This window comes from Falco peregrinus, chromosome 5 (genome assembly GCF_023634155.1).
Source record: "Falco peregrinus isolate bFalPer1 chromosome 5, bFalPer1.pri, whole genome shotgun sequence".
In the NCBI taxonomy this organism is placed as follows: Eukaryota; Metazoa; Chordata; class Aves; order Falconiformes; family Falconidae; genus Falco; species Falco peregrinus.
Window position 1 is genome coordinate 19,813,630 of NC_073725.1, and position 130,554 is coordinate 19,944,183.

At 41.8% G+C, this 130,554-nt stretch overlaps 2 protein-coding genes and 1 non-coding gene across 6 annotated transcripts; all 3 read right to left on the reverse strand.

Moving 5' to 3' along the window:
- Positions 1–2,211: 2,211 nt before the first annotated feature.
- DCLK3 (doublecortin like kinase 3) lies at positions 2,212–29,352 on the reverse strand. Of its 2 annotated transcripts, none has more exons than XM_055806297.1 (5): positions 29,114–29,352; positions 14,303–16,191; positions 6,685–6,817; positions 5,603–5,770; positions 2,212–4,724 (listed from the first exon to the last, which is right to left on the reverse strand). In XM_055806297.1, exons 1-5 carry the CDS (start codon positions 29,181–29,183, stop codon positions 4,531–4,533), a joined length of 2,454 nt encoding a protein of 817 aa, XP_055662272.1. In that variant the 5' UTR covers positions 29,184–29,352; the 3' UTR covers positions 2,212–4,530. The 2 variants fall into 2 exon arrangements, with proteins under 2 accessions (XP_055662272.1, XP_055662271.1); XM_055806296.1 differs by having other exon boundaries at positions 2,212–4,727; positions 29,114–29,337.
- A 22,025-nt stretch (positions 29,353–51,377) lies between these two features.
- Positions 51,378–117,223, reverse strand: TRANK1 (tetratricopeptide repeat and ankyrin repeat containing 1). 3 transcript variants are annotated; one of them, XM_055804279.1, is made up of 24 exons: positions 117,135–117,223; positions 98,000–98,134; positions 96,309–96,432; positions 94,764–94,914; positions 92,205–92,323; positions 89,022–89,105; positions 85,465–85,603; positions 84,758–84,889; positions 82,612–82,779; positions 79,731–79,889; positions 79,100–79,351; positions 78,060–78,236; positions 73,634–76,504; positions 72,832–73,031; positions 72,232–72,369; positions 68,774–68,914; positions 67,921–68,077; positions 66,680–66,768; positions 62,527–62,630; positions 60,739–60,871; positions 59,620–59,765; positions 55,098–58,156; positions 53,466–53,564; positions 51,378–52,270 (listed from the first exon to the last, which is right to left on the reverse strand). In XM_055804279.1, exons 2-24 carry the CDS (start codon positions 98,131–98,133, stop codon positions 52,158–52,160), a joined length of 8,889 nt encoding a protein of 2,962 aa, XP_055660254.1. In that variant the 5' UTR covers position 98,134; positions 117,135–117,223; the 3' UTR covers positions 51,378–52,157. The 3 variants fall into 3 exon arrangements, with proteins under 3 accessions (XP_055660254.1, XP_055660253.1, XP_055660255.1); XM_055804278.1 differs by lacking the exon at positions 117,135–117,223 and adding an exon at positions 114,678–114,754; XM_055804280.1 differs by lacking the exons at positions 94,764–94,914; positions 98,000–98,134; positions 117,135–117,223.
- On the reverse strand, positions 100,314–100,424 carry LOC114013532 (U6atac minor spliceosomal RNA). Its single transcript, XR_003556570.1, has one exon. It is a non-coding gene; the product is annotated as a U6atac minor spliceosomal RNA (small nuclear RNA).
- Positions 117,224–130,554: the final 13,331 nt, after the last annotated feature.

The window sequence follows — 130,554 nt, forward strand, 5'->3', positions numbered from 1 at the left end:
AAGTTTCAATGACAGGTCTCTTGGGCGCACTTTTTTAAATATTAGGTGACTACAGATACAAGCAAGGACCAAATTCCCATTGTTCATTTTAAGGCAGTTATGCACTATGCAATATGAAATGCTAATACCTTTTGTACATTTTCAGATGCCTAAATACTTGCAAAAATTTTTGCTCATTTCCTGCACTGCCCCTATTCCTATGTCCTATTTCTAAGGCCAGAATTTCCTGCAGAAAAACATATTAAGAGTTGAAGATTTCACCATCTTTCAGTAATGGGAGTCACCTGAGGGGAGAAGAGAGGCAGAGGACAATAGGCAGATGATACGTGATAGAAAATAGGTGAGGTAGGTCTAGCACCAACAAAATGTAATAGACTAATAGCATACGTGAAAGTGAAGACATTGACCTTGGTGGACAAATAGCAAAGGACATCCAGGGACCACGTTATCTTTAGACAGTGGAAAATGTATCACTGGAGAGTTACAACTTAGTTTGTCAGTCACAAGCAGTCACTAAAAGCCTGGACTTTATGATCAGAAACTCCTAACACAGTCAAGGAAAGTTTATGATGCACAAAGCTAGCAACATTGGCTTTCAAGGATGCTCAAAACACTTTGTAGGACCCTTCAGCTGATGTCTGGAAGTAGCACATCCTTACATAGACCCCAGCTATCCTGCAGTGACCACTTTGGTCACTACTGTAATTGACACTTTTGACTGAGATTTTAAGTGCTGACCCAGTAATGAATAAAAAAAGAAAAAAAAAAAAAAAAAAAAAGAAAAAGCAACTCTGACTGTGAGGTATGTGTGTCACTAGGAAATGAAATATTGATGACCCAGTTCTATATGATTGGGTCTTTGTGCCTCAAAAGTCTGAGAAGTCTTAGAGTCAGGGCATGAAAATAGAAGCGTGTGCTTAAAAACTGCAACCAACTACAGAATAGCCAAGTCTATGCTTAAAGATAACGGAGAGTCGCAGTCTCTGGTTTCTGAAGAGAGAAAAAATTTGTAATAGTCTATACCAGGTAGTAAGGAAAAAACCCTGGGATAACCAGAACTTGGTCAGGATCTCTGGTTGTGAGATAGGAATCAACCAACACCTTTAAAGAGGCACGAAAGGATTCATACAGAGCTGATTCACAAAAGCTTGCAGGAAACAGACAGGTTCTTCCCTTCTGTTGCCTTAGACCTAGCAAATCCTCTCTAAGTGGAACTGTTCTATTGAGGTCTGCAATATGTATTCATACTTTGCACTTAGCTTTCTGGGGGTCTTGTTTGTTTTTCTTGGTGGTATATTCTGACTTTCTTCATTGTTAGTATCTAATGAGCTAGGGACGCAGTAACTTTGTTTTACTTCTAGTGGAATATAAGGCCGTATGAGAGTCTAAATCACAAAGATTTAATGAAGGGCAAGGAGGGATATTTCTTCTTCCTAATGAATCAGCAAAAACTTACTCTCTGTGAGACTTCAATCTTCCCCAGCTTTGAGCTCCCACAGACTTCCTGTAGACAAAGGAACCAAACAAGAAATGCAAGCATAAGGGGAAGATGACTCCAGAGTCCAAGGAGACAGTAATCATAAGAAAAATCTCAGGAAAGGAAGTAAAAACAGCAGAAATCCTCTCCCCAAGAGTGGGAAATTGGCTCATGTATTATAACCTGTCTTAGAGTAAAGATCAGGTCTGTGCTGAAATGTCATACAGTGGGAAGAGAAAAGCTTGAGAAAAGGCAGTAGGAGACACGGGGACACTGGAGATCTTTGAGACCAATAAGGGATTTTCACCTTTTTTGTCTGAGTCCTCTCTAATCTTATTAACTTCCAACGTCAGCAAGCAATGCTTGAGGCTGAGCTCTCCAAAACCCTACAGGTGTTCTCATTGCTTCAAGCCACTTAAACCATGATGACTGGGGACCTGGACTCCTTAAAGCAGCACAGATGCAGAGCCAGAATGCTGGAAACAACGGGAGAAAAAAGGAAAATCTACGTAGGAGAGAGAAAGATAGAGGCAAAAACCCTGAGAAGCAGCACCTGGAAGCTTTTTCAGCCTCCAACCTGAAGAAGGAGGGCTTAATGCCATGTCTACTAGCAACAGCAACAAACCAGTCCCGCAGCACTGCCTGTACTTAAAGATGCAATGCAGTGACAGTACTCAGCACAGCCCGTGTTTAGTCTGCCTGGGACCCAGAGAACTTGAGAGAAAAACAAAATATTTGAAAAAATAATTACTTTTATATTCATTACAAGCAAATTCTCTGTCTTCGGCGCTATGAATAAGGCTGTAGACAAGTTCTTAGAGGTGAAAAAGGCAACTTGTAACACAATCTCCGAACTGTCAGATTCACTACTGATAAAATATTATTTTTGTCACTTCAAACTTTATTCCTAAGTAACTATATTAAAAATATGATAATTACAAAATATAATATTGCAAGTCAGAAGCTATTTTACCACAGTTTCCTATCCAAAATAGACTTAAATTAACAGAGGAGAAGTTATTACTGGTACTCAAAGACCACATAACACTTTTAGAATACTAGGTTACACATAGTCTTAACTCAGGAAAGCACTTAAATCCATTCTTATTTTCAGGAAGAGGGGAAGTCTTCCTGACTTAGGGCCTCTAAATCAAAGGCATGACATACCGCATAGATACTACTTGGGCATACAGTAAAGATTTGACTGGTTCGTTTCACAGATGCTTGAACTCCATAGCAAGTCTTATTCCAATATCTATTAAAAACAAGCCAGTTCAACTGAAAGTGCAATTCTCCTTTAAAAGCCAAGTTGTCCCTAGTTTCATATATCATTCTTGCAGCAAAACAGTTACAAGTTGAAACAGAAACATGATGACAGTACCCCACACTTTTTGGTAATTCAGAAAGTCCACACAAAATATTAGCACTCACCAAAAATAATATTCTGGTTCATATAATTCTGAAAATGTTCTACTGATTCTGAAATGTTTCTGACATTTCTCATTATGAAATACATAGGCAGAGCAGCAGCTCTGCAATTTTAAAATACCCTCACTCATTTCTACAAGCTATGAATTCAATGCTAATACCACTGATATTTTAACGTCAATATTATTTGCTAGCACATGGAACTCATGGATAAAGAATTATAAAACAGAAAACTCAAGTGCTTTTTGGATTTGACTAGTTAACCAAAAATTCTGAGATTTAAAAGCTGTTCTAGGTCACGGCCTTTCTCAGGACTGTATTTCCCTCCCCCAGGATCTCTTTAATTTGCATCCAATCAAATTATAAAAAACACAGGCAATAAAGCATCTGACACTTCCCTTGGGAGACCCTTCCATAGCCAACAAGTTGTTGTTTTTCCCCAAGTTGAATTTTAATGTAATTTCAACCCATTGCCCATTCTCATGGAAGCAATGAGAAAGAGTCCCTAGGGAAGGCAACAGGGCGGGGGGGGCACGGGGAGGATCAAACAATTGCTAAACTACACTGAAAAAGTGTATAGAGGCAGTTCAGCTGTGAAGTGTGTTGATGAAAGGGGAACCATGAAGGCAAGGATAACTTAAGTCACAAAAACAGCTTCCCAGCTATCTCTTCTCCATCAGCATAGAAGAATCACAGATGCACGTGGATGGCCTCTAAGAAAAAAAATCAGCACGAAAAAAAAGCTTATCTTTTCATAAATACACCTTTGGGAAAAGAACCAAAGGTCCCTTAGAACTGCTTAACTTCCTGCTTCCCAGAGTAGGAAGAAAAGCTCTTTGAAAGTTATTGCAGTCTTGAAAAGATATCAGCCATGGTGTCTTCCCAGCTCTTCTCACAAACGAAACTGCCATATTACTTGGCACCACCATCATTTAACAGAAACATTGTACCACCTATTACCAGATGGCCCAGAGAACATCCCAAGAAAGATGTTGCCACATGAGATATCATAAAACAGCTGATTTAGTCTATAAGGATTTTTCTTCTTTCACAATTTAATAAATAGTATCTTGCTGCTTATTTAACGTACCCTACAGCTAAATAATATATTTACTTTTTTTTATTCTTTCACCTTCTCCATTGCTAGCAGGATATGGTGAAAAGACAGTTTAGTGAATTAGTTTAGGATGTGTATGCAGACAGCTATTTTGAAAACATTATAAACACAAAACATTATAAACACAAAACTCCTGGAAGATATCATATAAAAAAAGACAAGAGAAGAGTCCTCACTAGGGCCAGCCATAGAAGCAAACATTTCTCATCTAAAATAGATATACATTTCGTAATGTAACAGCCCAAGTCAATATTTAAAGAAAAATAATAGGGACCCTCCAGGAAATATCTATGCTGTCAACAGAGAGACTCCCAAGTAACATCAGAGGGAGGTGGATGCAAATTTAATCTCTGTCTTTCTTCAGAATCTCAGAACCAAACAACAACAACAAAAAAAGGTATGGCAATAGCCAGTAACAGCTATACACTAAAGGCCCAATTCATTTAGAAAAGAAAACATAAATAATTTGTTAATCAATAGATGATGACAAAATGAGCTTGAAGAGATTTCATGTGTCCTCATCAGCAACTTCCTTTCGGCGCTGGGCCCGGAAATGACGTTCAATATTTATTGTCACTTCCCGCTGTAAATTTCGGCTGTTATTTTTTCCAGCTGTTCTGATCCAAGGGTGCTGAAGTACTTGGCGTGCTGTGTAGCGCTTCTGGGGATCCACTATCAACAGCCTGGTTATGAGGTCTTTTGCTGCTATTGTGAAAGAAAGAAAAGGAGAAGAGGGAAAGGAACAGTGATGTGATGATGCTGACAGTTATACATACACAAAATGTCCTTCTTATTTTTTATTAGTTTTACCCTAGAGACTTTTGTGACTATACCCAGAAGATATTCTAACAACTGGATTTAGAACTAGTGACAAGAGATGTTAAATCTCCAGCATATCTTTTCCTGATATCATTCTCCCCTTCCTAAAGGGAGGAAAAAGTGAAGGGAATTTAATCTTGAAAGCATGCTAAAAGCATAAGGCTAAGTGTTCAGATTCATAGGAAATAGCATTGGCTATCTCACCCTACAAGGAGCATAAAAGTCGTAGATCACTGTTAAGCATGTTCTTTAAAAGAATGTATACGGAGAGAGGGTTTTTAGGGTTTCTGATTTTGAAGAGTTCACAAAAGACACTGTACTAGCCCGTGAGAAGGAAAAAAACCTACCACCCTATTGATCTCAATAGAAAATCCACACTGTGTTCTGCAGAGCAAGGGTTTCATTCTCAGTTTTGGACGTCTGTGTAGCATACTTCTTTACAATCTACCATAACCCTGGAGATTGTTTTGGTACCTTTTTCTACAGGGACAATTCACATAAGCAAGGTGAGGAAAACCCTTGCTCTTGCTTCAGAACGGGAGCAATCCACTAAATCAGTCAGACCCAATATGCTGACTCGCAGCCTTCGATACCACCAGAGGACTAAATTCACATTTAAAGCAAACACAGAATCGCCCAAAAGAGACCTGTGAGACACTCTCAACTTCATTGAGCTCACTGTCCTGAACAAAAGGGAGTTCTTCCCACCCTAAGGAAGAAGTCCGTCACTTCTCAGATCTGCTATATATGCTGAACCTTACCTGCAGAAATATTGTCCCAGTATGGGGAAAGGAACTCGTAGTGACCCAGCTGTATGATCTGAAACAGTTCTTCTTGATCACGGTCCTGACTGCGAAAAGGGGGAAATCCGCAGAGCAGAATGTAAAGGATCACACCAGCTGCCCACATATCTACTTCGAGCCCGTAGCCTAAGGAAGAAAAGACAAACCAAAAGTCCTCTTTCAGAAAGACAACTTACAACTGGTAGGGAGCTGTTTCCTTTTCATTCTGTTTGCCAAGGAACACAGCTCTGCTCAGTTTCTCAGAGAGAAGAGGTCAGCAGAAGAATAAGTGGCTGGTACACCACACTTACAAGCTGAACTGCTCTGCCTGGTAATAACCACAGCTCTCACAAGTGCCTCTCTTCAACATGTTTCACAAACACTGTCTCACAAGGCCAGTGTCAATTGCAGCCTAATCAAGAAAACACAGCGTGTTTTTCTAAAATAGTCCTCCTCAGATTCCCTTCAAAAAAGCACTAAGAAATTGCCAAGTTTCCATTGAAATTGGATATAACTGGAGACGTGCAACCCAGCTCCACAGAACCCAGAAATAGTTATACTTGAGTCATCAACAAAACTGACTCCTTTCCAGGTCTGAATCTTTTTGGCTACGAAATCTCCAAAATTTCTTCTCATGCAAAACACGTTTTGGCCTGTTACTTCAGTTTAACATATATGTTCACAATGTTTCTGCATCATTAGGGGCCTTGGAAAGCCGTTTGGGTTATGGTCATCAAATGGGGCTGACCACCCTCAGGTTGCAACATGAACTCTTGCTCATTTCCCCACACCAGCCATGACTATCTATGATATTTTTGGTATGGCTGCTTGGAAATCATTGTTATATTACCATAGACATTAATAATGCAAACATGACTGATGTCATGCTTCTGTTTGTCAAAAGCTAAAAGGTTTCATTTCCTCTCACAGATTACGCTGCTAGCCAACCTCCTACCCTGCAAAGACGTATCAGGAGGTTGAAATGTTCTGGAATATTTCCATGATCAGAAAGTTCAGAGTAATTGTATGATTCACAACAAATTATGAATATATATGCTCACCTTTCTCAGCAAGTATTTCAGGGGCAACATACGTTGGTGTCCCACACACAGTAAATATGGGTTTCGTAACCTGCTTTGCAAGGCCAAAATCTGCTAGTTTCAGTGTAGTAGATTTATCTGCATTATGCTGAACCTACATGCAATGAAAAATACATATATTTAGTCCAGGTGCATTTTAAGACAGCAAAAGATAAAGGAAGTAGTTAATAATAAACAGTAAGACATTCTAATAATAGCACCTTCAAGTGAAGCAACATCAAATGGAAACAGTATTTTGATAAACAGTATTCAGAAGGTGGTTTTCCCCCCCATATATTAAGAGGGTACATATAATTAAGAGGACAAGCAATAATGGGAAAAGAAACCTTTGCTTTACAAACTCTGGCACACTGTAATTTCCAAGAAATTAAAAGGAGGAAGACAAAAAATAACCAAGAGTCAATTAAATGCTATTATTTCCTCTTGGGAAAGTAAACTTTTCCTTCCCCCTGGGAAAGCAAAGAAGAATGCTGTGGGTATCTGTCCGCTTAAATGCGGTATTCCCAAGCAAGCTACTGACTTTACAGCGTCACTTGAAAAATATCTCCATCGTACTGGTCTAACACACAAAAAAAAAAAAAACCCACAACCCCCCCCCCAACAAACCAAGGCTTTACTTTCTTTGCAAATTGCTCTGTTACTCTATCTGCTGCCACGCAAATAATAAATGAGTCACAGTCATCACACAGTAAGAGTTGGAGAAATGGAACCCTGCAGAACATCCTTCTAAATGGGTCTTTTCAGCAGTTCCCATCTCCTGCATCCACCTGGAAAGTAATCAAAACACTTCTCCCCATTCTAATTTTGTATGCATGAGTCTTTAGCATTAATTTCTAATGCAGTTAATGAAACATTATTTTAAGAAACAAAATATGTCAGTGACATAGTTGGATAGAGTACATCCTCAGCAAGTTTGCAGACAACACCAAGCTGGGGGGTGCAGCTGACATGCCTGAAGGATGAGATGCCATTCAGAGGGACCTGGACAAGCTCGAGAAGCAGGCCTGTGTGAACCTCACGAGGACAAGTGCAAGGTCCTCCACCTGGGTCAGGGCAACCCCCAGCATCAATACAGGTTGGGGGATGAAGGGATTGAGAGCAGCCCTGTGCAGAGGGACTCGGGGATACTGCTGGATGAAACAGTGGACATGACCTGGCAATGTGCACTTGCAGCCCAGAAAGCCAACCCTATCCTGGGCTGCATCAAGGGAGGTGTGGCCAGCAGGTCAGGGGAGGTGATGCTGCCCCTCTGCTCCGCTCTGGTGAGACCCCACCTGCAGCACTGAGTCTGGTGGTGGAGTCCTCAGAACAGGAAAGAGAGACATGGACCTGTTGGAGCGAGTCCAGAGGAGAGCCACAAAGATGATCAGAGGGATGGGACACCTCTCCTATGAGGAAAGGCTGAGAGACTTGGGATCGTTTAGCCTGGAGAAGGCTCCAGGGAAACCATACCATGGCCTTTCAGCACTTGAAGGGGGCTTATAAGAAAGATGGGGACAGCCTTTTAGTAGGGCCTGTTGTGACAGGACAAGATGTAATGGCTTTAAATTAAAGGAGGGTGGATTCAGACTAGATATAAGGCAGAAATTTTTTACGATAACGGTGGTGAAACACCAGAACAGGTTGCCCAGAGATGTGGTAGATCCCCCGTCCTTGGAAACATTCAAGGTCAGGTTGGACAGGGCTCTGAGCAACCTGATCTAGTTGAAGATGCTCACTGCAGGGGGCTTGGACTAGATGACCTTTAAAGGTCTCTTCCAACCCAAACCATTCTATGATTCTGTATTAAAAGGCCAAGTCATGAAGAATGTAGCAATATAATTAAACACATGAGTATTCATAACACTGGTGACTGATATTCAAATATCCTTTAAGAGATAAAAAGTGTTATGAATTTGCTTTAAATGAAAAATGGTCTGTCTCTGGGACTACGAGGAACAGATCAGCAGCTAAAATGTCTACAAGAAAGCCAAGGAAATCTTCACCCTGCTTTTGAATGGACAAAGTGGAGTATAATGCAACAGGTATATGCCGTGCATACTCATACGTTGCTATCCGACAGTGCTTTAGAAAGCCAAAAATTCAAGCTAGTCTCTATTACAAGACAACTAAGGGCACAGATGGGACAAAATTTCCTCCTATATTACAGGTGACTAATCCCTGTTTATCATCTTTCTAGTAACTGTAAGCACTCATGCAGTTTCCATTAAGCAAAAAGTCCGGGGTTTTGTCTCTCTTTTCTTTTTTTTTTTAAGAAAAAAGTATTACTTTATAATACATTACAGCCTGCTAATCCATTTTTATCTTCTTTATAGAAAATATAAGCACTCTTCTAGTTGTGATGAACCAAAACATTTTAGGTCTTTCTCTGGCTTTCTAAGAAAAAAATATTTTTCCTTATGAAACTTAGTTTACTACAATCATGTAGTCAAAACTTCTGCAGGAGAAAGCTAAAATGGCACAGCCATTTTCTCTGTTACACTAGTCAGCTTCATGATGGTGGTTTTTTTTTGCCACAATGCACTGTGGACACAACAAGCTAACAAAAATGAAAAATAAATTACAAAGGTAACAGTTACTTCCTAGAGCAGCATGTATCCACAGGATTTAGAATCTAACAATAGGGGTCAGTGGTAGAAAGCTACAAAGCCTCACACTTGAAATGCTCAATTTTATATGCACTATGAAAATATAAACCTGAATTTATTTTCCTATCGTATAAATAAAACTTTTAAGATGATATAAGAAAATGGAATTTCAACTAATACCCTGCATGCTACTGTATTCAGATAAATAACACTTAAACGTTTATATACATTTTTAGAAACCAGCAGTGGGGGTGGGGAGGGTGGAGAACACACTGCTCTTACTCCCAATCCTAAAATCAGCAGGAAATGTCTTGCTTTGTAAAAACACAGTGTTACACTTTTTCTTTTATCAGGATGCCAGACTCCTTCTCTCTCACCACAGCACAAGGTGGCAACACTGCATCATCTGTTCTTCCAGGACAAACCCACTGAGCTTTCATTTTATTTAACAACTGAACAGGTAGGAACAGCATGCACCGTAGATATATTTTCACAGCTTTGCGACAATCATTTCAAAGACAGCATGTAACCTGTCAGCCCGCCTGAAAACCTCAACCCAGAACTCCTCAGCATCTTCACTAACACTCTGCTCAAAATAACTCAAAGTCAGCTCAGGCAGAGTAAGCATTCCCTTCATCCCCAACTTTGTACTCTCCAGTCTACCTTTCCATCACCTGGCATCACACTGAGCATGCAAATAAGCTTCACAGTAGAAACAAAAGCTTCTCAGGTTGCTTTTATTCCTTCCTGAGGCCACGGCTACTTACTCACAGCAGCATCACAGAAATGAACAACCTGCTCAAGAAAAATCTAGCCTCTGACATCTGCAGTATGCGCTCTGTAAAATGGTGAGAATAAAGCACATACGGTAACATTAAATGAACGTACTAGCCTTACAGTGACGCCTAAAAGACAGCTATTACTCTTTCTGCATTCAACACTACAAAGAATGGTTCCAAAAGTCCATTTAAGAGTGTTGCCTTGTCTTACATGCCTGTAGAGTTAATGAGATAAGAAAGACCTGTATTCAGTACACTTTCTATAGACGGTCAGTTTAGGTCATACAACTGCACTTACGTACTTCAACTGCAAGGGAAGCCAGTATCTGGTACTCTTGGACTAATGCAGACAGAATTGCTCGCTACCCTCTCAAATACAGATGCCAGAGCAGGATATTAGAATACTATCTGAGGATTTCTAGCTATCCCAGCCATACATCCAGAAAATTATAATACACTAATACAAAGCCAAGTTCACCGTCAAAGAAGGGATAAATTGATATTGTCCTTTTTGCCTGTCTGTTGATGACTCCCGCTACTTCATGCACTTGTTTCTTTTCATATCTACCTTGTGAAATCTATCAGGGTGTTTAAGATTATGATTTATAGATTAATATCTCTGTATGCACATATATGTGGTAGCACAGGTTCTTCTTCTAGACATCATGAAAGCAAGCTACCCCATGTCATGTTTTGTATATTTGAAACAGATAGAGCTGAAGAAAAAGCACTGCTTACGTGTTTTAAGTTTCAGACATCCCTGCTAGCTAGAAGATTCTCTATGAAAAACCTTACAGAAAATTCCCTATGTAGGATTATCATACTGAAAGCTCTTGACAGGTAACTGGTTAAACAGGATTTTAATTCAAATACACTCAGAAATCTCAGACAGTGCTTTGTGTACATGTAAATAGTATCACAAAAGCAAAGTTAAAGGACAGAAAGGCACTCAAAGTGCTCATGAAAACTTGACCGAAAGAGAAGAGAAAAAAGGAAAAGAGCTCAAATGAATAAAAAGGTATAACACTTATTTAGGAAGCTGAGTGTTGAACAATAACCACATTAGTATGTTTGGGAAGCATAAAAAAAGATAAGCATACCATCACAAATACAATCCTTCCTCCTAAGGGGGACAAGGAGGTGACCTTGTGTCTTCCACAGCTATAGCCTGGAAGAACACCACATTTTGAAATTAATTTCTCATGCACAGGTCAAGAAAAGCCAGCAACTGCAGAATTAAACAGCCCCTTAGCTAAAGCCCTTGGCCAGAAAATTCTGCTCCTTCAGCATTAAAAAACTGACTAGCTTCCTTTGTAGGACCAAACACACCACATTGCTCATCCTTGGTAGCAAAGGTTTTCTTGCTGAACACCTAGCCCTAAATGAGGTGATTCTGTTAGCAGATGGGAGGGAGTCAGAGCAGCTGTCTTCATACCAGCTGTCAAACAGATTTTGTTTTTGTAGCGCAAGTCACCACCCTTCTGCCTCACAGTTACGCTGCAAAGAGTCTCATCCTTGTGGGCAGACACAGTAGTGAAAGAGAGAGAGGGAAAACCAAAAAACAATGATGGTGGACTGTTACAGAAGTTTATAAGTAGGGAACAGTGCCATAAGAGGAACAGTAGTGCAGTGAACTAATAACTAAATCAAGTTTCCAACTCCCTCCTGTGTCAATAATTTTGCAATTCACTAGACATCAAAGTGTACTTCCACCTTTTCCTCTGTAGGGACAGAAAGGGGTTTCCTTCTTTCTCCAGCTGCTTGTTTTCGTGAAGATTATGGAAATATTTTCTTCCCCGGTTTGCTGCTGCTCTGTCAACTCCAATGAAACTTAGCCAGTATGTTCAGAAGTCATTAGGAACAGGACAAAGCAGGTTTACAGGAGACGAATGCATTTCCTTAGTAAAATAGACCAAAGATCTTTTCCCTTCCATTTCCCATTTGCTCTAAAGGGTTACAGAAAAACTGTTGACAAGAAAAAGGACAAGATCCACCTAACTAAAAGAAGACCCCAAAGTAGGACAAACAAGTCGACAACCTAAAAGCAGATATCTGTTTCTGTCCTCTGTGTACAAAGAAAGTCTAGGGAGAATAATTCAGACTTAAACATCCGTAGTCTAGGAATGTGAAGCGAGAGGTATACCACAATCAAAGACATCCCTGCAGGATCTTGCAGCACTGCGCTTCCTCTACAGAAGGCTGCCTCCAGCCCCTGAGCCACCAACAGCAGGTGAACCCATGAAATTTGATTCAATACCGTTTGTTACTGTTCAGTACTGGCTGACATCAAGACTAGTGGCAGTCTTCTTCGTGCTCTGCTGCTACTGCTCCAGTCCCTGAGGAGTCAGAGGCAGCATGTTAAAAAGTAAGAAAAGCCAGAATCTTGCTCAAATGGCCTGTATTTATAGGGATGCTTATACGATAGTATGTGGGCTATCCAACTACCCAACATGTCAACATATCAAGAGCTTACAAACTCATTTGGCTTGTTGACCAGACTAACTTTTCAAAAGGATGCCTCATGTAAATGATACCTAATATAGGTGTTCACAGCCAAGGAGCAGCAAAGTGAAACTGGAACAGGTACAAGTTTCTTTCCCATAGTGTTTGAGTAACACTTGTTCTTGTATGAGAAAATACCTACAGGCTGGGGGCCAGTCTGTCCCTGAAAAGTATTTTCTGACTGTCAGAATGGGCAATGTGATTATTTCAGTGCTATGTAACTTCGCCACTGCCCAGCAATCTGTTTTGCAGTGCTGTGAGCTAAATGTGAAAACAACCATAACAGACCTGTATCTTGCCTCTCTTGGTTTATCTTCATCACTGTGATGATTACATATTATAGAGGGAAATGGAGCATCTGGTCTCAGGTGTTCCACATGCACTGGTTTGTTTTTAGCAAACAGGAAAGACAGAGCTTGGTTCATAATGGAAAATTAGCTTCTGGGAAAAGCCCTGCAGTTTTAAGTGAAGTTTTTTTCTAATGGCAGAATGAGTCATGAAGGCTGGGCCTACAAGCCTACTTATTCCTGCAAACCAGGCACTTGCACTCGCCATCTTTTATTTACACACAGACCACATACCAAGGATTGTCATCAGACTAAGCAGGATGCATAGCAAGACCTAGTATAGATGATAGTGGTTAGTCAAAAAGTTTGGGAGCAAACCACTCAGGGCCAGCTTTGTTCAACCTCTGCATGTCCTACAGGCTACACTGCTGCTTTTCTCCAGAAATTCACACTGATGTCTTCCCAAAAGTAATTCCCTTAAAGAACTGAATGGCACATAGGACTAAATCATTCATTATATTTTTTTCTGGCTAACTATGATCTTTCACCAGCAGATCAAATCAGATTTCTTAGAGACTGGCAAATATTTGGTTTCTATCTATCAGGAAACTTGGAACACTAGTACAAGAGTGTGATACACGATTAGCAAGGGAGAATTGCCTACTGTTAGTGTTCTACAATGGGTGTCTTGTCAAGTATCAATACTGCAGACGTTTCTATGCATATCACACATGTGAGTAAGTCTATTGACTTCAGCACTGGATGCAAAGAATGTAGCCTCAGAAATGTGATGGAAAAAAGAACCTTCCTCTTTGGCATGAAGTTAGTATTTGAGCTGACTTTAGTGCTGTATTTCACCAAAACACTCAGATTTTACTGTCAGATTATTTCAATCAACTGCATCATACTTCTGCTCCCAAGAAAATAAATTGTCACAAGATAGAAATCGCTACAGTAGAGGACTAGCACAGCATTCTGCAAGATGTGTGACTGCAGTGGACAAAAATTCCACCAAATAAATAAGCTAAATTAGCAATTTTAATAAATTTTGGTCTGCAAGGAAGACGCCTTACGATTCAGTGCATGCCTCATACAAAAAAAAATCATCTTTGCATACCTAAAAGTCAGATATTAAGTAACAGGCCTGATTTTCAAAAAAAATACAAATGTTCACTACCGGTGAAAGCCAGGTCATTTTTATCTGAATTTCTATCTGCAAGCACTGCTATCTGCAATGCACAGCAGTTCTACATGAAGCAAACTGATGGTAATTTCACTTCAAAATTGTATCCATTTTTCCAAGCAGTCCTGCCACAGCACATTATCTCTGCATAGTATTTGCTTAAAAATATTCAAAGATCCATAGCTAAAAGGAAAATAAATTCAGCTCCTGCAAACATGTAATTTGTTTGTCAATACTTACCAAAAGATTCTCTGGTTTGAGGTCCCTGTGGACAATGTTCTTACTGTGAATATAAACCAGTGCTTCACACAGGTCAGTGATCATGACAGCAGCATCATGCTCTGTGAACTTCACACTTTCTATGATTGCATCAAATAAGTCTCCTCCCGGGACATACTCTAGGATTAGGTAGATCTCAGCTTCTGTCTCATACACTTCAATTAAGCTTACTATATTAGGATGAGAGAGACTCCTAATAATCAGAATTTCACTTTCCATCATGTCCTCTTTCCCCTTCAGCTTGGATTTATCAACAATTTTCATGGCATAGATCTGATTGGAGTCACAGTGGCGACATTCTTTCACCACTGCAAAGTTCCCATCCCCAATAGTTCTGCCGATCTCATAGTGTTTTTCCACATCAGTTCTGGTTTTAATGGCATGCCTCCGGCTTGTGTTTTCCAATCCCTGAGCCTTGTTTTCTTCTTTATTCAGTCTGCGGTCCCCTGTTTTTTCTCGCCGTGTCATGTCACTCTCTCTACGTATGATATTTCCCTCTCTTCTGGCACCCTCCTCTTTAGCTCTTTGTCCCTCTCTGCCATCCCTATGTGTTTTAGATGGTTTCTCAGCATCCCTCGGAGTATCTTTCTTTAGCCAACCACTTTGGCTCATTACACAGCTACTTCCATTCTCTTCCTTCACTTCACAAGTTAGCTGCAGCCCTTCTACAGCATTCTTCTTGATTTTTACTACTTCCTTCCCGTGGTTTTCATGTTTCTCCACACCCCTTTCCTTCTCAAGGCTCCTTTTTTGCTTCTCTAGCCCTTCGTTAACATTCCTATGTAGGGGCTTCCATGTCCTCCTACAGCCATTATCTTTCCAAACAACTTCCTCACCTTCCAGACAAGTTTCTGAAGATTTTCGGCAATTCCTGATTTTTGCATTTCTTTCTACGTGGTACCTCTGACATGCACCTGCATTCAGGTCTCTGTTTTCAAATGAGGCCTCAGCCCGCCTTTCCCTTTGTAACCTTTGTCTGGCCTGCCTTTCCTGTTCACACTTCTCACACCTCACCACCTCTTCTGAACTGTCTTCTAATCCCTCCTCAGGGCTCCTCTCGCGGTCAAGGTACCTTTCGCTTTCTCGGGCTTTTCTAGAAGGCTTCACTCCTTGCTCACCACCCCAGCTCTCTCTAGTCCACTTTTTTTTTATTCTCATTTTTTCCTCTTGCTTTGTCTTGGCTTGACTTTTTCCTTCACGCCCAGCTACCAGTTTGGGCGACATAGCATCGCTGCAGTTCTTGGTAATTTCTGTCTCATCAAAGCCACTGTCCACTTTCGAAGCCTTGTCATATAGCCTGCTCTTCAGTTTTTGGGACTGCTCCTCGTTCTGCTGAATGGCAGCACTGGCAGCATAAGGATTTTCAGGATAAAGTTCTTGTAATACTACTTCCAGGTTCTTCAAAGTCAGGGGCTCCCTACCCATAGCTATGAATGCATCACCTTCCCTGAAGAAGTCCGAAACACTTCGGATTTCTCTACCTCTCAAATTGTAAAGCTTTCTCACACGGTCATTCTTCCAGCGTGGAAATCCCAGAGCTTCTGAAATGTCAGCCATCAGCTGTTCAAAGGTCTGGACTGATCTCCTGTTGAGAAGCAAGGTTATTCTTCTCAGTGTGTGTCCACCAGGTTTCACCACCGTAATAATCCTTGGCTTCACGGGACTGTGCTCTGAATGTATCGTGTGAAAACCATTATGGGGATTAAAAAATGGGGACCTATGACTGCTTTCACTCAAACACGGTTTTCCATAGTTTCCATGACCAACAGGAGGGCAAGACCCTTGAAGTTTCCTCTCTTTTACTTTTGAGCTTGCATTGTGGGACGAATGGCCAAAGAAGCCTCGGCGTCCTAAAGCAAATAAAGAGCAGGCATATTATTCAGTTTGCATCATCAGATCTTTCGAGTAATAGTTTTCTACATATCTGTGTTTGTGACCTCAAGAGTAAGAGTAGGAGCACTCAATGCTTATAAAGGACTTTAACTGCCAGTAAGGAGTAACTACATATATGTGCAACTACAAAAGTTTTCAAGTTTGTGAGAAAATGTAAATGCACTCGGTGCTATTAAAAAAACCAGTAATATTGGAAACAAATAGATCCTTCTCCTAAATCCTCCTATGTTCCAGAAATCCTCAAAAAAGCGGGGTTACTTGCACCAGGATTGCATCCAGATTGTTTAGTATTCTCTTATGACTCTGCCTACCATGAACTCACTTGATTCCCTTCTGAACCCAATTACAATTTTGGCCTCTGTAAACCCTGTGGCAACAAGTTCCACAATTACATTGCATGAAGTAAAAGAAACTAATTACTTCTGTCTTAAAATTGCTACCAGACAGCTATGTGTGTGCAACTTTATATTCTTATTAATCTCCTCTTCACTTTCCCTGGACCGTTCATTCTAGATTTCTACAACAAAATAACTAAATGATATTATTCCTAAAAAGCATTACTTCTGCTATAATTTTACCGCAAATTTTAATTACATTTAATAGTAATGTGATTTATTTTTTCCCTCAAAGAAAAGCCATCTTATTTTGTTTGATAATTGGAGTCCTGGTTTTCCAATATTTTGGTTTGACGTTTTTATTCTAAAAACTATGTCAAATCACACTGAGTCCTGACTGTCTTCTAGGGACATTAACAATTTTCCCTCTCATATTTCACCTTCGAACATCAACCAAAAAGAATACCACCATTCTTTACATGTAATTCTGAAAAGGAAGAACTGAAAAGAGAACACATGGCTATGGGCAAACCAAGCGATAATATAATTCACTGTCTATGAACACAACAATAAGCTAAGAATAAAAACACCTCCTTAAACTTCTCTGATTTCTTGTACTTAGTAAGATTAAAACTTCATTACAATGCAATTCTTTTCAGCCCCAAGTAATAAGCTTTCAGAATGAGATCAGATCACAGAGTGCTTCCAACTCCATTTAATAGTCCTGCAGTTCAGCTGAGAACAAACATTAGTATGTATAAACTAACAGGACCAAGCCAAAAGAAAGCACTCAGAATGCTTAGTGAACCATTACAAGGAAATTCCCATACACAAATGACTTATCTTCCAGAGAATCCCACCCATTTTCATACATTACTGTGATTACAGTGTCACAGTGCAGTGGGCAAATCCACAAAAGACAATGTGCGTGCATGAGCGTTCCTCTTGGTGCTAGGGTTATCTACATTTTGGTTTTCAACTGCTGAAAAGGCATTTTCAGTATTTCAAGCTATGTATTTTTATGTGTCCTTTTCATCAAGGCACAACAGAGTGAAGAGGAAATACGCCTCCTCACCTAGAACAACAAACAAAAGAAAAAACTACAAGTGCTGCCGCACTCGCTCTGCCTCAAAACCAGCATCTCTGAAAGGCCAGGGGTTGAGTCAGGAAAGCACATGAGACACTGCTGCTGACCTCCGCTCTGCTGGTGACTTTGATGTACAATGATGGACACTTCTCAGTTGCAATACTTCCACCAGCTAAGCGCTGCGTGCCCCCCAGCACGTCCCTTAACTCTTGGCTCCATTTTCTTCCTCTGCCAAATGAGACACATACTACTTCTCCAAATATATATTACAAAGAAGCGCAGCCGCCCCCCCAGCACATCCCTTAACTCTTGGCTCCATTTTCTTCCTCTGCCAAATGAGACAGATACTTCTTCTCCAAATAAATATTACAAAGAAGCGCAGCCGCCAGCACACTGATTGAAGATGTAAGCATTATATAAGAGCTACGTGTGACTAATGCTTGGTGGTTGTACAAGTTATTTCTGTATTCATTCTGCTTTTTGAGGATGATCTCTTGTTATCAAAAGATGACTACATATGTGTTAGTGATTTTTCAGCAATCAGGTATTTACATTCCACCTAGAACAAAGCCTACTCTGAATGGGGGAGAATAAAAAAAAAATCAAAAAAAATCTGATGTAATAATAATTCTCTGAAATCTAAATCAACTCCAGAACATGTTGGTTACCAGGAACTGCTGAAGCTCTGCATTTAATCAACATTTCCAGATTCTTGCGTACCCACTGTCATCAAAGCATTATCTTGCTTATGGGAACAGTGTGTGACATTGTTACTGCTTATAATCTTGGTACAATATAAAAACAATGTGGCACTAATAACAACTTTTCTCGCAGATTATGTTTCTCTCAGCTATGCTGCCATTATCACACCTTTCTATAAACCATTCATTTTAAGTGCCTTGGCTGCACTGGTGATTGTTTCAATTACCCAAATATCAATTATGTTTCCTTTCTTCACTAAATCGGCTGGCTTTAAACAGAAATAACAAGTTTATTTTTTAATTCTATAACTAACAGAATAAGAGCATTTTATGTAATTGCTAAGAACAACCCAGGAATGGGGTTTTGTGCTTTTTAAACTGGCTGAATCGCTAGCCAAAAACAGTTTGACACAAGCCACATGTAAGAATTTAATACTTTTAGGAACAAGAATAATGCTGCATGATTTTCTAAGATGAAAAAGGAAGTCACATGAATGCTTAAATCAATGCATAAAGGAATTAATTTCCCAATGTTTTCTGAGAAAAGGGAAATTGTCAAATTTTGTCAAAGGGCTGGTCACAATGACTATATATTACATAAAATAAAAAATTAAATTAAATTGGCTGTTACAACTATTTCAGTCATAATTCCTGTTATTTTCCAGTTATGCTATATTTATTTGAACTGATACACATGAAGCTAGTCTCAATCTGTCACGAAAGTGCACACAAAGCAGTAACAAGCATTTCTAGAAAGCCTTCAAAGGTCACACACATATACAAATCCTACAGCTACAATTTATATTGCTTCCAAATCTTGTTTCCATATTTATATACAAGTGGGAGAGGAATGAAGAGGGAGGTGGTATCAGAAACACACTTCAGTGTGTCTGAGCGCTGGCAAATTATACATCAGAGAATAAAATGCATCTTTTTCTTTTACTGTCTTACTGAGAGCTAATCGTTATCAAAAACACATATTTCTTCTAAATGTTAATATGGATGGATGCATGCATCTGTCTATCTATATATGCTCATGTATCACCAAGTATCAATATACAGGATGATGCAAAAGATTAAGGAAGCAGAAAATTGTAGAGGTGGCAGAATTGTACTCCAATCAATCCATCTATATCTTAATCCAATTAATCAATCTATATCTTAAGGAATTGCTTGGCCACACCCCTTACAACGGCAGAGTAACAGGGTTTGCCAGAGGTCAACCTATTCTTGCAATTAAAAATGTGCTGCTGCCATTTGTCCTTCAAAACTTATCCCTTCCTTTAACCAGTCTATAAGGTTTTGTTCATTAATTAAAATATTGCCATTCACCTTGCATCCTCTCTTGGCTCTCCTCCTTGAGCTCAGAGTTTCAGTAATTAACTGAATAGTTTACCCAGCAGCTAATTCTGCTATCAAGTCACAGGTTGCAGTGAAATTAAATTTTTACAAGGAGTATTACAACACAATTTAAAACAGAAGGCAACACTGAAATAGGATCTAGTTATGGCATTTCTTCCTGTGAATAAGATGGTGTTATTTAAGCCCTGCAATTTCTTCAGAGGGCCTTGGATCAATAGGAAAGCCTCCACTTACAAAAGCAACGGTGAAAATTCACTGAAACATTAGCAGCATTCTTCATGCAAGCGAAGTTGCACATGACAGAAACTATGTATCTGGTAGTCTTTTTGATATATTGGTCCCAACACAGGATAAACAAAACACTGTTTCAAATAGGAAGAGAAAGAACTGCACTAAAAATGTCCAGTTTTTCCCTTACGCCCTAGCAATGCCTGCTGAGGGCATGCAAAACAAAGACCATAGGGGAAAAAAATTAAGCTTAATTGGAACCCAAACCATTTAATTCATGTCAAAGTATCAAGTATCTTAAGAGTACTTGAGGGTGAACAATGCCTCTGGCCTCTAACTCGGAGCAGCCAAGCATGTAGTTCACACGGGTTACCGGTGTGCATCAGCAGCTGGCTCGGGGATGGAGCTGAGCCCTCCGGAGGCAGGCCATCTTGATCTCCTCTGCTTGTAAATGATTAAATTTTGCAACTTTCATGGCTAGCGCACACCATTAGTGCCCAAGACTGAGGTAGCTGCACGACAAGTCTCAATGTACTAAATTAGTTACACGGAAACAAAATATGATCACGGGCATCCTTTTACACCAAGTAAATTTTACATGAGCATTATTTACAGCCCTACTGTTGGAAACACTGCTGGTGACTTTTTCTCTCAAGAGCCACAGCTGTAGCACCCTCTCTTTCCTTCCCTCCCGCTCATCCTTGCCTCCTTGCCACGCTTTACAGGATTTCAGTGCAGAGATTTTGAGTCAGGACTGGTGATGATTTCAGCAACAACAAAAAGGTAGTCACACTCTGTCAGTTTTGTCCAGATAAAATCCTCAGTAGAAAAAGAAACTCACATTTCACAAGGAATGGATTGAGACAGTGTCAAACGTGGCAGGACAGTCCCTGCTAGTTCCAGCCTGAGCAAGCTCCAAAGGCTCACACAGCTCAGAGGTGAACCCTGAGGACCCCAGCGTGATTCAAGCCAAGTCTGAAAAATGTTTTTTTCCCCCATAACAGCTATGTTAGAAACTGCTAGAGGAGACTCAAGCACCAGAACTGAGAAGACAGCTTGTCTCTCTGTCCTCTTGGCAATCCCACGGTGCTCCTCTGTGTAGGAGCTGTTTGATTCGGCCAAGAGCAGACAGAGCAGGTCACAAAGGAAAGGAACCTCTGGAAACGGGGCATTCAGAGGTATTGTACAAGCTATTTTGGTGGGAGGTCAGTGTCTGGTTGCTTTCAAAAACCCCATCAGCTATCAGGCCAAGACAGTAATGTTACTATGAAAAGTGGAAGTTGAGCAGTTGAATCAAAAGTTCGGGACTGTAGTAAAGGTGGCTGGGCTTCTCACACGGAGATGGAGAGTCAATAAGGAAAACCCAGAAGACCGGAAATGGCCTGTCAGAAGGGAGACTGGAAGAAAACATGGAGCATGGGGACTTTGGCACCAAAGAAAACTAAGACTATAGACAAACATGTACAGAGACAGACAAACAGGACTAGGGAGAAGGGGTCACTGTCCTCCCATGCGTTCTGGAAGACAACTGGCCCAGAAAAGAGACAGGACTAGACGTTTCTTCTAAAACAGGGTACGGCAAAAGGATTAAAAACAGTAGTTGGTTGGGGAAACGCCAAGGAGACACAATGCAGTATGAGCTGGGAGGGGGAGCTGGAACTTGCAGGGAGAGAAGATGAAGGGTGGGAGTAGGAGAGGGAACTGAAAGGGTCATTGCTTTTCTGGTATCACTGTCCAGAAGCCAGCCAGCATGTAGCAGGGCCAGACACTGAAACTGAAAAAGGAAACCTAGTGAAGAACTGGACTGGAAGGATATGAGAAACGAAGTTATAAAAGGAACTGTGACAGACTGCAGGGAATGGAGCAAATAGGGCCACAGTTAGAGTCAGTTCCTATGAACTCTGATATTGGCTGATAGCAATTTCTATGAACTTTGCTGACACAGTGGAAGCTGACAGAGACTGTAATAAGGAAGCAGTAAAACGTGAAGGTGAGAATAAGTAAGAGTGGGTCAGGAAGTCAGGCTGGATGCTGAACTTCAGCAAAAGGACAGGATTGGGAGCCAACAACAGAACTGTCCTCACATGATCTGCTCCTTTCAGCTCTTCATAAAGAACATCTACCTGCTTTTGTTGTCACTTACCATATTAGTTCACCTTGACTTTTCTTTTTTAAAAACCAGGAAAACCTACATGCACACAAACAGGTGACTACATGAAGAGAGCATTAGCAAGGTCATCATTAAGACAGGACAAAATCAAGACTTCAGTATAACTTGAATTCACTTCCTCCTTGCAAACAAAATAGTTTAGAAGTGCCTCCAGTTTTTCCTATGTCTACTCCAGGGTACAGTGGATCCTTTTTTACAGATAAACTGGAATCAGGACTGTGCCATGTGAATAGTGAAAGAATACAGGAAGAATCGTTTCTCTGCGTAAGGCAGTGAGTGCACAACCCCAAAGAACTGAATTTTCTCTCAGCCAATTCCATAGAGTTTAAAGGCAATCAACTTAATCTAGATTTCTCGGAGGGGATTACGTTCTGGTGGCCAAAACAATATCCTGAGACCTGATCTGCAAACCTGCTCAGTGCTCAAGCTGCAAGAAAATATAGTGGAAAAGGTACTTCAGACACAAGGCAAGATAACACAACACATAGATAACACTAAATTGTCCCAAAATTTAGGACCTGGGCATCTCAAGCTGCATTCTTCCCCAGAGTAAAGTACTTTTGACTGGTTTTTGCACCTTGACTCCCACTGAATGCAGTCCATGCCATCTCTTTACAGGCATCACAGCGATGCTAATCTATGTTTGTTGCTGTAGCAATAACCATGACAGAGAAGCCCACAAGTTAATAAGCCTGTATTAACAGCAGGGTTCAAAAAGCATGCAGTGAAAGGCACAAACAGCCAGGGTAAACAGTAAGTAGATGCTCATTAAGTAAGCTTTGTCCATCATATGGACTGATGGAGCCAGAGACCCTGGGGGGGGGAAGCAGCATCTGATAGTGTAATTAATGTTTATATCTTAATGCACAGGAACATGGGTTGGGGGGATAGCACTGCTAATCAATAGTCATAAAGGCTTGACTTTGTAACCTGAAAAATGTTACATTATAAGTACCTGGCCTTGTAGAAGTTGTGGTTTTTTTAATACATTGAAGAAATCTTACATGTTCAGAATATATTTGATGGTAAGGCAGTTATAAAAGACACTATGCAATAAAATATTACTGTAAATAATAAGGTATTAGAACCACGGTTTACTAAACCAAATAAAATATGCACAATCTAAGTGTTTTTAGAAGACTGAAGTGTACTTTATCCAATTACATAAAAAAAATAACTCATCATGATATTTGCACAAATTCTTATCTTCATTAGCCACTGGTGCATAAGGAAAACAAAACCATGTTCAATATTACAAATAACATTTATTACCTGGAATCTTTCAGGAACAGTTTTTTAAAAAAGGGAATCAGTTTGATTTCTGTGTTATTTCTGCTACCCTAATGGACATCTTCAGTCATACTCATGTCAGGACATCCATGTCTGATTTGCACTAGTGTAATGGAGATCAGTTGCTGACCCAGTCTAACCCAATTCGCAGAAAATTAAAAATCACTCAGCAGCTCAGGCAGCACCCTTAAATTCACCAAAGATAAACTAATTCAGGCTCATTGACAAAAAAAAAAAGAAAAAAACCCCAACAACAGAATAGCATCTGTATCTCATAAATATAAAGTTTTAGCCCTAAAAGATCGTATAAAATTAGTATGTTGGGATTCCAAGTTCATTATCTTTCACAATTTCACATGAAGCACGCTTAAATTCACATGTAATATTATTTTTCCTTTAACTGCCAGCCCTGCAAACTCAGCTATGTGTCAAGTTGGGTTCCTTCTGTTCCACACGTCACTAACAGAACTACAGTTTCTCCTCGCCAGATATGTCTGGTCCCATTAAATGAGTGCCAAAGTGTCAGCTGTGAGGAAAGAAAATGTCCTTAATGGCTCCTCTGAGAGTGCAAGAGTATGGGAGATGCACACCTTTGGACCTACTCCCTGCCCTCATAAGGGCAGGCAAGATGACTTCAAAACTTTGCATCATACACCATATCTTCAACATATCTGCTTTTTCTTTTAAGAATAAAAACTTTTTCTTTTAAGAATAAGCATCCATTATGTCATACAAACTGGAAAGTAGAGATCTCCAAATCTTTCAGTCCCATAAACACCATTCTTACGGAGGAAGGGACTCTACTCCCGTCTCCCTGCCCCTTTCTCTCACTCCCTTTTCACTGCCAGTTTTGGAACATAGACCTCTGAGTTTTTGGGAAATGCTAGACGGTAAAGACTACCAGAGCAGCCAAAAAGCATGAAAATGCTGCAGCAAAGGAGTTCCTAAGATGGGAAGGGCTGTCTGGAGGGACACCCTTGGTGGAAAACCTTGCAGCTGGCTGGACTTCAGCAGGGAGCGGGAGACTGAGCAATGGCAACATTGGATCTCTCACTATGGCTAGACAGGCTCTAGATTTTTCCATTCTGAAAATTGATGGTGCCTCTGTGTCTCCCCCAGCCCCACTGCGCGTGCCACCCCGCAGTGAAATGCATGTAGGAGGCTCAGCATGCAGCAACACGTGACCGTATTTACTGTTTGAGAACCATGAGAGATAGATGACATTTAGCAGCCACCTTTCCTTCTTTCTCCTCAAAGAAGATAAACTCAAGGGGTTCCTTGCCTTATTTGTTTTTTTCTCCTCCTTCCCCTTTCTCCTTTGCTAATGTTGAGCGCTCTTTTGCAGCTTTCCCTGGCCCTTCCCAGCCCAGCTCCCCGCAGGATGGAGCAGCAAGGTCCAGGACAGCCTGGCTTGCTCTCTCAGTGTTACACTCCCTTTCCAACCTGGCAACAGCGGTTGCCCAAAAATTACCTTCCCAGGTGTTCACTTCCTTCTCCTGCAGGCTCACAGTCACCCCACTGTACAGTTTAAGATTTTCTAAATCAAGCCATTTGTAATTAAAAAATAAAATATTTACAGCAAACACAGATGGCTATTGCCATGTGTTAGTGTTAAACTGCACTGAATCACCCCAGAGCAGCAGATGAAAGTAAAAGATTTCATGTAGTCTGTTAATGAGTCACAAGTACCATGATTTTTACTTTTTTTTTTTTTTTTTTTTTAGAGCAGAACCCCACTTTTATTATCTTCTTTCTGACATTTTAAGGGTAGCAAATCAAAAAGCAAGCATAAAGCCCTTTAAAGAAGTATACAGATGCATACTCTGTAAAGACTAAGTGAAACGTAAGACTGCACGTGAAATGAATCAGTGCCTTTGGAGGTGTGAGGATCAGTTTAAGTTGTTATCCTGCATAAAACCAAAAAAAGAATATTATGAAACTACTCATTTACTTCATTTCTTTCAAAGATGACAGGCAGTGTGTTTTACTGGGAACAGCCATGGCTGCTTTCTGCAGTTTGACAGCTTTAGGGTCTGCCCCAGTAACCAAAAGAAGTGAGGTCTGCAGTGCAAGGACCTTCCATCAAGAATGTTTCAGGAGAGGGACAGAACCGACAGAGGGAAACAAAAACATCTTACACAACTGTGATATTTGCCAGGATCCATCTGGCAAAGCCCTTCATGTGTTTCTCAAGGCTCACTGTACAGGGAGTTTCACTTTCATGTTGACGCTTCTGACTCCTGAACTACCATATATTTCAAATTAATTATTCAGTTTCACCACAAAGTAAGCTTTCACTGCTTTTTAATCCTACTAGCCAACGTTGCCTCAGTCAAAGGAGCAGGATTTTGTTTCTTCTTGTGGGAGATTTTATTTGCATAGCTTCCTAAATCTCAGCTTGATGACTAATCAGTTGCAACTGAGCAAACCCAATGAAAATAAAGAGAGTTTGCAGAGGTGTCACTGTGGGTTTGATTAGGCTTCCAGATACTTTATTACCAATAATCTTATTGTATAACTAAAGGAAAGACCCAGCCAGAGCCTGATTCTCTATCTGGTTTGCAAAAGGGTTGATTACCTCAAAGTTTTCTTTGGAACTTAGTATGTTTAAGAGAGGTTAACTTGCATATCAATGTAGAATTTCCAACCCCGTTATCACAGAACCACTTTTCAGCAGAGGCTCATCTATTACAAAGTCATCAATGCAAAATAAAATGGGCTTCTCAGGGAAAACTCTAAGCAAACTAGACCTAAGAGCATGATGACAAGCAGAAAGATCAGGATTTTCACACCACCAGACATTTGTCAGCATTTCCATTAGCTACATTACTTGGGATGACAAGAAAACTAAAAAGTTGGAGTACATACACAGGCTAGCAATACTGATTGAGTGGGAGGTGGTGTTTTCAGAACGATTACTGAGTGCTTCTTCTAAGAATATGACATAAATAATTGTTTTGCATTCCTACAATAATTAGACTGAGTAAACTATACTAGCAACAGAGGGAAGATGGTAGATGTGCCAGACTTTCATTTGCAGTGAAGGCAAACTACTGCTAGGCAAGATGAACAATTTGCAAGCATTACCAAAACTCCAATTTATATTAGAACCTATCGAAGTAGTAGCTCCACCTTCTTTTTTCATTGTTTCCAATATGTGGTGAATATTCCAAAGGGACAGACCCCATACCCTGAAAATGAGAAAAACTTGGAAAATAGTATATGGTTAAGAAGTGTTACATTCACCTCTTTAAACTACTACATTTTCAGCTCTGATCCAAGTTGCACCGAAGCCAATAAAAGATTCACATTATCTTCAGTGAGATCTGGATCAGATCTGAGTCTGCTAAAGTCACCATAATGTTTTGGTGCTAATTATATTTATAAAAAAGTCTATATAATGCTGATTTCAAATGTCATTGAATGTTCAGAAATCACCAGGTCAAAGGAAAAGACAAAAAGCAGTGACAGGAACCAATTCAATTAGCCCTAGAGCTGTTGGAAGAGACAGGAGGACCATCGGCTTCCCCAATTTCTACAAAACTATAGATGTTTCTGCAGAAAACAAACTAAGCTAAGTAATCTTAGAAATGGGGAAATGAATCCCACACAACTTCCCTTAGTCACCACATGCTGAAAGTCCTGCAGATGCCAAAATTGTGAAGCTCCGCAGAACAAGACTAGAAAAAGCAGCAGTGCAGACAGATACAAAGCATATAGTGACACCACCAGATAAAGATACATTCCAAACTCAAGTTACCATGCCCAAGGTAATTAACTTGAGTATTAAAAAAAAACAACAATAAAGACAAGGTAACTAGCACAGCTCAAATTCAGAGGCTTGAACAGCTGCCAATATCTTGAATTAAAACCAAGTTATCTTTGCTGACAGTTTAAGTCCAATTAACTAATTCAGGTTAATGAAGCACAGATGGAGATTTACCAAGAAGCTAGCTCTTAGCTGATGTGTTCCCACAAAAATTTTCATGGAAAGAGTCATGCCATTTCAGGGAGATCCATGCCCATTACACTATAAGAAAGAAACTCTGCAGGATCAGTTTTATCCAGACAGCCACAGGATGGCTTCCTGAAATATAAAATGCAGCCACCTCTTGAGAAAACCACGACAGAGTTGCTGTAATAACAGCACTTCTACTACATAAAGTTGCAGTAATAGGTTTTGTAAGCTTGGTTCACTTGCTGACTGTTTTGGGACTCTGCCGGTTTTCAACATTTCTAAGAGTCACAACTGCCTTCAGACCGTACAAAAAATACAAGAAGCATCAAAAGGAAAAAGGGAGGGGGGGCTAAAGCAAAAGGAGACAAGGGGGTGGGAAGGCAGATTTGCATGCAAACATGCGTATAACATACATTTTCATTTCTACGTAAAGCTAGTAGCAAAACCATGCAGGATGAACAATCAGGTTTGGTGCTGAACTCTTAGATTATCCCCCTCCCTAAACACAGGCTGCAATCTAAACACTCAGAGGAAGAAGCCAGAATATTACTAGGGGTTGGTTGGTTTGTTTGTTTAAAAGGAAACCTATTCAGTGCAGCAAAAGTTTCAGTTTATGAGGTTCTGTCCGAAACGTGAAAATTGTTCCATTAGCTCATATCAGTGTCCCATCCAGTCCTGCTAACATTGTGTACTGAATGTTCCCTGAGGAAGGCAGAAGATAACGCTGCACAGTGAAAAGTGATGGAACAGTTTTCCTATAAATATCTGTTCTGTAATTCAATAGGAGAAAACTTAACCAATATAACTACAGAAGTCAGGGGATACGAGGGCACAACCGGCATTCTTCCCCAGAGGTTTGGCTACCGCATGTCAGAGCATCCCCACCTGACACAAACAGCCCTTGCCACCCTTTGTGCCTGCACCTGTAATCCACTTAGCTCCACCTGCAGGGAAAATTCACCACCCTTAACTACGCTTTAACACACAGCTGTGCAACAGCTTAAAATCTTTCCATGGCCCCCTGAGCAGCCCACGAGCGCTCACTCCACACAAACCGGGCTCACACCGTCTATGGAGAGTGCAAGTTACTTGTAATCTTCAATCTTTTTATTGCAGTATAGCCGACACTGTGCGTGCCTTTCAAAGCAGTAACACAGTGACTTCGCGCTCAGGGCTTCGAGGCTTGCCGCTGTACCTCGGCCGGCTGCTGGGGTGGTCTCCCGGCCTGGGAAGGAAGCACAGACCGCCCGGCCCCCCGGCCCCCTGCGGGAAGCCACAGGGACTGGCTCTCCACCTGGTAGCAGCCTTTCGCTCCGCTACCCAAGGGCTGGGCCACTTCGTTAGTTTCCGCTACGAGGGAAGGGGATGGGGAAGGGGAGCTTCGCTTTAGTCGAAATTACAAGTAACTGAAGGAGCACGGTGGAATGACCACTCCAAATTCACACCTTCGGAGACCTCCTTTTTTTAAAAGCCTTCCCTCCTTCCCAAAGCCCTCGCCTCAACCCCACCGCCGAGCAGGAATCGCCCCTTCCCCCTCGAGCCCCCGCTTCAAGCCCCAACGCCACCGAAAGCTCCCCCAGCTCGCCGCGACCCCACAGGCGCGCAAGGACCCGCGGAGGAAGTTTGGCCGCCGCCTCACGCCCCCCGCAGCCCGCCCCGATCCTCCCAGCGTGACCCGCCGCAAGGCGCGCTGCCGGGCCGGGGGCCGGCGATGTGCCCCGGGAGGGCCGAGGGAAGGGGGCACTCACCCGCGCAGTGGCCGTAGGGGCAGCAGGAGCCCGCCGCGGGCTGGAGCGGGGGCGGCGCGGCGGCCGGCATGGCTCAGCTCGGCAGGGCGGCTCGGCTGGGCCGGAGCTGGGGCCGGAGCTGGGGCCGGGGGCTGCCCGCACCGCACCGTGCCCCGCCGCACGCCGGGTCCCTCCGCGCCGCCTCCCGGCTGCCGGGGCAGTGAGAGGGAGGGGAGCCGGCGGGGAGGCGGCGCCGCGTAACGGTCACACCAGCGGTCACACCTCCGCACCCCTCCCCGGCGCAGGCGGGAGCGGAGCGGGGAGCGGTCCGCCCTCCGGGCACCCCCGCGGGACGGCCCCGAGCCGCCGCCACCCCCTCGGGCGGGCCCGCCCGCTCTCCTCCCGCTCTCCTCCCGCTCTCCTCCCGCTCTCCTCCCGCTCTCCTCCCGCTCTCCTCCCGCTCTCCTCCCGCTTCCCGCCTTTCCCCGGGCCTCCGCGCCGCCAGCTGTCGGCTGAGGCGTCGTGTGCTCGGCCCCTGCCACCCAGACGTCCCCGTGTTCCCCTCAGCCGGACACCCACCCGCCCCGCACGGGGGGCTGCGCCGTGGTGGGGCTCCACGCACCCCCGTGCCATGCCCGGGCTGGTGGGACACGAGGCGCAGCCGTGCGGGCACCCACACTTGTGTCACAGCCCTTGAGTGCCATGTAGGCTGGGCTTGGGTTAAAAAGGCCAAGCGCTAAGGGACCTAAATGGAGCGTATGTTGGATGCGTGGACAACTGGCTGCCCGACGTCTTTACCATAAAGTGTGAGAAGGAGCGAGGAGTTAATTTCATCTGCCCGTGGGGATGCTGGCTACACATCTGGCACACAGGGTCACAGGGGCACGTTCAAAAGATATGCGGGAGTGCAGTGACGAGGCACAAAACTGATACAAGGATTGTATAAAAAGAAGTTGGACCACTTACCGTACTGAGAGGGAGATGCAATTGGTAACAGCACATTCATACCTTTGCAGGGGCAAATACCAGGAATTAAAAGGCCCTTTAATCTTGTAGAGGAAAAGACCAGTCAACACCTGGAAGCTGAAGTCGGACAAGTTCAAATTAGAAATGTTATCAAGGGGAGCGAGTAATCATTGGCACAAGTTACGGAGGGAAGCTGTGGTTTATTCTCTGGAAATCTCCAAATAAAACAAGATGACTGTGTGGAAAACATACTGTATCCAAAGAGAAGCAGTTAGACTTGGCGCAGTTATAACTGTGGTCCAGGGATATCTAGTAGGTCAGGCTAAATGACTTAGTGTTCCATCATTCTGCCCTTAAACGGTATGAACAGGGCAAAGCAGAAGATGCTAAACATATCCCCTATACTCTGATTTCTGTCACGTACTGGAAGTCTTATCCAGCTGCCCTGTTTAACTTGTCCTCCTGATTTTACTTCCAGAGTATTTAATCATTTTTGAGTCAACACAGACTAAACCAAACACTTTGAAAAAGTAGATCTTGATCAATATTTATCCTGAAATGTAACTCACTGTGCTCTTTGAATGTAAAGACATGGATAGAAAGCTCAAATATCTTTGACACAGAGCATTTCTATTTTGCTAGACTATCTGGTGAATGAAACCATCTAAAATAAAAGCATAGACAAAAGCTGTCACGTAAACTAGTCAAACCCCAGGTTGTCAAAACCTGCAACACATTATAATACCAAGTTAGCAAGTTGCTGTCTAAAAATTTAGCATCATTTCACTTTCATTTGAAATCTCCCAGCTTGTTTAAAATCTCAAAAACTCTCCAAGTCTTTTTAAATTTTTTTTTTAATTTTGCCCTTTGTCTAGAGATTGTTAATCCTACAGTCATCATTATTTGTTTGCCACAAGTATCAAGGTTATTTTCAAATAATATGCCTGAAGGAGCATAATTAGAGTGTTGTTTTTCAGTCATTTTTCACACATGCAGCTTGTGTGGTGTAACAGGTTATCTCTTCTACCCCACTCAGTGCCCATGTGAAATCCTGGCTTCACTAGAGTCAATGGGAGGTGTCTTCTGCTATTCCCCATCTTTCACATGGTTCTTTAAACAATACTACAACTAATTTCTGCAGTTCTTGTCATCGCAATGGCTTAAGAATGTCTTAAGAATTCAGGGACTGTATTTGGCTCTGAAACTCCTCTGTCAGGTTTTTCCACATTGCCGTGGATGACCTTTTCTAGCTGTAAAACGGGGATAATGACAGCAGTTGAAGGGATTTGCTGTCTATAGATGCAAAATCCTTAGAAGAGCTAAGTATCAGTCCTAATTATCTGGTATTACTCCCTGCCATTTGTTTCTGAAATAAGAATGTAACATGATATAGAAGTCAACACTAAATTGGTAGTACTCGCATCTCTCATCATAGAATGAAAAACAGATGAAGACTGAATACTGACTTCTGAAGACATGTCGTTCTAACTTGCCTCTGGAAATTTGTCACCCTTCTTCAATAGTCAGTGCAGCTGATTTCCCTTTAATCCATCATTTAACCAGCCGTTGATTTCAATCATCCCATTTCTCTACTAAACCATCTGCAACTTCCTTAGTGTTTATTAGTAAGCACAAACAAGAACCACAAGATTTGCTTCTCAATAACAGCCTTTTAACCTGTAAGGGTGCTTAATTTCACAGACTGAAATTGCAGGCTAATGACTAATTAGCTGGAAGTTGTCAAATATACATCTCTCTGTGTGTTGCACACCCAGGCCATAGATAGTACCTACGTATGCCTATGGCTGACCACAGGCATGTTGGTACACCCTTGGAAATGGATGTTCAGTCTCTTTTAGGAAGAAATCCTGCTTTATTTTGACCTTGTCCTAAACTCAATGATTTCATTCTGCCTTAAAAATCACCTGTTCTTTCTCTCCCTTTTCCCCTCCCTTGAGACCCAGGATTCTGCTGCACCTGTTCTGGTTCAAGGGCTGTACTTAAATTAAAGGGAACCTGTAAAACAGAAGATCTTACCGATTCCCTTGAAGAATTATTTTCTCTAGATGATCATGCTCAGAGATTGCATTTTGCATGTTTCTCACCACATTCCTAAGAAAATACCATTAAAATAAAATCCACACTTTTTCATGGTGGAACTATAAATTTGTACCTCAGATATGATCATCCCTTCCAATATCACAATGTATTGTTTTGAAAATGACAAATCACCTGTACACACTTACCACATCAGGTGAGGAAAAAGCAGCAAGAGCAGAGGAAAACTAAATATATTTCTTTGCCTCTGTTTTACGTAAATTGAAAGACATTAAAATTGCCTGTTGACAAGAAAAAAGCAGCTACTTTAAGCTTAATCAGTTTATTCACCAAGTCTGATGAGAGCTGTCTTCTTGAATGTCTAGAAATCTAATCTAGAATATTGAAGAAATCAACATAAAAGTAGCAGTTTCATGGTGTGGTTTCAACAACAAAAATGTTATCTTGTCATTGGTATCTGAAAGTCATTCATATGCAGTGGTTTTCCATCTTCCTAGTAATCCTTGAGGAGGCAAACTAGGTTTGATGTCTCAAAGCATAGCGCTATAATGTAATCTGTCCTTAGTCTGTAAAGAAAAGTGTGCATATCCTTTTCAGATGAACCTGAATACCCCTCATCGCTGGGATATTCCAAACACCCAGGAGCTGATGGTTGCTTTGGGCATATTAAACTTTGTCACATCATGTGGTGTGGAGTAGCTCTCGCCGACACAGAGCTTGAAATACAGACATGTGTGATAGGCGTCCTGACACTGCTGCTACTGGCAGAACTAACAGGGATGATTTCATATTTTCAAAAATATCTACATTGTAAGTAAGACAGCAGTTAATATGGCTCCCTTTAAAAAAAGAAACCCAATCCATTTAATGTAAAAATAAAGACAAAAAGCCTGACCTTTACAGAGGACTAAAAATAAGACTGAATTCTCTCCGAATCATGTTTCTATCTCATGTTCTATGGCTTGAGTATATGAAATACAAGGGGCAAAAGATGAAGGAATTAATCTGAATAAAGGTGATAGTAGCTAACAGTCAGATGCAGTTAGAAATCCAGAAGCAAAATTTTCAGACCTTCTCAATAAGAAATCAAAAGCCATCAGTAAAATAACAAAAGAGGCAGGCATTATTCAAACTGCAAAAAACAAATGCTGAACTACATGTGAGCAATACAGGTTTTACCCTCCACCTTCAAAAATACGTTAAATAAAAAAATAATCCAAGAAATTACATCCATGCTAGTCATTAAGATGTATGCTAAACGTAATGAAGAAAATGGCTCCCAATAGAAACTAAGTCCTAATATCTGAGTGGAACCTGGACAATGTATTTATCATTTTGCCAGAACAGTGATATTAGAGTCATTTACACAGCAGCACTGAACAAATTCACAAGATCAGGAAAAAAGATTGGGATCCAAAACCTCCTCAGCCTCAGCCAGCAGATCAGCAGGTAGTCAAAGCAAAAACCAGACTTTGGCAACTATTACCAAACCAAGAATAGTGATATAAACATAATTCTGTACTTCTTTCCAGAAGTAACTTTTTGTTTAAAGGGTACATTTAGAAAAAAAGCACTGCAGTTTCACCAAAGTAAGTTGTGTTATCTTCCTGTAACATCCGGCCTTATTTCAGTTTCTAAGTCATGAATATACTTAATCAGTGTCAAATTCAGATAATTAGAAGCTACAATGGAAAAGGGCATTGATAATAGGTGTATTATAAATGGCAATGCTTTGACCGTGTAGGATAATTGTCAATGACTTGCTTTAGAAACTGCTAATGTGTGATTTTAAGAAAGACTCATTGGTATCAAATAAGTAGAAACTGTGACCATCTGACATCCCCTGACACCCGAGATTTGTGCTTTACCCGTATGCTAAAGTAATTCATACAGGATTACGACTCTTGCCTTCTGGGAAGACTCACAGAATGGCATGTTCCTCGTTAACACACTTCTCAAAGGAGACATTTTATATACTGATAATGTCTTTCATTCGAGCATCTCAAAGCTCATCAACATTCAGTGAAATCTCACAAAATGATGTAAGGCACATAAGAACTTCATTAATACGTGACCTGATCAAAACCTAGAGCTGGAGAAAAACAGTTACGGTACATAAACTTTATTGTGTTATCTCAAATGAATATTACAAGTGAGGAGATCGAGGCACAAAGAGATTCAATGAGGGTCACATAACAAGTCACAGAAATAGAACTAGAAACAGAACCCAAACTGCCTGACTTTGCCTCAATATTTACCGTTATTATTACAATAATTGATGCTGGATGCATTTCTTGAAAATACCCTGGGTACTTAGACACCTACATGCACACATAAGCTCCTTGTGGATTTTTAAGAAGCCAAATTCCCTGGTTGACAGCATAGCTTTAAAAATACCCACCATTCTTTGCTTAGAAGTTTTGAACGTTCTCCCTGCTGTGAACACCTCTAGCTGCTATGTATCAGCTTATTTCATGCCTCATGTAAAGTGAACAGGAACTTTAGCTTATGGGAGACACTGATTTTCATTGCTGCTAATTGCTTCAGCAGAGAATTTAGTTGCAAACAGTGTGAGACAGTGTTTGTACAGATACATTTTTAAATTACACGATTCATGTTTGGAAGCAGACAGTTCATTCTTACTAATCATATCTGTAGTCTTACTGTAGAAATGGAATACTACCAGGAAAATAAAAATGGATGAGGAAAACAGATCAGTAAACCAGAAATAACAGTGCCAGTCTGACACAGTCTTTTACCTCAAGGTCATTTAATTTAACACAGGTCAGTACTGATGAACATCTGACTTCTGAGTGCCACCAGAGCAAGGCAGCCGCTACTGACAAGGCAAGAGAGGCATCGCTGATTTTCTGGGTACCTCTTCAGGTAACTTGATGGGCTGTATGTTTCTCTCTCCATGTTCAGCAGCTGGGCTTGATGAGTAAGTGCAATTCCTCACTTCCGTATTGAATGAAAAGGCTGGAACAAGCGAAGTACTTCTGTTTCCAGGAGCGGGTGAACAGGACTCAAATTGCCAGACCTCTGCTGCATCTTTCGAAAATATGGCCACAGCCTGTCACGTACAGACATGCACAAGGGAGGGGGTCACTGAGGTGCCGCAGTCAGTCTTCTGTGTAACACAGCTGTAGATATTTCTTAAATTAATTCTCACTTAAAGTTCATCTTTTGAAATAAGGACTTGTCACACAAACAATGCCTTGGCCTATGGTTGGTGAGAAAAACAATAATTTGAAAACTGCAGATTTGATCTGGGGATCCTCTCAAATAATACAAAATTGGGCTTTAGCATAATCATAAGAAACATCCCAACTTCTGTGCCTTCATTAAGAACACTCAAAAACTGTCTTTTGCTCAAGATCCAGTCTAACTAATAACGTTAATGATTCTTAGGAAAGACGGGTAAGGAATCCCTATTTTTCTTATCACTCTTGAATACACTTCACTGCAGTTAAAATTCGGACGGCAAACGGGGAACTATCACTGTTGCTTCCTGCTTGCTTTCAGTTTCACTTTTCCATTTCTTCCCCAGGACAGAACTTGTTGCTTCCCCATCCTTTTGCAGTGCTGACCACAGCAGAGTTCCTGGTGGCCTTCTCAGCCTTTCCATAAGAACCATGCGTGACATGGGGGGAGTTCAGGCACACAGGGATTCAGCATTGCACCACCTCTCCCCAAGGAGAGCTCATGGGGTAAGCCTGCACAGGTGGTGACCTCATGGACACAGACCTCAGTGGGACTTCTCAGCAATCACATCAGGCAGGTCATGAGAGCTGAAAAGAGTCAAACTTCTTTCTGTACAGAAATGTCAAGCCCCCACAGCAGGAGGTGATCTGTTGCTTTGTACCCAACAGGGAGAATTCAGAGCATGTAACTTACCTTCACTTGTACTACCCTAACCCCCAAAAGATTGCCTTGCAATCCCAGTTATTCAATCCATTATCATCATAGTACAGCAATACTGAGAGGCGATGATGTGAAGTGGCATGTCTTTTTGCACCTGGAATTATATGAATGTGGTGCGACATACAGGTCTAACAGTCTGATGAGCTGGGTCCAAAATTACACTTTAGTTAATTGTGGTTTGCCAGTTATAATAGGAAAAAAGAACAAGGTTAAACCACATAGAATAAGAATGTTTCTAATGGATTACAACCCACACAAGGAGAAGTTAACATTTTTGTTTGTATGACTCATAACCCCTTTCATATCCAGAAGAACTTGCATTTAGCTATTTAGTTCAGAAGAATAGGGAAATAAAGACCATTTGTGATCCAAGACAGTAACAAAGAAAGAAAAGTCCTACAAGAGAGAAAAGTATATTAAAGAAAATAATGTGGTGGGGGGAAAAATTGTATCGCTTTGACAAGGCTGAGAGACAAGACAAGCCTGCACATGGTAAATGCATCGAGTGTTCACGCATTTATGCTAATGTGAACACAAATATACTTAACAGGAATATAATTCTCATGAGAGGTCACAGCAGCATGACGATTCATGAGTGTCTGAAAAGCATGTGATGAAGCAGAATCCTTGAAACCAAATTACTTTTTCCCCCTTTTTTCCCTTTGTCTCAATATTTTCACAACTTTGCATAAAAATGAAGTAATACTGCTCAGCCATATCCCAAGACACAGTGTGTTTCAAGTGTTTTGCGGTTTTCTATATTTATGAAGTATTTGTAATGTTTCCTTAAAACTTTGAGTTTTGTAACACCATATTAAAAATGCAACATTTTATTTGGGATCTTGCAATGCAGCAGGGGTGTCCAGGGAAGAGGTTCCAATGGGAAGGCAGGAGACTGAGCTCTATTCTCAGCACAGACAGCACTGATCTGCTCTGGAGCCACGCACAAGTCTCCTCATTTTGTGGCGCCTCTCTTTCCTGTTCCACTCTTTGCCTAATTAGCTATGATATTTTTGTGGAAAGGGATAGAGGGGAAATGAGGACAGGATTATCTCCTACAGCATGTAGATTAAAAAAAATAGTACCTTCAGGCTCCACTTTCAGCTAGAACTTCTTAGTATTACTGAAGTATAAATAACAATATTGCATTGCAAAGCACCCCTCTAATATTTAGAGGAAGATGGTGTACAAAAACAGTCACCAGCTGTTCCTTTTCTGCATGCTTAGGATGACTGGTGCCACCCTGTAACTTTTGGGAGCCCTGGCTAGAATTAGCTACTTATACTGGACTTTGATGGACAAGACACTGAATAAGCAAGAGAACCAAAACAGGAGAAATTGTTCTGGCAAGTTTTTTAATTTATTTATTTAAATTAATCTCACAATATAACAATGATTTTTTGAAGACTCAGCTAGTTCTATGAGAATTTGTATTACCATAAAGAAATGCTCAGCCTCCTGATTGAGAAAGAGTATCTTAGAAAATAACAACCTTGGAGGCAGAAGAAGGAGCAGACAAATATGCATTAACTGTTTCAAGCCTGAATTCCCAAGGAAGAAAGACTTTTGAGGCTGTGATTTTCTCTCCAGTTTATTTGTCACTTTCCTTGCCCAATGATTTTGAAACCACTGACTAATTTCTACCACAATTGACAAGAGGATAGACATCTGAAATATAACGTACTATATACATTTTGTGAAAACTTAAAAGCTGACTAGCACACAACAATCCAAATTATTTTCCCTCAAAGCAACTAGGATGTAGCTGCTCTTCCCATATGCAGCTGCTGACAACCAACGGGCAGTTGAACAGGGGTAATCATCCATGGGTAGCCCTGGCCATGTTTTTCAGGGCTATTATCGACAGCTGCTGCATCAACAGCACATGGTGTCGAGCTGACACTATTCAAACTGGAGGAAAGCATGAGGGAGATGAAAGACTGGAGGCAAAGGACAATTCACAAGAAACTTGCTCCCAGAACAACTTGCTGAAATCTCACTGATTCTAAGACAGGGTCCACAGCACAGACACTCTGTCAGTTTTAGAAGAACACAGCAGAATGAGCACATAGCATTAATGTTGACCCCTCAGAAAAGCACTTAAAAAGACTTGCCACTTTGTTTGATATCACTTTCCTTTGTTTCTGTGTGAATATGCAGTATTGCATTATTTGCAAGCTTTTGAGCTCTTTATGCATTAGTTTCATTGTTTTCCTGACTTAACCCTGCAAGAGTGCAGGAGATGCACGTAACTGGACAAGGTAAAAAATCATGAGAAAGTGTGTGGTTTTCCACTGGCCCTGATGAACTTTGCTCAACCCCAGAGAACACAGGGGAAGCTGAGATACTGAAAGCGCTTCTATATAGCTGCCAATCTACCCATACCCAAGTAAAGGAGAAAGATGTAAAAGGCAAGAGCAGACAGTTAAGTGCTTTATTAGGATTTTGATGGAGAAGGCGTGTTAGCCCACAGCCACATGGCAGCAAGCCATTTGTTTTCTGGTTTTGCCCTTCTTCTTGTGGTGCAGTGAAATAAAGTGGAGAAGTTGTTGAGAGACCTCCCAAACTATGGCTACTCAGCCAAGAGGACTGCACTTAGTATAGCTTTTTCTCTGCCATGTGTCCTTCAGACACAGTAGTAAGCTCCTTTAGAGGGAAAGGGAAACAGTCTACTTTCCCTGTTTCTACCCATATACGTTGCACATCAAATGGTATGGGCACAATCCTCCATCCCCTGTCCCAGCTCAGTCACATCAGAGCTGCCCCATTTCAGAGACATCTTGTTGGAACAGAACTTGGCATAAAATACTCTGGTTAAGAAGTTTTCTGTCCTTCCTTCCCCAGCACAGGTTTGTGGTCCCAGCTTATTCTCTAGTGCTCTATCCAATGCTATTTGTAAAGTCTTATTTTCACAGGAGGTTCAAACTGAAACAGTTACTGTAGGTGCATCATAGCAGATATGGTGAAGAACACCCTTCTACCAGACTTCCACTCGAATTTCATTCCTAAACAGCTATACTAAGGCCTTAAGCTGCTTTGAACTGAGACCTAAGACTAGCCCGATTTTCATCCTGCTAAAAATGATGAAATTTTTCTGTACATGTTGAATAATGAGGAATAGTGCATTGACGTTAATGCTTTTTCAGTCTCCTAAGGCAGAAGACATGGATGAAGTGTTAAGTTTACACTTACATTACAGAAAAATGCTATTTATTCTTATGGCTACAGATGGCTACAACCTTTTATTTATACTTTTCTCATTTGCCAGTGTTCCTCTCAGTCTCTGTCTAAACTAAGGAAATCTAGACTTGATATTTCAGTGGTGAAAAGGTGAGAAAAGAAAAATGGGTGGAAATTTCCTTCCCTATGAGAAAATTCAGTCTCTTCAAAGCCATTTTAAATCCATTGCAGATCACTTCACAAATCCCATGTGGCACCTCACTTCACACAAAGGCACCACAAAGAAGCGAGGGCCAGCTTGCCTGCGTCACCTCATCTAGTCAAGCAGTAGTTTGCCTACAAAACATACAGTCACCCAAATATTTAAGTTCACTTCAAAAATGTCCCCTGCAAATACCACATTTCCCTCCCTTTAAATGATCCATAAACTCTTCTCAAGCAAGGAAGCAGGAGCAAAACAGTTCAAAGTAAGCAAATGGTTTCTAATCCCTCTATACTTGTTAGGAATGGGTCTGCGGTGGAGTATTTGCTCACAGCCTGGGAGCCTGGGGACCATATTTTGCTACCCAGGCAACTTATTCACATCATCAGTAAAGCCCTGTGGATAGTATCTGCAAACTAATGCGCATGAAAAATCCTGCATCTCACCAGCTATGTCTTTAATTTACTTAACAAGATACAAATACAGCATCTGCCTGATGTTTTTTGTAAAGAAAGGAGTGGTTCCCAATGAAGACTTCATCAGAGTTGTTAGACAATGCTTTATCCTCCCGTGCCTGTGCTGAAGATCACCATAAGACTATCAAACATACTCCAAGGATGCATTTCCTTTATATGAAGCTGGTGCTCAAATGTGGCACAGTTTAGACCTCCGTGTGAAACTGAAGATGTGATTCAAAACACCATCTTTGTATCAGAGAGTAATTAGAATTATCTGATGAGTTTTGCCATCAAAGATGATAAAAGAGCGAGAGTCAGCCTTAACTAAAGATGCAAAAACTCCTAGCCTGTTTGCTGAAACCAAGCAGATGTGATGCTTTTATGGATTACTTTGCTCATTTTAGGGACAAAAGTAGAGATTCTCCCCTTTAAAGAGCAAACAGATGTTCTCTGTTTAAATCTTACCTACTTCAAGTAATTGATTGTGGCTATCTAGAGTTTCAGGTATTTTTAAATTCTGAATGTATTAAACACATAGGTTATCCATGGGCCAATGCACATGTTGGTCATACGCCAACACTGTCCAATGTGTGACAAATTCCCAAGCATCAGAGCTGAGGAAATTATTTCAGTCTGTGCAGAACTGTCTTTGACCTGTTTTGAAAAGAGTGCAGGCTAGCTGCTGCCCTGCCCTTTCCACGGGAAGATTTAAGGAGGCTACACCCATTATTTCACTCAGTGCTTCAGGCCCTGTGGTGAGTGTGAACTGCACTTGAAAATCAAGGCTGTAACAAAAAATAGTCTCTCCAGCAAGTTGATACGGGAAAGAAGAGCACCATGTGAACAAATTCTTGCTTTATGTTTTTAACTACTTTTTTCAAGGCAGGAATGTAAATTCATTTATTTTAGACATTTGCAAAAAATAAATGTTTAAGTCCAATTTCTGTGTTACAGTAATACCTGCACTTACATTGCAAGGGCATAGAAAATATCTGGAGGCAAGATTACCAGCTTATCAGTTTCAAACACTCAGTGAGCGCTCCAAAGGAGGACAATTTGGAGAGAATCATGCTGTGGTAAATACTGAAAGTTTTCAATAAGAATTCTTTCAGAACAGAGGCTATCTGAGCATGAGTTTTTTAATGACCACATTTCCAGATGAGAATTTAAAGGAAAGATGAATGTCTCTGTTAGAAAGTCAATGAGTGGGTGCTGTTAATAACTCCAGTAGGTTGGGGATGATTGCACATGACTTACAGCTTTGTTTACTCACTGCATTATTTTTTTTATAAATGACATGGCATAAATCCAAAGGGAAATAATTAGTATCTATGTGCTGAGAAACAAAGCAGTGCTGGCTCTTTTACTCCTAAACTCTCAGAGGAGTAACCAAGAACCAGATTTAAGAAAGAGCTGAAAGTCACAGAAGTGAGACCTAAGTTCACCAAACCAAACCCATATTTTTTAGCATCTCCCCTTGCCCTTAGCCGGTTTCATTGTGGAGCCAGGCACCAAGTATCTGAGTGCCTTACACATTCACTGGACACATAGGCTTTAATGTGCTTTCACTAAGTAGAAAAAAGAGAGAGAAAGATGTACACTTGAGGTCACCACATCATTTGAGGTCGTCTATTAATTGTTCATTACTCAACTGATAACAGCAAGAAAACCTAAAAAAAATTAAATTCACAAACGCAGCTATCATCAAATGCACACAGAGCCTACAAGAGCTCAAAAAGAAAGGTAACATATGGGTAAGGCTGAAAAAGCTAATTTTAACATGATTTAGTTCAGCAAAGAACACATCCTGATTCAAAATGTGGCTTTATTCTTAACTCAGATTTGTTATACTTAGTTATTTTTCTGAAGATTGATTCTCACTTTTAGCAATTATTAAGACATGCTGTTTTGCAAGTAAGTGAGGTCGTTTTACTAAATCTGGTACTTTTTCTTTGGTAACTAGAAGAATGTATAATTAGGCAACTTAATTTTTAGACTGTATTCTATTAGAAAAAGGCAGATAATGCTTCTTATTTCTAAGGGGATTCCTTTTTATTCATGATTTGAGTTAAGCTAATTTGGATGGAAATTTCAATTACATATAAAAGGAAAAACTTTATATGCTTTAATCAATTAAATATAATTACATGGAGTACTATGGATAATAACAAAACATTTACTGAATTATATTTTGAAGTTAAAGCTCTTTGAGTAAGGAATTCTTTGTGGCTATCTGTCCTTCAAGATATCTAGAAGCAGAGGAGGTTAACTTCTCCTCTTCAAGGTTTTGTCATTAGGTTGTAAATTTTCTTCACAGAGGTCTCAACTCCCAACCAATTTGTCAAGTTCTAATGGTCGTTGTACTGAATTTAGTTTTTCATGCAGCAATATAATTTATTACTTCAGCAAATGTTACACACAAACACTAGAGGTGATTTCACCTATTTCATTGACTGGAGTTTTGTGACTGACAAAATAATACTGATTTTTTTCCTGAGTGTAATTTACAAGGATTTAATAAATAAATCTAATCCACGATACACATTTTCATAGCAATATTCAGGTCATAAGTGGTAAACATATTTTAGTAGAAAATCTTCATCACAGTGGGCCCAGTTGCATGTCTTTTTTTGAAGCCACCATTGTTTTATTCTGTCTTTTCACACCAAGACAAAAAAACAAACCACCAAACTAACATGTTAGTTTCTTTGTTAATCTACTCCTAAGTTAGTTTGGAAATGGGTCAGTTAATGCTCTGTCATTCTGCTTAAGATATTTTTCTTATAAATGAAGCAAAAGAATTCTTTATCTTTGTTTATAAACTGTTTTTCCTCAAGGCTTTTTATCTCTTCATATCAATCAGCCAAGACTAATATATGTGACAGAAAGTAGGACAGAGATCCCTAAAGAGGGACAAAAAAATGAAATGACAAATAAGCTGGAAAAGATGCAGGGTCATTTCCCTTTCAGCTTCAGTGAAATACCTTGCTTCATGAATCAGCATTGAAGACACAAATAGTTCGCAATTATAAAAAAAGTAAGATGATGAATGCCAGACATTTGCAGAATGTGTTTTGCTACCCTGGTTTAGCAAGGCAGGAACAAACGGGAGTGATTAGTCTGAGATACCATAGTTAAAAAGCATAAACCCAGGAGATGAATCTATGTTTTGTATATCTAATCAAGCAGCCGGAACGCCAGCCCTTGTGCGACACAGGCAGAACCATCTCACAGACAAAAATGGGCAAGAAGTCCAACACTTCAGAAGCTTAGCTGAGGAAATCCCCAAACGCACAGATACACACCCTCCTAGCCACAGAAATAAACACTCCCTAGAACCTGAGAAAGCAAGCAGGAGGTTCACGACCCTGTAACGTTCATCAGCAGTTCAATACCATTGACATCCAGTTGAACTGCCACGAGAACATCTCTTTTTGGTTTCTGGCTGGCTGAACAGGTCAGAGTAGTTCAGGAGGTCCACCTCAGCTTGCACATTGAGAGCTGACTGCCCTGCAGCAAGGCTTGAACAATCTGACTGGTTTTGCTTGTTTCCCTTTTATACCAATGAAATTAATCCAGTTTTTACCAGATTTACTCCACTTTTGCCTAAGTATAAATAAGATTAAAATGTGTCTGGAAGTGTTTATGCTGGGTGCAAATATACTCACATAGTTACTTCCAGTGCATGGACAGCAGAGCTTACCGATCTCTCTGAGCTCATGTTTAAACATTTCACCCAAATACATATCTTCATGCAACCACGATTTTTTTAAAAAAGCAGCCCTTTTCTGAGGAAATGTGGAAAGGTAATTAATTTCTATTGCAACAAAACATCAGAGATGCTTTTTTTCCCCATTTAAAACAAATGTTGAGGAGGAATAAGTAAAATTTTGCAGATGGAAACAGTACAGATGCTCTCACTTTGTGTTTCTCTCCCTGCCATTCTCAGATGAGAAAATTTATTTTCCAGGAGAGCTTTAAAGTCATCAGTTCTAATCAAAGTGACAGGTAAATTAAGCCTGATCAAGGAAAGTAAATGACAGTGTATTCCAGGGGAAGGCTGGGTCAGGCACGTACAGAACTATCCATGTTAATGCCAGGCAGCTACTCTAAGTCTGAACAACACATACAGGGAGTGAGGTCCTGTACTGGGACCAGAAGATGCTCGTAGCACGAGGTCCAGCCCTACAAATCAATATTCTTTTGCACGTAAATCTTGTCATATACTCTCCATTCCTGAATTTCTCCATCTCTAAATAGGAATGATCGATACATGTCCACTGCGATATCATACAGCTCAGCTGCCTAATGTTTGTAAAGCATTTTGACAGGCCCAGATGGAAGCTGCTCCATGGAGAGTTGCCTCTACCTCCTTGGTGCTGCTGCACTTTTTAATCCACCCTTTTATCGGCTGGTATTTCATGCGCCCTCCCTTGCAGCTGAAGCAGTGAGCGAACAGAAATGACAAAGTGCGCTTCCAAACTTCCCTCCCACTCACCTCTCCTCCATCTGTTGGAGAGAGAGATTTTATTTGCTGCAGAAGTGCTGTCTGGCTAAAAATGTGAGCACTTTTTACAGCATGATCCCACTCTCTCCTCCACACACACCCACTGCCCAAGTGCTTCATTTTGAAATATGACATTGCTTCTTAGCTAACACCCTATGTACGAAGAGGCTTCTACTGTAGGTTTTATTAGGTGCTGACTAAAAAGCTGCTACAAAATCCTACATGGTGTTCACTGCTGATCATCTCCGCCCTGCCTCTTAGGAACAGAAAGGAACAGAGGATATCTGACAATAAAGACTATTTTCCTTTCGCTTTTCCCTGTCACAAACGATCCAATTCAGTCATATGCCTCACTGTTTCCAAATGTTGAAGTTTAATCCTGAGTCTCATGACCAATGGTATTTCCCTTTAATACCTGGCTCCTGGAAGGAAGTACTCACTTCAGATTTTCTGTTTCTTTAAAGCAAGCAGTAAGTCAAGCACTCCTGGCTGGGGTGGAAAATTAGTTTTGGCTGAAGACACTTTAAAAGAATCAGGAAATAAAGGTCTAAGAAAGCATCTAACCACACAACGCAGTCCTTTACACAGTGCAACGCTTCTACATCTGTGGAACTGGTACTACGAGGAGTGGGGAGAGCTTGTGGTCATGAATACAAGATTGTCCACCATGTGTAACTAAAAGGCATATAAAACCTGTGTTCAGAGAGTATTCCAGTCCAGATCTCAAGGTCTGGCCTTGAGATAGTTTAAAGAGGAAAGCACAAAAGCAATTTGGTGAAAAAGGGAGATGTTGCCTCATTTATCATTCAGTTAAAACCTCCCAACTTCAAAAAACTCCCAGCTTCATTCTTATTCTGAATATTGCAGCTTTCATAAAGAGAAAGGTTTGCACATTTTGGGACTTCTTTGAGTCTGAAAGGCCAAAGGAAGTGTCTTTCCCAAGTGTGTGTAATGCTTTATCTATCAATTGAACTAAGTAGATCATGTTACTCCACATTTTCAGCTAATTTTTTAGTAATCTTTGCAGAATGAGTACAAAACGGGGATGGTTGGAAGATGAGTATTGGACAAGAAGTGGTATTTTCTCTTCTCACCCCAATTTTGGTTAGCAGGTATATGGGGATGGAGGTCCACACTACAGCTTTGAACTGGGAAAGATTGTGTCCTTTGTTCCATAAGGATGCAACTTCTTCAGATTGTGCTCTAACAATTCCTACCAAAAGACTTCAACCAGAAAAGCGGTTGCATCACTGGTGCCAATTAAAGGCCCAGGCTATGTTATCAGGTGATTACAGTTCAAATTAAAAGCTCGTAACTCCTAGAAGGAAATATTTTCCAGCTGGGGAATGGTGACCTGTCCCAAGTGGTCAAGTGACAAGCTTCAGTCAACGCTGACAGCTGCTCAGGAGAGTTACAGCTCCTCCTAGCCAAAGGCGGTTGTCTAACTTAGGTCCCCAAAAGACTACTTACTGAGGATTCAGCATCTTTATCTTCATGATTCACAAGCCACAATAGCTTCCAATGATCCTCCAGCAAAACCAGCAATTTCTGAACTAGACAACACAAAGTGGGCAAGGTGAGGGGATGAAGGACTTACATCCTTAGGGCTGGTGGCAGAAATAGGCACCCATATTCACGGTTCAGTAGCAGATCTAATTTTAATTCCCAACACAAAACACATTCCACACAACCACCAAAGTCTTTTCTTCCCCCCCTACAACAAGACTGCCACAGAGCATCGAGCTATACACACTCCAGCTCACAGGTACGGTTCTTTGTACTACAAGTTTATTCCTTTTTTAAACATCAGCCTCCTCCAGCCCGAGTAAAGAGTGGTGAGAAACTGTGAATGTAACATTGGGAAATTCCTTCCCATGAGCTGGTGTCTGACCTTTTCTGAACAGCATCGGATTGAACAGCAGACACATTTGAAGCAACAGGGTCAGGAAGAAGGGAGAGTTGGCCAGGCACGTTATTTACAGAGAGAAGTAGAGCAACTTGGAAGCTGACAGTTATTTCATTACTTACTCCAGCTTGATCCCTCTGTTCTTTATGCAGGTCTTCAGCCAAGAGTTCCGTGTCAACAGCTCCAGCTGCATGTTTAAGGAAACATGACCAGGTTTTATCTAGGAACTGTGAAAAATGTGGGTCTGCATGATTTGTTAAAGCATTTAAATACTTTATATCTGCCTGATAATAATGGTTCAAATAAGTACAGCAAGACCGTTAACTTACTCCAGCACTTTTCAGTGAAAAATGAGCGTATATAGGTTGTAAAGTGCCAGTTGTCCCCAAATCTCCCAACTCTAAAATTTGATGGAGTTATGTAAGCAATATTAATATCTGTATTTAATAGACCCAAGGGCAGAAGTAGCCTCATCAGTGTGGGGATGGGCTGTGAAACAGCATTCCTTGCCTTGAAGGTAATGTCACTTTGAACTTGACCCTGTAAAGGCGCACACCTACTGGGGGAAGGGAAAGGGCTTCAGAAGAAAATGGGTGGGATTGGCAACTGGCCAGTGCCAAACCCCAGGTATCGATCAGGCTGCACCACCCTTGGTCTGATCCAGTACCTCTATTATACGCTCAGAGCTGCTGTATTTTGGCAAAGCTGAACAGCTCAGTGTGTTACCTACCTGTAAGTCCAACCAGGATCCAGAAAATAGGCAGCTCTTTCTCATCTGCTACCTCAGTCCAGGTTCTTGCACACCACGAGCATCCCTGTAGAACATGGAATGGTCACTACTGACTACCCTCTGCATCACAGCGTTCTCCCAGGGAACAGGAGATCCAGGTTCAACCCCACCTCACCTGTAGCTTAGCAGAGGATGAGCCTGGCTACCCAGCTGCTGGCATTTCTACCTCTCCTGCTGAAGCTGTTTCACTGTGCAATGAGCCCAGCAGTCACTTACCAGAGCAAGGGGGCTCAACCCTGCCCTGGCAACTAAGCACCGCTAACACTGCAGCTATAGGTCCCCTTCCGAAGGCTGTTTTCGACAAGTAGGACTACAGCGTTGACACCTGCAGCTGCAATGCATGTCTTCCCTTCCTGAATGGGTCCCTCTCCCACCCTCTCTCTGGCCCAGAAAAGCCCTGAATTAAGTCACCTTCAGCAGCAGCTGCAGTGAATGCTCCTCTAGACAAACCAGCACATGTCTCAAGAGCATCCTCCTGGGAGGGCCGAGTTCGAAACCTGGCCAACTCAGCAGCCTAGAGGAGCACTCCAGCCACTCAGCTGTTACGTCAGTACTCATCATCACATCCTCTTCCAAGTAAACTTTCTTCTGGCTGTCTCCTGGTGAAAACAAAGAACTCCAATCTGTTCTTTTGACAGAGAGACTACTGAAGGTTCCCATGCTGCACACTTCAGACATGTTCCTACTCCCAGGCTCCCCCAGGTGAAGCTCTGAAAATCACCTGTATTCAGTGTTTTCCTTTCTGCATGTCTTCTAACACCTGGAACACCGTTTCAGATCACCGGTGCCTCTCAGCTCAGTGCTCTTTTGCTCCGCATCCCATACCGAGGTACCCAACTTTCTCCAGAGGAAATCGGGCACCTCACCTACCTCTTCTTCAGAGTCCTCTTAAGCAACATTTCGTTCAAGGTTTGGGAACCCTGCCCAAAACTACTAGAAATGTAAAGTTCCTAAGAGAAAGGCTCTATAATGCATGTAGAGTGCTCCAAACTACATCGATACCGACTTTGACTGGGACATGACTAATACTGGAGTAACTCAAAGCTCAGCATATGTAAGCTGACAAGGCGAGTCAGCAGCAGATTTCCTTGTAGTGTTTTGCTCTAACTTATTTCTAGAGAAGCAGCCAACTTTCAAACAGCTCAAATGTTCTGTCCCTGATTGTTTGAAGGTAAAATCCTCATCCCATGATTTCATAAAGTATGTCTAGCACAAGACAAGCAAATGTTACAATTAATAGTTTGCAGAGGGGCATACAGCACTGAACTGGTGTAATGGAGCTCCACTAAAGACCTAGTCACTCCTTCACAAAAGGGAATTACAAGGATTTACTTCTATAGTATTTAAAGAAAACTACTTTCTGGCATCACTACTACTTATTTGCCTACAGAATGTCTTACAGGTGACCTAATTCTGTCAGTTTTTTGCTAAAATTTCAGCACTGGCTTATAAAGGACAATTTAGAAACCAGTGGATCGGAAGCCAAATTAAAGTAACTTATAAATGCCTGGAGCATTGCTATTATTTAAATCACTAGCAACTGCATATCTAAACCATAAAACCTTGTGTGCAGACTAAATGGAAGATGGGCTGTAGGTAGGTGAAAGTCTTCTACCATTTTCTTTCCAAACACTATCACCACAGATCAAGCAGCACGGAATTGTAACACTTCAGAGAGACTGCACCCATCCTCTTGCAACACAGCAGGATCGACACAGCAGAGATGACAATATGAATACACACCACTCATGCACATACACGTACCGGGCTCAGATCACAGGCCGAAAACAGTATCAGAAGTCCACATCAGAAAAGGGAAATAAAAGCTCTAATTCTCACAGAGTATTTAATGGCTATTAATTGGAAAAATCCACTGCTTTGGTGTTTAAGTACCCGACTCTTAAGTGTTTCACATTGACTTTGAGCGTATGTGTAGTCAGAAATCTTGGCATATGAATGTAGTCATGAAAACTACAAAATAAACCACGAAAACTCTTCCACCCCCTGCCACACCAGCTCTTATAAAAGGGCATTAGGGAAGACACTCAAAACTTCTGACAACTACTACACCAAGATAAACGAGTAAAGAGTACGAGTGTTGCCTGGTACTTTGCTAATAGATTTCTGAGTTACATGCTCACTGAAAGCCTGAATGGCAGATCTGTCATCAATCTAATACTGAAGCCTCTCCGGGTCTTGCTGTGTAAGTGCAGGTGTGAAGGTTTTCATGCAAACTGAATGCTCCAACAAAGATAGAAGCGGAGCAGCAGTGGCTGTGGTCCCCCTTCATACAAGGAAGGGTGCTTCATAATTGGTTTTCAGCAAATAATGTCACAGGGATTGCTGGCAGGAAAATATTTTATATTACATATACTGAGGTAAGACAGTTTCTTCCCTCCTACATTTTCAGTGAGCATAAAGGCAAAAGGTTTCCCTTTAGGAATGAAAGTAAATAAAAACCAGCGAGCGCTTAAATGTTTTGCTAAGTCAGAGTCTGTAACAGCTAATTGTTAGGAAAGTGTTTTAGAATAAAACTGTGGGCAGTATTACAAAACAATGCTTTTAAGAGGAACTGAGGAAAAAGGTGTAAAGTACCCATCACTTACCACACGGTCCTTTGTATTAGTATGAGGTTCAAGCAAGCAAGAATTATTTTTCTTGAGAAGTCTGGAATCTGGAGAACTGTCACCTTTCAGACCACACCTCTGTCTTCCAAGTACAGTAAATAGTTTGTTCTTTTTTGTTCATTTTTGTATCACCAGGAAAAGAGATTTTTAAGTCACCAGTTTCTCTGCATTTGAAGCCTTTTCTAAATTCTTTTCAACTCAACATGGCTTAGGCAGAAGTGGGTGGACTAGCTTGACAGCCTGCATCCACTACTCTGTTCCAAGGTTTCAGTGCAATATGCATCTCACACGTACCAAGGCACCTGTCGTGGCTCTTAAGCCCTTTGAGTCAAAGGCATTAGCTGGTGCCAGAAACCGTGGGCTTCCACCACGGGTGAGAAAGATTTTTAAATAAACAAAGAAAAACCCCAAGGGTCTATCTGGAGAGCCCCTTTTTTCCAATTAAACATTCAAACAGGATTAATGCAAACAGGTCATTATTATCTGAAGAGAATGCTATGGAAAAGCAAGGTTTATCTTTATTTATGTATACCATTATAAGGGAAAAAAACCCTTCAGGTACTGATATCAGACTGGAGAACCAACCAGATTTTCCATCTCTGCTTAAACATTACTGAAATCTTGGCGTAATAGAGCTCTGAAACCACGAGCCCCGAAATTTGCATTGCCATTGATTTTGGCTAGTGATCAGTCCTTCGCATGCTATTTGAAACAAGTTCCATCTGGGAGCACTGATTCAGTCACAGAATGACCACTGGTTTGTACAGAACCATAGCAAGGACCATAGGTCTCTGCACCAAGGAGATGTACCTGAGGTGAAGTTCCTGATGTAATATAACTTCTGTTCTTACTCCTTTGTTTTGTCCTTCTCTTTGCTTGGTGTTTTGCAATAATGTTTTCAAAGCTTCTTTTTCTCCCATAAAGAGAAAGAAAAAGCATGATCCCTAGATCTTTAAACTGTGGCCAGCAAGGATTTTTAAATGGTAACTGCTCTTATAAAGTTTAGGCAGTATTCACTGCCACAAATGTAGACACTCAAGCTGAGAAAGTAATGAGGAAAGTTACTCGGAGTAACCTCAAATGCAAAAAACATCACTATAAAAAACAAGGCCAAAGTAGTTACATTAAGGATCCAACTTTCTGAATTCTAGATTTCTATGAGTGACCAGTCTTACATTTCATCAATAGATGTTTTTAAACTATCTTCTAGACACTTGCTTAAGCCACAAGGCTTCTTTAAGAAACACTTTGTAAAGTCTTCTGGCAGACAACAGCAACTACAATGCAATAGGTAACTATTACTGCTGCCCACGCTGCTCCATTCTACACTAACATTTCATTTTCACCCATGTAAAATGTCCCACTTCCATGGCATTGAGCATAATAGCCAGTTACTAAGATTTTGGCAAAAGGTAATTATTGAAACAATTTGTTACATATAAAAAGTAGCTCCCTTTTCAAGGCAAAGTATTTCAACAACTAATATTCTAATTACGTTAACATTTAAAATGCTGCTAAAGGAGATTACAGTATGTTGGAGACATTGAAATCCCAGAAGTAAAACACTACCAGTATGAACCCATTTTGGACCCAACTTGTAAATGTCACTCATGCAGTCAGTCACACATGGCTTTCAGAAAGTATTCAAAAAATAAGACAAAATCAAGTGATTTTAAAAATCTTACAGGTTTTATAAAAATGTTATTATACATTACAATAATCCCTGTATCAATTAAAAATTACAAAACACTTAAAATGTGTAATACTCTTTTACAAGATTATCTATATTTCAATATTTACAGGTAAGTTTATATCAAAACTTGATTCAATAGAAGACAATCCATAACTTCCATACCTGTCTAATTAGAGGTACAGTTAAAAACGAATGTGTTTAGAAATTACTGTCCTTGTCATAAAAATAGAAAAGAGAGATACTGTAAGTATCGCACCTGAAGACTCAAGAATTTCCATATATAAGACTCAGAATACAGCAGGTTTACAATGGTAACCTAAAAACAATTAAAACCTCTTAAAATCAGAGAAAGTATCCTTACATTTTTCTGAGTATTCTAGCTCAGAAGAATGATGATGTAAAGTAACAGGGAAAAAGAAAAAGACGACTGAGTGGAAAAATACCCCTGAGATAAGGCAGAAACATTATTGGTTTTTACTACTTGTTTGGGTCTCTGTCTCTCTTTTTGTTATTTTCAAGCTACCACATAGGTTTGAAAGGAAATGTGCCCTATCGTAGGTTTTAACAATTACATTGTCACCACACAGGCAATTATTCTGACACAAGTGATACAAAACCCAATAGCATAAATAATTATTTTTCTTCAGAATCTTCCTATTTCTGACCCCATCCCTCTATTTTTCTTTTTAACAACATTTTTTTGTTCTAAAATTAGATTAAAAGCATAGAATAGCCACCTGCGTATTTTTTCTAATTAACATTTCCCGTATCTTCCTTTTTTTCTTGAAGGTTTTTTATAGGCAAGTTCTTCAAAAGCCATGCTTTCATCTTCTACTTCATTTTCCAAGTCTTTATCATGCACAAAGCCTGTATTTAAAAAAAAAAAAAATTAACACAGAATGGAAAACCCCAACACCTTTTACTCTTATCACAAGCTATGTCATTGCTATTTTATGTCAGCAATATACCTTTGTATGTATATAATCATGTTTAAGAAGTACTGAGCTTAACATGACAATACACTTCAGAGTTCTGCTAGAGACTGCTAAGCCACTTGCTGCACTAGTAATTAATTTTTACACTGAAGATCTCTGCTCCTATTGTTACTGCTTTTGACTTTTTGTAAGATGTATGACTCCTCTCTCAAGGTTCAGTTTCAGCAGACAATACAATTGCTTACTGACTTCAAAAACAGACTACAATGTTCCTTGTGAGACTATGGGAGCCCTCCCATGTAGTTTTATTAAGTATATCTTTCTCAGAATGGGAAAGTGTTACACAAGGCTTTATCACAATCAGATTTTCTAAACCAGAACTACTTTAATACTTTACATATAGTGCAATTTGTAAGCCTGATCACTGCTGTCTTTTTGTGCAATTGTTGCAATCTCACCACCTAAATATTTGCTTAAACCTGGACATACAGGTAGGCACAATGTAGTCTTAAACTTGTCCTCAGAGGTCTGTGAAGCAATAGACTGCATCAATGTATGTTACTTCTGGTGTGAAACCAAGTGAAATGGAAGTGAAAGCAAAAGAAAGCCAACTGCATATATAATGTTTTTCCACAGAACTCTTAAAAGCTAGCTAAGGATCAGTTTTGTTAGGAAGCTGCTTTCCAAGAACTTGGATCCCCACTGCTCATAAACACACTGCTGCAGCAGAGTTAAGAAACAGCGCTATCTTACTGATGAAGGTAAAGATAGCTTGTCTTCTGTTCCCCACACCCAAGTTTCTGTCCTGAAGGCTGCATCTGAGCCACAGTTATGTGTGCATCTGCGTGTGCCTGTGTGCACAAACACACACGTACGTTACGCAGGCTGGAATCCACTGAGTGCTGGGAAGGAGGCCTGCTCCATCCTGGCTACTCCGTAACCAGCTGCGAGGCTCATGCTCTTTTAAAGAGCCATTGAGGAAAGACTGGTACGCCAATTTCTTGTTGCCTCGAGGGTAAGTGAATATCCACAGCACGGGTGACTTGGAGACTAAATTGATGCTAAGAGACCATTACTGAACAGTGCCCTCTAGAGGGCACAGAAACCCGTGCAATTTGAAAACGTACCTTCTTTCATCCTAGGAGAATCCGTTTTCTTCAGCCACTTACGAGCCTCATCAACGGTGGCAACCAATTTGTTGGCATGTTTGGTTATTATTTCTTCAGCTGAAAAGAAGCACAATTAACATTCTGTAAGAACACTAGCTGAAAGATGGACAGCAGCTAAAAGCCAAGCACCAAACAAAGTTACACTGAGCTGCCAAGCAAGAAGTCTCAGTCACCAGTGATTTCACGTGCAGGTAAGTTCACTACTGAGGTTGAAGATGCTGCATGTATTACTCCCCATTCCAATCAACATTACTAGCACTGTCAGAGAAGCAGCTCTCCATCCTTGTGCTGTCCTTTTTAAGGTGCACTTGAAACTTCTGAAAACGTTCCGGTTTATCTATTTTGGGGTATTAAAGTTCCTGGCTTTCATTATCCCTCTGAAATTATACAGGTCAAAGTAAAACATGGACCCGAGATGTTGCAGCCTTTGCTTAACTGCACCACTAAGGACTTGAAAAATGCTTGTTATAAAGTGAGGGAAAAGTAATTTCAAAGGCAAATAATTTCGGAAAATATATTTTTACTGAGTGGAAGAACAAGGTAACAGTCATCAAGCAACTGTCATAACAAAATCAACTATTACCTAATTGAGCCTACTACATCTATCATATTGATCACTATCATGGTTCATTGAGCAGACAGCCAAATAAATAACAAGCAAAACTTCATGGATTTCATCCATAAGTAAACGCTTTCCACTAAGAGTAAAGATAAAGCTTACAAATGAAGACCACTACCTAACATTTAGTTAAGAGATTTAACGAATTTCACTGATCAGAGCTGATGAACATATCAAATATTACAGTTTTTCACTACTGTCAAGACATCCCAAGCAAAGTGACAGCTTGACAGGGTTGGTGGATTTCTACAACTAAAGCCAGTTAACAATGTTTTGACTTAAGATGTCACTTTCCCACAGCAAGTAGCCCAAACAATTTTGCTCCTAGGACAACTCATTCAGTGGTTCAATTTTGCTTGCAAAAATCAACACAGTATAATGCTTTAAACATATGGGGGGGGGGGGGGGGGGAGGACAAATATCAAAATACATATGCCTTAAGTACATAATTTACTGGACTTTATAATAGCAGGGTTGCCTTTGAGTGTCTGATACCCCAGAGATTTGTAGTTAAGTATCCACTTTTGTTCATCCCTAGGAAAACTACAAGTTCAAGGGCAGACTAGTCAGAGGTATCCTTAACCAAGACTCCAAGTACTCCTAACACTCTACTCCTGCGAATCCCAATTACTATGGCTAGCAGAACTAAGTAAGTAGGAAACAGCAGAAATATTAGCGAAGTTTACCTGGTCTAATGTAACAGGCTGCTGTAAGACTATAAATTCAGCACTTGATCGTGCAGTTAAAATTCACTTTACCTGTACTATTTGATGTCTTATTTTGTGTTTGGAAGAGGTGAAAATATGTTTTTTAATATTTTCAGCTGTGTCTGTTCTTCTTTTCCTCAGCTACCTGAAATACCTGGAAATATCTTTCTCTTGACCACACTGAGATTTTCAAATGGAGCTTTGTCAGGTCTAGAAGTTTGGCCACAAATGACATTGTTTAAAAGAAAACTGGAAAGGTCCTACCTTTAGCCCAGGCTTTTCTCTCGTAGATTTCCTCTACTGCATCTGAAATCTTCTTAATATTCTCTTTGATTTTTCTCTGGCTTAAGTTGGAACCTTCTTTATATGCTAAATGGTCTTGGGTATAAGTCTTCTGTGTAATGGCGTCCACTACCTCCAGTCCATCCTGTATTACTGGATCTACCTTTCTTCTGAAAAAGTCGACATAGGATGTGTAGACAGCATTATTCTTTCTGTGTTCATCTGTGTTTTGGTGCTCTATGTAAGCCTCGCTGGCCACAGAAATTGCATTTCCTTCCCCACTGATCTCTGTTGGTGTCACAGTTTCAGAAGTGTCGGCCTCCATGTTTTCTGCTCGGCTGAAATAGTTCTCAGAGCTCTGGATAAATCTGACTCCACAGAGGTCACACTGTGTTTGGTCAATATCTGCTTTTTTGAAGATCTCTGATACAAATTCCTCTCCTTCCATCGCAACAGACTCAGCTTTGGAGCAGGCCTTCCTTTTCCATTTCATGCACAGAGAAACAAAATGAAAGACACGACGCAGGTGGCGTTGGGCAGATGCTTTCTGCTCTTGCCTCTGTTGCTTGCTGAGTGCAATGACTTCCAGGGGATCTTTTTGGTCCTCTAAGCAATGAACCCTTTCAAGTTCCTTTTCTAGCTCATCAGCATATTCTGTCTTATCCAAAGAGGTCGTAAACCTGTCAAGGTTTATGGGTTCGTACAGGATGCCGCGTATGGGTGGGTGCCCCTGAGTGTAGGCAGAGTCCCACTTCCACCGGCAGTCAACCAAGTGCTCTGCATCTCGCTCTGTCAGCAGCTCCTGCAGGCCTGCAGCAATCTCTCTTACACGTGTAGCATCACTCACTTGTTCCACAACCCTTAGCAATCTTGCAGGCACTTTAGAGGGAGAGTCTTTCTGCATTGATTTCAGCATTGTCTTGATTTCAGGAAAGTGGTGGCATAAGTGGGATCGATATTTAGAATTCTGCACCTGGTCAGCATTCAGTAACATCACTAGGCACAGCACTACAGTCCGCTCAGCCTCCCCTGAAGTTATGCAGTCAGGATCCCCAAAAGCATCCAGAATGACATTGAACCTTCCATGAATACCACACAAAACTTCAGCCAGATAACAGAGATGAGATCTGAAATTCTGTACAGCTACGTATGCGTCCTTTGGTCTATACTCTTGTATAATAGAAAATGAGTCTCTAGGTTCTTTGTTATGGCCCTTGCTTCTGAACAAAAACTCCCAGTAATGAATGAGAGCAATGTAACTTTTTGGAAAGCAGAGTGTGATGTTCTTGGAGAGACGCATCAAGACAGCACAACAGAGAATATACTGGAATTCCAACAACATCACCGTATTTCCTATGCTTGGAATCAGGTATCTCGTGCATTTCTTAACCAGGACATTCATAAAACGGAAAAAAAACCTCTTACAGTTTTCTGGGTTTTTATGAACATAGAATTGCTCAAGTGAATTTTGAAGGAGTCTAATGAAGCACAAGTGTGTTCTTCCTGCGTTTTCAGTATTTTTGTCAGGTAGCAACATACCATGTCTGCCCTCTATTCCTTTGGCCTTTCCTCCCTGGCCTTTAGTCTTTGGTAAGTTTTTTGCCTTTAACAAGGCAAAGTTAAGCTCTTTGTTATAATCATCCTCCTCCTTAAAAAGAAGTTTCTCAAATTCTTCAGGATATCCCGAAGATAAGATGAAAACTTGCATGGCACTTAGCCACAAGTCAGTTGATTCTCTTCTGGCTGCAGTGTCCTCCTTTTTAAACTTGAATGTGATATACTCCTTCAACGCCGCCCTACAGGGTTTGGAAATAACGTCACTGAATTCCAGTATTTCTTTGCATGCCTTTGGGTTCTCAGACAGTATTCTCAAATGAAAATGATTAGGAAAAAACATCTCTAGGAGGGCTTTACATGATGCATATCTGTGAGCACTCAAAATATCATCAAAGCTTTTGCACTGATTCAGCAGCTCTTTAGGGAAAATGCACCTGGCTTCCAACAGCAGTCCACTTACTGCCACCAAATGCATTTTACACTGAAATATTGTCTTTGCTTCATGGCGCAACAAGGGCTTATGGTAACCCTCACAGGTTTTGTCTTCACAGTTCAAGCCAGCAATGAACTTCATACAAGTATCAGGGTAATGCTTGTTCAGTAATTCATGGGTGATAGAGCACAACCTGCTTAACAAGTGCTGCTTCAAAGCCGATTTTACCTCCTCTGTGCTTACTGAGAAATCACCTTTTGTCTTCCTCTCTTTCAGGCTTGGCTTGTCTGACAAAAACTTGAGAATAGGTTCAGCTTCATTTTGAGACACCTGGCAACTGTCACCTGTTGGGACAATCCCAAAATAGGCAAAACATGACTTCACCATATCTTTCTCTGCATTGGTGGCTGCTTTCTTCAAACCCCTAACCAGACTCAGAAGAGCCATTAAGCCGCGCATTGCCATAAAGAGGATATTCTGGTTAGGAGTGCTGCAGCGAGATAATGCAAAGAGAGCTTCAACTGCACCAGCAGAATGATTCAGAGAGAGGAACTGACTGTATGCACTGCTCAGCTTTGTGCAGTCTCCTGTCAGAGCTCCCTGCAAAAACACAGCCTCAGCAATGCCAGACTTCTGCTCGGTTTGTTCACAAAGTTCAAGGGCTTCCTTTAGGATGACTTCCATGTTCACCAGGTCTGATTCTGAGCAGCAAGTCACACCAGCACGTGCTGCAGCAAGCAAACACAATGCACGGAACTCTTTTATAGCTGTGAGGTTGGCGGCTTCCAGAGCAAACCCATGTTGTTTCATTAACTTTGCAGCTTCTTCCTCTCGACCTTCCCTTTTCAGTAAGTCTGCTGTTTGGTGCAAGCATCCACGAGACTTCAGAAACTCAAGCTGATCTTCTATATCAAGTTTTGAAAGGACTCGCATCATTTCCTCAGTTCTGTTCATACTCAGGTACTTTGCAGCTGCTTCCAAATACAACTGATTTGCTGTACACGAGAGTTTGGAAACCATCTGTCCTTTTGTATTTAACATCTCTTCGTATCTGAAATAACAGATCAACTTACTACCACAGATGACTAACCTAGACAAAAAACCACTGCGTTTCTAAAAAGCCCCTAAGACATTAAACAAATAGCTGCCCCCAGAAGCCTTCAAAAAGGCCAACTATTGCAAGTTATATGTCCGTCACGCAAAAAAACCCCAACAATCACGTGATTTTAAAAGATCTACAGAAAGAACTTAGTTACAACATAAGGTTGTCTGAAGCAAGACCATTAAAACTTCTGCTACAAATTAAGATCATGAGGTTTACAGCATTAGTGGATCTTTCCCCATGTTGTCAAATCACTGTACAGATTATTTTTATCATGTTTTGTCAGTGATAATCTTCTGTTTATTAAAGTAAACCTCAATACAAAATGGTTGTTAACATGAACAGAAGCCAGAATGAAATAAACACGAATTTCAGTGAATTCTCCACAAGTCAATATAGATAATATTCTGAAAAATTTACATAAACTGGTCAGTTTAGACAACTCTTTCAATTCTGTTGTATGTACTTCTGTATACTTTGCTCCTTATTAAGTGCCTAAGCACCTTAACTTAGTTGGCAAGATGACTTGAATGCTTGAACTTTTGATCAAACTATCTCTATGTATTAAACAAGCTTAAAAACCCCAACTGTCATTATTAAGGTACATCACAAAGGATTTCAGTGAAGGTGTGTAACTGTAGGCTTGCTAGAATTTTAACTGCTGTACACCTTCTTCAAAAGTAATCAATTAATTTAGGTGTAATGAAAAGTGTGGCCAATAAATGAACTGTTTACGCAGTACAAGAATGTGCAAATGAGGTCACAGGGGTGGTGCCAGAGGCAAAGTTTTGTCAAAAAGATACTAATAAGATCAGTTTATGAAGCACAGTCTGAAGCAGTTCTTAACTGCTCTGAGCCAGCACAGCAGAGACGGTGTGGAAAAGTTAATCTCAGAGACTGGGACCAAGAATCTGTCAGAGAGGCAGTGCAAGCTGCTCATTTAAATAACTATTCTTTGCTCTTAAGTTAGAGATTTTGAAGAGGCAAATAGTTTATTTGCCACAACAACTGCTGCATTACATATACATCTAATGGTATAACTCCTACAGAAGTCAGTGACTAAGCGGCTAAATCCATTACTATTTAAGTCTTAAAAGAGAAGTATTTAATACTTCTATTAAATATTTTTGTCATATTTACTGGCTGAAGGAGAATTACATGACTAGTAATAAAGACTGGGAAAAATTCCCAGGAAAATGAAGCTAAGTCACTGCTCCAGCTGTGAATGCAGTAGGATGCTTTCACCATGTTATCATTACCAAAGTGAGAATTCTGACAAAGTTAATTTAACTTGATATAAAACAAAGTCACCATCCAAAACTCGTGAAAATTTGATGGCAAACCAGCAGTATTATTGTGAATTTGGAAATGGAAAGGAGAATTATATTCCAATACCATCTTGGAAGACATACCTTTCAACTGCCTTTGCTGCTTCTTCATAGAGTTCTTCTTGACAATACATTTTAATTGCCAGATCAAACTCCTCAATTTGTTCATAACATTCAGATGCTTCTTTGTAGCACTGGCTTTTCTGATAGTAAACTGCAGCATCTCTCATCTGCAATGCAGAAATCAGTAATGAAACTGAAGTGCTCTAAACAGTCAAAACTACATAAATAGAATTCAGTAACTCCATCAGGTAGGCATCTCACAGATAAGCACATTTTAATAAATGTATCTGAATGTAATCAAATACATACTGAAGTAATCATCATTAAAATTGAAAAAATTTAAAAAAATCCTTAAAAACGTGTGTCCAAAAAACTGGAATGCAAAATTAAAGGTATTATACAGGATTTCCAAAGCACTTTTTATTCACCCAGCTCTGCCTGTTAAAAAACACCATACACACTTCTGTTGACTTGCAAATTTCTCAGAATCAACAGAATTAGATTAAAATAGTTATGGATGCAGAATGGGAACCCTAACCTTGTATCCTAAACTTTAAATATTTGGGAACAACACCTTTACCTTCTTTCTAGGATGGAAATTAACTCTGTCCCAGCCGAAACCAGGACACAGTGGAAACACTGCAAACAAAAAATGTTCAATATCCTCATACACTTAGAAAATTATTGTTGGCACATTACTTAACCCTTACAAGTTTCAAGGTTCCACTTAGATGGTGTAATCAGTGACATTTCAGTATCATCAGAGTATTGAATGAAATAACAGCTTAAGTTTCATTAAACTGGTCATTAATTAACTTCCGACTGCAAAGCAGAAATAAGTTTCATTAAACTGGTCATTAATTAACTTTCGACTGCAAAGCATAAATGACTGATGGTGACATTCGAGGAAAGCCAAAGAAATAAACCTAGACTGCATAACTGCATCACTGTCCTCTTCATTTCCCTTCTGGCTATTCTGTGACAAATGCTTCCTCTTGAATGGCCCAGCTTAAAGAGCTGTTTCAGTTCAGTTACTAATATGTCACAGAAGAATACTATCACCTTATGAGTAATATGAGGGGAAAAAAGCTGTAGGAAAAGGAAAGTGATAAGGAGAGGATAGTTTAGAGGATTTAATACCTTTCCTAACTTTTTACACAGTTCTGCACAGAGCCGGAACTCCTTTGATTGAAACAGACATTTTAATGATAGTTTTGGTTCTCCACATTCCAAATAAGTTTTAGCCAATGTCATGTATTCCATCTGTTTCTCCCTGTAGAAAGTAAGAGAAAATTACTGCCTACATACAAATTCAATTTAGGATCACGTGATCTGCCACTGAATCCAACCAACACTGATATCATGTGTTCTTTTTCATATATAACCTGATAAGGTATTACCTTACAATTAGTTATATGTTGGGGTGACACATTTCTGTCCAGAAGTCTATTCCAGAATCTCACTGCTCTGGCAGCAAGAAGCTTTTTTTTTTTCTTTTTTTTAAAAATAAAATTCTCAAACTAAAGTGTACTAGTGTGGTTTTGTGCTGCTCCTCCTTTCTAGCTTAACTTGCTCCTCCCTTCCTTTCTGCTGTTTAGCCCCAATGCCATTAAAGACAACAGTCAAATTTGTTCTCAGCCTTTGCTCTGTATAACCAAACAAGCCCAGCCTTTCTGGTTTCCTTGCAGCATGTCTTATTTTCTTCCCAGATCTAGTCTGAGTTCATCATTCTTGAACCTGGAGGATCAGAAGCATACAGAGCATTCCCTATTATATAGCACACAGGTATCTTATTTATGCTTTGTACACTACCATTAATACCGCTACTAAAAAAAAAAATAAAATGCCACTTTCACAGCTTCATTATTGCACGTTTTGTCAACTTAATATATCCTAATATACCCAATTTCTTCTCAGGCTTTATGCAGTTGACAAGCACCACAGCTCACAACCAACTGAAAAAACATTTTTTCAGTCCCATCAACAAATTCTCTATGATTACAAAATGTTATGAGTATCTTTATACTTCTAGCCAGGGCCACTAATATAAAACAGGTGATTTTAAAAGGTAAAATCTTGACTAACTCCAGCAATAACGTTTCTCTAGACCTTCCCCCTCCTCCCTTCAGTGCTAGCCTCCTCTGTTCTAGTCATTCCTTACCCACTCTGCTATGACTAGTAGTTTTCAGCCTCCCCAGAACGAGCAGGAATTAATTCACTGAGGTCTAGAATCCTCCTCATGAAGTTTTTCCTGTCTTATTTAAGACAAGTCCCAAGCAGTTTTTCAACCACTTCATGAAACTGCAAACTTTCTTCCCTGTCAAACCCTTGAGCTGTTTTGCCCAGCTGACGGCACGAACTAAATGATTTATCTCAAAATCTGTCCCTTTAAAAACACCCTTTGGTTGACATCTACTTCTGCTTGTTTAGATTGACTCTAATTTCACCCCAAAGCTCACTTTTTGTTAGCAGCTTTTCTTTCCCAATATGTACCACCATTCCGTCTTCTTTGTTAGGTGAACCTGCAGTGGGATTAACTGGAGTTGAGCACTGCTGATGGTGTATGTTCTGTCCACATCTAAGAACATAAAGCCTTTTGAGGTAATGCAAATCCTGTTGCTTTTCTCTCACATAACCAGTAAGCCCCTTCAATGGCCACATTTGGTCTGGACAGCCTACAGCATACAAGTGCTCCCTCTGCTCCCCAAAGTGCCCAGATCCTGTTGGAGCTGTGCTAGACTTTCCAATTTTTTACATCTCTTTTACCACCCACAGACAAAGAAAGATGTGCAGACACCTAACCTAGCCTGCATGGTTCTCTGGTGCCTCCAGTCCAGTCCCACAACTGTGACAGGAATGTCCCCCTGCACACAACCTGTGAGGTCCGGCACTGCAGAATGACACCTGCCCATCTGTGTTCACACTTACTTGGGGCTGCTTTTCTTTGAGTGCACTTTGAGAACAGCATCGTGTGCCAGGGCCAGTTTTGACTTCTCAGCTGCTCCTCCCTTTTGGTAACATTTGGCTGCAACCTGGGGTGAAATCATACACAGCATTCACACACGTGCATGGCTTAGCACATAAAAGCAATACTTAATTTTACAGTCACTGTAATGGAAAACAGAAAGACTGGCAGGGTGCCTGGAAGAAGGAAAAGGCAAAACATTGCAGTATATTTTTAGGGCAAAAAGAAAAGCTTTAAAGTCGGTCTACAAGTGACTATCACAGTTAGAATTTTAATAACAAAGTTTTACATGGAAGTAGTGAAAGCAACATTTCTGGTAGGCCAATAGAACAAACAGCACACACAATCTGAATGATGGTCTAAACCATTAATGGACCAGTCACCAGGCATCTACCACAAATTCCATTAATAAAAGTTAGGAAAAACAATGTGGGTAAAGTTAAATCAAAAAGCATGGAGCTTTTATTCATGGTTTTACCATACCAGGTCCTTTCTGTGATAAGCTAAAGAGCAACAGCATGAGTTACCATGCTCCTAGCAATGTTTGCTTCATTACCACCTTGCTCATTCTGCAACACCATTATTTCTTTATTCTATCCATTAATTTAGTATTTTCTTCTGTTTAGAAATTGCACGTTGCAAGCTACTCTTAGAACTGCCAAATTCACCAGATAATTTCTTCTTAATGTGGCAATGATAAACAAAGAACAGGATTATAAAGAAAGAAGCAGATAATATAGCTAATACATTTCAGATTTCAAGATGAATTTTTTTCAGCTGTGTATTTTTTATCTAAACAATTTTCTGACCATTTAGGAAATTGCCCTTTGTTTTCAAGGGTAGATAAAGACTGTCTGTACAGTGGCAGCCGATTGTTTTGATTTTTGCCTTGTTATAGATATCTATTTTCCATATAAAAATTGTACGTTACTATCAGCAAAAAATGGCAGCTTTCCTTCTGCCATGATAAAAAAAAACCCCACAATTTTATTTCATAGAATCATAGAATATTTGAAGTTGGAAGGGACTCGTCAGGATCATTGAGTCCAACTTCTGCTCCTTGCAGGACTACCTAAAACTAAACCACACGACTAAGAGCATTGTCAATGCTCCTTGAATTCTGACAGGCTTGGTGCCGTGACCACTTTCCTGCGGAGCCTCTCCCAGTGACCAACCACCCTCTTTTTGAAGAACCTTTTCCTCACATCATCTGAGCTTCCCCTGATGCAGCTTCCTTCCATTTCCTTGTGTCCTATTGCTGGTCACCAGAGAGAGGAGACCAGCACCTCCCCCTCCATTGCCTCTCTGGAGGAAGTTGTAGACTGCGATGCGGTCACCCCTCAGCCTTCTCTTCTCCAAGCAGAACAAGCCAAGTGACTTCAGTTGCCCCTCGTAACTCCTGCCTTTGAGACCGTTCACCATCTTGGTAGCCTTCCTCTGGACCCACTCTAACAGTTTGATGCCCTTCTTGTATTGAGGCACCCAAAACTGCACACGGTACTTGAGGTGGGGCTGCAACAGTGGAGCATAAAGTGGGACCGCCACTTCCCTTGACTGGCTAGCTATGCTGCTGTTGATGCACCCCAGGACACAGCTGGCCCTTTTTGCTGTCAAAGCACACTGTTGACTCATATTCAACTTGCCATCAACCCAGACCCTCAGATCTCTTTCCACAGAGCTGCTCTCCAGCCTCTTATCCCCTAATTTGTGTGTATAACCAGGATTACCCCATCCCAGATACAGAATCCAGCACTTGCTCTTGTTAAATTTGACACAGTTGGTAATTGCGCAGCTCTCTATCCAGATCCCTCTGTAAGGTCTTTCTATCCTCCAGAGAGTTCACAGCTCCTCCTGATTTAGAATCATTGGCAAACTTACTTCATATACATTCACTTCCTGCATCCAGTTCATTTATAAAATCATTAAAGAGCACTGGGCCTAACACTGAGCCCTGGTGTCTGGCCACCAGCCTGTTACAACCCCATTCGCTAGAACTCTTTGAGTCCAGTCAGTTGCTCACCCAACGTGTTATGGGCTTGTCTAGCTGTGCTGGACATCTTGCCCAGAAGGACAGTGTGAGAAACAGTGTCAAAAGCTTTGCTAAAATCCAAACCCACCACATCTACTCACTTCCCTTGGCCAACTCGATGGGTGATGCTGTCATAAAAGGAAATTAAGTTGGTTAAGTAGGAGTTTCCCCTTGTGAACATGTGCTGGCTACGACCAATGACTGCATTGTCTCTCAAGTGTTTTTCAGGAACAGCCAGAATAACCTTCTCCATTATCTTACCAGGCACTGCAGTGAGACAGAAAGGCCTAAAATTACCAGGGTCTTCCTTCTTACCCTTCTTGAAAATTGGGACATTTGCCAGCTTCCAGTCAACTGGGACCTCTCCAGACTCCCAAGACCAATGAAAAATAATGGAGAGAGGTCTCGCAGTAAAATCCATCAGCTCTTTCAGTACCCTGTAATGAATCCCTTTGGGCCCCACAGGCTTATGTGCATCCACCTGGAGCAGCAAGTCTCAAACAAGTTCAGAGTTGGCTGGGAGTTTATCATCCCCCCAGCCATGGCCTTCCAACACTGGGCTCTGGGGGTCCCAAGGTCCATAATCAGTTTTAAAGAGAGGCACAGAAGGCATTAACTGTCTCTGCTTTGTCTATGTCCCTATCTGTGAGGGGACTGACTTCATCAAGTAATGGACCAGTGCTGTCTCTGATCCTCCTTTTGCTGTTGATGTATTTAAAAAAGGCCTTTTTGCTGTCCTTCGCAGTGCTGGCCAGCTTGAACTCTGATCAAGCTTCGGCTACACGAATTTTCTCCCTACGGTGTCAAACGGCATCCCTATAGTCCTCTCACGTCACCTGTCCTTGCTTCCGATGTCCACAGACTTTCCTTTTTCGCCTAAGTTCTAGAAGATCCCTGCTCATCCAAGTCAGCCTTTTGCCCCACTTGCTTGACTTCTGACACTTTGGAATTGCCTGCTCCTGCACTTTTAAGATGTTCTTAAAAAGTGACCTTCATTCATGGACCCCAAGATCTTCAAAAGCAGATTCCCAAGGGACCTTTCTAACTAGCTCCCTCAGCAGCCCAAAGCCTGCTCTCCCCATATCCAGGGTCAAAGTTTTGCTGGCAGTTTTTCTCCTGCCACCAACGATTTGAAACTGAACTACTTCGTGGTCACTGTGATCAAGACAGCCGCCAATCAACAATTTGCCCATTAGTCCCTCTGTTTACAAACAATAAATCTAGCAGCACATCTTTCCTAGTCGGCTCCCTTTGTACCTGCACCAAGAAGTTATCTTCAACATGCTCCAGAAATTTCCTGGACCTGTTTGTGTCTGCTGTATGATATTCCCAGTTGATGTCTAGAAAGTTAAAATTGCCTGTAAAGGCAAGGGCAGTTGATCTAGAGATATCTCTGAATTCCTTGTAAAATAATTCATTGGTGTTGTCATCCTGGCTGGGTTTTTCTTCCATTCCATTAGCTGTCATCTCATATCTGAATTGTATTAACTATCAGCTTAGGAAATAAAAGGTTGTAAAATCTCCATGTTCTTTAAATAGCAAGGGAATGAAAGCATCATTTTGCTACTCTTTCTGCAGTTCTCTTAGTGCTCCCTTCATTCTTACGTGCCGTGCCTCAACACATGTTTTGTATTTGTATCCTGCCCCAAAAAACATAAAAGGGCTCAGAGATCATCACCCAAATCAATATACTTCCAAGAAATGTTTTCATTTTCCTACAGTAATGTGTAATTATATTGTCAAGCATGTGGTTTAGATTCACAGATTCCAGTCAATTCCAGTTGTTGCTAGTAACTGTTTTTTCCAACGATCTTTTGTTTGTGCACATTAAAATGTATTTCCCTCACTGGACTGCAAATTTCATAGTATTGCATTTGAGATTACAGACAATAGGCTTGCTCTCCCTGCTTACTTCTTGCAAGATGTTTACAAGTACACTGTAGACACCTACGCAACTACAAACCACAAACTCAAATACACAGCTACAGAGCAACTGAAGGTTTATAGATAATTTTATAGATGTAAATAAAAAAAAATGGTTCCAAAATAGACAAGAATCCTTATTTCAGTTAAACACATGCTCCTACCGCCCAGAACTGATGTTTAGCATAATAGTCTCCCTGTGCAATCCATTCTTCTGGAGTTGATGTTTTAGCAAACATGCTGTCATCTAAATCTAGAAGGTCAGAGGTAAACATTTTATGTTAGAATGGATAAACCACAGAAACCACTTATCATGTACCAAAACTAAGCATTAACATCTCATAATGTTCCAAATTCTTTATGATCTGTGCTCACATCAGTAATGGTAACTACGAATTAAATACATTTTATCCCTCTCAATCAGCGCTGAAAAATCAACAAGTTGGGTTTGGTTTTGAAAGACCTTTAAAAATCATACTTGTTTTTTGGACAAAACTTTGAGTAAATCCACTGTCTTTATAGAAACCAAATTTTCTCCTTTGATAAATTGCTTTTAGCTGGGATGGTCTTCCATGAACATCCTTCATTACTGTGCAGGTGTGACGGATGCAGCCCTTCTGTTTGAACTAACTGATCCTTGGTCCAGGCAGATGCTCAGCAAGTAGACCTAACCAAAGTTAATACTATTGTGTGAGTCTACCAGCGAGAACACAGCACCAAAACCAAAAAAATCCAGTCTGGCTGGAGATTGGGCTGGTAAGCAGCTGAAACCATATAAACACAGCAGAAAATCTGAGTACAAATCAACTGCTTTACACCATAAATATCTGCAGCCATCAGGGTGCATTGAGTTCTCCAGCCATAGCAGCTGACTGAGCGGTGGTGATCTGGTGATCTCCCCTTCAGTAGGGACGCCTCTCAAGGTTACCCCTTGAGGCTGAGAGATCCCTTATCTGACACCAGATATCAATGGGTTGGTGACATTTCTGCATGCGTATAACAGTTACGATATGTATAGTAAGCTTACATGATAATCTTTGTATCCCATTCGATCTTTAAATGTAGTATTGACCACCAATCCATCCGCACTTACTAAATATTTTACATATCTACGTTTACTGGTTAGAATTCAATAAACTAACTACTAGATCAGATCTGAGTGATCTCTGACTTCTGCAACAGCAAACTTAACACTAATAAATTAGCAGTGAAATTATGTATTAACATACACATCTGATCTTTAGAGCCAAAAGAAATAAGACCTACTGAAAACAGTGGGAATTTGCAAGGCATACTGTTAAGAGTGACCAAGAGTGACTTCTTTATTACACAGCCTAATAGCAACAAAGCATGAGTAGGCTGTCCTGTTTGACAGTCTTTTAAGAAAGCTTTAGGATAACTTTACCTTTCTTTTCATCTGTTTTGACAACCCGAACAAATTCTCTTTTGATGAAATACTTAAAAGCTGGAGCTCGTTTATCACTGTCTTCATCAAAGATCCAAAGATTTACTCTGGCTCTTGTAATGGCAGTATATAATTGCTTTAGTTCTCCATTCAGCATCTGAAGCGGAAGCAAAAAAACCCCACACAAAAACAACACAATAAAATAAAATAAATGAAATGAGCTAAGTTGTTAGAAACAGCCTAACACAATTCATGGTTATAAGAAAACAGTGAATATATACAGAATGAATAACAAAGTATCTTTAAGTAAGCAAGTCAAAATATTAAACATATGATTTGTCAATTACATAAGCCATTTCCCAGCTAATTTGCATGCAACTACTGCTACCGCAAATCTAGCTGCTCCAGCTGTGACAGTCCATTTTCCTTCTAATCACTTGTACATATATATAATCATTCATTTTTTACCATACAATCCTGAAAATAACCCACTCACTAGATTCTAAGAAGTTTCCTTAATTTTAAGGTAGTGACACTGACCTGAAACCAGACCAAAGCAATAATATTTACATGCTCATTTGCTATTTGCTTTAACTGCAGCTATTCTGTAAATATACCTAAAAGTCTATTACATGTAGTTTTTTGTTCTCTTATCAAATTACATACACAAAGAACCTCTTATCTTTCAAAATCAAGATTACACTATACAAATGCGATCAACTACTAAAAAGATAAAGCAACCTCAACAAGCATGGAACTACAGGATGAAAGGATTTCTTGACAAAATTCCCCTACTTCTAAGATTTAAGAATTTAATTTAGCCTTCCTATTCCTAATGTTACAAAAAACTCACCTTGTACATTTCCACATTAAAGGAAGTTCTTTTCTGCATACCAGTAGCATCCTCTAAAGGCATTTCGATTAGCAATTTGCTTCCTACTTGCACGTCTGAATCAGGAGTATAAGAAGTAATTATCTTCCATTCTTTGCTAGCCTAAAATGTCAAAAGAATGAGGTTTACTTGTATGCAGCAATCACTACTGTCCACATATGCAAAAGATAAGGTCATATGTTGTGATTGACCAAAGCACTCTCACAACTGAAGAAGGCTCAGAGGAGACGAGTAGAAAAAAAAAAAAAAAATCTCAGGGAAGAATGTAAAGAATAATGAGCAATTTTCATCAAGAAAGCTGAACTTCATCACAACGCACGTGGGGTTGAAGGGTAACCTTTGTTTGAGATACATGTCTGTACCAGGTGGCCATCAAGTCGAATACAAATCTTTCCCTAAAACAGTAATCTCCTATTGTGCCACCCAGACCAACATGGGGGAAAGTGAGTATGTGGCTCAGTCCAACAGAGCGGGTAAAAACTGAGCAACAAACAAAACAACCCTGGAAGAATGCAACTGGCTTGAGCTGGCTTCAAGGTACATATTACTTTAATTACTTTTTTAGAGGACTGGGGATGCTGAGCATCATGATGGTGGAGCATATAAGCATCACTAATGGGAATCACGTTTGTGTTGTGATTCCACTGTGTATTGATTGCCATTGTTATATTATGCTTGCTTTGTGATTTCAGGATACTGCTGTATCTTCAGGATACTTCTAAATCCAAACCATATGCACTGCCTAATATATCAAATAAGTACATTTGATATTAAACATTAAAACCTCCTTGGGTGAACTATAAATTTTCAGCTAAACTTGAAGGTACACCCCTACAATGGATGGCCCATCCATGGGGGAAAGGAAGAAATCAGGTTACCCTCATCATGGATGAGGAGGCTCAAGGTTTATTCCTAGGGCCAGGGACTCTGCAACAAATCCCAATACTGCAAATCACTGAGGCAGACTCACAGTGGGGGTGTGCTGACTACAGGGCCAGACTCCCTGCCAGCTTGGGGCAGGATGAAAGGTAAACAGTGGTGGGATAATGCTCCTGAGTTACGATCCATCATGCTAAAATCTGCTAAGACATGTTGGATCAATCTCAGCCTGTAGGTGAGGATGGGCAGCTGTCTCTGGTCAGAGAATATTTAACTCTGACACAGCGACAAGTGAGAAATCCTACAAATCTGCAGAGACACAAATGTATGTTAAGTGTGGCAGCAGATTGGTGTGGCGCACTCTCTTGCCATGTAACAAATACCAGCTCCTGATTACACTGTTCTGCAGGTTCCTGATCCCACACAAAACTAACAACCCATAAAATCGTAAGCATATTTTAAGTTATGTTCATTTCCCACCCTTTTTGGTATTTAATTGAAAACTGATTACATACTGCCAAATTTCTGGCACAAAAAAAATACACTTAGTAAGGATGAAACAGCATTTTTTTTATATATATACGGTTTGGAGCTTTAAGCAACCTGATACAGGTGAACTGTCTTCCTAAGGGAAAAAAATGCAGAAAGTTTCTCTTGCAAAATGTATTTTGAATTTAATCATCAATCAAAACATTCCTAAACCCATCATGGATTACAAAATGACAACCAGCTAACGGTATCAGTTTGGTCAACAGCTGCTGGTTTTGGGGGGTTTGTTTTTTTTTCCTTTTAGATTCTTCATTCAAATCTGCTTCTTGAAACAAGACATCTCAAATACCATTTTCAAGCCCAATAAAAAGAAGACCCAACACATTACAAACAGCACGCAGCCACATTTGCTGTGTTTACAAACAGTTCACAGAATCAGCTTTACAAAACTAGAAAACCTCAGAGTGAGCTGCTTCCTTGCCTGCTTGTTTAGCTGCTCAAATCAACTCAATTACTCATGACTCGCAGGAAAACGAAAGAATTGTATGAAAACAGCTCTCCAGGCCTGACATATGCTAGCCTAAGTTAAAATGCTCTACACAACTCAACTCTGTTAAACTGATCCTGCTATATTCTGATGAATGGTTCATTGTTTTTCTGAGCACAACTTGCATCACCAAAACCAAATCATCTTTGAAAAATCTACCATGGCAGCCAGCGCTGTACTGTCCCCGAATCTCAGTAAGCCAGACACAAGTTCATTTACCTCAGGCTCCTTTCTTCTGCCCTCACATGTCTACTAACCTCTATGATGAGCCACCAGTAAGCTGCCCTCAGTTTTCCTGTGGCTTTCCTGTGCTGAAAACCACATCTGAGAGACCCTGTTTTGAAGGCTGGAGGCAGAGGGCATCTGCAACAGAGATGTTCACACTGAATGTTTAATTGCAGAGAAACTCGGCCGTGGGCATTCTCAAGTCTCTGCAGGCATGTTCAATAAGGATGCTGCCTACTGCTTGGCTGGAGGCAGGCTGAGGGAGGGCTTGGCGATGCTCCAGCAACAACAGCGAGGCTGCTGCGGGTTCACAGCTTTTCGCAAGGAGCCTTGAGGACTGCACCCCTGCCAGGTCTGGAGCTACAGGAAACCCTGGAGAGACAGGGTCTGAGCTCCCCAGACCACTAGAAAGGGAGAAAAGGCAGTACCTAAGAAATAAGAAATACAAAACACAAAACACCTCCAGGAAAGAACGTCTTTATCAAAGGCCATTCTGTGGCCGATGGTCTCCACTATAGACTGTGAGACCTTCCCAAGTTTCCTGACAGCTCCTGAGCTAGACTAGAATGAGTTTTCTGGAGCTAAGCTGTGGATGGCTACCCCACCCCACCTCCCCCAAACACATACACATACTATTTGATTCTAAACATAATTGGTTTACTAAGCTTCTAATTTTAAAAAATCATTCTGTTTCATTTTGCCTGGGGCTGAGAAATGATTTCAAGTCCAGCACAACCTTTTTGGTGTGCTAGCTCATGAACCAGAATGAGTTTTCTGGAGCTAAGCTGTGGAGGGCTACAGAACACGCTCCTCACTGCCACCCCACAAAACACATACACACACGATTTGATTCTAAACATAATTGTTTTACGATTTTGTGGTGATGCAAAGCAGGGGGTCTAAGGTGCTTTTCTGGGACCTGGAACTCCAGTGTAAGATAAAGAGTATGAGAGGGTGATGGATTGTCCCTCCACCAGTTGCTCTGACCTGAACCAAGCTAGCAGAGTAGTCTTGATATGCAGCAGCAGAGTGTGTGTGTGCATGCACGCATGCATGCACTGTTGTGTGAAGCCCAAGGCTCTCCCTTAAATTGAAGGAAAACACAGCACAAATGGAAGATGGTCTCACGACATAGAACTATGAGCCCTGTTTTCTATTGTGATGAAATCACCCATCTTCAGAGGAAACGGGGAATCCTTCTCCAGCTGGAAAGCCAGTTAGACTACATATAAAATTAAGACTTAGGGAAAAATGCAGAAAATGGGTGAGAATTAAATACCTCTGAGTCTGTGAAAAAGTTGTAAAGGAGTACATCATCAAATTCCAAGCCCTTTGCTTCATAAACTGTCAGTACAAGTGCTAAACTAAGTTCCTCCGGTATCTTCTCCTTTGCAGTTTCATTTGCCACTAATACCACCTGTCATAAAATACATTAATAAAAAAGAACATATTAGGGGCGGTGAGGGAGGTAATGGCTACATGGAGAAAGCATACCAACATGTCACGATAATGCAATAGCCTTTGCAAAACCAGACAACACTTAACACAGACATTCCACAACACTCTGCAAAAGTCACAAAGCTGCCACTAGAAGACTGACAAATGCACAGTTGATCTGCAGTTGCAGACCTGGTCTAAGAAAATTTGGAGTTATAAAGGAACGGGACAGGCAACACCTGATGTAAAAGAACAGAAAGAGCCAGACACGTATTAAGAAAATAGAGAAACCAACACAATAAAGGTTTCTAAGTTTAAAAAGCATAAATTACCAGTAAGATACAAGGGCTTAAAAAAGAAAGTTGTGGGCAGTCCACACAAAATGATTTAGCAACAGAGCTGGAAGAATCTGCAGAAAGCCGTATACCTAAGAAAAGCAAACCTGATGTGCTCCAAATTCAATGGGTTGTGTTTTCCTTTTGTTGCCCCTCAGCAGAATTGCTAGGTCACTAACACTGCAGGACTCCAAGACCGTAGGTTTTGGTCCATCAAAAAGACCACAGTCCTTAGGAAGCCGATCAAAAGATTCTGGGAAATAATGCTGAAGCAAATCAACCACTCCAGATGCTAAACGGAGAATACCTGTAATAAGAAAAATACAGATTTTAAACTTCAGTCTTACTGTCCCATACTCTCTTGCAAACACACTTATAAAAGTTTTTGTCAGAATTTTGAAATCAAGAAACATCATGACAAAAACACTAGGCAGAGAAGAGAGAACTTGTAAGGTCTGTTTCATGTTTCTGCCATTTTGAGTGGACCTCATTCTTGGGCCTGTAAAGATCAGCAAGCATGCTACAAAGGGTTAGCAGCATTCTCACAAAATGAAGGTGAGAAACATGTAAGAAAAGCAGAAGCCGCGCACCAATGCTGCAAAGTCTAGTGACTTGGGATGGGACAACAGAAATAGATGTGATTATTTGTTAAAATTTTCCTTCAAACAAATACAGTCAAAACATGCAATAAGCACGAGTGTTCAAAAAAAATGATAATTTTTAAAAACATTCATTCTTGGTTTTCCTGTTGACAAAATACAGAATTTGCATGTCAGAAAAAGCTGGCCATCTGATCTCTTAAAAGGACAGGTCACTTAAAGATGCTTCAAATTGACCAGTAGAAAACTTAGACCATTAGTAACATCTGAAGAGCACAGGCTCATATCATAAATAGATTTGTTACTCTACCTGAATGGGACCTGTAGTTCTGGTACAGCTGGTATATTCTTCTTGGTTTTCTAACACGCTGCTTCTTGTTCATGGAGTTCTTGCTTGCGTAATGAAACAGTGACCTCAGATCACTGAAACGAAAAGCAACTCCTTTCATTATGCTCTGGGCAGTGTCACCAGTTAGAAACATGGCATTCGGGTCATTGATGCATTTCATTAACAGTGCTAGCTCAGCTTGGGTGAAATCCTGTATCTCATCACCATAGAACTCATGGATGGACCATGGCAGCTCCCTGAGCTTTGAGAGTCTTTGAGATAAGTTATAGAGCAAATCTTCTTCATCAAAGTAACCTCTCTGTGACCGTATCTGCTGATAAAGACAAAAGAGGTGATAGATTTCACTCCTGTCTTCTGTGAAGTTTGGTGATCTCTTTCGGCCTAACTTTTTGTACTGCTCCTCAGTAAGTTTACCTCCAAAGCAACTCAGTGCCTCAAAAGAGCCTTTTAGAAACGATTTTATTTCTTTCCAAACCAGTGCTGGATTGTACAAGCTTTTACCTTTTATCATTTTTGGCCATATTTCATTTGCAAATACATCGTAAGTCACAAAAGTCCGAGGATCACTTTCCCTAGAGTATGCATCTGCATCTCCTTCATCATCACTATGTTCTGCTTCAGTGTTACCTTCTTCATCCTCATCTTGCCAATTTGGTACAACTATGTCCTCTTGAGGACTCCAGCCCACAATGATTCTTTTAAGGCTTCCATCTTCATTTCTTGGAAAAAATGGGTCAGGTATGGATGCATCCAGTAACAGCAACAACTGCTTGGAGGTGACAAACAATGGAAAATTTTCATCTTTAATATCTTGTAGCTTGTGGACATTTGGCTCCAGAGGCTTGAAGTGACTGGTCACCTTGGAAGATTTGCTAAGTTCAATGAAATTCTTCTGAACTTCTTGGCACAAGACAGGATTTTTTGTCACAAAGATCTGGTGCAGGTGCTCCAACCTGTTTGATGCTTCTGCGCTACACATTTGGTCTTCTTCACAGTCATCACATGAATTCATTTCCGCACCAGCTGTGCCCACAGGAACCTTTTCATCCTCGCTGTCCTGGTCTTGCTCGTCACTCACCTGCTCCTCGCTCGAATCATCACTGTCTTGTTTCAGTTCACTCTCTTCATTCCCTAACCTAGCTTTTTCAGCCTCACTGCACTGTCTTTGCTGCCACGTTTGCCTCTCCAGCAGAGGACCATTTGCTGAGGTAGATTTTTCCCAGTACGAATAGAATTTCTTCCAAAGCCTATACAAGCAGCAAGTTGTCTTTCCTGTCCCACTTCGCCCAATTAAAATGATTGGTTCCATGGGCTTTGGATTGAGATCAATTACTGCGTACTCCAATTCCCCAACTCGGAAAGGGTATTCAACAGAAGAATGTACATCATTTATAATGTTAAGCGCCATGTTAGTACTGAAGCTGTGAAATTTCATTATATTGAATTCCAATTCTGCTGCACTGGCTGGGGGGAAATACTCAGGTATGGTAGTTTTTTTTGATTTTTCTGCCTCTGGGTCTTCAACATAACAACGTGGAACACGCTTCTGGTTGTGGTTCTGATGACCTTCGTTTATGCCCTTGAGCTTTTTCCTCAAGATGCAGGATAAACCACGATTGTAGGAAATACATATATTATCCAAGACACGGTTCAGCTTGCAGTGATCGAGAACAATGGCCCAAATTCTGATTATTTCCGTGTAAACTCTACCTGATTTTTCTGGAAGACTTTCTGTCTGTTCTGTCTCCATGATCTTTTCTGCACTCTCGCTGCAACGAGGAGAAAAGTCAATTGCAAGTTCCCATAGCATTCTTGCACCTTTGTCCAATTTGGCTTCATACAGCTGGATATCAGCTTTCAAGTGTTTCAGTGGCTTCCAAAGGCCCCTAGTCCATTCCCCATTGCCAAGCTGCTTAATTGTCATTATAGTTTTAGTTTTGAGATAATGAGGTACAGCTTTGCTGCTCAACGTCTTCAGCATTTCAGGAGTGCACTCTATTTCCCAGGTCATGTTATCAAACTCCTGCACATATGCCTCAATATCCAGAATCTTGCCTTTCTCTTCCTCTGGTTCTTCCTTCTCTCTATTAGGCAGGGCCATATTAAATTCCCCTTCTCCCTTCGTTTTCTCCCAGTTATCCCCTTCTCCTTCAGGATAAGCTACGCTTCCACAAGGTTGTGAGGACTCGCTTTTTCCCACTTCCAAATTAGTCTGGGCCGAAGATGGCTTTTGTACCAGAGGATGATCCTTTCTCAGGGTGTCACTCAATTTCAATTGCTGAATTAAAGCTGTGATTGCCTGCAGTAGACTCTCCTGCAGTGTTAAGGGGCTATTTGTTCTTTCTGTCTCCTGCTTTGCCAACTGATCTTTTTTTGTCTTTACAGAACGTGGGGTTTTTAAATCATTATGCGCTGCGTTGCCAGATGGTGCCTTTAATGAGGACCCAGATGAAGAACGCCCTGTGCTCTTTGGCTGTGAAATCTCAGAGGCTGGAATGGGCTTAGATGTTTTAACTGACTGCCCTGCGGTATCCTGCCGGTACTTCTTTTTCTCCAGTGCAGCATTATTCCAGGCAAGCAGCAGTGGGTCATTTTTTTTAATTCTATGTCTCACATCTCTTCCTAATTTGTTTTTTATATTAAAATTAACATCAAATTTTGCCAATGACTCCATTACTCTCTTAGCCTGTTTTGAAAATCCTCTCTGAAAAACAACATGCATCACTGTATTTCCATTCTCATCTTGTATGTTTGGATTAAGATATGGAAAGTCAGAAGGTCTTGAAGCAAAGAGATCAAGTAGATAGTTCAAGATGTCTAAACCGGTGCCATCTGAAAGCAAGAAAACAAACAAAATTTAACTTGCTTTACAAGGCTGCTTTGTAGGCCAAAAATTTTTAATACTTTTTTTTCTGCAGCTATTAAATGAAATTTGCTTTCAAAAGAAAAAAATAATCTACATTTCATGTTTTACAAACATGCTTATTTGAAATGGCTTAAAACTGAGCTTTTCTAATATTCAAGGAAAATAACACAACAGCAGCAAAGCTTTAGAAATCTCTAGTGCTGCAATTGTTCCTGTAGTGTCAGTCAATTCCTTTGTTTTTTTAACCTCTGGATACAGACAGATTAGTTCATCTTCCAACATCAGTCCTGACTGCTACACAAGGGAGGGTCATGACTGGTCATCTGGGCAAGCATCAGCTTCTGGGTACTGCTCTGGGGTCATTTGGTTCGCTTTACTACGCCACCGAGAAGTAATGTGCTGAAGATAACTTTGGTTTACTAAAATAACCTGTGGCAAATCCTCATTATTTTCTGACATCTGAAGTCCCTATAGCAACTTCCTACAAATTAATATCAGTCCAATACCTCCCTGGGGTAAAAAAAAAAAAAAGAAAAGAGATATTCTACAGTTTTCTGGATTTAATCCACATCATATATGTGGATTTAAATCACATAATATATGTGAAACATTTCCTTCCTAACTGTAAAATAGTGACACATCAAAATAATCGTAAAGAAATTCCACCTCAAAAAATTTACACAGCGAAAAATACTTAAGAGAAGATATTGTCATTAGACTTCTTAATCTTTTGATTAAAAAATTACAACTGGTAGTATCTATGTTGTTAATCTCTCTAAAGCTATCAAGTGAAATGTTTGTGCTTTAAAAATTAATAAATTCATTATTTATCCTTCAACTCAAAAACGCATTCTTTCTTAGTTTAAAATCAAACCTTACTGTGGGGTTTAACTTGATAGTTTATCTTTATTTCTTACATTTTTATGTAAGGCCTACAGTCCTCTCACTCACTCCTCCTCTGAACAAAACTTTGCTCGATTTATGACTGAACAAAAACTGGGAAACAGATTTCAGATGTAGGATTTTCTTCAAAGTCCACTGCTGTTGCTCTGCCTTTACCTTTGTTTCTTCCCAGATCCTTCCCATTTACTTTATTCCCACCTAGTACACATATTACAGGGCTTCAGAGAGGAGCCTTCCTTTCTGAATCAGCTTGATTAAATAAGAATATATTCACAAAACAGTAAGTGATGGAGACACTACAGGTACTTGATTCCTCCTGGTCACTTGAGCTACCATTAACCTTCCTTATAGTCCCAGCCGCTGCAACCAGAGAGCAGAACACATCAACTCAAAGACTCGAAGACTGGGGTATATGCTCTGGCTTGCAGACTTTAGGGGCTGAGACACAGTCAGACATCCTGACCTGCTGCCTCTGCTATCGCATCAGTGAACAGCAGCAGAAGGGGTAGTGGGCTGCACAGGTAAGAAACGGGGATGTTTTCAACAGCTGCTGTGAAAACAAATGGTGGACATCTGACAGAGCTGTGTCCCCTAGCCCCGGGCACACACAAGCCTTACCTCTATTATTTAAACAGATGGAAACTGCAGCATGCAAGGGAGTATCTCCTTGTGCAATGGAAACATTCCGAGGATCTGCACCTTTGCTCAGCAGCAAATACACTAGTTCAAAATAACTCTTTTTGAGGCATATTTGCAGTGGTATCTCAGAGTTGGTTCCAATCCCATCTGGCAGAGCTGGTGTAAAGGACACAAAAATATCAAGGGTTAAACCAGATATGCCAGATCTGCAAACTACAGAAAGTTCTAAACAGATGAAGGTAGATGCTGATTGCTGTGCAGGGGACTTTTTTTTTTTTTTTTTTGACCGCTTTTTACATGTATCCATTAAAAGAGTTTCTAAGACAATCTTCAGAATCTCCTCTTACCTCCCATTAAGCTAAGCAACCAGTCTTCCTGTTGCGATAGGAAGACAGAAAAGCCAGGTCTATCTTCTTCAAGTCAGTCAGTCACTGACCAAAAGAAGCCTCCTTGCATTCACAAGGCTGCAACAGGACTGTGTGCCCATAATTCATAGCTAACAGCAAGTTATAAGATGAAATGAAAAATGCCAGAGTAATTCTAGGAATAAACCTCATGCTAAAGAAAAGAAATTACGTCTACACTAGCTAAAAAGAGACAGACATCTGGTCATGCCTTTGAAACCACTGAAGTTGTCAATTACTTGTAACACAACAACAGACTGAACCCAAAGACCGTGGCTTATAGTTTCTGTCAGGATAATACTGTGGCTGCAGACAGAGAAATTAAAAACCAAAGAAACTACAAGCAAAGGAGCAACAATAATCTTTGGCCTTTGACCTTTTACCAACCTGACAGCCAGATTTCGTTTGAAAAACATCTTCCATCCCATGTAGCCTTACTAGCTTCCCCATGTCGCACACAGCAGATGCAGCCAATGGACTGCATTCCAACAAACTCCTGCACTTATACAGAGCCACAAAAAACAAGCACTGGTATTTCTGAAACTATGTTGCTCCAAACATGCCAAGTAAAATACTGGATCTTTTATAACACATGAATATTGCAGAATTTTTCACCTCCTCGTTCAATCAAGCATCTTATGAGGTGCACTTGCTCATCCGATCTGTCACACCGTTGGATAATGTTGCAAATGTCAACATCTGAAAGACTGCAGTTTTTGAAGAGTCCTCCACCTGATGGCTCTTCCCCACTGGCCTTCCCTGTTAGCAGCAGCAAAACTTTATGCCACATTTGCTTCTCCAGCAACTGTTTTATGAAGCTGTTAGCACAGGCATGGGAGATGTTGCAAACCACCCCTTCAGGGATTTCTGCAAGACAGTCAAGACAACGTAACTCACTCAAAGTCACATAATAAAATCCATCTCACTGTGAACTGATTTCAGAATAATGAACTCATTAAATTCAAAGTACAGAACAGCAAAATGCAACACTTGCATCTTCCCATCCTTATACTGACAGCCAAGTAAGTTTGAACCGTTTGATTCATCATACTGAATTTTTGTGCAGATTCTGGCAGTTCTAAGTGCAAAACACAACTGTAAAAATAAGTATGTTGTTCCAGTAATATACATTGCAGAAACAAGGAAGAGAAGGAAGGATAAAAGAGCAAGAACTGTATGTTAGCATCAAACACATTTTTCACAGCAATTAGGTTTTGTGAAGGGGAGAAATAAGAACTCGCTGTACCTTTCAGAGAAGACAGCTGTTTCAGAAATCGCTTAACTGCATCTTCCTTCAATACATTTTTATGATGTGCTCCATTTTCAAACCTGTAGAACTGGACAAACTGTTCAAGAACATCCAGGAGAGAATCCGTACCAGCTACAGCTCTGCTTTCATTCCTCCCTGCAAAACATTACAGAAGCTGAAAATCCTGATCCTTGCTGTCATGTTTTCAGGGCAGGACTGTAGGCTGTAATATGTTACATTTCAGGACTCTTAAGAAATGTGTAGTGGCAGGTTAAAATCAGATGGCTGAAACTTACTGCAAAAGCCAGTCCTGTGATGGATTTCGTATCCCAAAGGGTATTTGACACACTCATCAAACACACTTTACCATAATACACTAGGTTGAAACCTGTAGTAGTTCACAAATTGGTCTGCATGCAGGCAGGACACTGCTGCCTCACAGTGGTATCATTGTTTAGAATTTTTAGAGATGACTAAAAGCAGTCATGTTTCTTTTCAGTATACAGTTTTAATCAGACGTGCTGAGCTTGTCTGCTTCCTCAGTGTCGTTTAAGAAATACAGCCATGAAATAATATGTCCTTTTAAAAGGAAGAAACAAAACAAACAAAAAAACCCCTACCACACCAAAACGATACCTACAAGTTTAACAGATACTTAGGTAACGGGCAATGAGAGATTTTAAATTGTGACCCAATAAATGCCCTTAAATAAAAACTGAAAGACTTGGCCTGACTTTCCTAAAAGCTTTGAGGAATTCGGGTACATCAAAGACCAAACAAAACAGCAGCTTTACCTCTTAGGACAAAGAGACAGACAAGGTTGGTCATCTTTTTAGCAGCAAGGACTAACCTCAGACTGTTACCTGTAAAGCAGTGGCTTATTCTACAACCCTTCACTTTGCACGAAGCCTAAAAAAGTCTTGTGGCCTGTGCATTGCCAATAAATAAAGACCACAAAAGACAGGCTGAGCTACCTGGAACACCAACCAAAGCAATTACCACCACAGGGGTACTGGTGATAACCTCATAACTGAGAGCCACTGGGCTAAGACCTTCACCAGAGCAGAGATCCCTACAGTAAAGAAAAAGAAACTGGGAATCTGCTTGCCAGGAGCCGTAAGATGCAAATGCAATGAAACCAAGTGCTTTCTGGTAAACTTCTATGCAATACACACACGCAAATAGAGATGTAGCCTAAAAACTTTGGGTTTTGCCAAATTTGATCTGCCTGTGCAACCTTTTGCTCCATCTGTGCTTTGAGATTTGCATGACATAAGCAAGTTCTGGTTTGAAAAGGTATGCTTTGGGTTAATACAGTAATACTGCTGATCGAGGTGTTACCTTAAAAGTCCTGCCTGGTTAGTGCCAACGAAAACAAGCAGATTAGGCACCAAGCCATCTCAGAAAGACTGTACTGAAGAAACGCTTTCAAGATGAACAATGTCCATGCTCGGGACCTATTTTTAAACAGCAGTCTAAACCACGGCTTGAAAAGATCAGCTGCAGGATATACCTCCTCAGTTTCTGAACCTCAAAGTCCTGCAGAAGCGTCTTGCCTCCCAGCCAATTTGTCAGTTCTCAAGTGGATACTCACAAGAGCTTCTCTGAATGGCCTCCTACGACTGGATCCTCTGCTGGACATGTCTTGTGGCCCACTACAGTCTCTTTAAAAACTAGGATTTAAGTAACAACCAAGCTGTAGTGCCAATGCTGCCTATAAGGTGCATCCTGCAGGGACCCTCTAGTCCTGAGGGTATACAGCTTCCCACCTCGTGCCCCAGCTAGCATCTCTCTGACCATACTACAGTACAGGCAGCTCAGGCATGCTCCATTTGTTAGGGCAGCCAGGAAACTATGTAAGGGTTAGCCAGACTCAATACTGTCACACTGGGGTGGTATTGTAAATTTGTATTGTTTTCTCATTCTCTTTTATTGGTGTGGAAGAGGAAATTCCCATTATGTGGGCAATTGCACCTGATACGTTAATTTCCAGAGCAGAAAATTATAAAAAACCATACATGTCAGAATCCTTTTCAGAACTGACAGACTATTATAAAAAAGCAGACTGGAAACAGTTTATTATCCCTGTTCATGAAATTTCATATTAACACAGGTCCTTTGCAAACTGCCTAGAAATATCATTAATAATTTTTAAAATGCACTTCAAAGTTTCCCCATACTTCAAATTTGTAACTAAATTTTAACTCCCCTGTTTTGGTTATAAGAGACTCTTGTAGTTTTAGTTTGACAGTCTGCTCTGCTACTCTCTTCCTTTACCGTGTGCAGAAGTTAAAATTTTCCAAGTAATACAGGAGTTTTAGCTGCGTATCACTGACATAGCCCAACAAAGATGGCTAAAAATTTGTGAACAAAGAGCTCTTACTAAAATGTTATTTTGTTTTTTAAAAATACTGGCAACTTTTCACTTACATTTTCATCATTTCAGAATTTCTCTTTTTTTGCCAGTATTTTTTGTTATTAAAAGCATTTTAAATATGCCACCAATATTTCAACAAAATGTTTCATTTTCCCAAAAATAAAGTGAAGGTAAAAGATCAAAACTGAAGAAGCACCAAAAAGAAGCAGTTTCTATTGCAAGGGGAGTCTCATGTTAAGGATGAGGGGGGGAAAAACAGTGGCTTACAGTAACAGAACAACTTGTAGTTACTTATTGCATGATATACTAAGAACATCTGTTGCACAGCAGTCACCTTCAGGCAAGAACAAAACATTCATCACTGACTGACAGGAGATCAGGGTGACAACTCATAGGAAAAGTTACCTAAAAGCCACCTACTACTACCAATTACAAATAGAACAGTTTTGTACCTAAAGGATATAATTCTAAAACAGGAAAAACACACAGTCCACGTAGTACCTGTCTCTTTCTCAGAAGAAGTATGTCTCTCAATGTGATCGCTGACTGCTTTTACAGCATCAAAGTTTTTGTTCTTTTTCAACATATCTATGACATATCTTGACCGTCCATCTGGAACAGTGGGATCAACCCCAAAATTCAGGAGCATGATCACATCTTCTGTTTGGCCTAAAACATTACAGTAATAAACATTAGAGGAAAAATATGAGAAAAAAATCTCATTTTTCAGGGGTTTTGCCTGGCCCAATTTCTAGCATAATTTTGTAAAAAAACCCCAAAATCTATGTTTTCCCAATGTCGTAAGAATGAGGCATTGTTAGGCATCTTTCCCCAAAAGAAACCCCTTAAAATTAAAACTCCGTCTTCTGTCTTCATTACTAGTAATTGGGAAACAGCAGCACAGAAACACAAAGTGACTGGATGCCTCATGAGCATCTCACTGGCCAGAGGCAGCATGTAGAATTCACCTCCTCCCTTATGCCCCAACCCTGTTCTCCAGGCTCTAGGCAAACTACTCTGTACATAAAGAAAAAGCAAAACAATGGATTTTGCTACTGTTTGGAAGGTGACCCAATAAACCAGAATATATCACATACTCATGCATGAATATACACAGCTGGGCACTGAGTTTCTTCTTTCTATGTAGCGTAAAACACATCATTGTCTTGGTAATAAGCCTTATAACAAAGATGTCTAATTTGACCAATGTTTCAACAGATTTCTGTTGAATAATAGATTGATTTCAACAGATACTACGATCCTCTATAGCCTTTCACAAGTATTACAGATTACACATAAACACAATAAATATAATGGTGATTTAAAGCCTTGACACAGTATCTAATATTCTGGAAGATGACATGCTCATTTCTTAGTGTGTCACACGGCACTACCAGGGGAAACTTCACAGCCCTGCAAGCAGCTGCCTGTACTCCTCGTGCCTCAAAGAGACATATTTGCTATAAGCCATGCTCTTGGAACAGCTGGAAGGGCGCAGGAGCACCAAATCACCAAGTCACACAGGAGAAGACCGAGTGACTGTGAGCAAGTAAGTGTTAGACCACCACACGTCCCCTAGGCACACCACCACAGCACACAGCCTCTGTTACTGCACGTGCCAAAGGCAAAGCCTAGATGAGGAAAAAATGATGCAGGCTAACACAAATGTCTTGCTTTGTTTGTCTAAGCCTTACTGTTCAAGCTATTTTAGGGATTATTTTTTGTTAACAGATAGGTGGTAGGGTTTATTTTTATATTTATAAATATATTCTCTAGATAATATACACTATATAAATATAAAGAATTAAACTGTAATAAAGATATACAACTATATGCTCGCTCTATAATATGTAATATACAAATAATCTTTAGTAAGTACATATTAAAATATATACTTTATATAATATATATACCCTATATAAATGTAATTATAAATAAATAAATATATATACTGTATCTTCTGGAAATCCAGACGTCATTTAGCAACAGATGGAACTGCTGCAAGAGACATGTTACACCTTCCCATAAACTGAAATTATTTAGTATAGGTTGCGCACATGTCATTCATGCTAATAAGGAGAACCGCCAGAATATCATCACATTTCACGGCCTAGAAGTCTGGTGTTACCTCGGCATAGATGCTTATTTCCTGTTGCCACCTGGTGGGCAGAGTAAAAAATACAAGAAAAAAAAGCCAGGCTACATTAACATAAAAGGATTCCCACAGAAAATGTGAAGGAAAGCATTTCATTTTTCTCCTCTGACAAGATAAACTGCTACAGAGGTTTCAAATCTTCATCTATTGAAAAGGATAGGTCCCCAGGTGGTCTAATACGATCTTAAGGGCACATCAAACTTCAAAATGAAACTTCTAGGATTCAAAAAACTGCAGCACACTTGTGGGAAAATCATAATCAGTCAAACCAAAGAGCAAATCAAATGGTCACAAATCAGGTATAAAATTTTAAAAGGGAATTGTTGGAAAGTTTAAATATTAGTTACCATTACAAAGTCTACATTTAGATAAAAGGACTTTCTCATTTTCTTCCTTAGAACGAAATAGTAAACACCGGGCTCTGAAATGTTCTTCCATTATTCATTTTTCCATATGAAAACAAAACACCACACACAAAATAACTATATTTACTGCGTTTCTGGGAATATTCAGTGGAAGATGCCACAATATGCAGGAGGTTGCATCCATCTCTGTCTTGCTGGTTGATCTTATCCTTCAAGTCTGGCCTCTGAGTCAGTAACCACCTGAAGAGATGGTTCTTTCCTGAAATGATTAAGAAAACCCACTTGTTATAAATGGTAAAGAGAGATACAACAGAAACAGATCCTGGTTTTTCCCCTATAGATTGCCAAGATGCAACTATATGAAACCTTTTCTCAAAGACAGGGAGTATGCTAGGGAAGAAATACGTGAACGAAATGATGGTAAGAGCCAGCTGCATTGTGGGAGACATGATGCTACATTCTTGCTGACTTGCATAAAGTGTGAACCTCACGGCTCTTTAGCACATACAGAAACTGTTGCTCCACACCAAGGTGGCAGGAAGAAATACTGTATTTTTGTCAAAGCTAATATATTCACATTATGAAAGACCCATACCAATCACCCTTCTACTTCAAACCACAGAAGAGAACCGCCATATCATGCTTGTACTACTATCAGGCACAGAGAATGCTTAGAACATTTTCAAAAATAGTGCCTTATTGGCACATGCCAGGTTATATACACCTAGATGATCTGATCTCATTAGCTTTTTAAATAAAAAATTTAAAAGCTCTAGCTGTCAGTTCTCTGATGAAGGCCACCATTATTTTATTTTAGCTACAGATGTCACTCACTCGCTTTGATACACAGCCTGATAACAGCATGAAGCAGATACACTCCAATGGTTTCAGCTTTCGCCCCGATGGAAATTAGCCACTTGACTAACTCTGCTACTTCTTGCATCTTCTCACCGCACCCATACAACTCAGAAGTCTGATAACAAAGAGAACAATTACAACATGTTACTTTTTACATACACAAAAGGCTTTTTAAAATCTGGTTTCCCTGGGGTTTTATTATAAGAATCAGTGAAACAGTAACAATCAAGCCATAGCCACTGTAAAATGAAACCTCTATTATATATGTAACAACTCTAGTAGAAGCTACTACAAGATGTTAATCTTAAAGGAATCTTGTCCTGCTCTGAAGAGCATTGAACCTAAAGTCTATTTTATAATACGTATTTCTGTATTTCTTCTCTGTAATTGACTGCAACTTTTGGCCTCACACTTGTCTATTCAATGTTACGGACTCTCAGTGCACGTACTGCTGTAACTGGATATTGTGCCTTTTAAGCTTGGATGAGGCAGCTTCTGCAGGCAGCTACCCCAAAGCAAGAATAGGCTGGAGAAACACTTGTAACTGGGAAAAGGGAGTTAGAGACTGCAGGAAGGAGGTTTAGGGAACTCAAGCAACCAGTCCTTTTACAGCTCAGGAACCCCATGGATGGAGAGCAGGGCAAAGCCCTACTCTCATCCACTTCAGGAAGCATCTGGTGTTACTAAGACAACAATGATAACATGACTGCTCATACAAAGAAAAAATGTTAAGCCTTAGGAGACGTTTTTGGCCAGATAAATTCCTAGAAAGTGATCTGATAAAAGCATGGAATTTACAGGGAAGGTTACAGACCAAGATTGAAAGCACACAGCCTGAACAGAAGGCAGCTGAACTGAAAAAGGATGTTCTAGCAGCTACTTAATGAACATGAAGCACAGTCTACAAGGGGTACAGCAACAGGGGGAACTCTGGAGGTGGGCAGAGGAAGCTCAGATGGAAATTAAGACACTATGCCAGAAGGATCAGGACATGAGGGGGTGGTCGGAAACAGTGTTCAGACATAATTTCTCCATTTGTGCCAGTCATCTTTTTAAATAGCAGTCTTCACACATGCTTCCAACATCCACAAATAAATCTTTTTTTCTAACACCTCATGCCAAATTTTGACTGGCGAGAATTACTGTTTGCGCACAGTTACAAAATCAAAATACCACAAATTACAGGGATAATGTAGTGGCAGCAGGGGAAGCTCGAGTTGTCAGAAAGCCGCATTTTCTAATTTTTGCAAAAGAGAAGCAGTGCTTAGGGAATTTTTCATCTTGATTCTTTCAGTCTTCCACATGCACCACAAACCCCTAGAATAGCTAAGACTGGCGAAGCCAATTCAGCAATGAAGGACACAGTATTTTGCAAAGGCAACCGATTTTTACCTTCCTCTCTCAAGGAGGCATTTCAATTTGCTTGCCCAGGAAGGAAAGTTCTTTGCTAAGACACTACATGTGTCCTCTACTGCAACGCCATGCCTTACTGTCAGTGTGAGGAGCATATTCACCCCTTGTAGGACTGTTCTGCTGCAATGCCCCAGGCCACAGCACTGCTAAGAGCTGCAAACCACAGCAGTGGCAGTGGGCATCTCCACTTCGAAGCTGCTTTAAGCTGAGGCTCTCATGCCTTTGTCCTCACCACAACTATGCTGCTCTAGCACCACAGCCCTGCTCTGCTGGTCAGCCATGGACCTGGCTGATTCAGGACTGGACCTCAACTCACCCTCCCTTCCCACAAAAAATGAGTAAACATGAGGGATGATGGTGGGTAGCATGAAGTCCCATATCTGCTGGCACTAATCCAGCATACCTGCCTAATGATAGCTAACCAAGGCATGCTTGGTTATATATATATTCATCCACTAACTCTTCTGCTATGAACAGATGTCGATTTATTCCCTTTGCATTACCCTTCTTTTCCAGAATTGCTCCCACTTACTCTGTCAAGGAACCTACCTGATATACATTGATGGAAAAAGCACCAACTTGCAATTTTTATGACAAAAGTACCATAAGCACTGTAACAGCCAAGTGGCAAATTCTGGCATATTCCATAAACATACCCTAAACTGTTAATTTGCCAGCCAGTAAATGCCAAGCAAATGTACTGTGTCGTGTACAGTTAACATCTTCTACAGCTTCTGTCAGGAAAACCTCTGTGCTGTAAGAAATCTAGTATACTTCAGCATAAAGCCTAATGGAAGATCTCAATGAACCTGTAACCATATCTTTTTAAAGTAGATTACATAGAGCAGAACTATAGTTAATTAACTTATACACACAAAGAAATGGAAGAATAATACAAAAAAATGCATACCAACAATATTTTTTTTTAATGGTACATATGAAATGCTTTACTTAACTGCAGTTGAAACAGCCTGGGCATCCCCTGTGTGGTAACAGACACATACACTGTGAGATGCCTTTAGAGAGTTAGTATGTTACTGCTACGGACACTGGCTGCTCCTGAGTTGCAGGGCTGGTGAACTGCCTCCATAGCCCTGAGCTGGGCTGGAAGCAATGGCTGCACACACCTTCATGCATTCAAAGCGTTTTGGCAGCATACCCATGTACAAAGGCAGGTGCAAGCAGCAGCAAGCCCTACAAGGCCACCTAGCTCACACAGCGACGAGGGCAGAGCCTCCGGGGTGTACCAGTGTGCATGGCATGGCACATGCACCAGGTAAGCACAACCAACAGCAGCAAAGGATGTGTAAGCATGGCAGTTTCTGACAGCTGGAAAATGTTATTTTCTCCTGCCAGCATAGAAAGCTTTGGAGGTTCCCAAGCGCTGCATAACATGAGGAACCACAAAATAAAGAAAAGAGCAAGTTTCAGATGAGCAACATAAAGATTAAATTCTGCTGCCTGCAGACGCCATCACCTCAGTGAAAGGCATGAGGAATTGTGGCTACTTTGTCTACAACTACATGTTTCCATCTTGCCAAAATCCTCTAAGTTATATGCAAACTGTCAGAGTCTTCAGGGAAAAAGTTTAGCAGGTGCTGCCTAGGTATAAAGCAACCTACTAAAATTTGGGGCGTTGAGGGAAGGGAAAATTCCAATACTGCGCCCAGCTCAACTCTCTGTAATCATACTCAGCACCATGAAGCAGTTCAGAGACAGGCTAGCAAAGTAAAAAAAAAAAAATACCCTATCTCATGGATATCATAAGTTCTCATAGTTGGAAAACATATCCAACTTAACTGATGTCTGACATTTTTCAGCATTAAATTGTCAGGTTACAAGCCTGACATGAATGGCTTGCTGTACTTGAGAGGAAGATGTCTTCTTTTGATCAAATAAAATATTAAATTACACACAGAAATTATGCAAAATAAAGATTTTTTAATTTTCAAGTGAAAAGGGGCAAAATAGATCATTTAACATAAATACAAAGTCCATGTATTATTTTCCATCTTATTTTTCTTTGACGTTTTAACCTTGCACACAAGGTGGAAAATCTCTCACTAAAGTCAACAGGAAAAAAAGAAATAGACATAAGAAAAAAAAAATGTTTAGTTTACCTCAAAGAGATTCTTCAGTGATAACTGGTTTACTCTGAGATTGGTGGGCAACTCTTTCTTATCGGACAACAACAACAAACAAGACTGTTAAAAAAAAAAAAAAAGACAAAACATTGGTGATCTAATAAGCACAGTTCGAAACTTTGTTTTTCACTGCCTCATCAGATCTTGTAGGAAGGCAAACAAGGGCTAACAACAATTCAGATTTTTTTTTAAGATTGCAACACATTACTGAATCTCTGTTTTTCAACTGAATTAATGTAATACACAGTGGACTGTGGTAAGTTATGACTGATTAAAGTTTCCTCAGAAATTAAAACCATGTAAGAAAGGTCAAGCCCTAAAAATCTCTCCAATATGCCTTGGAAGTGGCCCCTCACTTTAGGAGCAGACCTTTACATTCATGGGGATGAGACTCCCCAGCCACAACAACATTCTCAGCAGAAAGCAAGAAGTGTTTACTGTATCTTTTTCTCAGTTTCCCTAAAAACTTCACCTTGCTCCTTGAAAACCCATCTACTTTCACCAGAGGGCAATGGAAGAACTATGTCATCTACCTGGACTTCTGTAAGGCCTTTGATATAGTCCCCCACAACATTCGTAGCTCTAAACTGTAGAGGTACGGATTTGATGGATAGACTGTTGGATGGGTAAGGAATTGGCCAGATGGCTGCATCCAAGGAGTTACAGTCAATGGCTCAGGGTCCAAGTGGAAACCAGTAACAAGCTGTGTCCCTGAAGGGTCCGTACTGGGACCACTACTATTTAGTATCTTCATCAATGACACAGTGGGACTGCGTGGTGCAATACTCACTCAGCAAGTTTGCAGGTGGCACCAAGCTCAGTGATGCAGTTGATACACTTGAGAGCAGGGATGCCATTCAGAGGCACCTTGACAGGCTCAAGGAGCAAGCCCGTGTGAACCTCATGAAGTTCAACAAGGCCAAGGTCCTCCACCTGCGTCAGGGTAATCCCTAGTATAAATACAGGCTGGGGGATGAATGGATTAAGAGGATTCCTGCAGAGGAGGACCTGGAGGTATTGGTACATGAGAAATTGCATATGAGCCATCAATGTGTGCTTCTAGCCCAGAAAGCCAACTGTATTCTGGTCTGCATCAAAAGAATCACTGCCAGCAGGTCGAGGGAGATGACTCTCCTCTCCTCTGGTGAGACCCCACCTGCAGCCCTGCATTCAGCTCTGGGACCTCCAGCACAGGAAAGACATAGACCTGTTGGAGCAGGTCCAGAGGAGGGCCGCAAAAATGATCAGAGGGTTGGAACACCTCTCCTATGAGGAAAAGCTGAGAGAGCTGGGGTTCTTCAGCCTGGAGAAGAGAAGGTTCTGGGGAGACCATGTTACAGCCTTTCTATATATAAAGGGGGCTTATAAGAAAGGCTTTTTAACAAGGTCTGTAAGCGAAAGTGTTGCCTAAACTCCTGAATTATCAAACTATGATTTAGTGTTTGACTACAAGTTGAAGAAATATGGGCACAAAGTTTAGGCCAAGCTGACCCACCCTCTAAAGCTGTGTGAAAGGACTTGTAATCAAGGGAGTCAGCCTTGGGAAACCAAGAACAGATGGGGAAAAGAACACCATTATCTAAGTTATGTGGAAGGAAGCCTCCAAGTGAGAAAGTTCTGGCCACAAGAGGAGGCAAGCTGTTAAGGTGCTGCAATCCACAGAAAATTAGTTGAAAGTAGGACAAAAGTAGTTGTGGCAATGAGAGATTGTGACCTCCTACTCAAACAGCTCCCCCGAAAGACAGCAAACCCCCACTTGGGGAGCACACATCATTTGTGAAAAACTTCAGTAGTGCTATCTGAGGATGCGCACTAATTTGCATTAGAAGTGAGAAACTTGCAACCAGTCCTGTGCGTGAATGAAAATGGATACGTAATGTACTATGAATGTGCAGGTACCCTATCATATGTAACGTGTGCCCTCGAGTAAACTGGCGTGCACATCAGAAGGAAAAAAAAAAAACCCATGCACCCAGCGCTGCAATAAACCAGTGACAAGTTTCTGAACTACCATTTGGTTTGGAGAGTTTTCTTGGTTATGGTTTTTGGAAACAAAAGGGACAAGGGGCAACAGTTTTAACCTCAAAGGGGGTAGGTTTAAAATTGGACGTAAAGAAGAATTTTTTTATGATACACTGGAAGAGGTTGCCCAGAGAAGATGTGGATGACCCACCACTGGAAGTGTTCAAGGTGAGGTTGGACAGGGCTTTCAGCAACCTGACCCGATTGATGTCCCTGCCCACAGCGGGGGGGTTGAATGGGCAATGTGGGGCTGCAGTCAGTGCATAGCAGTCCCTCTCTGTCACTCCCACCTCCTTAAGCTTCTCCCATGCTCCAGCACCATGGCTCCTGCCGAGAGCCTGCTCCTGCATGGCCTCTGCACAGGCTGCAAGGGAACCCCTGCTCCAGCCACAGCACCTCCCCACCTCCTTCCTCTCATCCTCCCACCCGCTGCTGCTCTTTCCTCCCCCCTCACTCTGCCAGGCAGGGTTCACCCTTTTTGAAACACCTTCCCATTAGCAGCCCACCTTGGCTGGGGGGCTCAGCTGTGCCCTGCGGCAGGGCTGCTGGAACCAGCCATGATGGCCCAGGGCAGTCCTGGCCTCTCCTCACAGGGGCCCGGCAGCCCCATGCCAGCACCTCGCCGCCCATGTTCAACACAGGCATATTCATGACAATGATCAATTTTTTTTTTTTTTTTTTTTTTTTTTTTTTTTTTTTTTTTTTTTTTACACAGCTACTATAGAAAAGAAGGTTAGAATAATTTCAGGTGATTCACCTTCTGATTTTTCTAAATGATCTCATTTTAACAACCACATATTTACTCTGAGCTCCTTTATTTGTGGGTCTTTCACAGACCGCTGTGAAAGTCCAGCTTGTCATACACCAAGTAAAAGGGACCACAAATAAACATGTATTTTTTCCCCCCTCATATTTCTTTCAAGAATAGCAACTCTAGATGGCACCGAAGTTATAAGAAACAACAGCAAGAGCAAAGCGGCATTTACAGTTCATCGTATGCCTTCAAGAAATGAGTTTCACAGGTTACCCCTAAAAGTATTTTTCAGTCTTAAAAATTCGAACCAGGGAACAATAAACATTCACTGGGATTTTAAGGGTGACGGGGCACAACAGCAGGTCAGGCAGTGACAGACTTACCCGCCACTTCCCCTTCTGGGCCAGCTTCTCTATCACCGCTTGCCAAATCAGCGCATCAAACCTCATGCTGAAAATATAATCATACGCAGGGGGAAAAGTCAATGGAGAGACCCGTTCGTCTGCAAGAACAAGCCATCGAGAAAACTGTTTAGTGTCGTGGCGCTGCACCTTACACCCTCCCTTCTGTTCCTCAGGAACCCCCTGAGCCCTCGTCCCCTGTGCAGTGAGCTGGGTGGTTAAGTGCCTCCCTTGACTGTGCCAGCAACTCTTGCATGGCTGAGGTGGGGAACGGTGCTGACCACACCAGAAACATTCCTTATCTGAATCCTAACCTCCCTTGACAGCCTTGGAGCACTCCTTATCTGAATCCTAACCTCCCTTGACAGCCTTGGAACATTCCTTATCTGAATCCTAACCTCCCTTGACAGCCTTGGAACATTCCTTATCTGAATATGAGTGATAAGGTAACGCCTTCACTGGAATTGTGAAAAGTCCAGTAATTACCAACTTGGATTGTGGACAGAACAGCAATTTATTGCTGACTAAAGCCAATCATCTCCAAACCTAAAAACAGCAGTCTTAAGCAAGGTCCCTTTGAGCTCTCCTAGAACACAGCAGTCTGTGACAAGCACCTCCCTCCGGGCAGGACACTTCTCAGAGCTCGCTAGCTCCCAAGTTCACCATCTAACTATAAAGTTAGTACCACCATCACCAAAAGCTGATGATGGACCCTGGGCTCCCCACTCCTAGAGGCTCAACCTTTCACCCACTGAAAAATGCAAAGGCATTTAACATTAATATTTCAGCAAGGGGAAGTTTTAACAGTTATACCTTTGTACATTTTTAAAATATATATATATATATACACACACAATAAATTTACTCCTTTGTGTCTGCGTGCATGCATGTGTGAATTCATTGAAGTACCTGATAACAAGTATAGAATGAATGTTACTGTCACGGATCCATAATTAAGTTACTGTTGTGATTGTAGTAAAACTTATTGATCCACTTTTAAATGATAAATTAAGTCAATGATTAAGTGCTGCTAAAATCTTGTGATCAACCTTAAACTGCAGATAAACCTTAGACATCCATTAGATATAAACGACTGTCCAAGATGAGACTAAGATTGGATCTAGCCACACCAAAGCTCTATGAAATAGAGTTTAGAAAGCAAGGGGGTCGGGTCCACTCTGAACCTTGTGACTCAACTGATCTTCCTTACTCCTTATATTCCTTTAAATACAAACTGTTGCCCAAGTCTGAGACTAGGATTGGATCTAGCTGCACCTAAACTCTTATCAAGAGCTGAGAAAGCAAGAGGGTCCACTCTGAACCTCATAACTCAAGGAGACTCTCCCTTACTCTTCTACATCTTTAGTCTCTCTGTAAATCATTTCATTCCAGCTTATTTTTAATTTGATTCTTCTTTGTGTGATTTATCTATGCAATAAGTAATAGAATGAACCTTGCCATCGAACTTGGTGAAGTTGCACTCCCACAAATTCATATTAAAACTATTTTGCCAATACCTTTGATGGTGATTCTTTAAGCAACCTAAGCCACTCACTTGCAGCAAGTATACACAGTGCTTTTGAAGTTGGGGTCTCTAACTAAATTACTTCATTGCACAGGGACAATTTTAGCACCGATTAACACACAGGAGAATGCCAAATGGGGGCTTAAACATCCCTGGCCACCCAACTGATGAGGCACCTTGAATCAGCAGCCAATCTTCATCAAACAAGGAGGGGGAAAAAATTAATCCCTGTCCTCAAGAAACACTTCTAAGCCCCAAGACGCTGCGAACCTCATGGCAGTTCTTCTGCTTGTGGGTGAGCCCAGCTACAGACAGTGCTAAAGCTAATCAAGGTCCTTAACATGGGGCTACAAGTTCAGGAAAATGCAGCAGGGGCACACCTGAAATCACCTGGCATGCCTGCAAGCCCCATCAGACAGAGCCTGTGAACCAGACAAAAAAGCAAGTAGAGGAAGAGAGACTGAGGAGAGGGCAGGAAGGCCCAGGGTAGACATTGCTCAAAAAAACCCCATGCAACGCCACAAAAAAGTCAAAATCCCTCTTTTCATCGCTGCCCATTACTAGCGGAATGTCCCCCACACTGGAGTACACTGCACTGTAAACTCAAGTTTAAGCTATCTTCTAATTATTTTCAAATCTACCTAGCTAAAAGAAAAGCAGAGCGGTTTGGACTAAAAACACTAAAGCCTCAGGGGTCTGGAGCTCCAAATCTCCATCTTTGCCTCCCTGACTCTGAATTCTGTCCTCTTCTAACTGGTCCAAAATTGATGCGTTCTTGTGAGACAACATCCTCCCCTGCACAGTGTTTTGGGATTGTTGGTATCTGCCATTTACAAACTAGACCAGGTTCACCACATCCTTTTGATAAGGCCACTCAACACATTCAAGATCCTCAAACAGACCTGAGCCACTAAGGACCAAATGAATGACCTCACAAAGGATGCCCTACCAAGGACTTGCGTTGTCATCACTACTGAAAGGCTCTTAGAAGAATTAAGTTCTTAATTTGAGTTTACCATTGACACTTATGAAGATTCCTGCTACAAAATCAGCAACTTGAGTTTGATCTGCAGAAGCATTCAGGAGAACCAAACCTTTATGAAACATTGAAATCGCCTCGTAAGAGTTTGATAACTTGATCAATGAGTGGCCAGCTCTATAATACGCCTGGGGGGGGGGGGGGGGGGGGGGGGAAGGAAAAAAAAAAAGAGAACAAAAAAGACCATTGTTGGGAAAATATTCAGATCTTTACTACAAAACATTAACATTTTTTCCTAAATTCTCTGATTATGCTACAAAAATTACATGTAGTACTATTTTTACAGCTTCTTACACACAGATCAAAAAAGAACAGCGAAAAAACATCCCTTGAAATTCACAATATGCTACTGATGACATCACAGATCATAAAAGTGATAAATCCTGCACTGCAAAACTTGGAAAATAACTACAAGATGGAAGACATACTGTTAGCAGCTATATTTTAACATCCTCTGCACAGGATTTTTTTTTTTGTCATAAGGTCCAGAATATATGTTTATGTCCCCATGCCACTGCATGCAGCAGTATTTACCACAATGCATATATCCTTCAGCCAAAGACACCTGAACATGTTTATGTTCACCACCAAACTAAGTTGTATTGGTTCAGAGTCACAGTGAAATCAATTTATTCAAACCAGATAACTGACATACTGTGATACAGCATAAATTAAACTGGTATTTGCATGCATGCAATTTTACCATACCCAAATCAGATACCTTCTACTAAAGTCTCTGGGAGTCTGCAGTGGTTACTCCAGAAGACCATTTATTGTACATAAAAGCCAATCCAAGTGTATGCCTCCACATCATAAATACTGTACAACTGCAACTTAACAGATGAGTACTTGCATCAATGTGTACTTAATCACTGTACTTAATCACACAAGCGTATGCGTAGCGTATTGTTCTGTCCACTGGAAACACAATATGACCTTGATCACCACGTACTGTTCCCAGGAACTTATTAACATGTAAAGAATAGTAGGGCACACTGCCCAAGGGAACTTTCAAAGCTAAGTCCCCATCCCAGACCTGACAGTGGCTGATGAATCTGTACCACGAGCCAGGCTCTGTAAGACCGTAAGTGAACACTGAGCTGGTGAACCTCACCACAGATGGGATCCGGACAGTGTGCCATGACCTGACCAGAGACCTGGCCGGTGCTGTGTCATCCTCAGGTCTCCAACATCTTAAAGGCATGTAAGATTTTGTTACTTGCTGTTGCCTTGTCCAGGATATTAATAAAATAGTTATCTTTCTTGAAAGCATTGGTGCCTCTCTTGTTGGGACCCAGAAAGAACCAGCATCTTCTGGTGCAAAAGAGAGCTCCTTCATTTTAATAAAAGTACTGTTACAGTAGTCATTCTGATGCTCATGTAAGTGTCAGACACATTCCTAGAATTTTATGCTGTATTTGTTTATCACACCTCAAAACCAAAAGACAATAAAAAGCAGATATTGACATTTTTTTTAGTAAGTAAGGCATGCAAAAAACGGCCAGCTTAAACATCTGAATACCTTAACATACTCCGGATCCCACTGTAAACTCTGGTAGGCTGAAAACACTGCTTCTTTCCATTTACCAAGATGGTACAAGGCAGTTGACTTGTTACAGTGTAACACAGCTATGTCCTTCGAACACCTAAAAATAGGGGTTTAGCATATATTCACTTGAAAAAGGATGCATCATATTTCATGGTTAGCAACAAGAAAAAAAGAAGAGTCTATGTATCACCCATCTAACAAAATTACATGTAAAAATGGAGTTGCAGGAAATAAAGATCGCTTGAACATCTGCTATAAAATCTTTTAGTGACATCCTGAATGATACGTTAGTGATATCCTGGTCTCTCCTGAAGCAGAAAGCCAACCCACTGGAATAACGAAGTATGAGGATTTAGAAAGTTTAGACCACCTCAGCACACCTAGGTATGGCTCAGTAAAGCCAGAGGCCAAGAATGGGAAAAAACAGACCCACAAATAGAAGCTGCAAGATGGAAAGAATGCTAATAAAATGCTATATTTTGGTCACCAAAAAAACACCAAAACACATTTTACTGTATTACCATTTGAAGAAGTCAATAGAATTATCCACATTTACACTAGCTAAGAAATAGACATGTATTTTAGAGTACAGAATATACTAAAGTATATATACTTCATATATATATATACACACACGCTATATATATATATTAAAAAAAATAACGTGAGGATATAAAAGTATCCAAGAGTATACAAAAATCCAAGAGAGTTTCTGGAAAGAGCTGCACAAAATTTACAGGACTACAGCCCACCTATCTTGCCTGTGCTCAAACAAACAGTACACGCCACACAGCTGCATCCTTCATCTTATTCCTATCTGCTAACTTACACTCAAGAAAGTTGTTTCAACTACACTGAATGTGTTCAGACCACACTGTTGCCTGCAAGCAAATCCTGACAATGCAACCTATGGCAAGGGGAAAGGAGACACTCGGGATCAGATCCCTACTTTGCTCTATCCTTGCTCAGTCCTAGTCCTTCCCTATGGTCCAAATTTATTTTACTACTTAATCTAAATGGCTAATAGTCAAAATAAATGAATGGCTGGTGTTAAATAAGGTAAACAGCGGTGTTAATACATGGCAGTAATGAATATTTAAGAGTCAACATATTAGTTATTTAGTCATCAGTAACAGTAGCAACTGATGTTAACTGACAAAAACAAGCACAAGAAATACCCAAAGAACACTTCCACTGATTTCTTTTTAACAAATCTGAGAAAACTAAGAAAGACCAAATAACAAGAACAAAGTAACTTAGATAAATCATTTTAAAGATAATCAGACGACCCATGTAACAAGCCATAGACATGACCAGTAAATGGCAGAATAACAGCAAGATTAACCCACAGCACATCAGCTAAGTAACAGAAGTAGTTTAACAGAAACCAATACATTTTATGGAAAATTAATTTGAGCTTTAATTACACTTATTTACAACTGATGCTTATATGAAAACATTCAGATTACAGTCACTAACTAGTCTCCCACATATATGTCAGGAACAGTAATTCCTCTCTAATTATGACACTAGTACACTAAGATACACAAAGATACAAGAAAATCAGGTGTCAGGGCAAGAAATACAGTTCTGAGTTAACTGTAGTGCTGTACAAATTTCAGACTTGTCTTATGATTTATATCTTGTAATTCAAGAATACTTACGGGACCCATTGCATTAAACAAGCAAGCGTATGCAGAGCTTGATCATACTTTCTGATGGCCAAAGAGTAATTTCCATTTTTAAAATCCTGGTTCCCAGTTTGTTTCATTAACTGTGCATATTCCATAGCATCCATGCTAATTAAAAGCACAAAAAAAAAAGAAAAAAACTTCAGTCAAAGAAAAGCTTTGATTTATAAAACACTTCTTTCCCAAAAATCCACTTAATTTTTCACCTTAGTTTTTGCGTATTTGAAAAGTACAAAAGACCACTTTTTTCTTCTTTACTGCAGTTGCAATAGTAAAATATAACTCATGTGATAGCATTGTCTTTGCTGCTGATGCCTCAACTTCCATCTATTTCTTAATCAACCTCAGCTAACCAAATCTACCATTGGTATGCATTTTTTTCCAGATTTTCTCCTCAAATCTTAAACTGTGTTTTTTAAATTAAGATTCCGAATTTTTTAAATGTGTGCACACACACTCAACACAGGAGGAAACATACACGAGAAAAAACAGAGTTCATATGCTTAAGAAATACATGAAACTATACTTCTCAATTAGTTAAACACAAAACTAATTTACTTGCTTTTTATTTATTTTTATGCCTTTTTTTTTTTGTCCAGCCTTTATGGATAGATACTGTACACAAAACTGCATTGAAATTTGATTACTACTTGGAAATACTGTAATGTAAGTAGATTCATACTACATAAGGACCTTGAATCAGATTTAAAAGTTATTAAAATGTATGTAGCAAACACTAAAAGAAAACAAAGCTTAAAACAGGCATCAACTGCAACTGATTGGTAAAATATTTTATTATTAAAATTGTAAAATCAGGTTCAGAGAGGTCAACCCAGAGGGGTGTGAATTGGAAAAGAATGTAAAACTCAAGGGTTAAGATAAGAACCGTTTAATTACTGAAATAAAACCAAAACAAAAGAAAAATAATAATAACAACGTTATAATGAAAAGGAGGGAGAAGGGGAGAGGAATGAAATCCAGGGGGAAAGGAGAAAAGAAAACAAGTGATGCACAGTACAGCTGCTCACCACCCACTGACCGATGCCCAGCCAGCCCCTGAGCAACGGTCCCCCCCACCCTGGCCAACATCCCCCCTCCACACCATATACCGAGCATGACATCCTATGGTATGGAATACCCCTTTGGCTAGTTCGGGCCAGCTGACCCGGCTGTGTCCCCTCCGGCCCTCCTGCCAGCAAGGCCTGAGAAACCAAAAAGTCCCCAACCCGGTACAAACACCAACCCAGCAACAACCAAAAACAGCAGCGTGCCATCAACACTGGTTTTACACCAAGTCCCAAACACAGCGCTGCACCAGCTGCTAAGAAGAAAATTAAGTCTATCCTAGCCAAAACCAGGACATAATCACATGGTCAAGCAGCTAGATGAACAAAACAAACACAAGAGGGAAAACAGGTACGTGTCTGCTGAGAAACCGCACATCAGAACCACAGACAAAAGAAAAATCCAGTGCTAAAGTCTTCCATAGAATCATTCTTCACAATGGATTTTATGAATAAAAGCCATTTCCATCACCTGCAAAAACCTGTATGAATCTTACAAATATCAGCACTCTTAAATAAGATTAATTCACCAAAAAGGAATGCAGAGATTTATGTTATTATCCAGGTATTAGCAGGCCTGGAACAAAACCAGTAACAACCTGTAAACCTCACAACCTGCTATCATAATATTGTGGTTTAAACTGGCAGGCAGCTAAACACTACCCAGCCACATGCTCACTCCACCCCCTGACAATGGGATGGGAGAGAGGATCTGAAAAAAAACAAAAGTAGAATTTGTGAGTTGAGATAAAGACAGTTTAATAGGACAGAAAAGTAAGGGAAATAATAATAATAGTATTAATAATAACAGTAAAAAAATTAGAATAGACAAAACAAATGATGCACAAAGCAACTGCTCACCACCCACCAACCAATGCCCAGCCAGCCTTCCCTCTAATTTATATACCAGGCGCGATGTCATATGGTATGGAAAAACCCTCTGGCCAGCTGGGGTCAGCTGTCCAGGCTGTGTCCCATCCCAGCTTCTTGTGCTCCCCCAGCCTCCTCACTGGCAGGGCAGAATGAGAAGCTGGATGGTCCTTGATTTAAATGTAAACACTGCTTAGCAACCATCAAAGTGTTATCAACATTATTCTCATCCTAAATCTAAACCACAACACTGTACCAGGTACTTGGAAGAAAACTAATTATATCCCAGCTAAAACCAGAACATTCACCCCTTATTCCATACCATTTACATTATGCCCAGGTCCCCACACTTTCCAATACATCAAAAAATGCTTTGAAGTACGTGGCAGTGCCTTAACTGTATGCGTGAGGCCACCAGGGTCTATTCCATCCTCATCAAGGAGAGCACTAACCTCTTCCATCACCATTAATCACCAGCATCTTTCCTGTCTTTGATATATACACACAGGTATCATACTCATTTTAGTCCGTGCCTTCGGGCTCCGTCTGTCATAGCAGTCCTTCAGGAAAGGAGAGATGGTGTGTGGTGTTGGATTGCTGCAGGCTGAAGCCGGTTCTGGTTCCACCACCACAGCACTTGCCTAGTTCTATCACCTTGGCCAGCTATTAGTTTGCCCATTTTTATCAAAATTCATTCTTCACCAATCTAGATTATTCTTACTGTAATACTGTTGATACAGCATATAGCAACCATAGTAATGATGACACAGTATTATACAGCAATTAACATCATACAATTCAAATCACTGGCTATTCTCACCTAGGATCAAATCACCCCAAGGCACACATCAGACCTCCCCACCCTTCTGCACTATCCACCAAGTGCACCCTGTTCCTTGAGCAAAACCAGTCCCACAAATGGGTTTGCCATTGCCTGAGGCAGGAATAACCCAGACTGTCTTCCCCAGCATATTTATGTGTGCTACAGGGATTTTATCCCCTTCTCTAGCGTATAGAACTTTTGACTGCGCAGGGCCAGCTCAACTGGCAGATCTCCTAGCGTTGACTAACCAGATGGCTTTTGCTAAATGCGTATTCCAGCGTTTGAATGTCCCAGCACCCATTGCTTGCAGTGTAGTCTGTGACTGTCCATTGTACTGTACAGTTTTCCCAGAGGCTAGTGCGTGATGGGGGATGCGATATACCCACTCAATGCCATGGCCTTTGGCCTGGGTGTCTATGAGGTTGTTTTGGAAATTAGACTATTTTGTGTTGACCCGGCTCTTTCTGGGGCACCATGCCACCATAAGACTTGTTTTTCAAGGCCCAGGATAGTATTCCAGGTGGTGGCATGGGGCACAGGACATATTTCTAACCACCCAGTGGTTGCTTCCACCACTGTAAGCACACAGCACTTGCTTTGGTGGGTTTGTGAAAGTGTCATATAATCAATCTGCCAGGCCTCCCCATATTTATATTTCAGCCATTGTCCTCCATACCAGAGAGGCTTTAACCACATGACTCGCTTCATTGCAGCACATTTCACATTCATGGGTAACCTGTGCAATAGTGTCCATGGTCAAGCGCACCCCTTGATCCCGAGCCCATCTATATGTTGCATCTCTTTCTTGATGGCCTGAGGTGTTGTGGGCCCATCATGCTCTAACTCGCTCATCCTTAAGCTGCCAGTCCAGATCTGCCTGAGTCACTTCAGTCTTAACAGCCTGTTCCACCTGCTGGTTGTTTTAACATTCTTCAGTGGCCTAACTCTTGGGTACCTACATGACATACTTTTACAACCAGGATCTCTACTCCAGCAGCAGTATCTTGCCCTAGTTCAGCAGGCCAGATGGGTTTACCCGTGCACTGCCAGTTGCTCTGCCTCCATTGCTGTACTCACCCCCACAAAGCATTTGCCACCATCCATGAGTTAATACAAAATACTGGCCATTTTTCTCATTCAGCAGTATCTAAACCCAGCTGGATGGCTTTCACCTTGATACACCTTGCCTTTCAACAGTTTCTGCAACTTGTGTAGGATTCCACATAGCAGCTTTCCACCTTCCATGTTTTCCTACAGTACAACAGGACCAGGTAAGGCCATTCTCCCTGGCTGAGATGTAGCGTACATTTTTTACATCTTGTTCAGCCCAGACTGGTCCAAGGGCTGCTGCATGAACTACCTCCTGTTTAATTTGTTCAAAGGCTTGTTGCTCAGGGCCCCATTTGAAATTGTTCTTCTTCTGGGCCACTTGATAGAGAAGGCTTACAATCAGACAGTCAGTTGGAACGTGCATTCTCCAAAACCCACAAAGCCTAAGAAAGCTTGTGTTGCCTTTTTGCTAGTTGATAGAGACATAGCTGTTACTTCGTTGACCACATGCATTGGGATCTAACAATGTCCATCTTGCCTTTCACTTCTAAAAAGTGGATCTTCTACGCAGGTCCCTTGACCTTACTTTGTTTTGTAACAGAACTGGCTTTCTGAAGGATTTGGACTATTTTCTTCCCTTTCTCAAAAACTTCCTTCTGCTGTACAGCTCCACACGATGATGTCATTGATGTACTGCAGGTGTTCTGGAGCATCACCCTGTTTCAGTGCCGCTTGGATCAGTCCATGGGTAGAGCTGTGCTTCCACCCCTGGGGCAGTCGATTCCAGGTGTGCTCAATGCCCCTCTACATGAAAGTGAACCACAGCCTGCATTCTGCTGCCAGAGAGACTGAGAAAAATGCGTTAGCAGGATCACTGGTGGCATACCACTTGGCTGCCTTTGACTCCAGTTCACACTGAAGCTCTAGCATGTCTGGCATGGCAGCACTCAATGGCATGACTTCATTCTGGCCACAACAGTTTACTGTTAGTCTCCACTCTCCATTAGGCTTTTGCACTGGCCATATGAGGCTATTAAAGGGTGAGTGGGTCCTGCTGATCACTCCTTTGCTCTCCAGTTGACAAATCACTTTATGGATGGGAATTGGGGAGTCTCAGTTGCTGCAATACTGCCTCCGGTGTGCCATGGTGGCAGTGATCAGCACCTGTTGCTCTTCAACCCTCAGCAACCCCACAACAGAAGGGTCCTCCAAGAAACTGGGCAAGGTAGACAGCTGTTTAATTTCTTCTATTTCCAAGTCAGCTATACCTAAAGACTACCAGTACCCTTTTGGGTCCTTGAAATACCCTCTCCCGAGACAGTCTATACAAAGAACGCATGGAGCCTCTGCACGGGTCACAACGGGGTGCTTTTGCCACTCATTCTCATTTAGGTGTAGCCTCCAAGACAGTGAGCAGTGGGGATCCCCCTGTCACTCCAGAAATCCAGATGGGTTCTGCCCCCTTATAGCTTGACAGTATTAGGGTACACTGTGCACTGATGTCCACTAGAGCATTACACTCCCGTGGGTCTGATGTGCCAGGCCATCGAACCCCCACAGTCCAGTAAACCTGGTTGTCCCTTTCCTCTACCTGGCTGGAGGCAGGGCCCTCCTACTTGTGGTCATAGTATTCATTACTCATTTCTTGTAAATACAAATCAGAAGTCCCTTGATTATAATCAGAAGTAAGATCAGCCCTTCTACTTTGTCTAGGAACCTGTCCATTGGAAACTGGAGCAGCAATTCCCCTGAAAGAACCCGCTTTTGTGATTATTTTTTCTTGTAACTCACATACCTGTGCCTCTAGGGTCAAGGTAGATTTTCCATCCCACTTCCTCATGACCTCTTCGTGGTCATACAGATGAAGCCAGAGTAGCCCGTGGTGTGTACCCACCAAATCCTCTGTTGAGCAGAGGAACACTTACTCCTAACAGCTGAGATACTGGTCCACACAGGTGGGGAGTAGGACCCATCTTCCTTGAATTGTTAGAACTCCCAGGACAGTGTTTTGGACAGTGTCTTGGATTCAGCTGGGATAGAGTTAATTTTCTTCTTAGTTGCTGCAGTGCTATGTTTTGGGTTTGGTGTGAAAACAATGTTGATACCACACGGATGTTTTTAGTTGTTGCTAGGTAATGTTCATACAAAGCCAAGGACTTTTCAGTTTCTCAGGCCCTGCCAGTGAGAAGGTTGGAGGGGTGTTGATGCAGAAAGCTCGGACACAACTTATACAATCAATGTGATCAAGTTAGTGCCACTTTATTAAAAGACTTACAGCAATTTATAGTCTCAGCAAAAGATAAACATGCTATGTAGGCTTCGTTATGTAAAAAGTGATAGGTTAAAACTACTCACTCCACACTTCCACCTCCCTTATGATTGGTCCCAGTGTGGTGCCCACACGCTGCTCCCCCCCTTGTGCAGGCATCCTGTTTTTTCTCATCTTTCCATCCAACTCCCCCATCTCTCCACAAACACACAGCCTCCCTATCTCCCCTGGCCTTGTACATGTCCTTCACAACACCTGCAGCTTGTTAGGGCTGCAGCCTGTTATTACAACCAAGTTATTCAGTCTGGATTGCTCATAATATGTCCGTTGTCTTCCAGCCACTCCACAGAGGTGCACAAGAAATTGGAGGGGGCACAGCCAGGACAGCTGACCCAAACTAGCCAAAGGGATATTCAACACCACAGAACATCATGCTAAATGTACAAACCGGGAAGAGCTGGCCAGGGCTGGCCAACTGCTCCTCAGGAACTGGCTGGGCATCAGTCAGCAGGTGGTATGTAATTTTATTGTGCATCACTTGTTTTTTCCCTTCCCTTTGGATTTTACGCCTCTCCCCTGTTCATCATTATTATTTTATTTCAATTATTAAATTGTTCTTATCTCAACTTTCAGGTTTTACCTTCTTCCCAATTCTCCTCCCCATCCCACTAGTAAAGCATGGTACTTAGTTGTCAGCTGGGGTTAAACCACGACAGTTTCTCCACAGCTGAGATGCAAGCCCATAAGGAAGAAGAGAGACTTTGTATTGCCAGAGTTGGCTAGCCAATTCATCCACCATTTGTCTCTCTCCATCTTTCCAGGTCATTACTGCCATTGAGTTGGCATATGGCAACGGTGCACCCCATACAAACTTCTACCACATGGGTCAGTGCACTCTACTTCATCTGGGTCTTTAGATAACTGATCATTGTTCAGGTCATCACAAATCACCTCCTGCACAGCTAATTCCCTCAGGTACTGCATACCCTTCTCACAGTGGTCCACTTGCCTGGGTGACACTTAAGGAAATCCTTGATATCTGACAGGAGTCACCTCCAGAGGCTCAGCACTTGTGCCCCTTTCCATTTGTCAATGTCCCCTTCCCTAGAAAGGGATCACAGCTGCTTGGCTTCTCTACCCTGTAATTCCAGGGTACTGGCCCCATTACCCCACCATCAGAGCAGCCAAGTGACAGTGTGCTCACCCAGATGACAGCTGAAATCTTTTCACATATCTCTCAGCTCATTCAGGGATAGGGATCAGGTGGTTACTGTCTTGTTCATGAGCTCAGTCTCTGCCTCTTCCTCCTCCTGCTCTCATGATGGCCCTGCTTTGCAGTAGTCTGCCTCATCCCCTTCTTCACTTAGTAAGGGAAGAGTTTCTTCCTTTACTAGATGAGCTGACTTTTGCTTCCATTATTTCTTCTTGTGCACAGGGGCAACTGATACCAGCACAGGCTGGTTCTCTGGTCCATCTACAGGGGGCTGGAGCAGCTGCAGTGCCCACCACTTTGTTGTCACATCTAGAGACCTTCTCTTCCCCTTGAGGATACTGAATAGGTTGAACAGGGCTCGGTAGGCATGGGCCAGGTCCCACCATATTGCAGTGATTTATGTCACTCTGGAATGGCCAGGGTGACAGCATACTTTTTCCAAATAGTTTATTTGTTTTTCAGAATTCTGCACTTGTTCAGGGGTGAAGTTCCACAACATTGGAGGTGCCCAACTGCCCTAGGTACTTGCCCATACTATCCCACACACCCTGACACTCATAACTATCCAGCCTCAGGGCAGATCTCTGGGTGGTATTCTTAAATAGCTGTTGAACTTTAAACAAGACCTGAAACCCATTCAGGAGTAGAAGATACATCAATAGGAACGTGCCAGTTTGAACACTCCAATGACATTCAAAATTCTCAAGAGCTATTGTAATTAGCCTGGAGGAGAAGAGAAGGTGAAGGAGATGGGGAAAATGTCCCCCCTTGCCTCCCCCATAGGTCAGCTCTCCAAGGAGAAAAGGTAAAAAATGTAATGATTAATAGCTTCCGAGAGATGGCCCCTGAAGTACAGAGATAATGGCAATGCTGAGCACAAATACCAGGTCAGTCTCATGACCAGCATCACATCATAATTTGTATTACAGAGTACAATATCATAACCTTAACCCAGCCCCCAGGGGTGATAAACAGCACAACATATACAGCAAGTAATGCACAGAATGCAACTCTGAGAACAAGAGTTCTGGAAGCAAAGAAATCAACATTGTGACTATGACTATTAAATTTGTTTTAAGCATTCATTGTATTAATTTGTTTTAACATTCTCTGGTCATATCTGTTGTTATCTCAACCCTCTGAGCCCCACACTGGGTGCCAGAAAGGACTGTTGTAGTTTAACCCAGCAGGCAGCTAAACACCACACAGACACTTATTTACTCCCCTCCCCTCCTACCCCCAGCAGGATGGGGGAGAGAATGGGATTAAAAAAAGTAAAACTGTGGGTTGAGATAAAGACAGTTTAACAGGACAAAAAAGAAGGGGAAATAATAATTAGAATATGCAAAACAAGTGATGCACAATGCAACTGCTCACCACCCACTGACCAATGCCCAGCCAGTTCCTGAGCAGCCGCCTCTGGCCAGCCTTCCCTCTAATTTATATACTGAGCATGATGTTGTATGGTATGGAATATCCCTCTGGCCAGCTGGGGTCAGCTGTCCCAGCTGTGTCCCATCCCAGCTTCCTGTGCCTCCCCCAGCCCCCACCCCCAGCCTCCTTGCTGGTAGGACAGCAGAAGCTGAAAAGTCCTTGATTTAGTGTAAACACTGCTTAGCAACATCTAAAACATATGTGTGTTATCAACATTATTCTAGTCTGAAATCCTAAATGCAGCACTTATTACTAGGAAGAAAATTAACTCTTTCCCAGCCAAAACCAGTCCACCATTTGCAAGATCTCTTCACATCCAAGCAAGCTAGGCATTGTTAAGTATATGGACCTACAGACCAACCAAGAAATACTACCAACATATTTTCTCTATAGTACTCCTCATTATGAACCTGAAATGTTCAGAATTAGTACCGTATTGTGAACACAGAGGCATGAAGAGGCACACTATGGATGACACTGTGCCTCCCTCATTTATCCAAGTGCAAGAGGTGTTTGGTAGGTTGACACCTGCAGCCCACACCTCTGAAGAGCCAACAGCAGAAGAACCAGGTGCAACCGCAAAGCTCAGATCCAGACTGCTTCAGGCTGGCTGGGAAAAGGCCTGTCAATAGTTTTGTCTTAATTAAGCAAATAAACACTCTGTGATGATGTCTGCAATCCAAACATCACCTTCCTAATTCCAGCAAAGCACCAAGAACAGATAATTTCTGGCTATAAACTAAACTAACAAAAAATAGGTCCCATCTCCATGAGGGAGGTACAATGACCAGTCATGTTAGAGGAGTAATGATGATAGCTACCCTCAGCAAATTCATTCATCACTTCATTAAGCAACATGCACACAGTAAACAATTTAAAAATATGTTGTGGTTTAACCCCAGCCTGTAATTAAGTACCATGCAGCCATTCACTCACTCCCCCCACACCCACAGGAATGGGGAATAGAATTGGAAAGGAATGTAAAACTCAAGGATTGAGATAAGATCCATTTAATTACTGAAATAAAACCAAAACAAAAGAAAAATAATAACAACAACAGTTATAATGAAAAGGAGGGAGAAGGGGAGAGGAATGAAATCCAAGGGGAAAGGAGAAAAGAAAACAAGTGATGCACAGTACAGCTGCTCACCACCCACTGACCGATGCCCAGCCAGCCCCTGAGCAACGGTCCCCCCACCCTGGCCAACATCCCCCCTCCACACCATATACCGAGCATGACATCCTATGGTATGGAATACCCCTTTGGCTAGTTCGGGCCAGCTGACCCGGCTGTGTCCCCTCCGGCCCTCCTGCCAGCAAGGCCTGAGAAACCAAAAAGTCCCCAACCCGGTACAAACACCAACCCAGCAACAACCAAAAACAGCAGCGTGCCATCAACACTGGTTTTACACCAAGTCCCAAACACAGCGCTGCACCAGATACTAACAAAATTAACTCTATCCCAGCTGAAACTTGGACAAAACACTACTTATGAGTTACACTTGTTCACTGTCTGGATAGCAGAAGCAGGACTTTTTTTTTTTTTTTTACACTGCACAGTACGAGCACTACCAAGGTGAAGAAAAGGAGAACAGAACAGTGCAAAGAATAAAAAGCTAGTGCTAGAAGATGGTTCTACCTCATTTTTGCAATTCTTTCAACTTTTTAGCATCAGAAGGTTAGATAAATTAGTATCACCAAGAATAATACCAAAACAGCTCAGCTATACAGGAGCTTATTCACGTAGGAACACACATGAACCTGTGGTTTTCTAAATCATAGCTGAATTTCAATAGATTTTTTTTTTTTAAAAGGCAGCTATATTTCTACTTAGGATGAAATTTTTACCCAGACTTATATTTACATTACCTTTCCTTGGAATGCACTTAAAGCACAATTACAAATAAAAGGTATTTACAAGGCTTTTAAAGGACTGTTCTTCCCACAATACAGCAAGAGATCATCAATTGAAACAAACATTTTAAAAGGACTTTCAAATGTGTCCCATGCTGAGAAATTCTGGAACTGGGCTCCCTGCTTCAGATCTGAAGGTGGTAGCCCCTCCCCACTCCAGGCAGCAGGATTTCCAACAGAACACAAATTCCCATTCTTTCCCAGCACTGAAGCTTCCCAGCCAAAACTTCAAACCGTAGGTCATTTGAATAACTGGGATATCTGCTGCAGGCTTTAGCAACTACATCCAAGTTTGCAGCCCCAAGAGATACACAGGCATGCAAATCTGACACCCAAATTAATGATCCAAAAGAATCGCTGTGCTGGCTAGCACAGCATGGCTTGCTATTGCCCAACATCTTCCTGAAGCATAAATAATTTTAACTCAAAATCAGTTGACCTATTATATAAAGTCTACCAAGCGTGGCAAGCAATAAACAAAAATGTTGCTTGTTACTCTGACTTAACTGTCACAGGTAAAGGTCACAGCTGCATCTGAATATATATCTAAAGAAAGATTTTTGTCATGCCAAGGGTTAACCGCAGCTGGCTGCCAAGCACTCGCTTCCCCCCCTCACCCTCAGTGGGATGGGGAAAGATTAAAAGACAGGTAAAAGCAAGAAAACCGATGGGTCAAGATAAAAATTGTTTAATAAGCAAAAGTGGAAGAAGAGAGAAAGAAAACAAGTGACACAAATTCACCACTTCCCACATACAGACCAATGCCCAGCCAGTTCCCGAGCTAAGGACAGCTGATCTCCCTAAGCCCCCTCCTCTCCCTTCTTATTGCTCAGCATGATGTTTCATGGCATGGATTATCCCTTCAGTCAGTTTGGGTCATCTGCCCAGTTATGTCCCCTCCCAACCTCTTGTGCACCCCCAATCTATTTGCTGGGGGGGCAGCGTGAGAAATTGAGGAGACCCCAATGCTATGCAATCACTGCTCAGCAACAGCTAGAAGATTACTGTGTCATCAGTGTTGTTTTGGTCACAAATTTAAGACACAGCACCATATCAAGCTACTATGAAGACAATTCCTCCATTCCTGCCAGCCACAGTAGAGTAAGCCAGGTTCCCCTTGTAAAGCAGGTATTTCTCCTAAGCTATAGAGTCCATGAAATACATAAATGTGCAGGGACACCCTAAAGTCTGGGAGACCCCTCACAGTGCATTGCTGAGACCTTGTCTTTCAAAGAAAAATACAAACAAAAAAAGACCAGACAAGATGGTGTGTTCTGTTCAGGTTTTTTATGGCTCCTGAGGCCACCAGCATGGCTGTGACAGCAAAATGAAACTGATTTTTACTCAAAGTAGTAAAACAAAAGATTACAGAGTTAAGTCAGAAACTATCAGCTCCAACCCCTACTGCTGCCAGTGGGCAAAATTCCCATTTACTTCACGTTGCCAAGTCTTACGTTACTGTAATGGTCAGTGTCCCACTGAACTGCTTCAGTCAGGCTTATCCTCAGAAGCAGGGCAGCTCTGAGGGTTTACAAGGCCGAGTTTTGACTCCTCTCACTTCAGCAGATAAGCTTGAAAGCACAGAGACTGCCCAGAAAACCCATTTGTCATTCTTGAAAAAGGCTGCATTCCTTACACCAGCTATCAGTCTCAAGACGCCAGCTTGTGCTTTCTAAACATCCGAAGTTGGCAATACTATAAACTTTATAAATCTCAGCGCAAACCCAAGCGGTATGTTCTGTCTGCATCTGGTTTACATGGTTTAAAAGAGAAACTGTGTGACACTGCTTATTCACAGAGAAAAAGTGGAAGGTCAACACAGCCGTGCTTTTAATTATTGTTGATACTGAAAGTTAAGCTTTGAAGTTCTGTCCCTATAGCATTACTCAGTGGTAGAGTAACATTTTTATTCTGGAGGCACAGTAGCTTTCTATGATGCAAGCAACAAGTGAAGTATAGCAAACTGGGTAGCTCTGCATCTGAATTAAAATAGTGGTGAAAAATTAGCATCTCCTTATTTCCAGGAAATATGACTTCTAAAGACCATACATTCTTCATTCCTGTTAATCAGAGGAATAAATCTTTTTTTCTTTCTTCCCCCTTAACCTAATAGGCAGACATTACCAACTGGCACCAACAGGTAGGGAGAGAAAAAGCCCAACACCCCATCTAAACTGTAGTCAAGTGACAACTAAATACTTTGCATCAGCATTTGATTAATTCATGTTTTCTCATCAGGAAACCTCCAGGCTCTCAATAGCTCTTGCCCAACAAAAGTATGCTGGCTCCGAGTGCCAGCCAAAAGGAACTGCCATGTCACCCTGACCTGCTACATCAAGAGTGACCCCTCCAGCCCCGTGCCCACCACTGGTACCGTCCATCCAGGCAGTCCTTGCAGGGCTATGTATGCAAGGACACTGCATATAGTTCTTCCAAATGCCATGTTCAGTATGTCCTGGTACAGATGTACGTGAATGTCAGGGCAGGCCCAAGAAGAGAGGGGAAAATAGAGGATGAGACAGCTCTAGCAGGCCATAGCTTGAAGAGGCAATGCTCTGCCTGCTAGCTAGTTTTATATGCTTTCCCAGCAACAGCAGCTAACAAAGAACAAAACACAGCAGCCTCCTTTGAATGCATTGTCCTGGTTTCAGCTGGGATAGAGTTAATTTTCTTTTTAGTAGCTGGTACAGTGCTGCATTTTGGATTTAGGATGAGAATAATGTTGCTAACACACTGATGGTTTAGTTGTTACAAAGTAGCTCTTACCCTAAGCCAAGGACTGTTCAGTATCCCATGCTCTGCCAGTGTGCAGGTGGGCAAGACCACCAGAGGGAGCAGAGCCAGGACAGCTGACCTGAACTAGCCAAAGGGATATTCCACACCACAGAACATGATGCTCAGTATATGAAGTGGGGGGGAGTTTGGCTGGGACCTGCCAATCATTGCTGGGGGACTGGCTGGGCATCGGTCAGCAGGAGGTAAGCAACTGTACTGTGCATCACTTGTTTTTCTTGAGTTTTATTCCTCCCTCTTTCTGCTATCTCCCTTTTCATTACAATTATTATGTTTTACTTCAGTTATTAAGCTCTTCTTATCCCAGCTCACTGGTTTTACCTTTTTCCAAGTCTCTTCCTCCCCATCCCACCAGCCGGAGGTAGGGGGGAGTGGAGAGCAGCTGCATAGTACTTAGTTGCCAGTTGGAGTTAAACCACAACATTGCATATAAACATAACCATGACAGTGAAAAGCAGAAAAAAAACGTACTTTTTTCAGGAGCTTTGTTTTTCCAATGAATGCTGAAATGGTGCGCAAAAAAAACCCCAACAACCCACACCTGTATTTTCAGAGGTGGCCTTGGAGAAATAGCAGAGACAAAAATACAAGTTTTGCAATCAGGATGAACAGGTTTTAACTGAACAGGCCATAATAAGATACATTAGGAAATCTCACACAGAAAAGGGGAAAGAAGCTGGGATTTAGACATGGCCACCCTCATGGATCTGTTCAGTCTGGGAAGAGTTGCTGTGGTATTTGTGATTATCTGAAAATTTTAATTGAATGTCCAGCCAGTATCTCATGAAAAGCACGTTCAGCCCTTGTAAAATACGTCAGCTCATCTTGGAGAAGCTGGTCAACTCAAATGAAAAGTATACCACTTAGAAAGCTTCTTATTAGACATCCCTGTCGTTAGGGATATATTCAGATAGCTAGGGATAGACTATCATTACATAAGATTCTCACTCTGCCTTATGAAACAAAAGAAACATTTCTTTCACAAGTCACCTTGCCAGATTTCTATAAGAGCTTGGAAATGCCAGAGGACCCCTTGCTCCCAGTAAAAGCCAGCACCACTTTGAAAACAAAAGAATGAGATTCCAGAGTAAATCTGAAACATCAGGGCAATCAGAGCAGCATAGCAATAGCTTCTGATCAGGGCACATCACCCTGACCTTAGCACAAATTGGACCAAATGGAGTATCTTTGCTGTTCCTGGGCCCTATGGGCAGCCACCATCCTACGCACTGCAGTACTCCTGAGGTGAAGACCACCGTCTCTGTAGCTGCGTTTGCCTCCAAAAGGACAAAGAAAACAATTGCCTAGGTAAACAAATAGAGAAAAAACTATCAGGTTGTTTCAGTCTGAACTGGAGACCTGAACACGATCCCCCATAACAGAAAACAAACAACCCTAAATACCACTTAGAGAGTTTTGCTTCTGCAGACACCCTTCCCTCCTAAGTGTTCAGCCAGTACTCAGGGAACTCAGCTGACCTTTCTGTAGCTCCACCAGTGCAGTAGCACCCTGAAGCAGTGCATCTTGCCAGGACAAAGCACATCTCACTCTTGAGACAGGATCTGTACCTGCATTGGATCTAGCGTGCAAGTGCTACATCTGTATTTTGAAAGTCAGCTGTGAGACTTCTCAGTTCAGGCTGTGCTTTCAAAAGAAATTAAATGGCTGCTGGCACACCAAGTGAGACAGAACACCCCAGGCTGCTCTTCATTTCACTCCAAGCTTTCCCCTGGAAACACACTCTGTAGTAAATTAACGATGGTACAGCACAGACATTGTCAGAAACAAGACATACATCCTTATCAATATTTGGCAAATTCACCCCAGGATATCATTAGCACAGACATCTCAAAGGCCTGCTAATACCTAAAATGCTACATACAGACCAGATAAGGAAGAGATGTGTGCAAGGTCTGCATGAAATAAGCAGGGCAAGTGGAACAGAAACACAAGAAAACTCAAGCTCTGGCCTAGGACCCTATTCTGGACAGGGCTGGCCTGAATGACCTCCCAGGGTCCTCCTCCTCCACTGTACATTGGTTTCCATTTAAGGAAACTGTTATAAAGCAGTTATTACTGTTACTGAAATCTCAGAATAAAGAACTTATCAACACCAATGTGATGCAGATAAGCAGACACTTCTTTATTAACAACCAGGTGCGTGAGTCAGTCCTCTCACGATCAACGCACACCAAGTTTCAAAATCACACACCTTATATAGAACTTATTCATACATATTCATTAAGTATTCATGTATAAACATAATATTTCCCAAAATTCATTAACATACTCTCCTCCCATATCCGATTCTGCGCAGTAAAGGTTAAAAAGGTCTGGAAGTGGGTCTGGGGTATTATTCGGGTAGGTGGTACATGAGTCTGTGGTCGCGCTACCCCCTGCCAGAATTACCTTTTACCTACATTTACTTGTTTCTTGGCAGGTAACTACAAGCTGTTCCAGTCGACTCTCCCCAGTTCCCATTAATTCTACATTTTGACATCTCAATGCTTTCTCCTAGTCTACACATAAATACTGTATCCAATCATCTTTAATCTTAAGTCTGTTATCTAAGTTCTAATAACTCCTACTAGGTGATTCTGACCTGTTCTTTCAGCCTTGGTACGGGGCTGTACAAAGGATTTCATAGTAGCTGTCTGTTGCTATGCAAACACAAACTCCACTAAAATATTTCTTATAACTATATTCCTAATCAAATGTGGTTAATTAATTCTAACTAATAGCAGATATGTAGCATTAATAACTAAGCCCAGCTGCCCAACATCTCCAGCCAGCCACATAACACACTTGTATAGCTGACACCGGTTAGCAGCTCTGTTCCTCTGCAGACACATAACAAGCAAACAAGACCACAGAAACAGGACCCAAAGACCACCAGAAGTACTGGGCCAGCCCTGCCGTCTCACAGCAATCCAAGCAAAACCTCAATACAAGGACGCTACTGAAATGTTACAAGTAAGTCCTCTAGAATAGGGATGTGTGGTTGACTTGCACACAGGAAAGGTTCTAGGGCTAGGAAACAACATAGCAAGGAAATGCAAATCAAAAGCACATCACCAAGAACAAGACAATACTTTCCACAAAACAAGATGGGTGCATACAACCATGACACCAGCTCTGTACCTGCTTTACACCGTGAGTGCTCCCTGTAGAATGAATGAAACCCATGAAGAGGGAAACAAACTTGACAGACTGGCACTTACAGACTACCTGGCATGTCCTGAGCCCATCCATAAGGTATCTTCATGTCACTAAAATTACACGACATTTTGAAAGCCCCCTAGAGAAATTACAAGGAAAAATAACACCACTGAAAGACAACAACAACAAAAAAAAAATAAAATCACAGGTCTTCCAATTTATAGGCAAGACCTCAACATGCTGCTGATTAATTTGGCAACAAAGGTCCTCCCACAAAGGCATGACACATTATCCTGGATTTTAGGTGGTGTTGTGATTTAACCCAGCAGGCAGTTAAATACCACACAGCCACTCACCCACACCCCCCTGCCCTGCAGCAGGATGAGGGAGAGAAATTAATTTTAAGAAGTAGTAAAATTTGTGGGTTGAGATAAAGACAGTTTAGTAGAACAGAAAAGGAAACGAAAATAGTCATCATCACAGAATTAGAATTCGCAAAACAAGTGCTGCACAATGCAACTGCTCATCACCCACTGACCAATACCCAGCCAGTTCCTGAGCAGTAGCCTCAGGCCACCTTTCCCCTTAATTTATATACCAAGCATGACACATTGTATGGTATGGAATATCCCTCTGGCCAGTTGGGGTCAACTGTCCCGGCTGTGTCTCCTTCCAGCCTCCTCACTGGCAGGGCAGAAGAAGAAGCTGAGAAGTCCTTGACTTCGCGTAAACACCTCTTTGCCATAACTAAAACATCAGTGTGTTAGCAACATTAGTCTCATCCTAAATCCAAAACAGCACTGTACCAGCAGCTAGGAAGAAAATTAACTCTTTCCCAGCCAAAACCAGGACAGGTGACATCTCGGAACATCCTCCCTCTGTTCCTCCTAAGCTGAACTCACACCAAGCACATATGGACTAGCTTTCGCTGAAGGCTGCTTTGCGGTTTGCACCAGTGACAGGTCTGGCCTTCTTCCCCAGCACATCCTGTTTTGTAAAGTCAAACAAAACGGGGCTTTTTTGCTTTCAGTTTCAAATGATCTTCCCCTCTTTGTAACTCAACCAGTAACAAGTTATACCAAAGAAACCATACGGTTAAAGCAAGTGTGGAGTTGTGTTTTCAAGAAAAAAAAACAACTGTGTGTACATACTTATGACTTCCAGTAAACGAAGAAAGGACTTGAATCTTCCACTTTACATACGGAAAGACCAATGCCAAAGCACGTTCAGTATTCTGTCTACACAGCGGCATCACTTTTGTACAACACAAAAACACCCAAAACCTCACAAAACAGTGGAAAAAGTTAACCCTGCTTCTATCCTCCGAAACAACAACAGTCTTGAAATCCCTGATCTAGCTCAGCCATACAAGACCTAACTCAGTCCAGGAGGGAGGCGTTGACCCTGCTGCAGTTGTTTGCTCAGCCTAGCAATGTTCCTGTCATCAAACAGAGCTGATCGGGTAAGAAAGCAACAGCAACAAACAGCCTCAGTATTTCCTTTGTATACATTAGCTCAAGATGGTGTTGCATCTGGAATGAAAAACAAACAAAACCAACAAACAAACCCCAAACAGGAAGATTCCCCTAACAGCGAGGTTTTCCATTCACAGCCAACGCCTGAGAAGTTTAACTGCGTGTTGGTAAAAACACTGGCAGGAAACACTCCCTCCTGCGTGTTTTCATGGGAAAGCAAAGCCTCTTCCCATTTGCAGCAAAGTCACTCTATCAACATCATGCTATTCTTCTGTAAATTGTGTAAAAAAACCCACAGAGAATGAGAGATCTTTTGGGGTTTGGTGGTTGGGTTTGGGGTGGTGTTTTTTTTGAAGCGTGCGCTGTGCCCAAACTCCTTTCCAAATGCAAAAGCCTGTTCTGTTCGGTGACCGCTCCACGACCTCGTACACGACTTTTGCTTTTCACGGAATGGCTCCAAGCCCATCGAAGGCAATGCCCAGCTCAGGGCTGTGCCGAACGGGCTCCCTCTTTTCTCTCCAGGCACGGCCACTCCACCACACCTCCCCCCAGCTCCTCGGTGCAAGCCGTACCTGGCTAACACCCCCCACACACAGATGCCCTGCAGCAGCAGGAACGCGCGCTTCCCTCCTTCAAGCTCCCCACACATTCCCTGGCGGGGCTCCCAGCCGGCACAGCCCCCCCGCGCCCGGGAAGCACGGCCCCGCTCCCGGGCTGCGGGCACCCCCGCTCCGCGGCAGCGCGGGTTCCGCCGGCCCCGCCGAGCCGGGGCGCCGGCCCGAGGGGCCACGGCTCCCGCAGCGCCGCCCACGGGCCCCGCGGTGCGCGAAGAACCGCGCGGTGCGGAGGGGCGCGGGGGGGGCAGCCCAGCCCGGCGGCGGCGCTCCATCACACGCACCCCCCAAAACCCCGCACGCAGCGGCCGCAGACACGCGGCGGCGTCGCCGTGCTGGCGGGAGCGGGGCAGCCGCTGCGCCCCCCGCGCACAAACCCCGGGAGGGGGGAGGACCGAGGACGGGGGTCGCAGCGCACGGACGCACGTACCTGCCGGCCGCCGCGTGCCGAGAGCCCCGGGCCGCGGGTACCGGCCGCCGCCTCTAAACACGGGCGCCCCCGCGCCCCGCCCCCGCCCCGCCCTCGCCCCGCCCCCGCCGCTCGCGCCGCGCCGCGCGGGGAATCGAAACCGCGAAAGCGCCCCCCCGCGGGGCGGGGGTCACGGGCGCGGGGCGGCACCGCGCCGCCATCTCAGGGTGCTTCTGTAAAAAGTGACGTAGCGGCGCCTTGGGCACACGCGGAAAGCGGGGAGAGCCACCCCCACCCCCCGCCCCGCCCCGCCACCGGCCGCCCCGCCGGGCAGCCCCTGCCCGGGGGACCGGCCCCGCCTCGGTGCGCGGCGGTGCGCCGCCAGCCCCGGGAGCGAGGGCTCCGCTTGGCCGGGCAGCACCCCCAGCGCCCCGCGCGGCAGCCTCACCCTCCCGTGGGCCGCGGTCCTCGTGGCGTGGTTCTCGGCCACCGGGCACGGCCGTCCGCTCGTCTCCCCTGCGCCGGCCCCGGGATGGGGTTAACACACACGCACCGCCCCCCTCCAGCAGCCCCCCCAGCACCGTGTGCTCTACCGGTACTGGGAAGGTGCTGGTTGCACACCGGTGCTGGGCACAGCCCCCACGCTCCCTCCCGCCTTCCCCAGCCGGCGCTGGGGTGGGCAGGTCCTGGCAGGGGACCCCCGCCGATCCAAGGGGTATTCCGTACCGTACGGCGTCAGCTGTGCAATAAAAGCCAAGAGAAAGGAGGAGGGCAGGGGGGCATCCCTTAATACAGCAGCTGCCTTCCCCGGCAGCCGCCCCGCACCCTGTAGCCCATCTTGCCGGGAACATCTTCCCGAACATCGCCTGCTGATGGGCCATAGAGAACACCTTTTGTTTCCCCTCACTTCCCCGCACAGCCTTTGCTTTTGCTCTATTAAACTGCCTTTATCTTGACCCGCGAGGGTTTTTCCATCTTATTTTCTCCCCCTCCTGTCCTGCTGAGGAGGAGCAGGGGTAGAGCAGCTCGGTGGGCATCCAGCCAAGGTCAACCCACCACATTCTGATACAAAAATGAATTTCTCCTAATCATCTGTCCTCCATGCTGAGTTTTCACATAAATCGTCCTGCTACCCGTTTAGGGACTGGAGAAATGAAGTAATGCTAACCTTAGAGTGGTTGTTTTTATCACTTTGCTGCAAGCAGAGTGCATCAAAATAAGGGGGCAAAGGCACTTTCAAAACAAAACAACAAAAAAAAACCCCAAAACAACAAAAAAAACCCAATCAAAAGTACAGCCACAACACAACTGTTGTTTTGGAGCTGCCATCCATAAGAAGTGGGAAAACTGCATGCTCCCCAGTGTGATCTTGTTTGCTTAAGACTTAAAGAAATCAAAGTCCACGGGTGGGATTTTGCAGTTCTTACTCCAGTAAAAGCGCTTGTGTGAATCAACAGAATATAGAAGTTGAGAGTAATGGGTGGCTGATGCGAACTGATGTGGCTGGCATTTCATGTAACCTCTGAACTTCCTATCATTGTTATTTAGGGGTGTTTCACATCAGCGCAGAGAAACCAAGGACCATCCCACTCCAATTCTGATGCAGAAAGCGGAAGGCACTGCTTTGTGGCTTGCAAGGGACTCTGACCTGAACATTGGCAGAACAGTCTTTGCTACTACATCTGTTTGTCGACCATGGGTGTGTCTGTCCAGCCAGTCACAGACTGAAAATGAAACTGTTTTTTTAAACTCCATTGTAAAAATGATACTTGGCAGCGTCTAAGCCTTTTGCTGGTGTGCAGCGGGGCATTTCCTTCTCGTGTCGTGCATCCCTGCCACGCACGCACATTGCCAGTGAATTACTGAGTCTGCAAATTAATTGTTTCCTGGTTCTAAACAAGAGGAGAAGGAACAGAAACTGGAAATGGTGACTTCAGGAGGCAGTACTGCGTGTCTGAGTGCACAGGCACTCCAACAAGTAACTAGTTAGACATGCTGGGTGATGCAGCGTGCTTTGGTGCAGAAGGAGCACTGGTGGGAGGTGCTCGTGAAGTCCCACAAGGCAGCATAAAATTATGTATAAAGCCCTTTCTACCTAGCTCCTACATCCCTTTTGTGGCAGCTGTAGAGTAGAGGCGTTGGTGTGGGGCCATTTCCAAGGGAAAACATTTATTTTGGATGGGAGAGTGAGTAACAGATCCTTCCACATCCTTGTCACTCCACACATAAACCCGTGCATCAGAGTTCATGATGGAGGTGCACAGAAGGGATGGGCCTTGGCACAAGGCTGATGCTAGAAACCATGTTTTTTAGCTCTGCTCCTTTCACAGTGATGGGAAAACCTCACTTTGAGGGGAAGAACAGCCTTCGTAACGCATCCAGGAAAGAGAGTTGCAGCCTGTGTCGCAAGCCCTCAGCTGTGCTGAGCTTGGGGGAGCTACTCCACCGGCAGCTCTTGCTTTCCTGAGCAGGCAGCACCTCCTGGCTCCTGAGAGTACGGCACTGAGCCTGGCTCAGATATTACTGCATCGTACCACAGGCCTGCATCTGGTGGGATGCACACCTGGCTCCCAACTGAAGGTCTGCATCTATTGTAGCGGCAACATGCACCCGACACTGACGCAACCTGAAATGGTAAACAGACATTGTTCTCTCTCCAAGGTCTTACTTACAAGGACCCAAGTAAACTATCCCATACGTCAGGGCCCTGGGGTCACCCCTGACCAACCTCACCTGGCTGTCCCCTCCAGCCCATAGGCCCAGCAATCACGGGGCTGTGTCTGACATTATGTATATTCCCTCCCCAAGCCTGATCTTGACTCCCACCCACAGGCTGATGTCCCATCCTGGTCTCAGCTTGTCCCCACGGAGCTGCCCAATGCCCTGGGCTGGGGGCTGCACCCAGCGCTCCCCAGCCTGCCCAGCTCCCTCACTGGGGGTTCATGGATGGACCCTGGCTGGGGAAGCCCCTGCCCAGCTGGTCCCCTGGGGATCCCCGCATCTCCTCATCCCTTGGGGAGCAGCTGGCCCTTGCTGCTGCCTGACACCATACATGGAAAAACATGTTTTTCCTGGTATAACTGGCCCACACGAGAGAGTCAACAAAAATGCACTGGCCATAAACAGCGTCTTTTTACAGCTATAAGGGCAAGAGCTTGTGGTGTAAGTGTGGTTTCATGGACATATCCAAGTCACAGCTTCTACCAGGATGATTAATTCAGAATGTTTCCTTGACTTTCTATCTCCAAACTGACATAGTAATACCACTGATGAACTTCTGTTTACTCTAGTTTATTTTTGAGGTCAAGAAAAAGGTCTCAGAGAAATCAGGTGCTTCAGAATAATAGTTTTAAAACAACTTTTAGTGGAATCTTAAGCACATAATAAGTAAAGGATAATGCAACACAATTAATGGCAAATGCATGCCTGTTTTATTATTTTGCTTCTAGTTGCCCAAATGCTGAAAAAAAACCCTCTGTCTAATGTTTCTTGCCTGATATCCCTTCCTGGTACTCCTTTTCCTTAAAGCCTGACTGCTTAACCTTGCCTGTGTCAGCATCATATAGGCTAGTATACTTGTAAACCACCTGAGTGCCTATTAAGGCATTTTACAGGCCTCTTAGAAGAGGTCTGTATGGTTGTACAAGCAGTTGTCAGTGATCCACACACAATTTCTGGTGCTCTTTCCAAGACAAAGTTTTTTGTTCCTCTTGTGTTTGCTACCAGCACAGCCATTTTTCAGTGTTATTCTTTCTACACTCAAAACATTTGTGGCACAGTATGTCCTGAGTGGGGACCTGGAGTCCTGTGACAGCAAGCATTGTGTATCTTCTTAGCAAAGCAATATATTCTTCTACATCACAAGGCCTGTTGTGCATGGAGAGACTGGTCTAGGGATGACTCTTAGCTAGACTTTAACCCAGCTATTTATAGCAGCATTAAAGCTGAAGAAGCATAAACCTCATTTAGTACCACACCAATATTTACCTTCCTTTACTACTTCCTTTTATGGCTGTGAAACAATTTGGAATAACCCAGCCAGCTCAAGACTGTGTACATGAAGTGTGGTCACTCCTGCGAGAGCAGTTCAAGTACTGTTACAAGAGGCAGAAACTGAGCCAAGAGAGCAATAGAGAGTGGGTAGGGAGAGCAATAGGTGTGACCAGGGTAAAAAAATGTGTTCCTTCTGCACCTGTCGTCTCAACCTATTTGTTTTGGAGACAAAATAGCTGAGCAAGGAGGAGTGGGGTCAAAGGAGGAAAGAGGAAGGTGGAGAACAGAGATGATGATGAAGGTTTGGGGAAACGGACTACTTGAAGCTCACTGGTGCAGGCTGGGACTGCTCAGTGTCCCCAGCAGCAGAACCTAAAGGAATCTGGAGAAAGAGCAACCAACAGCTGGTGGCAACAGAACAAATGAAAACATGGGGTTTGTTGTCAGAGATGAGTTATCCTGGGAGAAACCCATAATAATGCTAAAACAAAGATACATCCTTTTGTATTCTTTTGAAGTAAATCCATAAATCTGCCCCAGCTCTGGTTCAGGTAATTTTGAGCCAACAACTTCAGATCCATGTCCCTATGCTTCCATACCAGTATGTCCTAATGGGGTGCAGCCCGCCTGCAGATGGTATGATATGGGAATGCCAAAACCCCTGTGATAACTGAGATGCATGAAGCCAATCATGAAAATAACAGTAGCAATGGGCCATCAGCTGCTTTGGAGCATGAAGGCAAAGCTATGATCAGCAAAAAACGTGTTCATGTACAACACCGAGGATGGGGTGGGATTTTAGCAAGAGTGGCACTGAGCCTTACTTCATGAGAAACAGAGGTGACAGGCTTGGTGACAGAGAGGAAGACGAATGCTCCTAGGAAGAGATGCCCAAAGGCCAGGAGACGTTTGTACATCAGGAGACCGGACAAGAATCTGTGCAGGCTGACCAGGACACCTAACTAAAATACGTTCTCATCCAGGTTTCAGCACCAGCAGACTGCTAGCTGCACACCAAAAGAGATTGGCAGGATTTTCTGTGTTTGTTTGTGTAATGAGTCCATGCCAAGTTTTAAGCAGAGGTATTTATTTTTACTGCCAACAGCGGGCATGGCCGTCATGGGTGCAGAGGGGCAAAAAGCTTTTCCAAATTATTCTTCTCCCCTTATGTGACACAACCTCTCAAAACCAACTCATGACAGTGGTTACTAAAAAGGACACTTTCTGCTGCCCCATCCTCCAGGAACTTCCAAGGGAGCCAGTGTGATCCCCTCCCTCCCAGGGGTACAGCATGGCTGGCATGGCCACTCCTGTCCAGGAATGAGCATCCAGCCACCACACCTCGGTGTCCGTCCATCCATGCAGGACGTTTCCTCCGGCTGCACGACTGCTTGCTTGCTTTGCATCTAGGCTTTTGCCTTTTTCCAGAGTCGCTGACAGAATTTCTCTTCTTGAATTACTTACTCTTTATCAAGTGCTATACCCAACCCCAGTCACTTAGAAGTGGTGGAAAACAGATTGCCCTTGTGTCCATTCCAGTTTGTCGAGAAAACAGTCTTATCTCCAAAAAGGCACATTTGTCTTACATATTTACTGTCATACTACTAGAGGAAGACAATATAGCTGTGATATATTCCAATTACCTTCAAAAGCAGAGGGGATCTCTTTAATTTAATGTCTGAATGCTACTTATTCAAATATCTCAGCAAGCTTTCCACAGCACTCTCACAGGCTTATGAATCTATTTATTTATAGCACAAGCAGGCAACAGAATCCAAATTCCATGCTGCAGATCACACTATCTAAAAACCCCAGAAGACTCTGCAGAATGTGATACAAATTTTATGCAATTCTGCAGGTCACCATGCTCTTCTGGTTACGTGGCTCCTCTAAACAACAGCCACATATCGTTGCACAGGTTCTCTCCCTGACTGGGCACGTAGCTATCTGCTTTAGACTTCCTTGTCATTGGGAGCAAGGTCTCTCTGCAGAAGTGAAACTCAAAAGTGAAAATTCAGCAAAGCTTCCACAGCCCACTTGCCCTCCACTGACACAAAAACCTCTTTTCACCTCTTATGATTTCCCCTTCCTTCCCTTCTTCCCCCATCCCAGTGGCAGCCATGGCAAAGAGGGCAAACCACATGCAAACCACATTTTTTTTCAGTTATTATTCAGATTTTATTCAGTTTTTATTCAGTTTTGGGTTGTTTTTTTGTTTGGGTTTTTTTTTCATTTTTATTCAGTTACTGATGTCAGTGCAGTTGCCACAGTGGTGCAAACCTCTGTGCATCCAAAACCCTGTGTGTATTCTCAGTTGAGTGAAGTCCATGGTGCTTTCGCTACTCTTGATGTTCATGGAAGAGAAACTAAATACCCTGAGAGCAGTGGTGGTAAAAATTCCCCAGATACCACCCAGCAACAGAACGGTTGTATATTTACTAAATAAAATGTCCCTCCTAAATTTTAGAGCATGCAGGTCACTGACTGGAGCTGAGAGGGTATGGTTTATCCCCTGCATCACTTCTTTCTGGAAATAAACCCTTATGATTTTTTATTTTTTCATTTTTTTTCACCTTAGAAAGTTCAGAATGCAGGAGTCATCAGAAAGCTCATGGCCCGAGACTCAGGCATCCCTCAGGAGCTATTAATCTACTAAAGGAAAGGCTACAGTACTGAAACTTCAGCATAGGTATTTCCTTCATTCTTATAAGTTGTTTAAGGTAAAGAGCAAAACCAAAATGGGGATTTTTCACTTTTTAGTCATCACAATAACGATTAAGTTGAAACACCCCCAGCATTTACTGCCAATGAGGGTATTAGAAAACAATTATTTTTCCCTGCAGTCCAATCATGCAATAATAACAAAAATAATAAAATAAATAATAAAATGAATAAAATAAAATAAAAATAAAATTTAAAAAAAAAGAGCCCAGGCTGGAAGGGGTCTTCAAAGTTCATCTCATCCAGCCTTTGGTTGGAGAGGGAGCCTAGAAGAGGTTATCTAGCACCCTGCCGAGTAGCATTTTGGAAACCTCCAGCAATGCGGGTTCTGCTGCATCCCTGGGGAGGTTGTTCCAGGGACTGATTGTTCACACTGTAAAAAATTTCTTTCTTATACCTTAAGATGAGGAGACCTGTAAAAAATTTAAAATATGTTTATTCTTCAATTTACTTCCATTAATATATAATAATTCTATATATTAAGATAGCACTTTAAATTTCATCTTAATCTTCCTCTAGCTGAAACTATGCCAAAGGAACAGAGCTTTCATAACATACTAAATCCTAGAGGAAAAGAAAACCCAGTGACAATACATACAATGTTATGCAGTAATATTACACCATTGTACAGAAGTTACCATCCAGAGCTCACAAAACATTTTATAAAGATAAGTCTTAAATTCTGCAGAACACACAGTTCCACAGAAAATAGGTTACAAAAATGAAGGAAAAAACCTAGGAGGCTAGTTTCATACTTCCTGACTGGCCTGGAAGATATTTTGTTTCACAGGAAAAGATGAGTAGAATATCAGAAAAAATAGCAGCATTGTGAACAGTACCTTGGAAAAATCTAAACGCTATGGAATGTTGCGGTTACTGTAAAAGAAAAGAAAGGCATAAATTTGGTCTCGCAAATTCCATTTTAATGCCATTTTAGGAACATGGAAAACACTGCCTCCCTACCAATGTGTGATTAATTTACATAAGCATTCTGCTTGTGACAGTTTTTAATGTCAGATAAAAAGAAGAGATAGGAAGTCATGTTCTGGTATGTTTGCAGAGGACAATTACAGAATGCCTCGCCTACAGCAGTGCCTTCCCTAAGCGTCAGGATTTAATCTGCAGCCAAGTAAATACCATTTGTGCTGTTACAAGTGAAAGGTTGCAGGATCTGCACCACCTTGACAGGGCAGGGTCTTAGCACGTGGCTGGGTTATGTTGGCCTAGGCTGACTTTGCCTTATTTTAGCAGACAGCAATTACCTAGTGGTCAGGTTAGGTTTAGACTAGCTTCAGTTTGTTGTGACAATGTGTAGTTATTTCTTGTTGACTGTGTCATCTGTTAACCTAGAACAAAATGGAAGGCCCAAGAATCAAAAATGGGATGGTACCAGAGGTCCCAAACTATGAACACAAACCACAATGTCATCACGGGAGGGTCATCTTGTCAAACCGGTTCAGATTTAAAAGAAAGAACAGTTAACTGAACAATTGAGAACCGATGAAGAGCAAATTCACATACGCAGACTGCATGAAGAGAATATGTAAGAATAAAAGCAGGCAGTCTCCAAGACCAAGGAGGAAAGTACCTCCACCCCAGCATCCTCCTCCTCCTGAGGAAGAACCCGGGATGTTGGTCTGTCGGTACCACCCACTGCAGCCCCTCTGCCCGCTGCTGGCTGGGGCTGCCCGCAGGGATGCTGGAAGAGGGGCATGACCAGAGAAAGGGGCTACGTATCTGGAAGATTTTTGTGTGTAACTATTTTAATTCTACTAGTGAGACTTCCCCGTATTAATCTGGACTACAAACAGTAGTAGTATTGTGACTGGGCTAACGATAATGCTGTGTTGGATATTGGTTGGAATGTCAAATTAGACTAACAATAAATGCTCAGCTCCATTTATACAGTGTGTCCCGTTTTACCTGTAAGACTTGGAGTGTAACAAGTCTTCAGCTTGCACAGCAAATAACTTTTATTCTAGGAAATGCAACGATGGATGTCTTAAGGTCCAATAAATGCACACCTATATTCTAGGTAGAGAAGCGATACTATGGTTTCCATACTGACAAAAAGAATGAACTCTGATTCCAAATTCTGTCAGACATGTCCTATAGGGCCTTGCACAAGTCATCTTGCTCATCTGGGTGCTCTGTGAAGTGGACTTAATAATAATTCCTTACCTGACAGGACTGTACACACAGGGTATGATGAGGGGATATAAATATACAGCATAAGGACTTCAAAGTTCTTTTCTCACCATGAGCTTCCAGAATCTGCTTTCCTTCAGAACTCATAAAAATGCACTATAAACCAGGGTGAAAAATCTTAATTGGGGCAATATTTTCTAGCAACCCCCCCTATTGTAATGTGTAAATGCCTGAGGCTATGTATAAAGGCGTGTGGCATGTATTCTTGAGCGGCTCTTCTACTCATTAAAGCACATTTTCACCTAGCCCTGGACCATGAGATTCCAACCCAGAATATAATTACTGCAGCTTAACAAGCGATCCTGTGTCAGGCGAGCAACAGTAACTGTCTTCAATTATATATGGAACAATTTGATTTCACTGGAACATGAGTCCAATGCTTTTTTCTGTCTTGGGATGGAGGATTTTGCGTGTGGGTTCTTTAGGCAGGCACTGCATTAACTTGGAGCACCTCCTTCTCTGTAAATAGGTTTAGTAATATACCAGTACCCGCAGTGCTATTGCTTCTGCTGTTGATATATAGCCAACCACTGTAGCACAAATTTTGTGTTAATATTGTATTTGGCATCCTAAAGCTGCAGAAAATCCGCTGCAAGACGAGTGGGTCTGTATTCAGCAATGAGAAGGGTTGAAAGAACTGTGTGGCCACTCTGGGTGTGGGAAAGGAGGATAGAGAATGTCTGAAGAGAGATGCGTGAGGGGGGTATGGAGGATGTCTGACATTACTGATGGGAGACGAGAGAAAGGAGGACAGAGAATGTCTGGGGAGAGATATATGAGAAGAGGATGGAGAATGTCTGATCTGGCAGGAGATGAGAGCTGGGTATTGTGAAGGAGAGTAAGAAAGATGAATATGGTTATCCAGTAGCAAATAGGTGTCTGCATGCTTGTAGTGATATCTAGCTGTGTACCTGCATGAATGATTTCTGCCCTGAGCCTGGTGGTACATGCAGCTGCAACTTGTATCCGGGCTCAGAGATATAAATATGAGCTTCTCTGTACAATAAAGTATCTCTGGTTGCACCACAACTGGAGTCCATGCCTTCATACCCCACATCTGGGTGCTTGTCAAGACAAGCTGAAAAGCAGCAGAGGGAGTTATCGGAAAATGGGTTGAACAAACTTTCTAAGACTTGTTTTGGAGTTCAGAAGGCAGACATTCTTTATTTATGGCGCTGGGAGCATGGGGGATGTCTCCACCTAATGTGCTCACCTTGTCCTCAAATACACATCCCTTATATTCTGTATAATCATACATATGTGTTCCATTTCCCCGAAATTCCATACATACTTGATTATTTCCCTTCCATTTACATTAGTCCCTCCTTCTTTTGCACATGTGTAGTTTCTTCTTATTTGAGTCAGAGGGCTGCTTTTGTGACCACCGAGACACTGTTGATTTCTAAATACTTCATGACCCCATCACCTTGGTTCTTTTAAAACGTTTTCTTGGCAAAACTTGCTAGGTTCCCATGAGATTCAATCAGTTCTTTTCTTTCATCCTAGATGTTCCTTTCAAGTTGGATCATAAATTTCATTGACACAATACAAGGTCTTCTTGATCACAACCTAATAATTATACTAATACAAGGACTTCCCAATTGCAATCTAATAATTATACTAAGGTTATACATATACTGAGGTTATACATTAAACTTCTGGCATCAGTGTCCGTGAATCAAGGTTATTTGATTTGCATTATTTCAGTGATCTCTTCCTAGCCAGCTGGAGACAGTTTTAAGAAACTGTCATGAACTTTGCTGCTGTTTGGCAGTAAAAACTGTAAGAAGTGTGAAAGGTACCATTTACCATTAACATGCACATCAAGGAAAATTATTGAAGGGCAAATGAGAAGACATTGCCAGAGACTTGAGTATTACCTATGAAAAAATTCGTTTCTTACAAGGAATTCTAATAGTGCAGAAAAAAACCTGTTACTTAGTGGAATGCTGCTCAACTCGCTTCAAAAACAAACAGGAAAAAAATCAGGCTTTTTTGCTCAAGCAATCATCATCCTTCAACCTCCTTTCTGCTTGAGCTGCAGTCTAAAATGCTAATAATTTTAACCTTTGAAGTTGATATCTTCACTGCTCAGTCTTTTCTCCAGGGTAGCAGGTCTCTGCCTTTCTGTAGCCTTGCCTCATGTTACAGGGTCTTGGGTTTTGTTTTGTAAAGAAGATAGTGCTGTGGCAACCCGGATTTACTTGTTTTCCATGTGCTACAAGCCCATGCTCCAATTCTTTCTTAAACCTTCTTTACTATTTCTTAATACCCACTGCTCAAGCCAAATAAAGCAATGTTGACTTTGAATGGGTCAGTAACAAATTATAAGTTAAAAAACAGTTTTCTGAGTTTCTGAATACATTTGAGTTGGAATAGTAAGTACATGCTGCTGATAATGAGTGGGTAGGACTTGAAAATTGTATACAATACAGTAGATTAAGATTACCAGACCCAAAACTAGACAGAAGTTTGTATTTTTTAAAAAATGAAATAGATTTTATAATAAACAGCAAAAAATTCAAAATTCATGAACTGGCTCTTGGGCCACCTCTCCTCAGCAATGAGAAAGATTTTGGTAAGACTGCAGTTCTTCCACTGCATCTTTTTTTTTTGTTTTCCTTTTTTTTTTTTTTTTCTTTTTAATTAAATGATCATCTATGTCTCCAAGGGAAAAACTTAGTACATTTCTCTAGTGACTGTGGGGCTGTTTCAGTATTGTGTGTTTCTATGAAACTGATTCATGCCTTCTGAAATTTCTTAGCATTGATTGCTAAATATATCAGCTTTCCTCTTTGGGATCACTTCTGAGCCCTGGCATCAAAATACACTGGTTATATCTTCCCAAATTATTCAAAATGGCATATAGATCATGTTTTCAATTTGCTTTAATACAAACAAATCAATATATTCTTTATCTTCTCAGTAAAAATATTTGAAAATCAAAGAAGTATTTTACCACAACACATATGTCTCTACCAGGCTTCTCTGATGAATTATTTTTAGCGATTGTTACCGATGTTTCCCTTCTTTGACAGATTGTGACACAAAACAACAGTTTAAACTCGGACGTGTCAGAGCAAAGCTTGTAGGGCACGAACAGGCAGGGCTGACCTGCACCGGCACGTGTCGTGATGCAAATATGAAAAAGTCTTTTGATGGCTGCTTGCAGCCAGACAGAGAGACAGACTTACTCAATGTGGAAGCTGGGAGTTTGGCACACACCACACAAGATTTTAAAGCTTCACGCAAGCAACATCCAGTAAAATGAACTGCATCTCTATCGTACAAACTGTAACACGGGTACAAGTAGTAAAAGGTGTATATTTTTCTCCTGGCCTTTTTCTCTTTTTAGGGCAGATAGTGACAGCACAAATAGCTCTCAGCAGCAACGTGGACATGGAAGAGTTTGAGTAAATGCGTCCTCTCCCAGATTGTGCACCCAGATCCAGCAGATGCCTTCTGCTTTCCCACTCCCATTACCTGCTGCTTTGGTTAAGGCTCGTGGCAGGCTGCCTGAGGCCACTGAAACCAGATTCCTTCCCTGGATTCAGATCCTGGAGTACAGCCAGATTCATCTGCTCTGAAGCTCCCCCCCCCCCCCCCCCCCCCCATGCCCCTGATGCTCCCCAGCTCCCCGCACAGACAAGGCTGGTGCAGTTGTCACCCTCTCTTTGTGACCATTAACCCTTTGCCACCTGCCCCGTTCATGCTAACAGGGGGGCTTGTACCAAGGTCCCAAACTTTTTCCTGCGAGTCAAAGCAAAAGTGCCCCATGGCCCAGGTAATTGTCACTGCAACCGGAAGGTTCAGGAAGCCACGGCCAGGGAGGTGGCAGGGCAGTACTGCTGGCCTCCACCCGGATAGTTTTGCCAAGGACAACAAGTGGGGAACCTGCAGGCAGCCTCAAAGGTGCCTTCTGTGGAGATCTTCCATGCCTGGGGGCACTGCAGGCACCTGTCCATATAGACAACCATCACACAGCAACCATCCCGGACAGTGCTGAGAACAAAAACATCCTCACAAGGCAACACACCTTATAGCAAAGTACTTCCAGCCCATGTTTCACACACTTAAGCCTTAACACTCACAAAGGAAATGGTTTTGCTTCATGCTTCACACATTCCTTGCAGGGCTTGTGTCTTCTTCATGCCCTTGGACAGGGCACGGCCACGGCTATGAGCCTCTTGTTTAAAGCAACACCCTGAAGGTGTGCTTCTCAGGATGTTGTCTTGTTTCTTTTCCCTCTGCAAAATGAAAAACGCTTTATTGATTGCCGTCAACATTTTGCAATTAATGTGTGATCCCAAACATGCAGACGTGAAGAGGTTGAGAGGTAATCGGAGTTACATTACAGTAGCTTAAGAGATGCCAGTAGCAGAGCATCTTCATCTGGAAGGTTGAAGGCACCCTTGGCATTGCAGCTACAAACAGCTCATAAACAATATGAATATACCGTAGCATTTTGCACAGCGACGCGCCAACTTCACCACGCTGACATGGCTCTGCAGTGCCACTG

What these genes read in the sequence shown, in the direction of transcription:
- DCLK3 (XM_055806296.1), bottom strand. Translation starts at nt 29,183, where the DNA reads ATGCCGGCCGCCGCGCCGCCCCCGCTCCAGCCCGCGGCGGGCTCCTGC. An exon ending in CCCCTACGGCCACTGCGCGG is followed by an intron (nt 16,192 to 29,113) that starts GTGAGTGCCCCC and finishes TATTTGCTTTAG; the next exon opens with GACGCCGAGGCTTCTTTGGC. An exon ending in CTGGGACAATATTTCTGCAG is followed by an intron (nt 4,728 to 5,602) that starts GTAAGGTTCAGC and finishes CTTTCACAATAG; the next exon opens with CAGCAAAAGACCTCATAACC.
- TRANK1 (XM_055804278.1), bottom strand. Translation starts at nt 114,742, where the DNA reads ATGTCGTGTAATTTTAGTGACATGAAGATACCTTATGGATGGGCTCAG. An exon ending in TGAATATTCCCAGAAACGCA is followed by an intron (nt 82,780 to 84,757) that starts GTAAATATAGTT and finishes GTAATGTTTTAG; the next exon opens with GCCAAACAGAAGATGTGATC. An exon ending in TGTGTAAAAAGTTAGGAAAG is followed by an intron (nt 59,766 to 60,738) that starts GTATTAAATCCT and finishes TCTGCATTGCAG; the next exon opens with ATGAGAGATGCTGCAGTTTA.